We start from the raw sequence: 121896 nt of genomic DNA on the forward strand, positions 1-121896 counted from the left end.
ATATGTTATATTGAGACTCTAATAGCTTATCTGGCTCTAATAGAAATTCATTATTCTCCCAAGAATTAACTAGGTTAACCTCGACAGTTGTCCTAGTTCTTGGTAACAACTTCACCCAATGACCAAGAACCCATTTTGGCTTTAAACTTGATTTAATACTAATTGCAACATTATCAGAAACTGTTCTGGTTTCCTGATCGTTTCGACAATGTTTAATTGGTTTCCCAAATCTTTGAACAATAATTTTACTAGCTCCATAATCAATTCTACAATTTTGTGTTTGCAAAAAGTCATTCCCAATCAACATTTGATATGGGAAGTCTTTTATTATTCTAAAAGCCTGATGAAACGTTTGATTTAAAATTTTGAACTTAATTATGGCTAATTTGTTAATTACCAGCGTGTTCTGCGTGATCCCTTTGATCTTAGTTTGTTGTGGGATTATTTTTGCACTCGGTGGCACTAATTTCTCGTTTATAATTGAAATTTGCGACCCACTATCGAGTAACGCTTTGATCTTTCTATCATCTATTTCTAATGGTAAATATACCATGTTGTTGTCTAAATTCACTGAGGCAATTATTTCTCTTATTCGGACATTTCGATTGCCTGTAAATGCGCCTCTCCCATTTACAGATGTGTTCCGTTTAAAGTACTCGAGCCTGGTGTTTGATAATAAGTAGTACCATTTACTTGTGCTGGTACCACTTGCACAAATCTCTGCTGATTCGGGTTTTCGAAATTATAAGACTGGTGACAACACGAATTCTGACAATTCCCTTGCCAGTTTCCTTGCTGACCACGTCCTCTATTGTTTCTCCAAAAATTTCCTCGATTACCACGCTTACTGTAATAACGGTTATTACCTCTATTGTTGTTTTGATTCCTATCACTATTACTGTGCCAAGTCTTATTTCTATTTCCATTTCCACGGTAATTATTTCGATAACCACCTCTATTCTGCTTATTATTCCTATAATACTGATTTTTCCCTTGTTTTCTCGTGTTATTCTCTTGTTTCTCGTCGTCTTGTGTTTTTGCCGACAATGCTAACTGTAATTTGTCTATTTTCTTTTCTAATTCCGCGATTTGTGTAATACTCGGAGGTTCCTGTTTAATCTTACTTTCTTCTTTATGTTTTCTTACAACCACATGATCTGAATCAGATCCACTCTCCTCATCTTCTACCTGCTCTCTAATTTTCTTTACAAGATCTTTAATTGTAACTTTGCCGGATTCCTTTTTCACACGCTTTGCTATTTTACACTTATTCTTTTCTATCTTTTGCAAATCCTCCACGAATTTGTCTAAGCTAGAATATTCACGCGTTCCGACCTTTTCCATATAGTATGGATGTAGACCTCCAACTATAATACCTATCTTCTTGATATCATTCATTTTTGAATCTAGTCGTTCACAAAGAACGAGCATGTCATAAACGTAATTAATTACAGCTTCGTCTTCATGCTGTAACCGCTCCTTAATTCTATCTTCAATGTCTATAGTTACATTAGATTTCGTAAACTCGTCTACTATTTCAGACTGCAATTGTTTATACTGTATTTCTGCCATGTTTCTCCGTTTCAGGAACAACTTTATCCATTGCCTCCCTACTCCTTTGAAAATATTGGGCAGTAACTCCTTTCGTTTGATTTCGGCAATGCCTGCCATTTGACAAGCATCGTCGAATTCATCGAAAAATGACACGATGTCATTATCGTTCTTGAGATCGAATTTAGGCAATTTATTAATATCTGCGTAAAACGTAATGTTAGACGCCATAGTAAAATTCTTATTTTCACTATTTACTAATTTCGGATCTAAATTTATGATTGAAGGAAAGTCTTCCGATACAGATTTCGTCACCGGACTACTTGGGAAATTAAAAACTGGTTCTTTACTCAAAACAATTTTCGGACTCGCGACTTTATCGTGACTACACGCAGTATTTTGTCTTTCTGGTGTCCTCACACCAAATAAATTCACATCAATATTTATTCCCTTACTCGCTTTCTGTGCTCTAGTCAACACAGTTCTTTCATTCATTTAACTTAATACTTAATTCAACTTTAATTTACGAAGTGAGGGTGGGTGGTGAGGGTTAACGTATTACTTATTCTACTTGAGTCAATTGCCTTTAGTCATTCGAGATCCGAACCATATCTCGTCTTTGAGTGGTGAACGATTATAATACAAACTCTTAACATACTAAATAACTTAAATCTAAACCGAACTTAACCATAACCTAATAAAATATATTCTTAACACTAAAATTATTCCATTTCGGGATTCGAATCATCGCTATTTTCACCATAAGTTTGGTGCGACCTACTTTTAGCACTGTTCGGGAATCGAACCAAAATATCTCCACCATAAAACTGGTGCGAACTACTCTAAAATACACATCCCGGGTCTCGAACCGAACGCATCTCCACCATAACACTGCCCTGGAATCGCTACAAAAACCAGCATCTCTACCATAACAACCTTCCACCGTCGTGCCTTTATAGCATGGGGATGAAATGTAAAATGACGGTCGAAGATCGCTGCTACTCACCATCTAGAATGAGTAGGTACAGGATGACGGAAAGAAACCACATTAATTGACTTTGAACTAAAACTGTATTTTCATTAAAGCTTTTGTATTATTGTGATTGATCGTCGACTGAATATAATCGCAAGATCACATATCTTTAAGCAGCTAGGAAGTTAACCACGATGAACTCAAACATAGCTGAGATACACGTACCTTTATACAGCTGATGACTGGAACTGCTATCGATGTTCTGGACGATCTCTGTATTGCTGCCAATAGTCTAGAATGGTCGACTATTGTGTACCATCATCTGCTATAATGGTCTGCTGAACTATTAGATCTCCTGATCTAATACTGGACTTCGAATCACAGAGAAGTGACTACTGTGACATGAGCAACTATGTTACTGCTCGACGTACGATGATCGCTTAGACTCCACTCTGAGACAAATGCTCGAAGACTGATCCTCAGAGACTGATCCTTCGAGACTGATCCCAATCTCTAAAAACTATAAGGTTTTATACGAAGATTCCAGACATCTTGGAATTCATTCTCGTCGACTTTCTGTATATCTCAGCTATTGGTAAAACGTTGGTTTCACCCGAATTACATCGTGATCAAATTCTCAGACTTACAAATTTCTGCGAACTCAACGATTATATCACAGTCAAAGTGTGTCAATGTTACAATGTGACAATCTGATGACAATTCAAAACATTACAAATACAAATTACAATATCTTACAAATTGACGAGCAAGCGTCTAGCCGTAGAACATTCATTACATACACACAACATTGATGTCAACACATAAACACACACACGTGTTTACGTTACGTGATAACACTTAGTTTCTTAACATTCAATCTTATTAAATATACTTTCCTTTACCAAATAATATCTTTTTGAATAAAATCAATGACATGCCTCAACAATATATATATATATATATATATATATATATATATATATATATATATATATATATATATATATATATATATTACGGTTAGAAGAAAAACAGCAGGAAGACAAAGTTGGGAGTTGAGATTGTTACAATAAGATAGCTATATCTCGAAACCACTTAAGATCAGAGGTCTTAGGGATATGAGAAGTGAGAGATCGGAGAAAGAGCAAATGCAAGCGTCTGGGGGCAGACTCCCCGCCTAGCCGAAAGCAAGTTATGCAATAAAAAAATTTGCATCAGTTAGACTTTACACGGTGGTTTCTGGGTGTTGGTTTTTGAAGCTCCAAGTTAATCACATTACTTCAATTTACATGTCTTTATTTTCTAAAATTCAGCAGTTGTTTATAAGTGGGTATTTTGGACTCAAATTTTACATTTAAATTCATATGTTTTTTCGTTATTTATATCTGGTATCAACTTTGTTTTCTTTATGAGAAAGATAGAAGAAATTTTCGATGATTTTTACATGTTCCTGTGTCTCCCATGATAGAACTAGAGGTGTTACGGGTTTCGATTCCCGTCAGGAGTCGTGTGGTTCGGGATCCACGTTAAGTCGTAGATGCATGTCTTGTATAGAGTAGTAGCTGAAAGACACGCTGAATTCTATATCACCTCACCTCGTGACATATTCTACGTTTGCATAATTTCTAAACCACTTTCCTTTCTTTCAATCTCCTCCTTACTCTTAGGACACGCATAGGTTCAAACAGAAACATTCTTCACGGTTGGAGGACGCAAGGCTACTGTACCATACGCGTACAACCCTTATCGGACTAGGTAGTGAGTTGCGCAGTTTGAGTAGCACACACGAATAAACCACGCTTACATTTATTATATATAATTAATAAAATATCATATTAGGACTTACTCTGCACGTCAAACTTTTAACATATGTGACTTTTTAGATTCTTCTTCTGCTTTATTATTATTATTATTATTATTATTATTATTATTATTATTATTATTATTATTATTATTATTATTATTATTATTATTATTATTATTATTATTATAGCTATATGAAGCAATTATCTTGGCAAACTTGGTTAATACACACCATTCAGCAACCGGTAGTTGTAGAAATACTTCCATCAGTAGTTGTTAGCTCAATCGGTAGAGCGCTGAGCCATGGGTTCAAGGGTTGCTAGTTCGAATCTAGTCTAAGTCAAAAGTTTTTTTTCCTGATATAATTCTTGAAATGGAAATGTTTCTCTTTTCGCCTTTATCTCGTAATTCTGAATAGAGATGTTTGGATGTGAAAGAAAAAGTATACTAGAATATAAGAAAAGAGAGGTAATTTACATGATACCTTTTGCAATTTTTAACTATATTTTCACCTATCTAGGACGTTTCTAAAAAGTGCAGATTTCTAGAGCTCCTTTTCGCTCTCTTATGTGTCCTTTAACTAATTTCTACAGTTACTTAGTGAATCACATATACATATATTACAGATGTCGTATCTCTTTCTCTTCTCTCTACATCATGTCTGGAGATGAATGTTTTGACAATAGGTTACAAACACGATTTTAAAAAATAATACGATCTGCGATATCAGCGATACATATTGTGGTGTTTAACTTAACATATAAAACAATAAATAGAAAAACTGAGAATACGAATCTTTTCGTGCACTGATGCTTCAATAACAGTGAACTGATGCTTCAAATCTGTGTCTTTACTCCCTTCACCTATGTTAATTCCCTAGTCAAAATAAAAACTCTTCAAAATTAATCACAAATTCTTATACAACCATCCCTTCCTTGGAGTACTGCGCGGTCACATACCCGTCACTGCGATGTAAAGGCACTTATGGCGACGAGGATACGTTAACATATAGCCACGAGAGCATATATAATTTATATTTTCAGTACAGTTTCAAAAGTTCATTTCCGTAAACTGTAAAAGGCAGTCATGTCCACACAATAATAGTTCACTTAAGTTCTATTAAGTTCACTTGTTCTATTTATTGGCTATTCTGAGTATTATGCAAATTACAAACTAAAATGATTTTTGTTTTGTTTGAGTTTAGCGTCCCACGATTATGCCTGGGCGGCTAAGGAAAACGGGACCTACTGATTATAGTGGAATCCGAACAGTTTTTTTCGTTCAACTGTACCCCCACCGGGAATCGAACCTGGGAACGCGCAAACCAAAGCAAGCATGCTAGCCAAAACTAAAATGAAATATAACAAAAATTAAAGGAAGATGATAATCGATACAGATGTAGAGGAAGAATATGACACGTCCTGCCTTCGCCAAGTATGGTGGAAGAAGGTATTTGTTTACTTCTTCTTGGCCAACTGCTACGAGCATTTATAAATCCATACCGGTATGTGACTTTGTTATGCGTAATTAGTACATTCAAATTTACGAACGACGACAAACTGAAGGGTATGAGGATACGGTTGCAAGTAACAACTGTAGTCATAATAATTATAGTTCAACTAAGCAATGAAGAAAATAGTGGGGAAATCAGAAATGACCAAAACTGAATAGTTTACATCGCTCATTTCGAAATACGGCTAGCAGATTAAATTTACAAGAAATGACAAAAATCAGTGAAATTTGGCGTATAAAACATGGATTGGGAGGGAAAGTGAGCATCCCCGGTGGGGATACTTCAGTTAATTTCTTTGAGGGGGAACATAATGTGATTGAGGGGGAAAATCCCCCTCATCCCCCCGGTAATTCGCACCCTGGCCAAATTGACTCATTTTCCTCATTTCTATCCTATGAGACTCGGATGTTACAGTCTTAAAATAAATTCTAATGTGGTTGAAGTAACTTAACGCTATTATCCTGTAGTCGATCCTAATTAATATTGTTAACTTTGGGATTAGATTTGAAGGAGAGACATTAATTAGTATATATCCTGTTGAAAATTCGTGTCATCACTGATTTACTGTTCTGCATAATTCCTACAATGTAATTTTCTCAGAAATGTTTAATGCTTAATTTTCTCACATGGGAGGGTCACGAAGTGGCTCCGCTGAGATCAGAACTAGACAATTGTGTTTGCATTTGATATGTTATAATTAATTGAATTTAAAGTTGTACGTGCCACCGGGCGGGACATACAACATATTTTGCAATGTAAACGCTATTCCCGGAAACGGTTGGGAAAATGGAAATCTCGGAGAACATGTATCCCATCATTTTCAAGGGCACACTTTTGGAGGTAAAAAAAGTTTGGCCCAGGGTCCCCTGCAGGGTCATAGATGGGATCCAACTCAAAAGTTTCAAATGGCAAGGGATTAAGTAGCACATCGTCTACAAGCTGTTATGAAATGAAAGAAAAAGAAGCAAGTCTCGACTCTTTACGACAACCCTGTGAAAAATGGCGGTGGGTCAAAATATAAATAAAAACTTAATGGCCACCCTTATAAATCGGAAACGGTGAGAGAAATGTAAAGGCAGGAAAGGACGTATGACATTATTTTTAAAATACAACGAGTTAAGATAAAACGTCTTGTCGCAGGGCCCCCACAGGGTCCCAGGCAGAGTATAACTGAAAAGTTTCAAATAGCAAGAGGATTAAGGTAGCATGTTGTTAAATGAAAAAAAAAAAAAAAAGATGGAGCAAGTCTCGACTCTCTACGATAATCCTGTGCAAAATGGCGGCGGATCAAAGTGTAAACACAAACTTAATTGAAACGTCTGTGGTCACCTTGAATCCAAGATGACCGCTTAAAACCTATGTCATTCGTAACAGTACAAAGCTAGATCTCTATTTTTCTCTATTATGTATTTAGAAAAAAATAGGAAGACTAAAGAACAGTTGAACTTCGGTTCACTTCAGCGTTGCCAGATCTAGCATAATGATGCTAGATCTAGCATAATTTGCATGTCTTTAGCATATAGCATCTTGCATTTAGCTTCCTGCCCAAATCTAGCATAATTTCAGCAAGTTTATCAAAAAGCCGCAAAACCTGGAGATGAGAAAGACGTTGGTTGTGGGAAGAAAAAGAACGGCAGAAATGTATCCTCTTCCATTGATTCATACAGTCGGTAAACCATACAGCCAGTCTTATTTTCCGAAGTAAGTTAAAAACGGCTTTTTTTTTTTTTTTTTTTGTGGCTCCACCCAGAGTTTTCTAATCCTTTAACTGCGAGGCATGGGCGGAGCTATGGGGGCCATTCTCCCCCCCCCCCCCAACTTTTTGACAACTTCACCATCTTTATTTCTGACTTCGTGGCCATCTTTATTCCTGAAATGAAAGGTCCAAGACCGACCAGAATCTCCCCCTTCCCCTTCAGCAGACAATTCCCAACTCCGCTTATGCTGCGAGGTAATTTTCTTTCAAAATATATAAACAAACACTTTGCATTCATTTATACGATATATACGCCATTGAGTCTGGCAACGACTGGTGTGTGAAGGGTTGAGTTCTACTCACGCATCCTTGCGCTCTGCGTATTTTAAGTTACGTTATCGTATCTCAACTTCGTTTTTTTCTTTTAAAACTTCTGAATTAGTAATTATGAGGATCTAGCATAATTTGACCGAATCTAGCATCATTTCGATCAGGTTTTGGAATAATTCCGAGCTGTGAGTCTGGCAACGCTGGTTCACTTCGACTATTATTTCATTCCGTAACGACACGTATATATTTTGTTCCTAATGCACTTTCGCCACGGTTCTCTTGATATTATTTACGTGAATATAACGAAAATGCGATGAATACAAAACTTTGACTTCCTATTCATACTGCTAAACAAAAGTTGAATACCTTTGAGACTTTTCTAATTTATCATACGTAGTTTATACATAAAGGATTTGCTGAACCAGTATTTACTCGGCTCTATTGTAAAGTATTCGTGATGGTTATATTTGTATGTCATTCGTTGGTTTGATCACAATATTTCAACCAATCCCAAATAATAATAAAAAAACCAACAAAAACATCATTTATAAAATTGGCGAGCAGTACCAAACCACGTGTAAATCATTTCAGTACATCGAGCTTCGTCAAAACTTTGTTGGTGTGGTCACAATATTCTAAGAAATAACATATATATAAACTCATTTTTTTACCCTGGAAGCCATATTGGATTACAGATGATACGACTTTGATATTTTGTGGATATCTACTATTGACCATAAACGTAAATATCACATTTCGTTTCTCCAACTCCAGTGGCTTCAGTTGGACATGCATTCCATACATAGTGCAGCATTTTGAACTCAAGATGTCGCGTTTTTGAACATTTCGTATACTTTCGTTCCCTACTGATAAACATTCATGCCAAATTTGCTTTTCCTAGCTTCAGCAGTTTGGTATGCTTATCCATTCGACATAGGTTTTAATCGGCCATAGATTTTTCAATTAAGCGTTTGTTTACATTTTGACTCGGCACAATTTTCCACAGGGTTGTCGTAGAGAGTCTAGACTTGCTCCATCTTCTTTCATTTAACAACAGATTTGAAACAATATGTTACTTAACCTCGCTTGCTATTTGAAACTTTTGAGTTGGACCCACCTGGGACCCTGTGGGGACCCTGCGGCAAGACGTTATAACTTAAATCGTTGTACTTTGAAAATAATGTCACACGTGCTTTCCTATCTTCACACTTGTCTCACCGTTTTCGATTTATAGGAGTAGCCATAGACTTTTAAATTAAATTTTTATTTACATTTTCACCCGTCGCCATTTTTCACAGGGTTGTCGTACAGAGTCGAGACTTGCTCTCCAAGAATCATCCTGCTTGTTATTACTGTGGAGTACTTTGATCACATGAAGATGATGGAAATAAACGCACTGAGTGATAAATATATGTCCAGTGGCGGCGATTGATCGTTAAAAATGGGGGAGGGGGAAAGACATGATCTGAATGTTTGTATATCAATGTTAGTTTCCCTGGTTGCTTCTAACGTTTTGTTTGACGAAAGATTGTATAACTAATACGATACTATCTTTTTCAGTTAAAGTACCGTATATCGTATTAAGTAAATTGATAACAGCAACGCAAGTAGGTACTAGTCCTTTATATTCTTAAACTAAAATGTAAGATTTGATTACTTGCTCTTGAACATCTTAAAATTGTCTGGAAGATTGTGTGATGGATCAGATTATTTAATAACAAATTTGCAAAAGAAATAAATACAAAGGATAATATTAATCATAGTAATGAATAATCAGGCTTGTTTTGAAGAAGTTATATTGAAACTGGGGATTAATGAATAACTTAATTTTTAGTTCCACATATGCTATTAAATGTAGGTTATTACTCTCAGAAAATGAAAGTAAATACTACAAGCGTATGCTACGACATCTAAAGAAATCTTGAAACATGTTCGTTCTCGTACACCCCTAAACATACCACTGCAAAACAATGGAAAAGGTAGAAGCTGTTTCTTATTACTCTCTTTTTAATTAATATTTCTTACTGAGCTCCTTCGTGGCTAAGCGGTTAGCGTACACGCCTTTGGCGTGGGAGACCCGGGTTCGATTCGTGGCGGGAGCTCATCGGATTCCACGTTAATCAGTAGGTCTCTTATAGCCTCGCTGTTGAACGGGATGTTAAACTCAAAAAAATCAAATCAAATCAAAATATTCCTTACTATTAGAAAGAAGAAAAGACAGTTTACGAACTGTCAATTTTTGTGCAATTAAAGAATAACTTCTGATTTTTTTTTTTTTTTTTTCGAAATGCTATCTCAATTAGTTTCAAAACGGCTGATTAACTCATATTGGACTTACATTGAGCCCTTGTAAGAAGAAATGAAAATATGCTCGAAATGTTGCGCTCCAATAGATTAATTCTTGGACCATTTTCGTGACAATTAAAACGCAATTCCTGTAGCTTTCTTAACTCCACGGGAAGACAATCAATACGTACTTACGCAACGGCAAATGTTATAGAGACTGTGGAACATTTTTTTTAAATACATACAAAGAAAATCACATTTCCAAATGGAACTATATACATTAATAGGTCATTTCAGAAAAGTGAGGGCAACTGCCCCCTTTGCCCCCCTAATCGCCGCCCATGGAAATGTCTTCAGTACTTACAAGACTTCACTGGATCCACCCACTGATCCAAGTCTCCTTAACTTGAACTTGAATAACAACGGACGAAAAGCTATTTGTATTGTATGTAAAGGCCTTAACACGACTGAAGAGCACCATCTTTTACGATAAAGAAGGAAAATTAAACCAGCTCTAAAACCCTTGACTCCAACTCCTCCCTCATTAAATGGAGCAGCTCAAGGTACTACTCAAGTAGACCATCAGAACAATTTCGCCTCTTTTCAGGAGGAGTCAAGAATAGCTTCCACAGAACTACCAGACGAGCCACCATTCAAGTTGGCTAAGCATACAGTTAAACCAAGATCAGTGGTCTCAGCAGCTGTGCCCACCACTAATAGTTTAGATCTCCTAGCTGAAGCCTCGGTTCCACTGGATGACCCGGAAGGATGAATGGATACCTCCACTGCAAATTGCACTTATCAAGATACTAAAAGTTCAATTAATGATACTACCCCTAAAGAAGGCATTACAAGATACATCAAGGGTCTTACTATTTATGAGTATCCTGAAATTACAGACTGATACATTGTATCTTTAAGATTGTCTACATGACAAGATTTGAGCCCTTTTTGTCTCGATATCTCATCTTGGAAAGTGTGTTTCTGTCGGAAGAGCTCTGTCACATTTCGTATCTCGTCTCATCTGGTAGGTAATCCTGGATATACTACTCTTATAGTATCGCCGTGGAAAATATTAAAGAAAATATTTCGCAAATAATTTTCAAAAACTATTTTTGAATTCTTGATATTTTCCTATTTTACTGCGTAATATTACAGGCTTGAAACTTAAATTTAAAGAAAAATGCCTGCTATGTTCGTAAATGTAAGCTAATTTTTACAAAATATTAACATAATCCTTAAAGGGTGGAGTTTTATCAATGGAAAACACATTTCGTAAATATCATAACATCAAAACATGCATAAGTCCTAACATACGATATTTAGTGGTAGTGAATATCCAATGTTAAATGAACAAAGCTAATCCGAATATCTTAGACTTTCACAGAATTTGGTATGATACTTAAGTGCTTGCTGCAGCATTCTATGTGATTCTATCCAAAATCAATGTATATACTTAAGTCATTTCATCGTTTTATAATACCCATTGTATGTATTGCATTACATTACTGATTCCAGTATAATATATTACATTATTATACGTAAGTAAATAATGTTAGAATGATTTCAAATTATGCTTGGGCGATACAAGTAAGGCACTAATACTGTATTTGGAATATGTGTGATATTACACTAGTTAATATTTTAAATGTTACATTCTACATATACAATATAGGAAAAGATACTGTGTGGAAGAAAAAGTCCGACAGAACAAAAAAAAGGAAATTGAGCGAAATTGTTAGTAAATGTGTGTAAATTGAAGGAAGACTGTTACCTTGAACGAGAAGAGAAGTCAATGGATACCTTCTACTAATTTTAGTTGCAGTTACGTGAAGGTAAGGACCTTCGGTCATTCAGAAGTAACCGGAAATTGTTAATTATTCCAGAACGGAACATGAAAGAGTGCTTTTTCCTTTGAAAATTTCTTGTTCACATTCGTTGACATCATTGAGATGAGAAGACTTTTTAAAATGTAATAATATTTACATGAAGAGTGTGACAAGTAAGACGTTTATTTTGTTTTGAGATGACGATGTGAAAATTAAATAAATTACAGTAATGACCCAATTTCAGAAATTATGTCTTTCCTCAGTTTAAGTGCCAAGTTTTACTACTAATTAAAGATGTCACCCTATATAACAAGCAGGATTCAAAGGGAAAATAGTACTAATAATAATAGTATGCGATGAAAAAAGTGTTTAGAAAATAGTAAGTGATTCTTATAGATTTCGAGATGCTGATTTCAACGGAATAAAAAGAAAAGCTCTATCACGTAAGGTTTCTTCACAAATCCACATGTTGGTATATGCCTTGGCTCTTTCTCTGAACGCTATGTAGAGAGTACATTAAACACGTTCTCGCTAATTGGCAGACACACTATTTATAAAAAGTTTCACATTTACAAGGTAAACGTATAGGAAACTAATATAATATACTTCCTACTAGTTAAATTTACTTTTGTTAAGCAAAATTAAGGAATCATCCTTTGTTAAATTAAAGTGAAATTATAATAGCAAAGAACGCCATTTCTTATTATAGGATTGTCAGTTAGTTTGTTTCTAAGTATAACTATGCTATGGGTGAATTAATTTACCTTTAAATGTAGACGCTAGTTGGTGTAAGCTATAAACTCTCTAGTGTTTGCGAAGTTATCTAAATAGCTCCAAGATGTCGAAATTCATCAGATTCGTTTGTTAGATTTGTACAGAATATATAGTGAAGAAATATCAGCAGAACATAACAAACTTTGTCAAAGAGTGTACTTCGCCTATTTTGGTGTAAAACTAGGTGACTAAGATAAATCCTGGGCTCCCCACAAAGTGTGTTATCCATATGTAGAAGTGGAAGGACACAAAACAACCTTTTCGTTTTGGTGTGTCTATGATCTGAAGAGAACCCCAAAATCACATTGATGACTGTTATTTTTGTTCGTGCAACAGCGCCGTGTGTATCTAAATTGATACACATAGGTTTTCCTTCTGGGGCCACGTGTATCATTTTACATACGCAGTCGAGACTCAATTGAGGGCCAAAGCAAAATCATCTTATTTACCCGTTCGGGCCAACTTAACCTTGAGAAAGGTAGTCTATTGTTGTGTCTGTGGACACTTACTTTTTGTCTCAAAACTTTATAGAGCCCAGGAAGGAAAACCATATGTATCAATTCCGATACACACGGCCTCAACGTGCTACCTTTTGAAGGTACATCTTGGCCCGGGAGGGGTAACCAGCAGAATTTTCCTTGGCGCTCAATGTGTTAACAAATATATATAAATAAGAAGAAGAACACTGTTTATCCAAATTTACCTCCTGCAAGACACCCTGCTTTGGATTATTCGGAAATACGTGTTCCAATTCGTCCAGAAATATTAGACGATACCATCCTAAGTTTTGAAGAAGACGATGGTCAGGATACAGTCAAATTTGAAGCTATTGTAGGAAGCAATGAACCTGTGCTATATTCGTATGCTGAAAGATTTATTTGGATCTTACAAAAGAATGCGCAGAGATGCTGCATTTTCAACCGAAGGAAATAAATATTTCAGCACCAGGTATTACTTTTCCTTGGGTTAGGAAAAGAGATTTCATTCCTTACTTTTGTGAAGGCATCCTATTATATTGTTACAATGTCACTGTATTAATGGAAAAATTGAATAGGTTAAGGACTGGAGACTGTTCATCGACTCCTTGAAAAGAAGCATTAAAGCAATGTTGCTACATAATGGCAGTAGATACGCCACAGTTCCAGTTGCTCACTCTGTGTTTCTAAAAGAAAGTTACGGAAATCTCTTAGTAATCCTCACAAAACTTAAGTACAATGAACGTGACTGGACAATATGCAGTGATTTAAAAGTTATTTCCATGATTTTAGGACAACTGGCAGGTTACACCAAATATCCATAGTTCCTCTGCGGATGGGATATCAGGGATAAAGCTCATCACTGGACCCAGAAAGTTTGGCCACCTTGAACATCCCTATAGACAGGTAAAAATATAATACGGAAAAGCTTAACCGATCCTAGTAGAATCCTGCTCCCGCCACTTCATATTAAACTTGACGTCATGAAACAGTTAGTAAAAGATCTGTCAAAAGAGGGAGAATGTTTTCAATACTTGACTCAAAAGTTTCCAGGACTTTCGGAACTAAATTCAAAGAGGGTATATTTATTGGTCCAGATATCAGAAAACTAATGAAAGATAAGGAGTTCGATGATACAATAACCGTACGTATGCAAGAGGCTTGGAATTCGCTTGAAAAAGTCATTCACAAATTTCTTGGTAACTTTATGGATCTTAACTTCAAGCTCAGTGTAGAAAACATGTTAGAAAAATTCAAAGATTTGGAATGCTCAATTAATTTAAAACTGTAGTTCCTTAAATCAAAATTAGATTATTTCCCGCAAAATCTAGGTGCAGTAAGTGACGAGCAGGGGAAGCAATTCCATCAAAGTATCAAGGAAATGGAGCGAAGATACCAAAGAAGATGGAATGTCAACATACTAGCAGATTACTGTTGGTTACTGCAGAGAGACCTTCCACAATCAGACGGAGTTTTCACCCAAAAAGACAACATGAGGACCTGTAAACATGTTGGATCCAGTTTTATTTGAAAACTGAAACGTAAACTGTAAACTTTTCATATAGTGTGTTCATAAAGTAAGAATATGAAAGCTGTTTTCCATTACAGCTATGACTGTCTTTTAATGAATATTATTTTGGGAATTAACGTACGAAATACATAAAGATCAGCAATTATATTTTAAACACTTTTCAATGACCTTAATTTTGCAGGCTAGTGTAATTAACCTAATGTCCACCTTTTAAGGTTCTCGTTTGCTATCTCTTATAGCCTTTCTAAAACTTTTCTTCAACAATTCTTATGTCTGACAATAGTGTACCATTGTATTTCTGAAAATATTATGATGGGTGGGGGCAACTTTGAACCGTCACGAAGGCAAAATAAGTAAATAAAAATTTAATCAATCTTTCACATTAATATTCATTATGTCTAAAAAAAAAAAAAAGGGATTTTTTCATTTTATGAAATAATAAATTTGAGAAATTCGAGTGTTAGTTTCGTTGAAATCCTACTTTTTAAATTTATTTTCAAATTCATTTATACATTATTTATCACTATGTATAAACTGCCTCTTAAAAATAAACGTGTCAAAATCACATTTTTCTATGCAAGAGAGTGAAGGAAACATAGTTTCAATGAGCTTTTCATCTCTTTTGTCATTTGTTTATTTCCCTAACTTTTCTTTATTATTATTATTATTATTATTATTATTATTATTATTATTATTATTATTAATATTAATAATAATAATAATAATAATAATAATAATAATAATAATAATAATAATAATAATAATAATAATAATAATAATAATCCGTGTAACGTGGGTTTCTGTCACCACGGCATGGCGCATCCTCAGGTAGCGGATCGAGGAAAAGGCCTCTAGATATAGAGGTTAGCTGCGAATATACTGAATAAACAGTCGCGGACAGACGACTAGGAGTGGTTCTCCAGCTTGGAGGTTTCGGTAAGGCTAACAACCTCGTCCTGTAAAAAAAAAGAAAAAAAACTTGCTCAGAAACATTCACAAAAGCCTCGGACAAGGACTGATAACTTGGCACGACCTCAGCAAAACAAAATAGACATGAGATTCGGATCATGGAATATTAGAAGTCTTTATAGGGCAAGCGCGTTAAAATCCGTATCGAGTGAGTTAGAGAAATACAGGATGGACCTAGTAGGAGTTCAGGAAGTTAGGTGGGAAGGAAATGTATCTGTGAATTCCGGAAATTTTACGTTCTTTTAGGGGGAAGGAAATAAAAACCACCAATAAGGAACAGGGTTTTTCGTTCACAAACGAATATTACCAGCAATTAAGCAGGTTGAATTTGTTACTGACAGACTTTCTTTTCTTACTCTTAAAGGTCGGTGGTGTGATATTATTGTTTTAAATGTACATGCCCCAACAGAAGATAAGGATGACGATATAAAAGACAGTTTATACGAAGAAGTGGAACAGATATTTGACCAACTCCCGCGATACCATATGAAAATTCTATTAGGGGATTTCAATGAGAAAGTAGGACGAGAGGATATTTTCAAACCAGTTATAGGAACGAAAGTCTGCATAAGGAAATTAATGACAACGGTGTTAGACTCGTGAACTTTGCAACATCCAAAAACCTAATCGTGAAGAGTAAAAAATTCCCATATTGCGATATTCATAAATACACTTGGACCTCACCAGACGGAAAAACACATAATCAAATTGATCACGTTTTAGTAGATAGAAGAAGGCACTCTAGCATAATTGATGTCCTGTCATTTAGAGGGGCTGGTTGTGACACTGGTAGCAGCGATAATAAGACAGAGATTATCGTTGAATAAAGGAAATATTCAATGTCCGAAAACGGAGAGATTTAATTTAAAGAAATTAGAAGAGAGCCAGGTAACAGAGGAATACCAGATTGAAGTTTCGAATAGATTCTCGGCTTTAGAAGATTCGTAGTGCACTAGTGTTCAGGATACTTGGATTAAAATTAGAGATAGCGTTAAAATTTCAGCAAAAGAGAAACACGCGGAAATACAGTAGGGACAACCATGGTTCGATCAGGAATGCATTAAACTAGCAGAGAAGAGAAAACAGGCAAAATTACGGTGGCCACAGAATCCGAATAGCAGACATAAGGTGGGAAACGTCCAAAACTTTTAGAATAAAGAAACGCGATTTTTGGAAAGCTAAAATTAAGGAACTTGAAGATAATAGTAAAACTAAAAACATGTATAAGGGGATCAACGAATTTAAGAAAGGCTATCAACCTAGTGCTTATATATTAAAGAAAGCTGACGGAACAGTTCTCACTGATACGGATAAAATCTTAAATAGATGGAAAGATTTCTTTGACCATTTGCTTAACACGCAGCCAAAAACTAATTTAAGTGGAGAAAAGGAGATGCACACCGCAGACCCGCATATTCCAGAACCCAACCGAATAGAAGTAGAGAAATTAAAGAAATTAAAGAAACACAAGTCTCCGGATGTAGATGAAATTCCGGCTGAGTTAATTTTAGCTGGAGGCGAAAAATTGTGAAACAAGATACACAAACTCATTCTCCTTATCTGGAACAAGGAAGGATTGCCACAAGAGTGGAAAGAATCAATCATTGTCTCAACTCACAAGAAAGGCGACAAAACTGACTGTAATAATTATCGAGACATTTCTCTTCTGTCAACATCCTATAAAATCCTTTCAAATATTCTCTTAGCAAGATTGACCCCATACGCAGATGAAATTATTGGAGATTATCAGTGCGGATTTAGACGAAATCGATCAACTATCGACCAAATATTTACCATTCGACAAATACTCGAAAAAAAATGGGAATATAATACCCCGGTACATCAAATATTTATTGATTTTAGAAAGGCCTACGACTCGGTTAGGAGATAAACATTATACAACGTTCTTTCAGAAATTGGAATAGCGAGAAAGCTAATTAGATTAATTAAGATATTTTTAAATGAATCCCAAAGTAAAGTCCGGGTAGGAAAATTTTTGTCCACGAGCTTTCAAGTCGAAAATGGCCTGAAACCAGGAGATGCGTTATCGCCATTGTTATTCAACTTTGTTCTGGAATACGCTATAAGGAAAATCAAAGATAGCAACCAGGGCCTAGAGTTGAACGGTATTCACCAGGTTATGGCATATGCTGATGATGCAAATTTAATAGGGGATGATAGAAGAACAATAGAAAGTAATACAGAGATCTTATTAAACGCTTGCAAGGACGTGGGTTTAGAAGTAAATGCAGAGAAAAGTAAATACATTGAAGTGCGTCGGGACCGTAATACAGCAAATTATGGATACGTTAAAGTATTAAATAATACTTTTGATAAAGTTGATACTTTCAAATATTTAGGATCAATATTAACAGACGAAAATCATATTCACGAAGAAATAAATGTCGACTAAAAGCAGGGAATTCGTGTTACTATTCGGTTCAAAATCTTTTGTCGTCGCGAATTCTGTCGAGGAATTTGAAGCTTAAAATATATAAAACGATAATCATGCCTGTTGCTCTGTATGGTTGCGAAACATGGTCGCCTACTCTGAGGGAAGAACGTAGATTGAAAGTATTTGAAAACAAGATCCTGAGACGAATATTCGAACCCAAGAGGAACGGGAATGGGGAATTACGGAAACTTCATAACGAGGAACTACATAATTTATACGGTTTACCAAACATTGTTAGGATCATCAAGTCCAGGAGGCTTAGGTAGGCAGGTCATGTGGCTAGAATGGAAGAAAGTAGAACCGCTTTGAAAGTCTTGACTGGAAGACCAATCGGAAAACGACCATTAGGAAGACCTGGACGCAGATGGGAGGACAATATTAAGATGGATCTTGCAGAGATAGGAATACAAAGTAGAAACTGGATCCAATTGGCTAAGGATAGAAGTCAGTGGAGAGCTTTTGTGAACGCGGCATTGAACCTCCGGGTTCCATAGGCTATAGAGTTAGTTAATAATAATAATAATAATAATAATAATAATAATAATAATAATAATAATAATAATAATAATAATAATAATAATAATAATAATAATAATAATAATAATAAACAGTGGTAGTAATAAAGTGAATTTACTTACTCCTCTCGACTTATAAACGGTGAGGTGATTTTGAGTTTTACGTCCCGTTCAGCAGCGAGGCTATATGAGACGTGGACCTACTGATTAACGTGGAATCCGAACCACATGAGCTCCCGCCGGGAATCGAACCCGGGTCTCCCACGCCAAAGGCGCGCACGCTAACCGCTTAGCCACGAAGGAGCTCGATTTATAAACGGATACAGGGACGTAAACAGGAATCTATTTCGGGGGTCCAAAGCTTTTCAGTCTCCAAATTCAATATGAGGATAAGCACAACAGGCATGAATATCGTTTTATATATTTTAAGCCTCATGTTTTTTGACAGAATTCGGGACGACAATAGATTTTGAACTAAATAATAACACGAATTTCATACTTTCAGCCGACATTTAATTTCTTCGTGGATATGATTTTGGTCTGTTAACATTAATTCTTCATATTTGAAAGTATCTACGAAAGTATGATATTTTGACTCATCCACAACTTGCAACGTTACGATCCCATCCAACTTTCATGTATTTACTTTTCTCTGCATTTACTTTCAAATCCATGTCCCTGCAAGCATTTTTTTTATTGTTATCCTATCAACCTCTATTATACTTACATCATCAGTATACGCCATAACCTGGTGAATATCATGCAGCTCTACGTCCTGGTTGCTTGTTTGATTTTCCTTTAGCATAGTCCAGAACAAAGTTGAATAATAATGACGACAAACCATCTCCTTGTTTCAGGCCATTCTGTATGTGAAAGCTCGTGGACAAGAATTTTGCTACTCAGGCTTTATTTTTGGATTCATTTAAACACATCTTAATCTAACTGTAAAGAAAATAGCTTGAAAAATAAAATAAAAAAGAAATGAAATTTTTGAGTTTTACGTCCCACGGATATGCCGGTTAGGCTAAAGGAGGCGGTGGTGATGATTAATGAATGAAATGGTGGAATGAAGAAAGTGGGAGGAAACGGGAGAGCCCCGAGGAAACCCACGCACACGGTGTTTGTCTGCCACAAGGAAAAATAAAATAAAATACATTAATGTATTGCATAATTGAATATATCGTGTTTAGTGATTTTCTAACATATTGGGGACAAATCAAATACATTCTTCCGTCCTTGCATCTAAGTATCCACTAATTTCTGTAATAAAACTAATTCTGACTCACTATTAAATGAAATACAACAAATAGTTTTCCTGAATCAGACAATTTAAATCACACCTATACTTAGTGTCTGGAGAACTATGTAATACCAGTCAGAAATATAACATGAATAAATCGAGACAACGTGAGGCGAAAAGGTACTTACATAGGAAACGAGTACTGAGGGAATGTTCCTTAATCTAGAGAAATTTCATAAATAAATTTAGCAGAAAGAAAAAAGGGGAATTTTCCCATAAAACGTGAAAACCCAGGGAAATTCTCGCGCTGATTGATTGATCAATTTAAATGCTTAAATTTTTTTGTTCTTCAGAAATAAACCAATACAAAAGCAATAGTTTGTGTGTGTATTTGTAAAAAAGAAGCATAATTTCAACAATTGTTGGCTGGGTGTGTTTAGGTGTATTTTTTGTTTACAAAAGTAAAAGAAAAAGTAAAAAGAGAAGCAAAAAGTAAGTGAATAAAAGCTAAATTAGTCTTATAACTTCTGTCAAAGGAGTTGGACACTTATCAAAGTAAGGAATATTTGATGAGAAAAGGGAAACTTTTGTGTCAATCGAGTGAAATTTTCTTAAGGAAACTTACGGACACTGGAACTATAGCGAAGTTTACATGTTAAGGGATATTTTTTTTTTCACTCATGAGTCCGTAACAATTTGCTTTATATTTATTATGGTTTTCTATGAAAGCATTCACCTCTCACATGTCTATTGCTTTGAAAGCGAGAACACTAACACTTGTCTACGAGAAACATTGAACCTATTAGTAATAGATAATCGTTAAGTGTTGTGTATATGTTGTAATAGTACACTTGGAAATTTTAAGTCTCAATTGAAGAAGAAATGGATGCAACTAGGCAGCTCTATAAATAGCTTTTTGTGTTGGATATGACTTTATTCAAGATTGGTATCTTGTGTAGTTTTCATTAGTTTCTATTATGACTCTTAGTCGCCTTGGTATGGAGTTAATTAAGCTGGTGATATATCGGTGTCAACGCGACACCTCTTCCTATCAAGAACCAGCTCTTATAGCTCGTCAGGCAGGGGTGTAGCCAGCAGTTTTATGTAGGAGGGGCCCGTCGTTTTTTAGGGGGGGGGGCAGCTACAATGTATATACAAAGCCAAAGAAATTGTGTTGCAGCTAGTGCTCATGAGGCCTGGAAAAAACGGAAAATTTTAGTTTCCTTCCGGAAAACTAGAAAGCTGGTTTTTAGCTTCTTCTTCTTCTTCTTCTTCTTCTTCTTCTTCTTCTTCTTCTTATTATTATTATTATTATTATTATTATTATTATTATTATTATTATTATTATTAGTTTTTTTTAATAAATTATATTCCATGTAGTTTTTATTATGTTTAACCAATAACTACTGTCCCCGCCAAACGTTATAACTTTCTGCATAACTATTTTAGTTTAAGCCCTTGTATCTTCATAAGACTGGTTTTCTTTGAAATTTCACTTAATTTTTTTTAAAATTTCCTGACAAAAATATTTATTATTCGTCACTAAAAAAACAACAACATAATTTTATTAAAAGCTATATCTCATTTACTGTTTTAGGGGCACTCCACATATTTCGTATCGCTATTTTGGATCAATTTTTACCCCCTTCTCCTCCTTGTCACACTTCGTAACTCAAGACCGAACTCTTCAACTTTGTTACTAACACTTTTTGAATTTTGTTTTTTCACCAATTTTGATTATTTTGGGGGTTATTACAATAAAAAAAAACTATTTTTAATGGTAGAACTTTTTATTATAAAATGCTTATATTATTGTGAATATATTTGTAGCGTTTTTCGCCAGCAAATCAAAGTATTAAAAAAATGGTAGACCCGTAAAATATTTTAACCCCATAAGGTTGTTTAATTAACGAATCATAATTCTTCAAAACTACTGTAGTTTCCCTAAGGGAATCGCACCCATCATTTTAGGTCACTGGTGATTGGCAAGGAGAAAGTACTGTGGAAGATGCAGTTAAAACAGTATCTAAAGAAATAACATCGACCTCGTCTTCCGAGATCCAGGATGCTTCGTGCATTTGAAGTTCGCCAGTGTCAACGACGCAAAGTTCTGTTCCTCGTCGACCACAGATTAGAAGTGGCTGCACACGTGAATGAGCAGGGACATCACGTTTGTGAACAATTTTTCGAGCATCTTCTTTGGACTTTGGACTTCAGTTTACCACTTTACAAATTCTTCTTGTCCTAAAACAGTGCGAGAATGCGAATAAATTCGATTTCTTCAGAAATATTTAAATCCAAAAATTTAAAAAAAATATAGTACGATATTAATATCTGACGAAATATAATATCTTTCAGTTTTTAATATCTTTTGGTCTGCAAATCGTGGATCGTTCCGTCACGGCAAATATTATTTCATGAAAAAGAGTTTCTTCTGTTTCACATGCGAAATCTCTGAGAAGAAAAGGGTGGGTAACGATTCGAATCAAAAGTTTTAAATAATATTCTCAAAAATAGCAATACGAGTGGGAACGCAAAGGAATTTTAAAGCTGTGGTTACTATCACTAACAACTAACTCCAGAAAAGCGTGTACCGTAGATGCAATGCTGCGATAGCCACAAAACGGAGTTTTATTGTATTGCAATACACAGAGAGTTCCTCACCAGTCATGTTGGTGTCTAATGCATCTTGGAATCCCTACTGTATGATTCAATTTATATAGGCTATAGTTCACAACTTTCCAAAATAATGGAAAAATCTATCTATCTATATATATATATATATATATATATATATATATATATATATATATATATATATACGAGGATCATTCAATAAGTAAAGAGACAAAGTCTATATTTTTAACACTAATCAATTATTTTTTTTTTTTTGTTTCAGGAGTGTTAGCTGGCAACCTTGGGATATGCTCTGATCTGCTGTTTCGTAATTTTATGTCAACATAACTTCAAAAATATCAATTCATCATGGCAAGTCCTCTAGAAGATTCCACCTTAGAAGAACAGCTCTCAGTCATTAGGTTTTTAGTCGCAGAAGGTGTAAAACCAAGTGAAATTTTTTCTCGAATGTTGAGACAGTACGGTAACAGTTGTATGAACCGTGCGAATGTGTGCAAGTGGGTTGATCGGCCGAACAAGTGTAGGTGATGAACCCCGATGTGGACGACCAGTGGAAGTTTCTGGTTCTTCGTTGGAATCGAGGATTGACGGACTTATTCGTGATAACAGAAGAATTACTGTTGAAATGATAGCTGAGGAAGTTCGAGTAAGTGTTGGAACTGGACCACTCAAAGACGCCCTACGTGGAAAAAGATTTGCTAACAATGAGGAAGTTAAGTCAGCGGTGCAAAGGTGGCTTCGGGGTAAATCGAAAGATTTCTTCGCCAAGGGAATTAGGAAGCTGCAAGTAAGATGGGACAAATGCATAACTGTAAAGGGTGATTATATTGAAAAATAGCCTTAGTTTTGAAAGATTGAAATAAATCTTTATTGAGCTATAGCAATTTGTATCCTTACTTATTGAATGCTCCTCGTATATATATATATATATATATATATATATATATATATATATATATATATATATATATATATATATATATATATATATAATGAAAGTGACTGCATTTGTAAGTTAACTCTTGAACCACAAGGCCGATCACGATCAAATTTTCAACATAGATGAGTTTCGGGCCTGGGATGGATTTTATCGCTTCACTTTGAAGGTGCACTTTGAAGAGAAGGGGAAGATATGTAAAAATGATCGAAAATGACCAATATTAATGTCGAATCCATAGTTTTCGGGGTGGCTGATATGAACAATGACACTTCCGATGTAATTTAAAACCAAATTTTAGTCCCCATTAGTACTCCTAAGCGGGATGGTGATGTAAAAATTATTGAAAATTACCGATTAATTGGAATCCAAACTGAAAAATCGAATAACGTTGTTTTCAGCGAATTTTCCATCTGATATAAATATGTTCTTTTTAAAAACATTAGTTACAGCATACAAAAAAGGTAATGCAGGCCTGCTTACAAATCAGTTTAGTACTATTGTTGTATGGTAGTATTTATAGGCCTAGTACCTTGTTAAAACATTTGTTTTCAAACTGTCAAATATAAATCACAGTAAATTGTGTAATATGCTGTGTAAAGATAAAGTATACCATACTATTTTCCGATCGGTGTAAGGAAGAGATACCATACTATTTTTGGATTGGTATGGTAAAATAGTATTTTTCCATACTATTTTACAGTAAATTATTAATTATATATAAACTTTGTTATTTTTAAGTGACTGAAACGAGGTAATCTTACGATGATGTTTTAAAAGTTGGTCATTTGGGGGGCCAGGAAATCATTTGGGGGAGCCTGGCCCCGATGGGCCCCCCTTGGCTACACCCCTGTTGTCAGGTCTCATAGCAGGGTTGTCAGGCCAATTTTCCTGTAGAATTCTAGTAACTTCTGCCCATGAATTTTCCACCGGGTTCAGGCCGGATGTTCTAGCCTCATCGATTAATTTAATGAAAAAGTGTTTTCAAAATATACCTCGCAGAAGATCAATTAAATCCTCTTTTTAGACATTCGTGTATAAAAGAAATCGGATAGTGTTTTCTTATAAGTATTTTACTAGCTAAAACGCACGTTCTTTGCAAGAAAAGGAAAGGTTTATGGATAACATTTGCTATATTAAACCCCCTCACTTCCTTAGGATATGCATTTCAATAGAAGTATAACATCCAAGATGGACCCAAGTGTTAACTAAGCCCATATTCAAAAATTCATTTTAAATGGTTCAGCTGTATTTAACTTTGGGCAATTTCTGAATAGAAAATAGGAAACCAAAATAACGGACATAGAAATTGTTCACTTTTCTCTTTCGAAGGAAAAGTTTTGAGAACGCTGTGTCACGTTTCATTTTATTTTAAATAAGCAATGAATATTCCAAGTTTCATTTTCCAGAGTTAAGTGGCTATAAAATACTCTATTTTTCACATACGTGTTCAAACTTTCCTTCTTCCTAAGAACAATCCGTTCAATAAAAGTTACATTATAAAACCACGACTTGAAAACATGTTTTCATAAAAATGAATTTCAATACAGGTATCGATTTTCCCGTGACGATACAAACAACGTTTATTTCAATGTATAGCAAAAGTTATTTCAAATTATTCTTCCTGCTCGTAAAGACGGAATTTCCAGAAAAACTAGGATAAGTACTCGTTTGTTTTTAAATAATGAGAGTTTAATTTTCCTAACTTGAAGGGGTCCTATGAAATTTTATTTTTGGCATTAATTCCAAACCTGTCCTCCGCTTAGGATACGCATTTTACTTAAAATAACATGACAAAAACCAAGCCTCAGCCAAGTGCTAATTCAATTTTAAAAATTTTCAATCATATCATTCGTTTTCCAATGATTATGAGAGAGACAATATTGATTTAATTTTTGATGTATTAATAAAACAAACGGACATTACCCTTCTCACCCTTAGAAGCGGAATTACTCGAAACGATGGAGACATGTCCACTACTTCTTAATAAGAAGTTTATACACCAAGGAAGGTATTTTGTCACTTCTCACAAGGCTAATCACGTGAGGGATCCTGCTCTGGAAGACTCTTACAAGGAGAAGGCTGACTTTGGTAAGTGAACTTCGGGGCCATTTTTTTGCTAGGTGGTAGTGCACATATAAAGAGTTAATTTTACATATTGGAAGAGCGCAATGGCCAAAAATAATCGAGAAAAAAATCTTAAAGTTTTCTACTCGCCCCATATATCGTAAGACACGCAAATTTATCAAGTGACTGCGTGGCGGAGTGGGAAGAACCTGAGACTTGAGTACAAAGGGTCGCGGATTCGATTCCCATTCGAGTCACACTTTTATTTTTGTTTTTTGCTTCAACCAATAAAGTAGCCATTTGCAACTATAAGTAAAATATTAATTCACCATATGTTTATAATGTATTAAAACAATACAATTTTTCAATCACTTGTGAAATCTTTCAATGTTCCATGTTAACTACGAACAAAATTTAATCTCTTCCGTAAATATTATTGTTACCACAGTCGTTGTTTAAAATGTTATTGAAGCTTCGTGTCTATATCTGTTGACAGTGTGCGAATTACAAGGGGAATGAGAGGGGAATCTCCTTTGGTTATAGCAACATCCAGTATTAGCAAAGGGGATTTCCCTCTCAACTCCTTTGCAATTCGCACACTGTCAACAGATGTAGACACGAAGCGTCAAGAACATTTATTACACAACGATTGTCGTAACTATAATATAACTCGTGATATCAGTATATTTACGGAATATATTAAATTTTCTTACTAGTTAACATGGAACATTGAAAGATTTTACAAGTGATTGAAAATTTCTATTGTTTTAATACATTATAAACATATGGTGAATTAAGATTTTACTTATAGTTACAAATGGCTACTTTATTACTTGAATCCCGCACAGGTCCTAAGTCTTTGATCGCTGTAACAAGCTTTAATAAAGAACTCTGAGACCCTCTCAAAATAAGGCACATCTACTGTTGTCATACTTCAGTTCCCTAAGAGAGGGCATAACCCTCTAACAGGGTTCTAGCCGAAACGGCTAGTCACTTACAAAAAAAAAAAAAAATTACTTGAAGCAAAAAACGAAAATACAAGTTTGATTCGAATGGGAATCGAACACGGGACCCTTTGCATTTGCGTCTCAGGTTCTTCTCACTCTGCCACGCTGTCACTTGATAAGTTTGCGTGTCTTACGATATATGCGGCGAGTAGAAAACTTTAAGACGATTTTTCTCTGTTACTTTTGGCCATTGCGCTCTCCCAGTTTGTACTATTAACTCTTTAAATGTGCACTACCACCTAGTAAAAAATGACCCCGAAGTTCACTTACCAAAGTCTGCCTTCTCCTAGTTAGTGAATTTATAAATTTTACCAGACGGGAGTAGAAAATTGACGGTACTATTGCAGAGATTCTACCACCTGCAGCGGAAATCGAAAACAATAGGTCTATTGTTTCTATTATTTTATTGTTTTTCTTTTGTTGAGGAAATTCTCGTTCAATAGTTTTTTGTTCACAAGATTTTCGTACAAAAGAGGTGAAAGACCTTGAGTGGGCACACGTGGCGTGGGAACAGAATTTTTGTTTTTTGTTTTTGTTGACAAGATTCTTGTAATATAGATGTTTTGTTGACAAGAATTTCGGACAAAGATGAATGTGTAAATAGTTTTTTGTGTATGTATTTAAAATGTATTCACATATTAATGTTAGTGGTGGTGCTGACCATTTTTGTGTATCTTGTAGTGACAATAATATTACTGAACTATGTCTTTTGAAAACTATAAATGCATACTTACGTTTAAATATAATTTCCTATGAACAATATACGTTGAATCTTCAACATAAGTGCTTGTTTCTTAATAATACTGGAACTTTCGCTGTACAGCATTTATCCAATGAGAAAACTCTTGTTGAATTGTTTTAAGTGTCTGAAGAAAGACACAGTAAAATATCAGTCACAAACTTTGATCAAAAACATATGGGTGTTTAAAGAATACTGTATTTGTTGGGCAATTCGGAATATTCCTTTTTTATGCATCGGTTGTGTGATATTTCACCGTGTGTTAATGGATATATTATTGATATACCAGGTTTTAAGATTTCAAACAACGAATTTATTATTCGTGAATTTTGTTTAACTGCTTGTGATGATGGAGTAAATTTACATTGTTTAGTAAAATCACCTAGTCAATTATCTTTATGATGTCAAAACCAAATTGATTAGTTAAGAAATTGATTTCATGGATTACGTTGGAATAATAAAAACAGGTATATTGTATCACACATACGTAACCTTGTATATCAATTAACGTTCTGAGAATGCAACCTTTTATTGTAAAGGTGCAGCAAAATAAATTTGGATAAAGAAAATATTTTCGTTAGATAATGTTGCTGATCTTGAATCAAAACAATGTCCACCATTAAATGAATTATATGGTAATGTCACGAATGAATATTGTTGTTTTCATGTACAAAATATAAAACTTGAGAATTAATAGGTTATGCATATCGAAATGCACAACAAATTAATCACTATCCTGTGATGATTTTATTGCATAAGTGCAATACATTTCTGTGGTGTGATGATTGCTACCTAAGCCTAAAAGTAAGGGTAATTTTGTCTCTTCATATCACATTTTGTGACAAAATCGAGATAATCGTTTTACCTATTCATTCATATGCGTCTCAAGCCAGGAGGACTAAACATCCTGATTGGCTGAAATGCTATTACTCTCATGGCGTGAAATGTAACGGTAGCTAAACAACAGCTTAACGTGTCCGCTTTGTTTTGTTTTGTTTTCTATATTGCTTTTTCTGCGAATGATTCTTACAATTTCGTTTTAAACTACCTAATTGTGCTTAGTGCATTGAAGCCCCTAATATCGTGGTGTGTGCTTAGTATTTAGTGACGAAAGTGAAGTGCTTGTTCGCAGACTTTTCGGAATGCAGCGTCGAGGTGGTAAGAATAATCCTGATATATTCTGTTATATATGTGAGACATTCGTCCCCATAAAACAACGGCGCAATATAACTTCCCTATTGTGCGAAAGGCTTATCTGCGTATTTTGTATAGCATTGGGAGATCAGGACAAGTCGTGGACACCTCATAAGGATTATAGAACATGCATCGAACAACTGCGGCAATGGATGAAAGGCGAAAGATGAGCATTGCCGTTTGAAATCCCCACTGTGTGGTGTGAACCTACTGACCACAGCACCAATTGCTATTTTTGTTGTGTGAATGTGGAAGGTTTCAACAGTAGGAACAGGGCTAAAATTGCTTACCCAACTACAATTCCATCCGTCAGTTTACCAGTATTCCATGGTCCTGACATACTTGTCCCACAGCCACCAGACCAGTTAAACTAAGCCTCTTCCGAATCTCCTAGTAACAACAACGACGATTCGGACTTTGAACTACAAGAATCAACAGAGCCTATACTTTTTGAACAGAATGGTTTAAATGATTTAGTTCGTGACCTTGGTCTCACACAGGAATCTGCCGAACTACTGGGATCACGACTACAGGAGGGAAGTCTGTTGTTGCCTGAGACGACGTACTATTGGTACAGGCATCGTGAACAAGAATTTGCTGCTTTTTTTCTGCGGAAGATAATATAGTATTTTGCAACAACATTCCGGAGTTACCGTAATAGTAGAATTAGGATCGCCTGACTGATCGATCCCAATGGAGACTTTTTATCGATGCTTTCAAGCGGAGTTTGAACTGTATACCCCTACACAACGGAAACAAGCTAGCATAGATTCCAGTTGCTTATTCTGTTGTCCTGAGGGAAAGCTACGAAAACCTTGATTTGATGTTGAACAAGATAAAGTACCACGAACAACAATGGCAAATATATGGGGATTTTAAGGTCGTCGGTCTTCTGTTGGGTCAACAGTCAAGCTATATCAAATTCCCATGCTTTCTGTGTGAGTGAGGCAGTCGGGCAAGGGCAGTCCACTGGACTCAAAAGAAATTTCCAGATAGGCAGTGGAATGTTGGTTCGAAAAACTTACAATGCGCAAGTCTTGTTAATGCACATGATATACTGTTACCTTCCCTTCATATTAAGCTTGGCTTAATGAAGCAATTTGTACAGGCTTTAGATACTGAAGGTGAGTGCTTCAAATATCTGTGTCAAAACTTTCCCTGGCATCAGTAATGCAAAAATTAAAGAGGGCATCTTCGATGGGCCAGATATTAGGAAACTTGGCCAGATATTTGGTAACGCAAATTTTGAAAATGTAATGAACCAGAACAAGCGTTCAGCATGGCAAGCTTTCCGAGACGTAGCGAAAAACTTACTTGGCAAAGGAAAGGATCCAAACTATAAAGACATGGTGGAAAGAATGCTACTGTATTTTAAAGAATTGGGATGTAACATGAGTTTGAAAGTTCATATGCTGTTTTCCCATTTGGACTATTTTCCAGACAATCTTGCAATCGTGAGTGAGGAACAAGGAGATAAATTTCATCAGGACCTCAAGAAACTCGAACGTCGTTATCAAGGAAAGTGGAATTGAAACATGCTTACAGACTACTGCTGGTTGTTGCAGAGAGAAGATTCTGCCACTAGTCACAAGCGGGCCGCGACAAGACGCAGTTTCTCAGGGAAGAGGCGTAAAACCGACTAGTGTGGATTTTTTGTGCGGGTGCGTTATTTCCTTCTTTAAAATGGCGCAGATGAGAGCACAAATTCAAAAACACTATGGAGTTTACCTTTGCTTGCTTTAAGAGTCTTACTGTTTTTTAGTGAATGCTTATCCATACACATTGCTTCATTTTTCCCATTTTCTTGCCTTGTTTGTTTCTAATATCGTGATTACAAGTTAACTTACTGTCGCGTACAGCACTAGAAATACAAATATAAGATATTAATATTGTTTATATTAGTAAGTGAACAAGTATTCGTAGCAGAGTTATGAATAGCAATAAACCATTAGATACATTGATATTGGCAATGTTAATATGCAATTTGCAAGAAAACCTGATGTGCAATGACTAAACCGATTTTTGTTCTGAATTCGATACACCCGAAATATGAAACATGGCATACTATACTTCATGCAATGATCCAAAAGTTAAAATTCGTAAGCTAGTGTGGTGGAAATTCCAACGACCAACGATCTAATGTAACTTTACCATTCTCTTTCATTATTGATAATGTAAATTAAACACAAGAATTAAATACTATTTCAGATAAATGTTTTTTTTAATATTTATATATAAAATCTTATCATTCTTTTTTTCATGTTTTCTTATGAAACAAAGTTTTTCAAATGAATTATTGCGTATTATATGATATATGAAAAAATACAAAATACCCACATCACAATGATTCTTCGTGTTGGTATCCTTGGCTATTTATACTTTACCATTTTTACATACGGATGCATGTATCTTTTCTGGCACTGGCATGCGTGAACTATCAAAGTAAAATGCTTCATGATTTTTTATGTATAGGTCAAAACAATTAGTTCCTGCGGAATCCTTAACAGTATGATGTGTTTAGGATAGTAAGGACAAACTGAATTTTTGATCAACTTTAACATTTATCCAAAATAATAATAGTGATAACGGAAATTTCAACAATAGTAATAACTAATTGAGAGAATAACGTTTTGTAGAGTTCTTCCTTGTGAAGACTGTTTAAAATGCATTTTCCCAAAGCAAGCCTCGATATGTTCACTGTTACTAGAAGAGTACGGTAGCTCAGTGGTAGAGCGCTTATGCCTAGTGCATGGGGTCCCTGGTTCGATCCCCACCCAAGTAAGTTTGTGGTGGACAACATCGTGTTCGTGGGATTTCTCGGGTACTCCCATTTCCTCCTATATTTTCATTCCACATATTTTTCTTATTATCATTCACTTGCCATTATCATCCGTCTTCCTTTGCCTACGGAGCATAACGTGCGACGTTAAACTATATTTCATTTCACTTTTCATTTTTGCAAATGTTGATACTCTGCATTCTACTGTTATAGTATGACTGGTAAAACTGAAAATTACATATTGCGCAGAAAAAATCAATATAATATATAGACTATTTTTAATTGCATTAGGATTTTGTTTGTTTGTTTTGTTTAACGTTTCACAATTATGCCCCGAGTCTAAGAGAGACTATAATGATAATGAACGAAGTGGTGGAATAATGAAATTGGAAGGAAATGGTAGAATAATGAGAAAACTCACGCACGTGGTATTTCCTGTTTCTCAACCACAAGGCATTCTTAGCGCGAGCTGGGATTGATCCACGCACTAGAGATGATTGTTATACCACTGAGCCATCGCGATCCACTGCATTAGATGGTTCATGATTTAATATTATTAAAGAAATAGTAAGAAGTATATGTATATTGTACAATATATGCAACAGAACAACTGCAAAATTCATTTGATGTTGACCGGATTTGGCATGGCGATAAATATAAACACTTGTAAATTCATACCAAGTCGAACTTTTGGTTCCCTAGTTACGGACCATCAAAAATTTTGATTCGGACTTTTCACACATACGTACAAATGGCTACTTTTCACAAATACATATAAATTGATATTTACAACAAGAATTTGGTAAAACTTCTTACTCTGTATTAACGAAATCATTTTATAACGTATTAGCATTGAAAGATGCCTTCAACGCTAAAACTAAACTCCCAGAGGCAAATCTTTCCACCTTCCCAACAATGCGTTCAATCCCCAGCCATAATAGCTTCGCTCCCTGAGCAGTGTAGCTCGTAAGCTGGTGAGACTCAGACGAAAGGATCTCCAAGTGTTTCCAACCTACTATTTTGTTACCGAAAAAAAAACGAAATGTTAAAACCAAAAATAAAGAAATGTTTATTTTATAAGAAAGCAAAGATAAAGAAAATACATGCTAAAAAACAGGGTAGGCCCGGCCTCAAAGCCTCATAGTACGCTTCTCCATTGGAAATAATATAAGAAAATATTTTTCTTCACTAACATTCTCCAAAATTATTGCTTTTCTTTCCTGGCCACTCACTACGCACCAGAGACCCAAGCTCTACCACTGAACGCTGCGGCCCAGAGAAGAGAATTAATTCATCCACTTTTATGAAATCGTTTTAACGATAACGTTCCTTTAAAAATACCCTGTTTTGAGGGGATATTGCTTGTCAATGAGATCTGCTGCTCATGGTTGATATCACTCAAGGGAAAGGGTACAAAGTCACTCCAATAATAAATTCATAGTAACTGACATTATTATTATTATTATTATTATTATTATTATTATTATTATTATTATTATTATTATTATTATTATTATTATTATTATTATTATTTGAAAGGCAAAAAATTAGTGTTGTTGGTTGGGATTGCAACTGGTACAATACATCTTGCATTCCCGTCTCATATAGATTCGGAGCAAAAACAGGACGCTAAATTCAATCAATAATTAAAAAATAATATTTTAAAGAATCCTATTTGATTCATCACTTTTCTTTAGTATATCTGAAATAGGTTAAAGTTTCCATAAAATTAAAATAATTAAAATAACAAGGATTTTAGGAATGATCAAAAAATGGATAAAAAGATTGCGACCTTAGCAAAGAATTTAAATAATGATCCCAAAATTGCATCAAACAATTGCGATCTTGTCCAATAATTAGTTTTTGGATCGGGGGTCACAAAAGTTTGGAACGGCTCCATTTTTTTTTTTTTTTTTTTTTTTTTTTTACGGAATAAGTACACCATACTGAGTTAAGTGATAGTTTGGATTTGGCTACACTATAGACAATGTAGTTCTTCAGATAAGGCGTACAAGATATTTGACTGAAAGAAATACATTGAATTATTTTGGATCAGGAGCCACAAAATTTTTAAACGGCACGCAAATCCAATTTTCATATTTTTTTTTACGGAATAAGCACACCATACTGAGTAAATTGTTAATTTCGTTTTGGCTACACTATATGTAGTTCTCAAAATATGAGGCGTACAAGAAAATATTTGATTGCATGAAATATATTGTATTTTGTGGATTAGGGACCACAAAATTTTTGAACGGACCCTAAATCGAGTTTTTCTATTTTTCACGGAATAAGCACATCATACTGAGTAAATTATTAGTTTTGTTTTGGCTACACTATGTGTAGTTTTTAAAATATGAGGCGTACAAGAAAATGTTTGATTGCGTGAAATATATTGGATTTTTTGGATCAGGGGCCACAAAATTTTTGAAAGGCCCCTAAATCGAGTTTTCATATTTTTTACGGAATAAGCACATCATACTGAGTAAATTGTTAGTTTTGGTTTGGCTACACTATATGGAGTTCTTCAGAGTTCTCCAGATATAAGGCGTACAAGAAAATGTTTGATTGAATGAAATATATTGAATTTTGTGGATCGAGGGCCATAAAAATTTGGAACGGTCCCTAAATCGAGTTTTCGTATTTTTTACGGAGTAAACACATCATGCTGAGTAAATTGTTACTTTTGGTTTGGCTACAGTATTTGTAGTTCTCAAAATATGGGGCGAACAAGAAAATGTTTGATTGTATGGAATATATTGAATTTTTTGGATCAGGGGCCACAAATTTTTTGAACGGTCCTTAAATTCACGGAATAAGCTCATCATACTGAGTAAATTGTTCGTTTTGGTTTGGCTACACTACATATGGTTCTCGAGATATAAGGCCTACAAGAAAATTTTTGCCTGAAATATATTGGATCTTTTGATCAAAAAAAAAAAAAAAAAAAAAAATTATCAGGGGAGGTCAATGTGATACTAATATCAATAATATAAAAACTCTTTATATAGCAGGAATTATTTTTAATGTACTTCCCCCCCCCCACACACACACATTTCCGCGTGCTTGTATTACGCGCCGTTTTAAATGTAATAAGGATGAGGGAAAAGAAGGATTCTTATTTCTCCTAAAATGTCGGACACAAATCTTATCATTTATCTGTCATGACTGGATGAGATATTGAGTGGTGAGAAAAAGATTAGGCTAAATAATGCGACACGCAATTGATGAAAGGAAATGTGATGAAAATGTAGAAAATTCGCTCGATCTACAAAGCACAGCATCAGTACTTTAAACATCATTGAAACTGTTTTCGAGCAAATTACGAAAAAGTACATAAAATAAAATAGAAATGGATAAACCAAATCGCTAGGTAAAAGTTCTAAATGTTTTACGATCTCTTCCCGACAATTACAGAGAAACAGAGCTTTACCCTGGTGGTAAGCAACTTACGCCAGAGATGGCGTGGGTCAATGAAATCTTGACCTACGAACCAATGACCCACCCACCATGACTCACGCTTCACTGACCCACGACACATCATGACCCACTCAAACCCATCATGACCCACTCTGACTCACCGACTCACTCTGCTCAGTGCATTGTAGACAGCTTCTTCTGAACACTGGTGAATTTGTCTATGATTTATTTTCAAGAACTCGATTTACCTTCCATTTTCATTTGTTTCTATGTACTTATCTGGAATGAGAATATCTAAGCGAAAAAAAAAATCAGGTACTTTTGGATATTGTTATAATTGTAACAATAGCAATGGACCTTACTACTTGGCTCTCTAGACACATCGTGTGCGTATTTTTGAAGAGCTAACTACTGGAAAAATATTTTTGAATCACTCCTAATATATAAATTATTTGTAACCATATGTGCGTGATCATCACGACCAAATGTCATAGCCAAATGAAATAACTTTTGGTGTATAGTTAGGGCCCAATTCCAACGGATGTTATCATATTCTTTAATTATAATATCCTAAGTTGGGAGTGGGGGACAAATTTTTGCGAAAAATTGAGTATCTCATGAGTGGGTCACGGTGGATCTGAGTGGGTCATAGTGAGTGGTGGGTCGCAGTGGGCCACATCCTGTTAACCCACGACCCACTGACCTACTCACAAATCTTGACCCACGACCTATTGACACATTCCATCTCTGCTGTATACAGTACAGTAGTTTTGATTATTTTAATTGCTCTTTCTTTATCCTTCTTTATTTTGTATTTATACAGATGGTGATTAGAAAAATGGAAACACCTGTAGTTGGCAACACGTCAGATGTATGGGTTGGCAGTGGTGTCGTGGTGCCCACAGCGCCGGACCGTTGGTGGTGGTGTGTTAGGTCGGTCTCCATACTACGTTAGGCGCAGTGGAACAGCAGTGTCCAGTGGCTGCAGCAGACGGATGTAGTGTAAAATGGGAGACCTCTCAGAGTTTCAAAGAGGGCAAATTGTTGGTGCGCGGTTATGTGGAGTGAGTGTGACGGCAGTGGCTACTGTGTTAGGTGTGTCGCGTGGGACAGTGTCGAAGGTGATGACGGCCTACACAACACACGGGAAAACCACATCGGGGAAGCGGAACCGTGGGCGGAAGAAAATCATGAGTGACAGGTCACGCCGGGTATTAAAGCGCATTGTCACGCAGAACCGTCGTGCCACTGCGGAGCAAGTGACGGAGGAACTCAACCAGCACCTCCCCCACCCTGTTTCGACAATCACAGTCCGCCGCGAATTACATGACATGACCTTAGGGGTCGTGTTGCACCGGCCAAACCGCTCATCAGGGACCATAACGCTTTCGCACGCCGCAAATGGTGCCGCCACCATGCAACTTGGACCGTTGAGCACTGGAAACGTGTGATATGGTCGGATGAGTCATCCTTCACCCTATTCCCAACCACGGGCCGTGTTTATGTGTGGAGAACGCCCAAAGAAGCTTATGATCTGCAGTGTCTCCGCTCAACTGTGAAACATGGCGGCGGCTCGGTGATGCTGTGGGCCGCCATATCATAGTTTTCATTGGTCCTGTATTCACACTTAGCGGACGAATCACTGTCAACGATTATGTCGCAATTTTAGGAGACCACTTGCATCCTATGGTCCGGATGTTGTTTCCGGACAATGACGCCATCTTCCAGGATGATAATGCACCCATTCACACGGCTGGCGTTGTTGCAGCGTGGTTTGAGGAACATCGGGATGAAGTTCAACACCTCCCCTGGCCCGCCCAATCCCCAGATCTCAACGTAATTGAACATCTGTGGTCCGTCTTGGAAACACGATTCCGGCGACGATTTCCACCTCTATCCTCTCTCACAGAACTGGCCGATGCCCTGCACAAGGAATGGTGTAAAATTCCACTTGCTACCATTCACGACCTCTATGCCTCCATCCCACATCGCATCAAGGCTGTTCTGAAGGCGAAAGGTGGCCCGACACCATATTAATCTGGTAAGTTGCAATTTCGTTCAGGTGTTTCCATTTTTCTGATCACCATCTGTATATATTTTAAAATGTAAAACAGGAATATATTTTACACATTGAAATACGTAATACGATCAATAAATGACAATATCCATAATGCCTTTCACTTGTTTAAATTTTGATCTTCGCAAGCAATCATAATGAGTAGTATAATATTTTGATGATGATTACATGCACCTTTTATTGCCTTAATAAAAGCACTGCCTAGGATTATCCTAAGCCAGCAAAGTGAATTCGTATAGCGGAAAAATATATAAATAAACAAACAAATGTTCAGCTTTGTAAATAGATATAAGATTATGAGAATAGCAAAATATATTATATATAGAGAGGTAAGTAAATTTCAATCTTATGAATCCAATCAATACCGATAGCAAAAACATGATATGCCACTTTTGGTCCATTTTGTGCTTGTCGATCTGGTAGTTGTCATACGAAAGTGTATCTGGTGGTAGTTGAAGTCTTAATTAAAAATCCTTAGCTGTAGACCAATTTTCGTTTTCACTGGCATACTGAAAGCATTTTAAATTTAATTCATAAGGTTGAAATTTGCTTACCTGTCAACTACACATCTTATGTTTGCTATTCTTTTATAAAACTTACTTATTTAATACTTTCATTCTCAATTTTAGTTTCTAAATCTTAAAATTTCAATTTTATATGCAGGAACGCCTGCAGTTTTTTTTTTTTCCAATAGGGGTGGCAAAGGACCGATTCCAAGAGAAGGGGCAAAGACTGACACACAAGCACAGTCACGAATGCACACACATACTTTGATATACGGGTTCATATAATACATCATATAAGATAACATTTATTAACCATTGTCGTTATTAACTACAGTAAACAAACTATAATACAGTAGTATTAAATATAAGATATATATTAAATATAAGATATATATTAAATATAAGATATATATTAAATATTATATAGTATATTAGAGAAAATGAGTATTATTTGAAATGTGTTTACAAGAACTGAACACCCTTCGAAATTCCTGGGAGCAACTGCCCTTTTGAACCCTCTTTGCCGGGGGGCCATGTATGTGTGTCTATTACGATCTGTAGAAACAACAAAATATCATTATGACAATTTTTATTACTGTAAGATTTTGTTCTCATAACTTTAATGTGTTTTGTACACATTATGCTAATTTTCCTGCATACTAACGATTTTGATCAAAAAATACCATTACATTTAATGTTTGAGATGACCCGTTATTAGGGATACAATATACTGACAGGGCCTTCACCCTTACTCGAAAGCAACGTGGTTTGACCGCATGTGAACTTGAGATAGCGCACCTTTGATACACGGGATCCGGGGTTCGATACCTAGTGGATAGCTTTGAAATCGGACGCATTACGACGATTCGGATTCCACTGGTGCTGAAACGAACGTTAAACTCAAATCCAACCAACCAAATAAACAACCTTGTCTCAATTTTAGATTTGCAAGTTTTAACGAGAAGTGAATGTGAGGAAGTCTGTTGAAAGATAGAACCTAAATATTAATAGGAAGAAAACGGAATTCAGGTTGAAGGGAGAAGGAAATAGGGAAGTAAGGCTACCAGAAGAACGATTGAAGAACGAAGTTATTTATTTATTTATTTATTTTAATTAGGCTCAACTGTTTTTAAGAACGGTGATTTAGACATGGAAATAACCCATAGAATGCAAAAGGGATGTCGAATTGGAAGAAAGCATGTGGTGTTTCGTGTGATTGCAGAATCACAGTAAAGAACAAATGAATGGTTTATAAAATAGTGATTATGCCAGCGATGGTGTAAGGAGCAAAACTTGATCAATAAGGAACGCACAGGAAAGCAGATAGAATGTTATCGAAATAAGAATGCTGCGCTGAATGTGTGGCATAACAAGAAGAAACAAACTGATGAATGGCAGTGTAAGAGGAGAGCTTTTGCAAGAATTATTTCATAGTTTAATATTTTTATAAGCAAAATTGTGTTACATTTTATTATCTGGTACATACATAAATCGTCTGGTATTAAATTTAACATGAACAGACATTTGCAATAAGATGTAGATAATCATATAATTTCTAGATGTAATAAGTTGTAAATAGTTTTGTGATTGATTACTCTAATTCGAATTAATGTAAGGGAGTATATTAGGCTTAGTATAAAACTAGAATTTGTTTCGAGGACGTGGGGGGCTACATCCAAATTAGCAATAAATCTGGTTTTATTATAATATTAGTATTACATATCGAATGACAAATGTTTGGGTTACATTTCTTGGAGGGTTGCGGGTGGTATTAACACCTATGGGCCTCTGTAAATGGTGGGGTGCTGACTGCCACAGCCAATTATTGGTGCTGATTGCCACGACTGGCGCTAATTGCCAATATCAAGGTGCTGACTGCCACGAGTCTGAGAGAAAGTTGCTAGACGTAACATTACCGGACGCCAAGAAGCATGAAAGAAACTAGACGATCCTTAGGATCGTGTTGTTCAGACCAACACCTAACAAAGATAAACAGGTCTCTGTATGTACACTCATGTCCAAAATTATTGTCACATGATTATAAATATGTTGTTCTAGAAATATAATTTGATAACGAATTCGCCCGGTATTTCTTATAATGTTAGTATGTGTATAATCGGCAAAGACAAGTATGTTGTAAATTTCATGTCAAAAGAGCAGTAAATAAGAACGATACAACGAAAATAAAATTTTCTTGTCCACTTAGTTACATTTTATTTTACTCATTATGATTTTCATATTTATAATTCTTTTCCTATGAAATTTATCACAAATATACATTTCCTGATTATACACATAACATAAGTATTAAAAGTACTCTGCAAAATTATCAAATTATATTCTTACAAGAAGACAGTTATAGATATGCGACAATAATTTTGGACATGAGTGTACTTTCAGTTTTGTCAGGGAGCGGTGCGTACAAAATTGGTACGATTTATGTATTCTCACTTGAACTCCCTATGTCAGCATGAACTGTGTACAGCTGTGCAAATTGTTTCGAGCAGCTCTTGAAAGTTCCATCAAAAAAGCACTGCTGGCTGTACCTCACAAGGGAAGTTCAGAAGAAAGCACTCGCCTGCAGAGAAACTAAGCATGCCATTTGAAGTCCCAATTTATGCTTATTATAACAAGCTAATAACATTCCTGTACGGTTGAGAACGGTTCGAGATATTCAACTTGTAAGTTTATATGAGAAAATGAGGATATACGCATTTATACGCGTTAAGTACATAATTACTAACGAATATTGACGTACGAATTGAAAGCTATGGGAAGTAACAGAAAAAAAGTGTTTCGCAATAACTAACGGGTTTGTTAGATATAATTAGTCATTACATTGTTCACAATAATCATAGGTTAGAGATGAAAATTGATCACTGTTGTTCTTCTGTTTTATGAAGAAATGACGCAGGCAAAATACTCCCTTGCACCATGAACATTTTATATGTGCAATTGTGTTGCATCCGTCAAGAGAACAGTTCGAAGAACCAAAGCAAAAAGCAAATTCGACAAGTGATTCAAAAGTTATAGGCCTATAATTTGTTCGTAACCTGCCTTGCAGAACGCAAACTGAAACAATCCAATGTATCACGGTGATCGGAAGTGATTCGTATGGACACGAACTTTATTTGATTGTTTCGTTGGTACATTATAACGTCCAGATGAAGAAGATTCATACTATGTACAAATCTCCTGCCATAATCTTTGATTGATCGGAATCAAAATACATCAAATGGTTGCACAAATCGTGTGCAATTTTTTGGTATCTTCTCAACCATTAGGTCTTTGCCATCCGTCATGCAATTTGTAATGGACAATTTGTCTGTGAATGGACCCCAGTGATCAAGCAATAGCAAGTTCAAACCATCACGCTTCGCCATGGGTGAGAATACTTAACGCATTGAAACGTGCACCCACTCATTTTCTCATATAAATTTCCAAGCTGAATATCTCAAACAGTTCTCAACATACAGGAGTTTTATTACCTGTTGTAATCAGCATGAATTGGTCCTTCAAATGACATGCTTATTTCTCTGCAGGCGAGTGCTTCTCCCAAACTTCCCTTGTCAGCTGACTTCAGACCATCATATCCATTAAATAATACAATAAAATAGTTAATATAAACAATGAAATGTGCAAATTGTACATATAACAGAAAAGACAATCCCATCCAAGTGTATGTCGTTTCACTTAGTGAGCAACTTTGTAAGTTATAGGATGCCACATAGATTTGCTGTGATGATTACTAAATTAATCCCTACTAAATTAATTAATAATCATAAATTTAGTATGAGGGATTAATTCCTCTCTTTCCAAATACAGTTTCTCCCAGGCTCGTGGCAGTCAGCACACCGTCGTAGCAGTCAGCACCTTCATATTAGCAATCAGCGACAGTCGTGGCAGTCAGCACCAATAATTGGCTGTAGCAGTCAGCACCTGTGGCAATCAGCACCTATCCCTGTAAATACGTCTGTGAGAGTAATTCCGATCATTCCCCTTGCGGGTCCAAAATGCCCCCCAGAAAGATTTTCTGGAAGAAGCTCTGGCACGTAAATTTATACTCACTACATTAAGATAAATGAACAAAAATCTTTCTTGACCTGAAAGGAAATTAGATTGACTGCCTTGAAACTAAGAATCTTTGAAATCCTGCGTACGTCACTGGCTGGGATCATTATACAGCATATACCATTCGTTCTCACTGATCTTAGTATGAGTAAATCGAGAAGAAAAGTCTAACTGGATTCTGGTGTCTGTAGTTTAAAATTCATATTTTTTTGTTAAAGGTTTAAAACATCGGATACAAAAGTAAATAACTTAATTCCGTTTTTAATCAGGTTATTACAAATAAACTTTTTCAATTTTACGTCCCACTTTATACCATGTAGGCTAAATTATGATGATGAGAATGAATAACAGTGAAATGAAGAAAGTGAGAGGAAACGGGACAACCCAGGGAAAACTAAAGTTAACGCTGTTTGTCCACCACAAAGCCTATTTGACGCGAGGTGAAATCGAACCAGAGACTTCATGCAAGAAAGATGTTTATTTTATTTATTTATTTATTTATTTATTTATACATATTTCTCGGCATTATTGGTATCTATGGCTTTAAGCTCGTAACATATTAGAGATCACATGTTTCGACTAGCACGCTATCGGGGGAAGGAAGGAAGTGACCTGGGACCTGTATGTTAGGCACCATCCCGGTATTTACCTGGTGGGAATGAGGAAAAAACTCACTCAGGGTGGCTGGCCTGAAAAGTGTTACGTCTTTTCGATCGAGTGTCCACAGGGAATCGAATCTCGGACCACTGCACCAAAGTTGAGCAATCTATCACTTCTTTTTAAAAGTTAACTGATTAACCGAACATTCCTCAATAACTTTATTTCCCTAATTACCATTATTGTATCTAATTTCACATTTTACCACTCTATTTTCCATTGAACGCGACAGGGACATGAATACACATATGTCGAAGACAGTTAACATTGCATATATGCATTCCCGTCAGAAATCAAACCCAAGACTATGTGAACCTTCACTAGCGACCGCGGGCCTATTTTCTACCGCAAAAATGTTCCATACCGAGTCATAAATATGCTTATTTATGAAAAAAAAGTTTACGAAAGGAATTTACTCCAGATAAAAGCTACGGCTTCTCACTCCCAGATGACATCAAAGTGTACCAATTCAATACAAAAGTTGTAAACCAAGCACCGCCCATAATATTTCTTTCACTTGGAAGATTTTATTTAGTACTCGGCTATTTGAGGCGATCGCAAAGCGTATTTATTGCTTATGCATACCTTTGGAATACACTGACCATGTATTTAAATCTGGGTGGCTAATCACAAACGCGAAAGCAATAAAATCGCTGAGAAAACGTCAGCTCGAGCGTATTTGATGCGGCTCGGAACAATAGAAGATTTCAAAAGGAAGGTAAAAAAGGAAAGACGTGTTGCCAGGCAAGGGGATTGTAGCAAGAAACAGCTGCTTGGAAGACGCTTTGTGCAGAGATTGGAGCTCTGCTATTATGAAGTATGTGTGTGTATAACAAAAGAAAGTTCACAAAAATACAAGGAAATTCCGAAAAATTAGCTAATCACAGAAAAATCTATGTAACACAATAGGGTTATTTCTCGTGATACACTTGATTGACAGTTAACTAGTGTCATGGTAATCCATAAGCAAAATATTTGGCTTTAGGCGAAAGATGAATAACTTGAATTTGAGCTCCTATCTCCGAAGCTCGAACTCCACCCCAAAGCAGCTAACCACAAGTGTAATCACAAAGAGAAATTTTCAGTTGTGTTTGAAAACGTGTTCTGTGTACATCTCCAATCATGGTTAGTGCGTTTAACACAGAGGCGCTTATAATCGAAATACAAAATAGGCCATGCCTATATGATTTAAGAGATCCGAACTACATGGCTCGTGATTTAAAAATAAAAATGTGGAGAGAAGTGGCTGAGATATTTGTTCCAGACTGGGAGCGAATGGAACGGAATTCTCAGAATGAAGAAAGTAAGAATATTCTTATTTTATGATTTCATTTAATACTGTTAAGTAGAGCTACATCGAGCCAAATTGTATGTTCACTATGATTAATAATAATAATAAATAATAATAATAATAATAATAATAATAATAATAATAATAATAATAATAATAATAATAATAATAATAATATAGTAATAATAATACTTTGTTAAAGTTGTGTCAACTTCCAATATACCTAATATATACCAAACCTTACGGCGCAACAGCCCGTAAGGGCCAGGGCTGGCTATGCGACATTTTCTGGGGGTGGATATGTTAGATGGTGAAACAATTGCCCTTAGATGGTCTAAGTCATAGACGTGTGCACAGGAGAAAGGCGGAATGCCACCTCTAATAGTTTGGTACTTAGGTATATCGAAAATGTTTTAAACAGCAAATACCATAATTTTGAATTGGGATTCACTATATCTTATTATCTTTCTAGCCTTTGAAATGATCGAAAAAAAAAACGTTGCCAAATTATTTCGAAACTTAGTTTTGTTAAACAAACACATAATGTTTCAGTTTCCATACATTTCTTTCCATGCAGCTTAGAAATATTCCTGGGAAAGATATGTTGATTTTATTTATTTATTTATTTATTTATTATTATTATTATTATTATTATTATTATTATTATTATTATTATTATTATTATTAACTGCAACTGCTCATGTTGTATCAACTTTGTTCTGAAACTGAGAATAAGATGCTAAAATTGGAAGAGACTAGGAATTTCAGAATAAGGCAAGATCATGGGAAGAGGGAAACTATTAGATTAAACCAGAGAATTGGGGTTAAAAATATCAAGATGTAAATTTTATATTTTGTGGCTTGGAATTTAGCGGCCCTATCAACACCGAAGCTATACAAGATGTGAAACTACAGTTTAAGGTGGAATATAAACTACCTTTATGCGTTGAAACTTTTCAATGATCTCCCACCAGGATTGGAATCCGGAGGGGGCGCGGTGGCTCAGTGGTAGAGCGTTCACTTTGGTGCTTGGGGTCCCGGGTTCGATCCCAGCCCCCGCCAAGTGAACTTTGTGGTGGACAAACACCGGGCTCGTGGGTTTTCTCGGGGTTCTCCCGTTTCCTACCACTTTCTTCATTCCACCATTTCACTCATCTCTAATCATCACCGTCTCCTTTAGCCTAACCGGCATAAACGTGGGACGTAAAACTAAAGGATTTCATTTCATTTTTTTTTCTAATCCGGAATCCCATGCTCCAAAGGCACGTGCATAACTAGTAAAGTATAAAGTAATGTAAGTGTTGGAATTTATTGATTGATCTAGTGCAGAGCGCTCTTTCTCTGTTAAATAGAGTAAAAAATGTTTTACGCTCTTCAATGTGTCAAGACAGATTATCAACCTTAGGCTTGTTGGTAGTGGAGACAAAACTTTCAACTGTACCAAACTGGATGCTATCATTGATGAATTCGCCCTGAAAAAGGTCAGAAAGGGAATTTTGTTGTAACTATACGTAGACAAGGATACATTGTAACTGTAACAGTTTAGTAGTAATACATATAATAAATTTCTGTTACAGACAATTACTATTAGTATCACATTATTAATCACACTATAATTAATTTGAGCAATATTTCATTGAAATAACTAAATTAGGCCTAATGCCTCATGTCTCTAGTTAAGGAAGACTAACTGCATAGCTTACTTCTATATAATTATTTATAGCAACAATTTGTGCAAAAATATTTATAGTACAGGGTAGGTTGGATGGTTGAGAACCTTTACTTTCTCAACTTTTATTAATTATTTAATACGTTCTTTTTGTATTTCCTTCACAAATTAGTTTGTTTTGAGCATTTGATTGAACATTGGGGGAGAACTTTTGCTATTACAAATAGATAAGTTACTTTTTTCTGTATTTTGATACTATTGTATTAAATATATTATTTTTTTTATTCATTTTAGTTTTGAAGCCTTCAAAAATCTTAGAACCAACAAGTATAGGGTCTAAACAAAATCATAAATAGTGAATTAATGAGGTTTCTTTTTCAGCGAACAGTGAACATAGGCTAGGTTCAGAGTTCTTATTATTCACTTATTTGGAGATATAGCAATACTTTTTAACATGTAAATTAAACGCATTAATTGTATAATAAAGAGTTCAAAATAAGTCTTAATGTTCATTTTAGTTTACCTCCGGCTAAAGTGGTAAGTACGTAAAAAGTCATAAGGGAATATGTAAGGGGCCCCGGGATTGCTCAGCCCCGGGGCCCGCGACCGCTCTCGCCGGCCCTGCCGAGAGTGTATTGGGTTTCATCTCATCTCTATACCATTCCTAACATACATACACATCCTTTTTATACAGATACACAGATTAATATGGATGTAGGAATAAATTGAAAAAAAAAAAACAATATAACACCAACTGAATTGTTTTCCATGAGCTCATTCGTAGCTAAGCGGTTAGCGTACGCGCCTTTGGCGGGGGAGACCCGGGTTTGATTCCCGGCGGGAGCTCAGTGGTTCGGATTCCACGTTAATCCGTAGGTCCACGTCTCATATAGCCTCGCTGCTGAACGGGACGCTAAACTAAAATCAACTCAACTCAACTGAATTGTTTTCCAAGTTTGATTAAGATAAAGTAAGTTGTTTTGGTCGTTTACTTTGTCTGTACTTAGTTCAACAAAGGGGAAAAAATAACTATGACAAAGTTTCCTATATGTTAATACTATGGTGATAAATTTTCCGATGAAATTACTGTGTAAAAATTTCCGGTAACGAAATTACCTACATGCTAATAGTTTGGTGGCAAAAGTACCAGTGACGAAATTACCGTGACAAAATTACCTAAGTTCGGCAAATTGCCCAGAATGAAGGTGCCAAATTTCCACTTTAAGTAAATTTGATGCAAATTGTTCGGTGTCAAATTGGCATGCACAACGGGCCTTGTATCCAGTTAATTACGAAACCACAATGATCACTATGATCGCGCTAAATTGGGTCAACGTAACTCAAACCGCTTTGCAAAACGAAGATGAAGAAGTGCATTCTGTTATATTTGCAATGTTATATTTATCCACTTGACGAATGTCTGATATTTGATGCTGTGATTTCATTGTTCAAACATCTTTAGAAATATAAATGTTTTTTTTTTCTTTTTTGAGTGCTGTTTGAGGCTGACATTTATTTTTGTTGTTTTAGTAACAAATAATTCCATGCTCTTTTTTTTTTTTTTTTTTTTTTTTTGAGATTACGATCATAGAGTAAGGAAACTTCTTGTCCTTTCCAGGTAGGAAATTTATATACTAATAACTAATGAAACTGTGCGTTCATAGAAAAGTTGAGCGAAATATGTGTTATTTTAATTGTAGGTTTGATAAATCCCTAGGCGCTCAGGCCCGCAACCAGAGGGCAGGCTAGGGCCCCCGTAAACTTTTCGTGGCCCCTCCAGACCTCGATATAAAATGCGATCTTGTAATTATTAATTGGGTGCACTTTAAATCGGCGTTTGCCTCTGCGTCTTTTCTTCTTTATATAACAAACTGCAGCTAAAACCAATACTTCTTCGATAACCTTCATGTCTTCACACAAGAAACCAACTGAAGCAGGTCATTCTCATTCTACACCTCTGGCGCGGGAAATGAAAAGACCTGGAAACCCTGACTGGCTCATAGTATGATTTACAACTCTGGTGAAAGTAAAATTACCGACTGGCCACCTAGATCGCGTTCGCTGTGGGGGGTAACGCATTGTAAACGCTTTCTCGACTAGCCACAGTCTTAGCGATAAGATGACACCAGTCCACCACTCACTGGAATTACTCGACCTCCCCTCGCTGTCGCTATAGCTCTTTCTCGATGTACCAGCACGATTGTGCAGGTTGTGCTGGTACCAACTACAATCACTCATAATTATACATTTTTGTGTTGCATTTTATTTCTTCGGCCGGGGACGGCTCACTAAAATTTTGCGGATTACATGAGTCATACAGATGCGTCAGTCTCATACGAGAGTGCGTATTTCCTTTGTTTGCGGTTCAAGTTTGGTGGGGATTTATAAAGGTGCTAAAAATTTTCCCGTAAGGAAAGGGATAGAGGAGAGTTTAAACTGCATTTGTAGTTTGTACAACCCCCTATACAGCTGGAAATGATTCATAAGGTCAAACGGGTTTCAAATTTTTCTTCGGATGTGGCAACATATTGTTTAAGAATACGCAATCCAATATCACGAACTTAATGTGTACCTTCGCGGATGTGTGGAGAACAAAGACGGTTCGTCGCGAGGGACCTCAGTTCGATTCCCGGTAGGGGCTCATATAATTTGAAACGCACGTTAGGCTATAATAAAATAATAGGGCCTAAGAATAATGATAATTTCGAGTTACTATGTACCTGTATTCCTAATCAAAATTCCAAATCTATCCACCAACTATTGAAAGCTGCGGTGGCTTAGTGGTAGAGCGTTCATCTGTGTTGCGTGGGGTCTCTGGCTCGATCCCAGTTCTCACCAACTGAGCTATGTGTTTGACAAGTACTATGCGCGTCGACTGTCTCGGAATTATGTTTTCTCCTACCTCCTGCTGTAACTGTACCAAAATTTTGCTTAATATATTTTTCGCTTAAACGCAAATTCTGCGTTAGTGCATTATGTGACATTCATCTGAATTTGTATGTTTTGTGTGGTATATGCTTCTCATTGATTGTGCTGCCGCCTGGTGGTGTTAAAAGACAGAGTAGAAGAAAAGGAAAAGGAAAGAATGGAGAGTTTTGGAACGCAATAGTTGGTTTTGGTGTTAGTGTGTGTGTGTAAAGTATGATTCGGCAAGTTTCACTGATTTTAGTTTTATCTGGACGCCAGAATGCATTTTAATAATTTAAAATTATGTTATGTTTTAGAAAAACTAGAGCTGTCTTTAAAGCTCCATAAATGATCTGTGAGAATAATAATGCAGAAACTAGTATTTTTCGTAAGTGTTGTGCAAGTCGTTGTTAAAGTAAATCAGCCCCAAGTAATACTTTATAACGACAAGGGGGTGTGATCGAGATTACGAGTGAAACAAAGGACTTGGCAAGGTGCACTTGAAGGTAATGGACTCCTGATCACCGACTAACACGAAAAATGTCGAAACCATTCAATTCTTCAACAGAAATCGCAACATAATGCTGTCATCACGTTTGCCTGGAAAGACTGTTTATTAAATTCCTTGAATTGGAAGAAAGGACAATTTCTACGAGTGGATTCGTCGGATACTTAGTGTTTCTACTTAAAAACGTGATCACGAATATAGGCGCGCCATGGTGAACTAAAACTGTTCTTGTGAGTAATATTAAAGCATATTTACGAATTCGCTACGTAACTGGGGCAACGTAATGTAAGAAATATATTTGTTACAGGTACGTTTATTCATTTCTAATAAACGGCACTATAATATGTAGTTTTGTCAGTTCATTCTTTTCACAGATTGCATGACGAGGCGAGAACGTGGTTGTTGAATTACTTGTGATCAATCCATGAAAGTAGGTGATGCTCTCATCTATTTTCCATAACACGCCTTAGGTCTCCTCCCAGGTGGTTCCGTCCGAATCTGGACCATTACGGTAAGGTGTATCGTGCCTTCCTTGAACGATTGTCGCGGGGACGAACTTTCTGAACCCCTAAATAAAATAGTGTAAAGCTATATTATTCGGGGGCAAAGAGTAGAGAGTTCTCCGCGGTGGCCGGTTAAGGATGGTGCGTACCGGGCAACGCAATGCTGTACCGTAATAGAATGGCTTTGCCGAACAGGAACAGACAAGAATCGAACCCAGGACCGTAATAGAATGGCTAAGCCCTTCACAGGGCCAAAAATCCCAATCGGCAAGGTACACGGATCGAGCCCGGATACCGTAATACTGCATTCCAACATTTCGTTGATTATCATCCCCATCTCCCATTCCTTTGCATAGGAGCATTTGTGTGTTTCTTTCCTTTTTCTTTTTATTAAATACACGTCGGAAAAGGAACTGGCCACTCTATCAACGCTCTATGGCCCTTCCCTCTGGTCTAGTCGTTAGCGGTACGCTTCGTGTGAAGAATAAGACTTCTTGTGGAAGAATATTAAAACTAAAACGTAAATTATGGTGATTCACGTAGTATCTGAAATTCTAGATCCAAGTCTAATACTGTATAATCTCGGTACTGGAAAGAGACGCTAAACTGCAACCAACAACAATCTGTGACCTACGGAGATAGTGACTGCACCAAGTGAGAACCCACCTTAAGCAACCCAGAGGCTGATCTAAAAGATAAGAATTGGGCGGGGGGTGGCTAGAACCTAGATTATGATAGGTATATTATGAGCTTACTATAAACTTTCTGAAATATAAAAATTAAGATTCAAATTTTTGTCACTCAAAAAACTGGGACTAGCCCCCCTCCCCGGCCCCGGGATAGGTCTGCCACTGGCCCAACCTACTTAGACAGGAAATATTATCTATCTTTATTAACAAAATATTTTTAAAAATTTGCTTTGAATATCCATCCCAAGAGGATAAAACACCCTCTATAACCTAAATACCATAAAAATCAAACTTTACAAGCTGTCCTGGTCAGATGGACATTAAATATTTGCCGTCACTTTTAATGCCCACTGAACATCACGCTCACAATTCACAACAAACTGCGAGAAATGTTTTGTTTCGATTCTCGTCTCGAGACGATTAATACCTTTTTTAGTTCGAGACGAGATGAGAAACATAATAAATCTCACGGGGAACTCGTATTCACCAGGTCCTACATCTCAAACACTGCTTTATTGTTACATGATTCATAGAGTAAAAGTATAAGCTGATAAAGTGATTCCACGAACACCATGAAGACCATTTACCAACGTTTAAAGATACGTACGTCTTATATACGTCTATTTCAGCAGCGAGGCTATACGAGAGGGAACCTGCTGATTAACCTAGAATCCGAACAACATGAGCCCCCGCCAGGAATCTAACCCGGATCTCCCACGCCAAAGGCGCGTACCCTAACCGCTTAGCCACGAAGGAGCTTGATAAAGTTTATGTATAAGTTTACGAGAACGAGAAAAGTTTTTCTAGAATCGATCGAGACTAGACGAGAAAAAACTTTCAGAGTCGAGACAAGACAACACTTCAACAGACGACACTTTCACCAGAGAAGAGGAGAAAATTTTATTTTCCTTGAGTATCGTGCCAATACTACTAATTTTATATTTACCTAATTAATCCGATATTACACTTACTCGACCTCACACGCATTAAGTCATAATATCATTTCGACATTACGCTCACTCAACATTATGATTACAACATAACTCAAATATCACGCTCACAACACCCTTTCAACTTTACGCTTACTCATCCTCACACTCACATCATTTCGACAATCGACATCATGCTCACAACACCTTTTCGATCACACGAACACTTAACTTCATACTCACAACATTAACATCTATCTCATTTCACCTCACAATTAAAATCCTTTCGATCTTATACATCATGATCTTGACATCACGCTGAATAAGCTCACGATCAGTTCGTGAGGTTGAGGTCACACGTGTTTGGTACTGAGAACACCAACTGCATGAGCGATAAAGTCAAGAAAGAATTGTAGCTCTTAGACCTTCAGGGAGATTTCCTTTACTATTATATATTGAAATACCTTCCATAACGCGATTTCTATTATTAGATTACATATTTACGAATACGCAATATGTTTGTCAATTGGCGTTGCTCACAAGACAGGAAATAAAATTTTCTCGTCTTCTCTTCCCGTCTCGAGAACTATTGTCTCGTCTCGATTCTCGGAATTTTTTCTCGTCTGGTCTCGATTTTATTTTCTTGTTTTGTAATTTGTGTAGAAAATTTATGCTCTGTTGTTTCTTAATTTAATAAAGAATTGATCAAAATTCTTCCGCAGCGCGAGAACTCCTTGAAGAGTAAATGTAACAACATTTAAATATGTTATTATTACAGTATATTATATAGTGACTTGCTTTATCTTCAAACGTTTATTAATGCTCTTCATTTTGTTCGTATAATAACTCCATGAATTTATAGTTTTTATATTACGAATCGTATAACAATTAAAAAAAATGTTTGAGACCTAAAACTTGGACGAACTATTATAACCCACGAGACTACAGAAAATTTTCTTCTGTCTCAAATTTGAAACTCTACTTCTCGTCACGACATCCGTCTCATTTTCGAGACGAGACAAAATATTTTATGTCTCGTGGGCAACACTATTGCCTATTTAATTTTTTAAAGTGATCAGATTGAGGCAGTAAATAGCATGTATAAGTGAAAATATTGTATAAATCTGGCCATGAATTGACGGTTGCGAAATGACGATGTTATTTAAACTCAAAGAATGGGGACAAAATGACTCAGTGGTAGACTATTGGAAGTTATCTCTGGTTACCACACCATGTTAGCTTGTCTGGTCAATGTCGTATCTACGGATTATATCAAACTTTTCCGTTTTTTTTTTTTTTTTGTTCCATTAAATCACTTCATAATCATTCACTTTCATTAATAATGTTTTACGGTACATGCTATGAGGCATAACAGTGAGTTGTAAACATATACCGGTATATATCTCATTTTTCACTTAGAGTTGATTAAATACACATTTTGTTTCCTTTTTTCCTACAACTTTTTTTTTTGTTTAAAATGCACACACGCACAATATATATATTATTCTGTAACTTATTATCTTATATTTCTTGCAATAAACAAATTAAATTTAATAATCAATTGCAAAAACCCAAAAAACGCTATCTCGCAATTATTTTATAGTGACCGATACACCAATAATTCACTTCGAGATAATCAATAATTATCTTCTTATTCGTCAAGCAAATATATTCATTATTCATAATTTGGATATCACTCATTATCCGGATATAATTCGTTATTTGCCATTAGGATATCAACCGTTATCCGAATATTATCCGTTATCCGGACATTATCCTTTATCTGAATATTATCCTTTATCAATTAGCGGAATATTATCTGCTATACGGATTATCCGTAATTCGGATATTATCCTTTATCTCGATATTATCCGTTATCAGTTATTCGGATATCATCCGTCATTTGTCATCCGGATATTATTCGTTATCCGAATATTATCCTTATCCGGATATTATCCGTTCTCCGTCATCCGGATATTATCCGTTATCCGTCATCCGGATATTATCGCTCATGCGGATATTATCCGTTATCTGTCATCCGGATATTATCGCTAATCCGGATATTATTCATTATCCGTCATCCGGATATTATCCGTTTCCTCAAGAAAGCATACCGAATAATTTCTTATCCGGATATCCGTTATCCGGATATTTTGGCTAACCCTAATTTATAAATGTGGAATTACCCTCCGTAAAACTTTTTTCACCTTCATGTAGATGAACCACTTTTCTCATTCTCACATGTAGTATACCTGTGAAAATCCAGCATATCAATGAAGTAATTGTCGGTGGTCGCCAATTAGATGATTTACTTTGCTTCAGTAACATTGCAATTCAGTTATCATTCCATTTTTAGGGGTATATCAAGTACATTATCCATCCATTATAAAACTTAATGAACATACAACTACCTCATAGGCCTATCTACTTACATGTATTTATTGTAAAATTCAATCTAAGTCAGGTATTGACCCCGCTTCTATTTCCTTAATCTATCCTTCCTTCATTAAAAGTTGTAGGCAGAGGTAAAGTGAGAAGGAACGCGGGGGCGCCTTCCCACCTTCAAAAAATGTACGGCGTCCCCCAGTTCCTAAAAAAATACAATGGGCAAAGAATAGGCATCGGGACGGAGTGACGTCATGCCACTACCTACCGTCCCCCACCCTTTGAGGTCCAGTTTACCCCTGGATATCATTTAATCCGTCAACTCAACCTTCACTGATTCAGATCTGTTCATCTCTAATTTGCTCTCCCCATTTACCCTACACATCAGTGCAGTAGTTATTGCTTCAGGATCTAGAATCACCTCGAACTTATATAAGTTTACATTCCAGCTGTGAATATATATACTGCATATCCCAGATTTTGGTATCTTATTATAATTGCCACCCCTATCCTCTCCCTTCCACTTTGAATTTCGAATTATTTTTCCTTAGTAGTGCCTTTTGTCACAAACACTATATATTGTTCTAATATTAATTTTTTGTTTAAACAGTATGGCCTAAGTATTGACCAATCAATTTCTTACGATTTCGTCTTTTATAATAGAGATTTCAAAGAGCAAGAAACAAACACCTATAACGTTGTAAACATATATGTAAGATCAGTATTGCTGACAAAACGAGAAATATCTTGTTTCGAATTTAAAGGTGTAGTCTTATCTTGTGAGTAGCGCTAAATAGAACATACATGTAGTACCCTATTGTGTAAAGTTCCGATTTGTCGAGTTTAACTCTCAATCTTTCTTCATGTCATTCAATAGATATCTTCTTTGCAGGAAAGAATATGCAACTATGGTTCTTCCTCACAATGACCAGGGTAATGACCAGGAAGAAGACAAATGTGGCGTAGCATCAGTTGAAGAGTTTTCAGCCGCTGCTCCTCATAACTCACAATTAACTACTGGCGGTGATCAGAAGAAAACTACATTTTTAACCGATAATTCCGAGAATAACAATGACAGTAACATAAGTGAATCATTAACTACAAATTATGACACAAGTGAGAAATGGCGAGTATTGAAGAACATTGTAGTCATTAGTGTTGCTTTTATGCTTCAATTCACGGCTTTCCAAGGAATTGCCAATCTTCAGAGTTCAATTAATGCTAAGGATGGTCTTGGAACTACCTCACTATCTGTCATTTATGCCTCGCTTATGATTTCTTGCATATTCGTACCAACGTTTGTCATTAAAAGACTTACAGTCAAATGGACGTTATGCTTCTCCATGTTATGTTACGTTCCTTATATCGTTTCTCAGATGTTTCCTTCCTTTTACACCCTGATGCCCACTGCGGTAATCGTTGGACTTGGTGCTGCACCCATGTGGGCAGCTGAAGGAACTTATTTGACCCAAGCTGGTTCCATATACGCGAAACTTACTGACCAAGTAGGTGATGCCATTATCGTGAGGTTCTTTGGATTTTTCTTTTTTGCATGGCAAACGGCAGAACTCTGGGGGAATCTTATATCATCCACTGGTAAGTCAAAATCTCATGTTACTTTCAGATAGTTGGTTCCATATAATCTTTGTAAAAAAAGGTCAATTGCACATTGTCCTTCAAAAAGATTTTCTTAAGAGCATGCATAGCTTATTGTTCCGTGAATACTGGCCTATTAACGACTTTTGAACTGGTTTAATAAATAAGTATATAGTGTACGTATGTTTATAGATAAGTTTAAAAATAATTGAACCTAATCTATTCAGCATATTTCAACGGGAAGCACTCTGTTCTCAATATTAGGAACTGGATTATGAATGCTTAAAGAAAAGGAAGCTATGTAGAAAATTATTATACCTGTGTCGTCTTTTGGGGATTTTTTTAGTTTTAATTTTCTTAATTTCTTTACGTGTATTACAAGGATGAGTCCTAAATGTTGCAATATTCTGGTATGCAACGTACTTTTATCTATTACAGTATAATGAAAGCAGATTAACATTTAAAGCATAGTTGTTCGTGTTCGACTGCTTACGACCACCATCCTACCAGTTCAGCGGCTCAACGTCGACACCACATCTTGTCAGGACATTAGGTATTACCATTTACAACTCCTGCTGGTTGGTATAGCATCGTGATCCCAGAAAATGGGCATGGACCGGAACAGGATTATTTTCCGGGTGCCACTAAGGTCCTAATTTTTTTGTTTCATTTTTCGAGCCAATTGGAATTTTGCATTATTCTGTGGCAGCAGGGAGCGCTTCCGGTTCAAAAATGCAGGATATATTTTTTTTGGCGTAGTTCCTTATACATTTGCTCTAATTGTACAGAGTAAAGGTCTGCATTGTTGGTGAGACTGTTAGGTGCACACTCGAAGTGAATTACCCCTTTGCCTTCAACCATACAGAGAGCATGATTTTATGCTCGAAATTATCCTGTTTACCTACCGGTTCTGGCAGTTAACATTTTAAAACATTCTAATTTCGAGAAACACCCATTTTTCGACGAATATGATTTCGTTGTCATCCATTTCATAAACGCACATCACGCTAATTTTGCAGCACTTGTCGGCAGAAAACTCTTCTCTGGGCTGAGCTGGGATCAACTCATGTGGCATAATTCAAGAGAATCTAATTGTTTCTCTAGTTCGCGAAGATGATGCACTACACTGGAATTAACATGCAGAGTTGGTTTGATAATCGTCGTGTGCTGGTCGATTGATTTTCCTCAATGATGTGTCGCATGACCTCAGAATTTGTTACAGTGAGACGACCGAATCTTGATTGATCTTCGACATTTTTACAACCTGCACGAAATATCTGGAACCAACGAATAGCTGTCAGATCCACTGTATCTTTCCTTTTCGCATAACAAATGTTTTAGGATGCTGCTAGAAAGTTATAACCGAGTTCGAACTCATACAGCAACAGTTCACGTATCAGACGTTGTTGAGCATTCACCGTCACTAGCACTAAAAGCTGACAGAAGATACTGACGGAGTGGTAGACTGTGTTAAACAGTCCGCTTGCCATACTAACTCTTGGACCAGTTTGATCTTGTGCTTACGGTCGATCACGGTGTATACATGTGTCTCCTGTTCAGGTTGTGGAAATATTGCAAAACATATGACTTACCTTTACAGTTTTGTAATCCATGGGGGCCATTCACATATTACGTAACGCTTTCTTGACCGATTTTTACCCCTCTTCCTCCTTGTCACACTTCGAAAAGCAAGTCTGAACCCCCTCACCCTTTGTTACGTAACGCTTTTTATTTTTATATTTTCGCCAATTTTGCTTATTTTGGGGTTATTACAATAAAAAAGCTAATTTTAATGGAAGAACTTTTTATTATAAAATGCTTATATTCGGAATAAATTTGTAGTCTGTTTTCGCCAACAAATCAAAATATTAGAAAATGGTAGTACCGTAATAATATTTTAACCCTATAGGATTGTTTAATCAATCAGTCTTATTTCTTCGATATTATATATTGTCGTTTTCCAAAGGAGATCGCACCCATTCCTTCAGGTAAGGAGGTTTGGCACGGAGGAAATACTGGCAGAAGATGCAGTGAAATAGGAATGACATCGGCCTCTTCTTCCGAGATCCAGGATGCTTCCAGTTTGCCAGTGTCGACGATGCAAAGATCTTGTCGACTACAGATTCGAAGTGGCTGCACACGTAGAGGACCAGGTGCATCTCGTTTCTGAACAAACTTTCGAACATCTTTGGAATTGGGACTTCAGTTCAGTCCCTTTTAAATTCTTCTTGTCCCAAATCAGTGTCAAAATGCAAATAAACTCGATTTCTCCAGGAAAATTCACATCGTTGATCATTCCGTCGCGGAAAACTATTCACGAGAAAGAGTTTTGTTTCTATTTCACACGCGAAACTCCTTAGAAGAATAGTGTGGGTAATGATTCAAATCAAACGTTTTGAATCATTCTCAGAATTAGCAATACGGGCGGGAACATGAGGACATTTTTAAGCGATGGTTACGATCACTAACAACTAACTTCAAAAAGTTTCGTGTGCCGTAAAGGCAACGCAGCGATAGCTACAAAACGGATTTTTATTGTATTGTAATACACGCAGAGTTCATCGGCACTCGTCAATCATGGTGATGTCTAGTGGCGTCTTCTGCATGATTTAAATTATATAGGCTATATCTTCGCGATTTTCGAAAACAAAAGAAATGTGTATTTATTTATTTCTAAGAAAAGAAAAGAATTGAATAAAATTAATTGCTTAAAAGATTGCATACAAACCTGAGAATAAAAATAAAAATTACAGTAAAAATGCGTTACATAACGAAGGCGTGAACCTCCTTATCTCCCCTTGTCACACTTCATAACGCAATGCCGAACCCCTTCCTCCCCTTGCCGCGTTACATAATATGTGAACGACCCCAAATATACACAATAGTTTTATTTCAATTAGTCATTAATCTTTTATAGATGGTTATTACTCTTTGGTCAGATACGCAAACAATGAACTCACTAAAAGCCACCCAAGCCCATGATTGAATGTTGATTTATTTATTTAACAACTTAAACGCAAATTAGGCTTATGAATCACACTTGCACTCAACGGAACGATCGGTTGTGTGTTTTTTTATGCAACACCTGTCTGGAAAGGGTTAGTGATAAGCATTCATTTGTGTTAAGTTACAAAATAATAAAACTGACACGTCCCTGTTAAAATGTTTAATTATTTTAAATACATATACTACCAAACAAAAAACAGACATCCGTTTAATCGCATTTGGAATGTTCCCATAGCTCAGTACCTCATAGGCTCACTACTTGTTCCAATCATTGCAGACACTCTGTTAGATAAACTTTCCAGAAGTTCACGAAACACTGCATGTTCTACGCAGAAGATGCGTCAGACGATACTTTTGCCAATTAAAACCCTGGATATCTATTAAGATATTTGTTTAGTATGTGGATTTAGCCGGACGCACTAAGACGCTTGCCTTCTACAAATAGGATATGACACTGCTTCATGCAGTGTAAGGATAAAAAAGTACAGTTTTGTCGGGTAACCTTCGCTGATAAAGTAGCCTATAAAGAGAATCGGATATTTATTAGTATATCGTTTTAAATTTTTATTTTGAAGCGACGATGGGAAAGAAGAAAGTATGGTAATCGTGAAAAAAATGAATTCGAAATTTCTAGAGATTTACAAGTTTCATGCTTTACATGCCGAGAAACGGATGTTTAGTTGTCTATCTGTCCGTTCGTCCGTTCGTCCTTTCCTCCCGATAAAAATATGTTCAGTTGCTTGGAGTTCATACCTTTCAGAGTATCGAGAACAAACGTTATACTTAAGGTTTTAACAAGATTCTCTAACAAACTTCTTCGAATATTCTTCCTAGCCCGTAAAGTAAGATAGTTTACCTAAGGTTGAAAATAAAATTAGTAATCTTCTCGAAAGTGGTTATTATAACTTTTGTTTTATTCCATACATCAATATTTCCTATAACAATATTAACATCCTAATATTTTCGAACCAATATTAGCAACTCTATATTGTAATATGTCTTTTTCTGAAAAAATGTAGAAGGGCTAATGTGCTCTTGGGAGTTGAGTTTTCGTCGAATGATTTTCTCAAAAAGGACTCAAGCAAATTTGTTTGTATTCCATAGATAAATACTTCATTAATAACCTCACAATATAACATGATTCATTTGTCCCAACATCACAAATGGTAGTTCACTCTTGGGAGTAGATTTTTCGTACGATTTTCACAAAAGCAACTCAGTCAATTTTATTTATACTTCATAAATCAATATTTCACTAATAACTCTATCATACTACATAAATGACTTGTCATGAAAATATTCAAAAGGAGTATTTTACATTTGTGGGTGAGCATCTATCTGAATGATCTATAAAACGACTGAGGCGAGTTTGCTAAAACTTTTATAAATGAAAATGTACTCAATAACCCTATCATGTTGCGTAAATCACTTATGTAAATATCCACAAGGAGCAGTTTACTTTAGTGGGTGAGTTTTCTTCAGACGAAATTTTCCGAAAAAGCTTTATAATTTTGTTCGTATTTTAAAAATGAATGTTTCAGAAATAACTGCAGGATATAATTTCTTGGGTTAATTCATTAAATCGTTTCGTTCATTTTCAGATTTGTTCTTTGCCAGACACCAGTAATGATGGCAGTGCTATGGAATGTACCAAATTGTGGCAGTATTATCAGTAATGTGCAACACTATTTGCGGTTTCTCAGGGCATAATCAGTCTTTGTTTTTCATTGTCCGAAGTATAGAGTTATTAGTGGATAGTTGAAAAGAAGTCATCTCTAACGTGTTTTCCTGTACTAGTTGAATAAAGATTCCAGTACGACAAAAGCATCCAGCCAATTCGTTCAGTATATGGAGAGAACACTATACCACTGGGAAATGGTTTGACAGATTCCGAGGAAGAAATGTTGACCTGAGCCTCCTGTTTTGGCACCCATCCTACTTCGACGAGAACCATTTCAACGACTTGATCCATCATGATCTACGTCAAAGCACCCATGAACTGGCTACGGAGATGGGCAATGGACATGCAACTGTTGTATGACACCTTCAACGTATGGGAAAAGTTCATTAAACTGGGTTCATAGGTGTCACATTCACGCAGTGCAGAAAATAAGAACCAGCCCACTATAGTGAATCATGTGATAAAGTCAATCCTTTCCCTCACGGGTTGTTACCAGAAATGAGAAATTGTGCTGTATGTGAACTTTAAACAGAAAAGGAAACTGTACTGCTTAGCACAAGCAGAAAGGCAACACCACGTCCTAAACAAGCTTTGCATGAGAAGAAAACAATGTAGTATCTGGCGAGACATGAAAGGAATTATGCACAGTGAATTTCTACTCCTTAATCGTACCATCACTGCTACTGTATATTGTGATCAACTCCAACGTTTTCATGCAGCACTTGAAGAAAAAAGGCCGAATAAACTATATGACATCATCATTCACATGGATTACACTAGATTACATGTGCCGCAACTGTTGGCATCAAGCAGCTTCAGTAAGAAAATCCTCCTCAGCCGGCGTATTCTCCAGATGCGACTCTTTCTGTGCAGTCTGTGACACATCCTTCAAAAACGATGAGCAGCTGCAAAATTTCATTTGATGACGTCTATGCATCTAAGCCTCAGACTTTTCTTTTCTGTAAACACGTTCTGTCTGAACAACTGTCTGAACGTTGAGTACAGATTGTAAACATTCCGGGGGTGTATCAGTGATCCGTTTTTCGTTTTCATCCCTCAAACAAGAAATGTATACATTGGTTCCAAACTGCACGAACTAATCAATCAACCCAATAGTTTAAGAAATAGAAATTTATTTTACAGAACAAGTACAACAAATGGGGTTTTGCCTGGATACATTTTTTTCTAAGAAATCAGTAGTGTGCTGACACTGTTGGCAATGATTGTATATCAAGTTATATCATGATTTACATATACACTATTCTAAATTTTGACACAAGATATGACATAATAATGAATGATCTTACATTCACATATTTCTGTTTTGCGTAATCAATTTGAATCTTCGTTTGAAGAAATGCTGCATTATTGTTTACAATAGGAACTGTTTTGACTTTATATCCACAATTTTTTGACATCAAAAGCAGTCGTTATAACAGTGTTACGAATTTAGTATCCTCGAGAGGTCTCTTATATTCTTGTAATCTGATATATGTGACATTGTCATCTATTTATCAAAGTTTTGGACTTGGAACCTGATATATAATTATCAAAACTGATCGACATTGAACAGCAATTTCACACTTTGAATCTTGAGATTGTAGTCACGACTCTAATCTAGAGTCAAAGTTGACTTGTAGTCTAAGGCAATGGATTGAAAATTATTTTTGAAGCAATCTGACTAGTTGTTCCAATCCTCTTATTAACTCCAAATTTTGAAGTTGAATGTCTTTAAAATTTAGGACATGAAACCTGATTGATAATTATTAAAACCGATTGATGTACCTCAGCAGTTTTCATACTTTGAACCTTGGGTTTTGAAGTCAGATTCATATACAGTCTAAGCTTCTTGATGGAAAGTTATTTTTGATGAAATCTAATTGATTGATCCCTACCTTTGATTACCTCTAGATTTTGGAGTTGTAACCCGATAGATAATTATTGAAAAGTATTGATAAACGTGAACAATTTCCTACACTTATTGATTTTTTTAGTTTGGAATTTAAAAAGAAATCAATCATGGAAAATATTTTTTGATTACTATTTGAGAGTTCTCAGTTCAATTATGCTTTCATTCGCTATGTTTTAAAACTTGTTTGCTCACTGTATAAAAAAATAGATTGATTTTTTAAATGTTTCAGTTACTAATTTTTTTTCACACATCAACTTCATCATGGTTTGAGTTCAGGACTACGGCGTCCTTCCAAAACTTAGGAACCAGAGCTGTAGATTTAAATTAGACCATTATTCTTTTTTAAAAAAAATAATCCTAGCGCATGCTTTATGTCTTCAAAAGCAAAGATTATAAATTTAGAACTTGAAATCTAATAGGTAATTATTACCACTGATTGATACAACAAATTCACACTTTGAACCTTAAGGACAACTCAGAGTCTAGGTCTAGATCGGAGGAAAGTTATCTTTGATCCACTTCAAACTAAATATTTGTTCACGAAAATGATTATTTAAACAGAAGCTTTCATTCACAATAAAAAAAAATCTTCTGATTTCCACTTGTTGTAACTTAAACACAATAATTATATCTTGTTCTTATACATGTTGTAATGTGTTGTAATTTTTACAATTAGTTTAATAGTTTTGGGTTATGCTGTTCCCACTTGGAGTGAAAAGACAAGTATAACTAAAATGATGCTGTTTTTCTACTTTTTCCAAGCAAACGTTGGTTCGTCATTGTTACTGTTAATCGCATACATTTATGACGGATAAAGCATTAGGATATTGCTTTTGCAATTAGTTTGTACTTCTCGCATCAATTGGTCCTTACAGTACAATTTTAATTCGAACTGAAGTTTTCTCAAGTTTATGGCAATATCTATAAGTGGAAAATAAATGTATATATTATCACATATAAACTATCAATACAAATCCAAAATCTATGACGACAAGCTTCAGACAGTCTACGTAAATGTTGTACAAAATCATTACACATTTTTAAAGTACTACTTTTTCATAATTATACAGTGAAACCTCCCTTAACGGACACCTCTCAATAACGGACACCTCTATAATACGGACAGAGTTTTTTGTCCCGGCAAAATTATATGTTCTCTTACGGAACAAAACCCTCTCTTTAACGGACAATCTCAGATACGGACGCGGACAGTCCTTTTCCCCCCAAACGTATCAATAACCTCTTCATAACGGACAGGAATTTTTCTCGGTTCTGCGATATATTACAGGAAACAGAAAAGTCTTCTCCCCACAAGTGTAGACCTGGTGAACCATCAAAGAGAACAGCTTCAAGCTGAACTTGAAATTCTTCTTTGTTTATGCCCGCAATAAACTGTTTTCTGATGGAAATCCTAGAAAAACTTCAATAAGTAATAACACTCATGCAGGGTCAGTCGTAAGGCCAAGAATTCCATGCAGAAGATCTTCCCTTCCCTAACAAATTTAGTCCTTTTTCATCTGGGCCTTGCATCTTACCCGACAATTTCTTAAATAACAAAATATTGTTTGTTTTACAATAATATTTTCAACGAGCAATGTTTTCTCTCTTACGTTTTTGGAAAAGCAACATTTTTTCTTTTACGTATGATACTGGAACAAGTCTGGGTTTGGGGTTTTCCCGGCTTCCTTTTCACTTTTACTAAGAGGATATTATTTGTGATTGGGACTGGATCAAGAAACATATGCACTTCCAATAAGTTGCCTTTTCATCCATTCCGCCAAAGAACGAATATATTAACACATTGTCCAGTAATAATAATATTTAACAGAAATGAATTTCTCCTTCATCCCTCCCAGTAATTCAAATACGTACTGAATAGAGTATTTTCATATTGAATTTTCGGTATCTACGCTCATACATAATGCATTTATTATATATTACTGCATACAATTATCATTGTGAGAAATTAAATTTCTGTAACCTCTCTGTAACGGACACCTCTCAATAGCGGACAAAAATTCATGTCCCGTTGGTGTCCGTTATTCAGAGGTTTCACTGTACTTGCTTTGCAACACACTTCAAAAGAAAAGTTTACACGCGGCATTGCACTTAAATATCAGTTTCACTCAGTTTGTGACAAGTATGCAAATTACTAGGTATATGTATTGTATGCTTCTTACGAAGAAGCGCCAGTATTTTACACCAGTATTTTACGTAGAACTACTTGATTATTTGTGCCTCGTGATTCTACAATTGTCACATCCAGATCAGCACTAATAATAGCTAATATTGTCGACTAGAGTAAGCAATGTTTTCCAGTCTTCAACATCAAATTGCACATCAAACATTTCTGCTTTGCCAAACCTGATCACAGGTTCAAAGAAGGTAAAACTTATACTAACCATCACATGTTTAGTTTTCAACATATTTACTGGATAGTAGTTGTCGAGCAGAAATTCTTCGTCAACTTTAATGTTAAAAGTACACATCGTTTTAATCAGAATGCTCTTACTTGAGTGGTTACATCATAAATCAAAATGAGATTGTTGGAGTGATTTTATCAAAATAATAACATCATACTAACGATGTAGTTTATACCATCGTTGTAATTGAAATAGATTGTTAATGATGCTATAAAATGCATTATCGTTCCGAGTGTAAACTTACAGATCCACTGGGCATTCTTTTCGACTTTAAGATGTAATGGCATTTCATGGGATTATGTACTAAATCGAAATCGATGACATCTTCCATTAAACCCTTTGTAGAATAAGTATACAAAACTGGTGTTTAAAAACTCAAGAATTCTGTTGCTTTCCAATTTCTTTGGGTATATATTTTTCAGATAGAATAACGTTCTCTTCTTTTAGAAACATCAGTAATCTGAATCCGAACGTTGTAGAAAAACAGTGATAGATAAAATTTTAGAATGCACATTGTATTGTAAAGTAGTTATCTTGGTAAAAGATTGCACCACATCACATTTGTTTAGAAACTGAAAACAAGCAGCCATTGTGACGTTATGATGGATACTATTATGAACGATATTTATATACGAGAGCAAGAACACACACTTCATACGTAGATATGGTGCGATTATGTTAGTACTGCATGACCTAGTTCAGACATCTATTATTGCATCATGATGATCAAACTTTTGTGTACAGTTTTGCCAGATATTTTATTCTTACTGATCCAATTCTGTACAAACGGTGGCTGTTTCCTTAGATTTTGAATGAGCTACAAGAATTCAGGAACTGAGAATTATTAAACAAAGGTTTAAAACTAAAAAGTCTTTAAAACTTTTCGAAGATTTAAGAACTTCGAAAAATTGTTCAAACTAAAAATTTTAAATTAAATTGTCAAAATAATTTTGAAAGAACTATAAATTAAAAATTTCAAAGTGATCAGACAATCAAATTGCTTCAAAGATAATATTGCACCAATGACCTAGACCATGAGTTTTACTTACGATTTAAAGTTTAAAATTGCTGTATATCAATCGAACTCAGTCTTATAACGTATCAGATTTCAAGACCTAAGTTAATATTTTAGTTTATGACATGAAATATGGCTAAGGTCATTTGAATTAAATAAAATAGTTGACAAATTCATATCTACAGATTTCGTTTCTAAATTTATGTAGGTACCATAGGCCTGGACTCAAACCTCCATGAATTTCATGTGTAAAACATTTCAAAAGTGAAAGAATTTAAACAAAAATTTCAAAATAATTTTCTAAACTCTTAGCGAACAAATTTTTAAACAAAATAATTTCAAATTTTCAAACTACTTGGAAACATTTTCAATGACTAAAACCGTTTAAACAGAAGTTTTCAAATAAAAATATTCAAACTTTCAGTGGATCAATAAAAACTTTTCAATGGATGAAATTGTTGATGGCTAACAAAAGGTTTCAATAATCAGCTATCGGATTTCAAGTCTAAAATTTGGAGATAATCAAAGGTAGGGATCAGTCAATCAGATTTAATCAAAGATAACTTTCCATCAAGAAGCTTAGACTGTACATGAATCTGACTTCATAACCCAAGGTTAAAAATATATAAAAACTGCTGAGGTGCATCAACTGGAAAATGAAAACTTTGAGTTTTACATCCCACGGTTATGCCGGTTAGGCTAAAGGAGACGGTGAGGATGAGTAATGAATGAAATGGTGGAATGAAGAAAGTGGGAGGAAACGGGAGAACCCCGAGAAAACCCACGCACACGGTGTTTGTCCACCACAAAGTTCACTTGGCGGGGGCTGGGATCAAACCCGGGACCCCAAGCACCAGAGGTGAACGCTCTACCACTGAGCCACCGCAGCCCTCTGCATCAATTGGTTTTAATAATTATGAATCAGGTTTCATGTCATAAATTTTTATTTCAAGTCCAAACTTTGGAGCTAATCAGAGGATGTAATCAACCAATCAGATTGCATCAAAAAATTTCCACCTATGACCTTAGATTATGAGTCAAGTCATGACTTGCATTTTAAGAATCAAAGTGTTAATTGGTCAACCAATCAGATTACATCAAACATAATTTTCCATGAATCATCTTAGACTAGAGTCGTGACTACGATTTTTAAGGTTTAAAGTGTGAAATTACTGTTAAATATCTATCTGTCTTAATAACTAGATATCAGTCCGAAATTTCAATAAGTGGATATACTGTCATAACATTTAAATAAAAGGTCTCGAACTATTTTATCTTTAAATCAATATTATCAGTCGTCATTACAATCTCTAAGGTTCAAAGTGAAATTGTTGTTGAATATCAATCAGTTCGGTTAATTCGTTATCAGGTTTCAAGTCCAAAATTTCAATAAGTAGATGATATTGTCACATATATCAGAATACAAGAACATATTAGACATTTGTACCATATGTTAACTCATAACACTGTCATTAGTTTTACTTATGAAGTCAAAAAATATGTGGATGTGATGTCAAAATATTTCCTTTTATAAACAATAATGCAACATCTCTTCAAACGTTCATTCAAAATTGATTACATAAAATAGAAATATGTGAAATTAGAGCAATTTTCTTGGCATAATATATTTCATCATTATCTGTGATCCTGTGTCAAAATTTAAAATAGTGTGTATTTAAATCATGATATAACGATATATCTCAATAAGAATGTCAAAATTCCTGAAGATGTACCTTAACATGATACAAATGCATGGGTCAAATACATTAACCCAATTACCAATTCACTAACATATTGTTTCAAGTGCGGTATATATTTTTAAAAAGTGTTGATGATAGTTCCTTGATTCTTTTATAAATTATCTTTAAAATATTTGTTTATTTTTTCATTCTTTTTTTGTTTAAGAAATTTATTTATCGCTAAAATCTAAAAAATCAAATTTTTAATTTCAAAATATTTGCAATCACCTTTTTTTTTTAAAAAAAATATTGTTTTAAAAATTTGGTTTTATTTGTTAGTGTGAAAAATTTGTTTGAAAATTTTTGCACTCAGTGAATTTGCTTTGGTTTGAAATATTTGTTTGAAACTTTGAATGTGAATTTGCTTCACTCACAATGTTTTTTTTTTTATTAGTTTGAAAGTTTCAGCTGGAAAATGTTTGTACTCACTGATTTTTAGTTTGAAAAAATGAAGATTTCATCACGAACATTCTTTGACAGAACATTCAAAATTCTTGCTTCATATCATGTGATGGAAGGAAGCCCTGCTTATTCAAATTTCCCACCAAAATTCAGAATTTTCACGAAAATATCAACTATTCCTTACGTATAAGTTTAGCAATCTTTTACCCATAGAAGAGTTTGAGGTGAACCAACCAAGTTTATAGAGATTTGGATTTACGTTCTAGAGAACACTGACCAATTTTTATTTCTTAACAATTCTCGAATTTAAGGGGATCCTATATACTCCTCAGTGCACCATGCTAGCTCTGTTTTGTTCATTAAAATATGTCCCTGTATTCATCCATATTATCACACAGCCTCATCCAAGAGGACAAATTAGATCTATAACCGACCACATGATGAAACCCAATTGTTACGTATATTTTGACATTTTACCCATAGAAAGAAACAAGCAGGACCAACAAAATTTACAGAAGTATGTATTCAAATCCTAGAGAATCATTACAAATTTTTAGTTTTTGGATATTCCCAAATTTAATTAATATGACAATGTATTCCTCCCGAAACTTAAGAAGTAATCAATATACCCAGGTCTTTTGAAGGAGCATTGATTCCTTTACTTATCCATATTACTATATAACGTGATAAAGCCTCATCAAAAAAGATAAAATAGATCAAAAACCTCCGAAATTTGAGTTTTTGACAATTATTTGCCAATGAAAGAGAACAAGATTAGGGATGCGCACGAGACAAGATTTGTGGCTGTCTCGTCTCGAAAATGTGCTGTAAATGTGATGTCTCGACTCGAAAAATGTATATTTCTCTATTGGAAGAGCCGTGTCTCGACTCGAATTTTGTCAGGAAAATCCTGTCTCGACTCGTCTCGTGCGCATCCCTAAACAAGATGGACCAACCAAACTTACAGAATACATATCCTACGCCTACTACCACATTAAATTTTAAGTTTTGGAAATTATCGAATTTGGATGGGGTGATTCTATTCACCTTTCCTCAAATACAGAGGTGGGCCAACGTACCCCTGCCGAAATTTAAAAAGGTAGTTTTAAATAACTTCATAACATGTTCGATTACCCGTCATCTCACAGTCAATGAAGTATGTCCTTACTATTGTACATTATACGGTAGTTGCATGCGGGATTTTCCATATAAATTAGTGTAGAATGTTCTGAGATACATCTTCTTTTCATAACTATTATTATTATCTTCTTGCAGTGATGTCAACAGATCCTTCTGCAACAAGCAATGAAACATTATTAACTGAAGACGAACTAAAACTTTGTGGGGCCAATTTCTGTCCAGAAGAAAGTGCAAAAGACAATGAGAATTTAGATAGACCACCAGATAGAGATATTTACATCATATGTATAACTTATTTGTGCTGTATTGCATTGGCATCTATCATCGTTGGATTGTTTTTAGATCCACTTACCAGGTAAAAATATCAGTACTAGGGTTAAGTTTTATATATACTTTAAATGACAAGAATATCTATCGATGCGTTTACATACATAAACAGACGAAAACAAATTATACGAGGTTGCCTATATTTTCAATACAAATATTTTAATAATGCGAAAATTACTTTAAATTTTATACGAGGTGTTCCCTGGCTTTTCGACAACAATTGTTTTTCATTAAGTTGTCAAGACAGAGGTTACATGAAACTTGGACCTACAGTTTAAGGTGGTATCTGAATACTCGTAATGCGTTTAAATTTCAATGCTTTCCCACCAGGAATCGAACCCGAGAGCCCGTACACCAAAGATGTGCGCACTAGGGCTAAACCAGCGGGGAGGGTTTTCAACAACAATTGAACAGGTAACATAGAAAAGAACCACCTCACAAAAATCAGAAATCAAATGCATCAACATTGGATGAAGGGAAATTTATTTTATTTATTAAAAAATAATAAAATAAATTAGATAATAATAAAAAGGCGTACAAATTCAAAGTTAAATTAATGAAGACATTTGAATTATTTCCAGTTTATAGCCTTGAAATTTCTCGCATTAAGTTTATGTGGATTGGCCTGCTACAGCATAAATTCTTCCAATCAATACGATGAAAGGGGTATCTTTATTATATATGACATAATAGAAGTATATTGTGACATAAGAAAGAGTATTGTATTGACATAAGAAAGAGTTGACATTTACAAAATATAGTCGTCAGGCCTATGCTACATACTATTCTCTATTTAAAACATTTATGACGTATCGAAAACAGAAAGATACTGGCTGAAAAAATATTCGACGTGTTTATGACCACTAGATGTAAGAGGAAAATTTGGAAAGAAAGTACAAAATTCTCATGCGATGAGATGCAATGTGATAACCCACATTAAACAAGTTTCTCCTGCCATCTGTACGCACATTTCCGAAATTAAACTACCTACATACTATTTAGTGGCCCAATCCCAATCTATTCTACTTAATAACTCAATTTCAGTAGAAGTCTTCCACCGAACCGTTCATATACAAGTACATTAAAAATACGAACAACATAAAAAATAAACGGTGTAGGCTACTCAAAGGAATAAATTATTTGATCTATCTTCACAATCACACAATTGAAGAGAAATAAATATATAACATGGAATATATAAACTTTAAATATCATTAACAAGAAATAATAGCACTGCACTTCGGAGGTAGGATCTCAGGAACAAAGCTTCTGTAGGGAAACGGGTCGTTATACAGCTTTATATGAAATATTCCGATTTTCTTTCTTCTGATAATCGATCACAAAAATTAGTAACTTTTGTGTAAAAATAAGAAATCACGTGCTTTACAGGCTTTTTTCTTCAATTATTGTAATTTCTGAGTTATACTTGTCAAATATTTTACTTTTAGATCCTCATTCAGGGGTAAGTTAATGATGAAGTGGGCTTCTAAGAAAGAAGTGTATTGGATAATGAGACAAAATGAACCTTACAATTCCTAACTATTTGGTACGTTTAAAAACTTGAATACTATTTAAAGAATGGTCAATTATATCTAAATACAAAATTTCAGGTGGAAGCGCACAGTGGGGGAAGTAGCAGGGTGAAGTTTTAGGAGTTGAAATGTAGTTTAACATTGAAACTCATTAAGAAACAGATTCTGATCCAGCCATAATCAGTCAGCACCAATTAGAACGCAGCTAAACAATTTAGATACATGTAGCCAAAGAGCTGGGGTAAATAATCTCTTGAACAGATGTTGATGTGTTCAAACCCTGTAAGAATTTACGTTTTTTTTTTTTTTTTTTTTTTTTTGTTCGTGCGCATCAAAGTATGTTGCTCAATGACTTTACATATTAAACTTCAATCCGTTATTATTTCTCTACTTCTGTTCACTTGCACCTGAAATTTTATATTTGGACACAGTTGACCATCCTCTAAATAGTGTCCAAGTTTTTTCAAATTCTCTATAAGTACCAGCTAACAATTTTCTTGGAAGTATTAAACGTGTTGGAAAATTCATTCTAGACGTTTTCCTGTGATGATCAGGCAGACAACCATAATGTCACTTTCATATATTGACCAAGTATTTGGAACTTGCTCCCTTTTTCATTTAAAAGCTGATTTTTGGAATACGATAAAGAATGTGCTCATTTATTTTAAAATAAGGTGTTTATATACCTAACTTTACATCTCTAACATAAGGGGTTCGATGGATATTCTATTTCCGGAATATCTTTTAAATACCTCTTCCTCTTATGATATACACGTTAACGGAATATAACATGATGAAAGACTGGAGCCAAATGCTAAATACTGTATAGTAAACAAAATTATTTCAAGCGGTTCATTCGGTTTGCTGTGATGACAATACATACAATCTGGATGTACTATAGAAATTCCCCTCTTCCCCATTTAATACCGAAATTTCTGAAAACACTTGGATAATTGTTCAGTCGTTTTTAATAAGGATTTTAAATACAAAGTTTCTTCTCCCTAACGTGAGATACTCTATTTATAACATACATCTTAACCTCCTCTCCTCCATTAGGATACACATATTAATAAAAATGATCTGACAACAATCCAGATCGAGGTAGGTAGGTTTTAAAAAATATTTCTTCAAACGGTTCGGACATTTTACGTTATGTTATACGTTCTTTTTTATTTGAAGAATACAGATACAGATTAATAGTATTAGTACTATCGTGTATGCGTAAATTGTTCTTGGTATCAAACATGACTAATGTTTAATTTGATGAACAATACATAACAACAGTCATGTATTCCATGTTATCAACAGTCAAGCTATGAATATTATCTGTAAGATTTATCTCACAGTAACAAATTAAGCTTGCATGCTGAAACATTGTTCAGTTTCATTTCTCAAGAGGTTTCTTTCCTGTCCAGCCATTATTTTGTCAATAGCTTACAAAACACTGACACCAGACTTTTCGCATGTATAATCTTTAACACTTTTTGCCGTACTTTTCTCAACTTTCTCAGATTTAGTTGAATATTTTCCTCAACGCCTTTTTAGTACTGAAAATTGTTCAAGTGACAATTTACTACTAGCTGAACCTGCGCTGTCTACACAGCGAATCATTCACATATGACCATTAACTTCCTTGTCATTCCTCATATTTGAAAATATTCCTTTACAGACCCAAATGAAAGACGCCTTGATAAAAATCGGTAAGGGGTACCACATAAAGAGGAGATTTTTTTCAATTATTTTTTCAATATCTCGCACCGTTTGCAAGATACGATCCTACTTCCGGTTTTTATTGATAAATTGATTATCGTTTACTGCCTCATTACAGCAAAGATGCTACATGAGACGTCGATCTACACTTTAAAGTGTATTCCGAACCATTCTTTCAGTATGCTCCCTCTCGGAATCGAAAACCCTTTACACCAAAGGCGTGCATGCTAACCCCGAGACCAGCGGGAAGGCTTTACGGTTTTTGAGTTGGAATTGTAGGTAGGTGTTAGAAATATGACACACGTATGTAATTTGATTTAAAAAAGCTAAAAGACTGTCATAAGGGGGACATTTTTCGATTATTTTTTCAATATCTCGCACTATTTGCGAAATATGATCCTACTTACAGTTGTGTTTGGAATTGTCGAGGGAAAAAAATGAAACCTAAGTTTTACGTCCCACGTTTATGCCGGCTAGGCTAAATGAGACGGTAATGATGAGAAATGAGTGAAATGATGGAATGAAGAAATTAGAGGAAACGGGAGAACCCTGAGGAAGTCCATGCACATGGTGTTTGTCCACTACAAGGTTCGCTTGGCGCGAGCTGGGATCGAACCAGGGACCCCATGCACCAGAGGTGAACGCTCTACCACTGAATCATCGAGGCCTCAATTGCCGAGGTAGATGCAATTCGATATCTGTATGTATCGCAATGAAAACCGGGAAGGGGTATCATAAAGTGGATTTTTTCAATATCTCTCACCGTTTGCGAGATATGAGAGTACTTCCAGTTAGACTTAGAATTGCCGTAGGTATATTAAATTAAGTATATGTATGTATCGTAGTGACAATCGGCAAGGGGTATTGTAAAGGGGAGATTTTTTCGATTGGTTTTTCAATATCTTGATGCGTTTGCAACAAGTTTGCCTGCTTCCAGTTTCGAGAATTCAAAGCTTGTGTTTAGGGGTAAGATGTTGGACGTCATAACCTAGCAGTTTTCGTTCACGCAATGCATAATTTGCGTTCTTGCTTGCTCTAATTAGCATGGTAATTATAATATCTTTTTGCATTCTCGCCGAATAGTACGTGAAGCATCTTTGGTGACTAAAAGATTTTGTAAAGCATCAATTGTTTGATTGTGATAGATGGGTGGTTCCTGCAACTGACTTCTGTAGGGGAAGCTCGTGTTCCAATCACTGCCACGAAAATCTTTAAAATGCTTGAATTTCAGTTTCAATCCGTAGGTCAGTAGGGCTAAGAAGATATGTGGAAAAGAAAAAAGTTATACTCGAATAACGAGGAGGAAGGGGATTGGAGTATGTCAATTAATGGAGAAAAAGATTTACAAGTTTATTTCTTTCAATTGTTTTAGATTAGGTACCATTTTCTAATTCATGATCAATGTTTTCTTTATTCTTGCATGCAGTATGTAATAAGCAAACACATTACATACGCAATTAATCATAATGTCAGTGATATATGGTGTTCATTTCGCGAAACACTCCAAACAATAATGATTTATCTTAGACTGGAGAAATGGTACTCTTCGTTTTTAATTATAATTTGGTCATGGAACAAACGCCTGAGGGATATACAATCCCTATATACAACTATGTTGTGTTGAAATGTATAACTCGTAGGATACGATGCTTTGTTAAAATTTCAACACTTCAGTGCACCTTAAAAATGTAATAAAGAAATAACGACCATGTATTTAAAATATTCAATTAGAACTGGATAATCCACAAAAAATTGGAATCAACCAGTGAAAACCGCACGTTTTTAGCACTTGTGCTTTTCGAGATCTCGTTGTTGAAAGGATTGGAGGCAAACACATAAACCTAATATATTTTAATACTAGCTGAACCTGCGCTTTCTACACAGTGCATCATTCACAAATGAGTATGAATGTCGTTGTCATTCCTCACAATATCTGTACATGTCCCTTTGCAGATACAAGTGAAAGAGATCTTGATAAAAATCGACAGGGCGTACCATAAAGGGGATATTTTTTTGATTACATTTTCAATATCCCGCACCGTTTGCAAGATTTGAGCCTACTTCCGGTTTGCGTTTCTAATTCATGTATGATCAGTATTTTTTTTCTTCTTGTATGCAGTATATAATAACGAAATACATCACAAACACAATTACTTATAATGTCAGTGATATATGGTGTTCATTGGGCAAAACACTACAAACTATAAAGATTCATCTTAAACTGGAGAAATGGTTCATTATTATTTGGCCATGAAACGAACGCCTGAGACATATACAGCCCCTATATACAACTATGTGGTGTTGGAATGTATAATACATAGGATATGATGCTTTAGTTTCTTTTAATTTCTACACTTCCAGTGTACCCGTAAAAATGTAATAAAGAAATAATGGCCATGTTTTTTTTTTAAATATTCAATTAGAACTGAACAATCTACGCAAAATTTGCAATCGATCAGTGAAAACGTCATCTTTCTTGACCCTGTAGTTTCCGAGATCTCATTGTCGAAAGGATTGCCCACAAACATATAAACGTCAAAAACATTTAGTTTAAAAGAACTCCAAAGATGGCAGCACAATTCATTTGCATCGATTTTGGTGAAGTCTTAATAATATTAGATAATATTATTAGTCCAGACTATAACTACTACAACACGAGTTACTAGTCAAAAAAAATGTAATTAATCCACTCCTGTGTGAACACTAATTAAGATATCGGGTATTTTTGGCCAAATATGGTTGGACCATGGTTTATCATATTAGTTTCTTTTTCTTCTGGGTGTCGAAATTCCTTCTCAAATTTCACCCCAATCAAAAATTGGAGAATTTTCGAACTTTCTTTATTTCTTTTTTCCCTGTAGCTTCCTTCGTTGTAAAGAAACCCCCTTAAGACTTGTCAGGTAGATACGTCGGATGGATATCTAATTGTTGACATCAATTGGACTGGCCTGCGCGCAGTGTTTCCAGCTACGGAAATTAAAATTTCCCTAAATTTGGGCAAAAATTTGAAATGTTCGAAATTTTTGTTTATAAATTTGTACCTATACGTCCGAACGCAAGTCAACTTGCGCCAGTCGAACATTTGTCCTTACTGAACAAACGCGGGTACAGATCGTTACAATGGGGTAATCAGGGGGCACACGAAAAATTCGGATTTAGGTTCTAACCCTTGATTTTTCTAGTCTTTTCCTACTTTTCTGTTTACCGTAATATAGTTATGGTAATTAGAAGCTTTGTTCCTTAAATATCGTCATGATACTTGTAGGATATATTAGTGGTGTACCAATGTTTATTTTAAGATAGTTTGCATCTGTCTGGTAGCAGTGTTGCCAGCTACTGAAAATTTTAATTCCAGATTTTAGGAAGAAATTTTGGAAAAAAATCCTTTTTTGTATCTATTGTTTCCCTCTTGTTGGCTACATTCAAACAAACGTACCTCTGTCTGAAAGCTTCGACCTGACCCTACTCAGGACACTATAAAAAGTTTCAGTAGAATAATTAGGGGAAGTACAGTTGAGGTTTATAATAAACCTTGTTCTGTAAATGGTAAGAAAATGGTGAACTTCTTAGGTAGAATGAGATTAAAAAAAAAAAAAATATGCTTAATTTGTTATATATCGCCATGATACTTGTAGGATATATTCTTGGGGTACCAAGGTTTATTTTCAGATAGTTTTCGTCTGTCTGATGGCAGTGTTTCCAACTAAAACAATTAAGTCCCGATTTTAGGTGAAAAATTCGGAAAATTTCCCTTTTCCCCTCTATTATTTCACTCTTGCTGGATAAATTGGAATAAATGTGTTACTTGGACCCTTATGGCAACAGTGATGCTAGATACAAAAATTATCTTGAAATTCGGTTAGGGAATTTTTTGTAAATTTTCATCCTTACATTTCCCTCAATTGTTTCCCACCCGTTGGCAACACTGCAATGTAACTTACACCAAAAAATAGCCACATCAATTTTTTTAAAAAGTAAGGCCTTAACCAAATCAATCGGATAAACGGTTTGTAAGCAATAAGTCACTAACTGAAAATGTAGGAAAACGCTAAAAATAACCTGGGTTCGAAAGGAATAATCACACAATTTTGCTTGTATAGGTACAAAGAAACAAACGATTTACAAGTTACGAGGGCTTCGACTCAAGCTCTGTTATTATTTCAATAATCTGCAACATAAATCAATAAATAATAGTTGCCAGAAGAAAGACAGACATTTGGGGAAAAAACATGAAAAAGAAGTTTTTTGTTTTTAAAAAACTTCACAGAAAAAAGTTTTTTTTTTTTTTACAACACTACTTGGATCACTTTGGTCACGACTTGTATCTATGTCACCGAGTCTGGGATTGCTTTTCAAACCCGGTTTAACTATGATAGATCCGGTAACTCAAACAAACCTAACTATTCGGACAGAGCCGATGGCCCGGAAATAACCGAAATGTCAGCTCTGCAGTGTTTTACGGGATTAATGATGTACATTATTCTAGCTTGAATATTGACATAGGCCCTATTTCATTCCCGGTATGACATTTTTGAATCAACTAAGTCTTCACTGTTTCAAATATATTTTTACGTTTATTCGTCCTCTTATATTTAAAGTAATGCATCTGTTTTGAACACTTGCTACGCAAAAAGATTAAACAAAACACTGTTTGGGCTCAGCAATATTTTTTATATTCTACACAATAAGTTTTATAGTCTCGCGTGATTAAATTTTGACGATCCATTATAAGAAAATCATATAACTTATCTTTTCTGTGATTCTCACGCGTGCAATGTTTTGATCACAGAGACACACATCAAGATAGAAAGGCAATTATAGATTTAGTGAAAAGAGAGGGCAGAATACTGTTGCTAGAATTACATTTAAAAATGAAATCAACGTTAATGAAAAATTAGTTTAATGTCCCACAGTTAAGTCCTTTAGGCTAAAAGAGCCAGATGATTAATTAAAGTAAATGTTAGTTAAAGTAAAATCTTAGTGATTCTTCTAACGGGTATTGTATATGTGGAGACCACACACAAAATAACTTAAATCAATCTCGTTGACCATAGCTTTTATAGACTACAATTGAAGAGAATTCAATTCAGTTTTCAGCTGTAAACCTATCTCTATACTTTTCATTAATAGAAAAATCTAGAACAGACTTCATGCTTGTAAAATCATACGTCCTCTTCACTTGACCAGAAAAGACTACACAATGTCGAATCACACCTACAATTGAAATAATATTTTCCTTTTTGGTGTTTTCCTACGTGATCAAAAGAAAAAAAAAAAAAAAAAACTACGGCGCGACCAGGAACTCAACATCGGTCGTGAGGGTGAGAGTCCTATACGGATCCAATGAGATACAGAAGAACATAGCAGAACTCGTGTAGTCTATAAATCGGTTTTGTTTGGGGTTAAGCCTTTAAAACCTTTAAAAAATTTAAATAAATCACGAGGTGGAAGAAAGGTACGCGCTCCGATTTCATTCTCATAGCAAAGGCAAAAGTCACTATCCCACGAAAACGTGAATTTTCTTTAGTGACAGATAATAAATTGTGACATATTCCAGAATAAATCTGCGATAAACAGTATCAATCTTTTGTTTTAAATGCCTTCTCGACTCTTGTTAGGTGGGTGGAAGAGTCTTTATATTCGGCGTAAATTCAAATGATTCAAATGTAACAGTGCAATTAGGTGCAGCTTGCAGTGAGAATCGTTGCTAGCTTCCAAGCATTTTATCAGCTGCATTGTTCCGTGGTCATGAAACTAGGCAAAATGAATTCAAAAGCAACAAATGAACTCAGTTTAAAACAAATTAACTACCTAAAGGAATGTAGTAAGAACTATCCAATTTATATCGTGTCAGAGGTACCTAAAATGTGAGGTAAAATACACTTTAAAAATAATATAAAATAAACGAACGAAGTGACCAATAAACATACTTCTTAATTAACAATTAGAAAAACATCTTTCTCAACTAAATAAGTTATCAAACATGAAAAATATCAGATAGCCTGTAAGGTGCCATAGGTGTGGACCACGGAGAGATGAGAAGGTAAAATGCTTTGCAGGTAAACGATTACCACCGCACGCTTCACCTAATTGAACTGTCACATTTGAATTATTTGAACTCACGCCGAATGCAGAGCGATCTTCCGTGCAAGGGCGCCGATCCTGGAGGGAGGCCGGGGCCTTCCCAAAGCTCATGTGGGCCCCCCTATAGTTTGAATGCAATTTGTCTTAAAATCCTCATATATGTACCTTCTGCATCTGAATAGGCTCCCCCAAATTTACAGAGAAATCGACGCCCTTGCTTCCGTGTCACCTACCACGAGTCAAGAGAATATTTAAGATAAAAGATTGGTGCTTTTTATCGTAGATTTACTCTGGAATTAAACGTGGTGGCTCCTAATTGAAGAGATCTTGTGAAACCGGATTTCGCTGATTACAGGCCCTCCGCAATTAGAAACTGAGATTGCGGCAAGTATCTTGCCATCTGTCAATAAAAGCAAAGAATTTAAATAATAATAATAATAAAAATAATTGCGATTCTATTTATGAAAACAAAAGGTTAGTTATTGTGTTCAGACAACTAGACAAATAAATAAATAAATAAATAAATAAATAAATACAAAATAAAAACCCAATCAGGGTTAGAATTTCATGCATCTGGATACAGAAAATGTGAAGGTTTTACTTTTTTAAGCAAAGAAATATGACAATTACCAATAACCAATTATTTAAAATTATTCTTCGTATTATATTTGCATAGAAATTAAGTAAAAATCAGAAAATAGTAATACAATACATAGGTGAAATTAATAGATTTAACTTTTATGTAATTTCAACAGTTTGTCAGTCTAAAAGTGTTTTCTACTTTTCGATCTTTTCTTAGGTATGGAGAAGGGGAAAACAAAGATTCAAAAGGTGTGAGTGGTTCGAAGTTATTTATGGCAACACTTTATCAATTGAAAAACAAATACCAGCTGCTACTTATTCCTCTAACAATATGGATTGGAATGGAGCAAGCATTTATAGGAGCTGACTTTACTGAGGTAACTGCATTTCTTTTCGAAAAGAAAGGAACGAAAGTACAGTAGAGCGTCGATTATCCGAACGTCGGTCAACCGAACGACCGCTTAACCGAACTGTGTACTCGCTCGCACCTGTTACTCTCCCACCCTACCGTCCATCATCCCCCTCACTCCCAAACCAAGTTTCCCACAGTAGTCGCCGCACTGAGCCACCGCTGGCGGAACATTGCTTCTAATGGGGCCTTCATAAGGCGCTGCTGACCGGCCAAGCCGTCAGTCGCTGTGTTTCAACAATCAGCACACTTCTGTCGGTTTGGCACTGGCTGTAGAAGTAGCGGCAGTATCAAAGCTGTTCACAGCAACAGCTGCGCCAGCTTAGAGTTGAGACGTGCCGCTCCGCGCATGGCAAATAAACATGTACAGTTCGATTATCCGAACAAACCAGTTTTCCGAACACCCATATCCCCCAATTACTTCGGATAATCGACGCTCTACTGTACAATATTATCGTAAAAATATTTCCAAATATAACTGTACTTGTATCATATTTGAAAGGACTATGTTCATTAAAATTTATATGTGAAATAAAAATGTGTTCTTTTCTCCCTGCTTACAATTACTGATAGAAATATTCTAATCACAAGAAGTAACATAAAATGTACAGCTCCTTAAAGGAGTCAGGTGACATGTAACAACGTCATTTGTGTAAGACTACTTCAAGATACTTGTTTTCGTTACTCATTAAATGTGGTGTAGTGTATAACTCCATACGAAAAAGCTAAGGCTAATAGGCCTATTATTTGATAGTGTGGTGATTGAGGTGCTCATTAGGGTCGGACTCAAACCTATTGGACCGATTGCTCCCGATCGAGCTCCGACCCTGAGGGAGGCCCGGGCTAGAATGTTAAGCACATACAACAACATATTGTAATAAATATATAACACCACATTTCATGTCTCACAGAGAACAGCAATAATAATTGTAATAATACAACAACGCTAGACTTTTTTTTAGGATACTGGACTGAACTAGTTTTTAAACTATTTTCTAGAGTTGTTCCTTAAGAGTCTTCATCCCGGCGAAATTAAATTACCGCTAATTTTACATTAATTATGTGATATCTTCAAATAGATAAAAGATAATCGAAATGTGGAACAAGAGCGCCCCAGACAATATCATTTTACATGAGAAACCGTTATCACGACTCACTTATCTGCTTTCGATTTCGAGCCATTTAGAAAATCGGCATTTATTTTCGCGTTTCTAAACAGCTGAAAACATAAAGCCACTAGGTGACTTGTGATAACGGTACCTCACGCAAAATAATATTGTCTAGGGCGCTCTTGTTCCACATTTCAATTATCTTTTATCTATTTGAAGATATCACATAATCACTGTAAAATTAGCGGTATTTTAATTTCGCCGGGATGAAAACTCTTAAACTACTAAGAACTATTAATGTTACAAAATTTAGTACTAAACCTGTAGATAAATGTAAATTTAAGTTTAACCTGTTCTATCCGCAATTAGATTGGCACGAACGATATATCCACTTGGACATTTAATGAGGAACTCATCTCAGCCTCACAACACAGGGACTGACTAAGGTCACACGTCTACTGCTACGAACTCCGTACCATATAGTAAATCAGACAATTAGAAGGTAGTGCATTATTGAACCGGTTCGTATGAAAGTGCACCGTTAAAAGCACACAATTGCGAATAACTTCCTCTACGAATTCAAACTGCGACACTCTTTTTACACAGCAAGCCATAAAAAACACTAACAGTGGATTTGGGCCAAGAATGGTGAATTACTCACCATTTACCTTTGGTTTGTCAAATTTGTTTCACAGCATTGCAAAATGAGCCTCGTGGTTTTCAATCAATTTCATGTACCGATGAGCTCAGGAGCACCGTGAAAGTAGTGTTCGTGCTTTTGCAAATGACTTAAACGCATCAAATCAAACTAAACACAACAACACACTGAGCAAGGTTATGTAATAATATATGAAAACATAATCACGTAACAGTTTCAACACAATACCTGTTTCTTCATCAGACTTCCTCTCCTTCTGGCTACTTGGGAGTTGGTCCCCTCTTTTATACTTTCCTGAGATCGACTTTTAATTAGGCTCCACCCCTTCATTAAAGCACGTTTTGGCTGGATAGACCTACATTCTTGTCCTCTAATTATCTTTGTTATACTATGTTTCCTTATTAGTTTGTTCTCTTTCTTTCTTCTTGTCTTTTCTTTATTCTTCTTCAAGTAGAACCTTCTCCCATTCTTTGTTTATCGCGAATCCTGCATTCCAATTAATCACCTTGTTTCCTGCCTTCATAATTTTCCTGGCTTCTTTTCATTTTCTCAGCAATGTCCTATTCTCTGCTTCTATGACCTCTTCTCCTTCCCACCCTATCCTGTGGTTTGTCTCTTTCTGATGCTTATATGTTGCGTTGTTATCAGTTCTTAATCTCACGTCACCTCTGTAGCCAGAAGGAGTGAAAGTCTGATGAAGACACAGTTTGTTGAACTGTTACGTGATTGTGTTTGTTTATATCACATAGCCTTGCTCAATGTGTTGTTATGTTTAGTTTGACAATATGGAAACAAGATCTGATAGAATAGTTATAGAACATCATATCAATATCATTCGGCGGCTCCATGCAATCGGCAAAATAAAAAAGATGGACTCATGAGTGCCACATGAGTTGATACTGACAACAAGAATCCCCGTCAGGAGGTGTGCATTTCGTTCCATGTAGGGAAGGTTTCCTACATCAGATTGTCATTTCAGATGAAAAATGGATTTGCAATGACAATACTAAATGGTCAGGACAATAATTGGATCTGAATAACGTCCATGACAATTTCCAAACCCCGTACAATATGTTGCTGATATTGCGGTCTATAATGAGCAGGGGCGGATCCAGGACCGACTACTGAGGGGGGGGAAGAGTTGTCATATTGCTAGTTTAAAGGGCTCCAAACTTTGGGATGGGTTTCATTTATATATATAAAATAAGAAAGGTTCCTCTCCTGGGGAGCGATAGCCCCCTGGATCCGCTCCTGATAATGAGAGTGATATTTCTTACGTTAGACAAAGGGAGACCATCAGTGCAGATTGCTATAGTGCTAAATCCATGAAATGCACCACAAACTTGTCTACAAGTGTCCAATTAGGGTCATTAGATGTAACATATTCATGTTGCATAACAATGCTCGCCCATATGTCTTCCACTGATTACCACTTTTAGGAAGGGAAGACCAGTGGTGCTATACAACCGGTTTGCACCGGTTTGCTAGAACCGGTTGTAAAATATTTCGAGTTCGCAGAATCGTTTGTTATACCAAGACATAACAGTAAATTTTATCCAGTTATATTCAGGAACAATAAATTTTAGTTTAATTATTTTTGTTTTTAGAAATTCTTACAGCTACATGGTTAAACATATGACCTGTCAGAACAAGGTGTAAGTATTTATTCTTAATCCCAAATGCTCAATATCAAGAATGAAAACTGGGATAACATGAGTGTAGTAGTGAGGGTTATTCATATTTGGAACGTATACATACTGTTATCAGGAATTGTCAATCCATTGCTGCATTAATGTCTTTCCAATACTTTTTGACAACCATCTATCTTGGATGATTCACTTGTAAGATATTCACAGTGCTACCTAATTTCATCACACCACCTCGTATTAGGATGCCATGTACGTCTTACTTGTTACTTGTGGTATATAGTAAAAAACATGCTTCTGCTTTTGTCTACCTTATATGCTTTGTTTCCTAAGATAATTATATCTATCAATCTAATAACTCTCTCTTTCTCTCTCTCTCTCTCTCGTCTGAGATTCAATACCGCGTAAGTAACATTTCACCAAGTTTACAGGAGAGACAAAAAAAAACTGTTTGAAAACTAGCTTTAGCCTCATTATACGCGGCATTACTTTGAGGGAACAACAAAGCCATTTGCCGTGATATAGGTGTACTATTTAAGCAAATTGTGCGTCACCCTATACTGATTCTAATGGTATCAAAACTCAAATTTACGAAAATTGGAGATACGCGGTGTTGAATTTCAAACGACGATTATATATATCTACAGAACCAGTTATAAAAAATTAGAATAACATCACTGGGGAAACGGAAGACCTTCCTTGATCTTCGGCTGAGGACTTTTTCACACCACAGATTCCAGATTTCGTTAGATACGAAATAAAATTTGGGTGAGCTTTAACAAAAGTGTTGTTTCAGATGGCGACAATTTTCATTAACCTGTATTGTACTAGTTTCTTTTTTCTTGCCTTTAAAAACGATACTTGGTACAGAGATATCATTCGCACCAACTAACCAACAAATTTACAAATTTTGTTTGTTTCTTGTAGGCTTACATGCATGAAATTGATATTAGAATTACGACGTATTACATCATGTTATCATATTTTGCATTCGACCTTCTGCGTGTTTGAAATAGAAGTCGTCTTAAGTAGAAGTCTCGCATGAACTTCGAACACATTATATGGACATCTTACCAGTAAAAATTCATGTGGCTTTCGTGGAAATCCGATTCAGACATACGTCATCTGATTGAACATAGAAAGAACTGAAGAGCACCAAAATTTGATATTCTATGAATCATAGGAAGTAGATCTAGCGAAAGCTCTCAATGTCGTCGAAGTAAGAGTATGGTAGTAATGACAGTGAAATTGAATATCTTGCAAAGAATGAACTTGAGCAAACTAAAGTTAACGTACAAACCATAAGAAGGACATCATCATCTTGTGAAAGACCATAAATATGATTGCCATCTGGAATTCAGTGTTGCCAACTCTGCAGAAAGTTGATATGTCGGAAATAGCACAATAAAATATCAATTCGTACATCGGGAAAATCCATTAGTAACAGAAAAGATAATGGCAAACACTGATTACACATTCGTAAAAGGGGTGGATGATGTTCTTACGTGAATATCGCACGCGAGGGAAGAAAAATGTAGAAATGAAAGTGAAGTTTGAATATGGAAAAGAAAAAAGAACGGAAATAAAAGTATCTGGACAATGGAAACTACCGACCCTGTGGGTACGGACGTATATATCAGTCATTGACCCCGGACCCTGCCGTCAGCTGAACTACTTAAGTTCCAGTCATGGATGGTCATAATAATTTGGCTGATCTGTATAGATATGATTGTCATGGTTGATAGATATAGTAGCTATGAGACGGACTGTACTTGGCTATAACAGTACTATATCCACATCCAGACAGTACGGAGTGAGTAGTCAATTTAACGTAACCTGTATGCAACGGAAAGCTGTCCTAAACGGAAATAGTGTGTGAGTAGTAAGCCCCATACTATGTCCAGCTGAGTCAGCAAAACTTTCTTGATTCTGATTGGCTGATAGAGGTCACGTGACTTTAGGACCCGCCCACTCGGGGTATTCAAATTTAGCTACGCCCCCAGATCACGTGGTATGACGTCATGAGTCACCCGGTGGGGAAATCCCTAACTTTGGATTTTGAAATTCGTTCCCTTTTACGGGTAAGATGAGTACTTTGGATACCACGATTTTGATTGGCTGATAGAGGTCACTGGAAATTCAAAATTTCAGGTCACGTGGTATGACATCATGAGTCACCCTGCGGTGAAATCCCACACTTTCTTTTACGACCAGGATTTTTGAAATTTGTTCCCTTTTACTTGAAAGATGAGTGCTTTGGTACCTCAATTCTGATTGAATGATAGAATTCACGTGATATTGGCCCCAGCCCATGTGGGAAATTCAAATTTTTAGGTTACATGATATGACGTCATGAGGCCAGGTGATCCATCCTTGACCGTGATTTTAGAATTTCGTTCCCTTTTATGATTACGCTTCGGTACCACGATGGTGTACTGAAGTTCACCTTAAATATTATTGTTTTCTTTTATGGGTAAGATGGTTAACCTCTTTGTTACCTTGATGGAAAAGGAGCCCACTTTATGTGTTTCCGTGTGGAGATTGAGTACAGAATGTTGTCCTTGAATTAGTGTGTCTCTGAAAGGATACATTTACTCTCTAACAATGGTAAAAGAGGGGGCCATCCTTTTCGCTTGCAGATTAACTAAAGAAATGGTGCTTTGCTTAAATCTGAATGGTACATTGTTAGAACTCTTATAAAACATTGTTGTGGGTTTGAGCGATTTTTAAACGCTCGGCGTTTTGTTACTCAGTAAGCGCTTCATTGATGGAAACAGTGTTGCCAGATTATTAAACTCTAAACTGCTCCGGTTTTCAACTTGTATTTTAACGAAAGGTATTTGCTCTTCTCATACATTTTTATTAACATGATAAGTGGTGAATCTAGGTCAATGAATACTTTGGACGTGTCATCATCTTCGAATCTTGCAGACGTATCCTGTGAAGAAAAAGAAGAAGCAATAGATTACTTTATGAGTTTCTTTTTTTCCTGAAAAATAGAAACGAGTAAATATTGATAAGAGAGAAATAAAACTTACTCATAAAAGATGCAGCTGTAACACTTTCTGTTTAGTTCCCTCTTCCTCCTCGGGGTGCGAGATGACTGCATTTCTTCCACTGATGGTGTTGCTGCTTTATGGTCTCCTCTGGGTACGAGATGACTGCAATTTTTTCTTGGTGTTGCTGCTTTGCGGCAAGGAGGAAAAAGGAAAGGGAAAAAGACTATGTTACAATGACCTTATCGGGTATTTATAGTTTTTCTTCATCTTATTTTTCTTGTTCCAGCTTCCGTTTTTTAACGTACCCATACGGAACCGTATCATAGGAATTGAGTTCTCTGAATCGACGTTTTGTGTACTGGATGTTGTAAATTTTTTGTTCTTTGCGAGTGACGATGGTGTGGTCTTTGGTCCTGCATATTTTATGAGGGATGAAAATGGTGACTTGTCCACGGCATTGATTAGTAATAATTTCTTTTAGGGTGTTGAAATTTAAATGTTGTTCTGCATCGTAGTTTAAGGTAAACCCTCTAACCATCGTAGTTTGCATATGTAGCTGGTGACGTTGGTATCTGGATTATATATTTCTAAACTGTAGTTTTTCGGTCCTCCACTAACAAACGTCTTGATGTACGCTCGTTGTCCATAAGAATCCACCTCATCTGCTAAACATCCCAAATTACTTTTAAGGTTCAATGGTTGGCTCCCCCGGTTTTTCTGTAAATATCACAGAATCAGTGTCGAAATATGAATCAAGTTCCTGCAACATTTGCAGGTACTTGTACAACTCCAGACGTGCCTGACATGCAAATGCTCCTAAAACGACATTGATGTTTCGATTTTGAACGGGCACATGTTCATTGTACTCCCAGAACGCATACAGCATGGTATCACTGATGGTACAATTTGATGGAGTTCAATATCGGAGGAAGTGAGTTTTTCATAAAATTTCTGGCCGATTAATAATCGTGGTCTGGCTAAAGTTTGTACGTTGCGAGAGCTTTCCCCATAGAAAGTTAAGACAAAATTTAGATAAACTTCTTCGTGCAGGATTATTTACAATTTTGGTCGGATCCAAAGCAATACCTTCACGCTCCAAAACGGTTTGTATAAATTTTGTCTTCTTCGGTGACACATGAACTTGGCCATCCAGAAGCTTCCATTTTCGATTTTAAAAACGTGTTGATGTATTCCGTGAACAAACCACCTATTTTCGTGATGGGGTCATATTGTTCAATGTCATTATCCCAAATTTCAAAGATTTCCACCGGTTGATATCCTAATTCTATTGCCTTTTGTATTTCATATGATACCCATGTTTCAGTGAGGCATCGCTCCTGATAGTTGTGCGTACACATTGCTGTAGGTTTTGGGTTCATTTCTTCAGCAAAAGCAGCACACAGCGGAAACAGTTGTTTTTTGCTGCATCGATATAGGAGGAGACCATGATAAAAGTGGCGACTTGGCAATATCGTCATTTTGATCAGACCATTGACTTTATTTATTGGTGGTATATATTTTCATCCCCCTGTAGATAAATTCTAGGATGTCCTACAGGGTATTTAGCGCATTTATTGATGAACGGATACAGAGAAATAATATCGAGATATTTTTTCTCCTGCTTTTTCGTCGACTTGATGGTACAATTTCACACAATTGGTCCTACCTCCAAGAAAGCTATCTCTTGGATTTAAGGGGCTGCGATTCATGTACGGGTGATGTCGCCATTGCTGGATTTTGTTTCAAGAACTGTTTAAATTCACACCCCCACATTTCATGTACAATGTATCCCAATTCATGCAGTCTTGCATTTTTCGTTGCGTTCATTCATAACGGAATTCCACTGTGTCTTCTGGATTGCTGAATGGGCTGATTACGGCCTGTAGTAATACACACTTTACAGTCATGATAAAAACAGCCGGCATGCTCATAGACGTGCTCTTCTAACGTTTCAGGATCTTGGTAGTAACCATCAACATGGAATCCCGCAATAAACACTTCTTTTTGTCGAGCCGCATATAAGATTTGTTTTCTTTCAGTTTTTTCAATGTAGGCCAGCCATTGCACTGCAGCGATCAATTGCGTACTTCTCCATCGATAAGCATGTGCCGGTAGAATTCCAATGGTATTAGGCTTGAGGAAATTTCGACGGAATACTAAATTGGAAGCGCTTGAAATCGTTATCGTCTCCAAGAAGGGATTTACTTTAGTTTCTGCTTCAAATGACGTCATAAACGAAACACATGCTTGTCGCAGTACATTGACATATTGAATGCAATAGTTGATAATTTGCTTATGGAAATCAAACGTATCGTTACGATGGTCGTTGTATCACTACATGAACTTATTCCTGTCTTCAACGGACATTTATTTGCACCATAATACTTCGTTTCAGGAAGTGGTCCAATATATGTTTGATTTCCCTTGATGTTGAAGAAATGTGGGAAGTATCCTTTGCTTGCAGGTAAATTGATCGCTTTCGACAATTTGCTTAATGCCATAGGCAGGAAGTTCAAAGAGTCAATGAACGTTAGATTATTTAGCGTTAAACTTAGTATTTTGGTCCCATTTAATATGACATCAGGTCTTCATTGACATTGCTCTACCATAGTCTTTAGAATAAAATGTCCATCGTAACCCTTCGAATTGTGAGCGAGACAGAAAATCCTATTTATGTTGGGACGACATTCTCGTAAATATTGGAGAAAATTATAAATTGGATCGTCTCCTTGGAAAATATGCTGGCGCTGACCACACGTACTGCAAGACTGCTGGATATTATCATTTTCAACGCATGCATAACATACTTGTTGTGCAACCAATAAATTCAGGACGTGTACAAACATGTTATCATCAATATTCTTGTCCTGCATGGATTCTATATCGTAGAAAATAAATAAGGCTTTCTTTGCATGCATGCGTGAAGGAACACCAGGTTTCAAGCATTGTTGATCAGGAAGCATGAAACATTGATGCGATCCTGGAACAATCTTCTTATATACATTACAAAAGGTCTCATTGCAGTCATGAATGCGTTGTCCACTTCGTGCAAAGAAATATACTCTGTAACATTTAGTACATTGCTTCACCATTTTACATACAAATTCCCCTTGATGATGTACATTACGATGATTCTTAAAACATTCTTCGCCATAAAATTGATTATTGCAGTCGTTGCATAATATCAGCGTTTGGTTCTTGTCACATACAGGTCTCTGTAAACATTTGGAGCACGTTACAGGACAATTTTTCACATGCTCGTTACGTTTACTATAATTTTTATGGCACGCTTCACAATAGAACTTGGAGGCAAAACAAGCCGTTAAAGATTGAATAATATCAAAATGTCCAGCCAAACAAATCAAATTTATGGGAGTGCGATTTTCATCGTTGGGCCCCTCGTACATGATGTCATGGCCTGAGAAACTACTATACACAGTAATTTTATATTCTTTAAGATAAGACTGGAATTGCCGAATTCCATTTACACTGGCACCATGATCCAAAAAAAATTCACTTCTGCATTTGTACATAACGCATCCACTTCTTGGTCAACAACACATTTAGATTGATCTTTATACTGCTTATGTTGTTTCATATCCATATTCTTGTATTTTTAGACCAATAGCAATGACAAAGGCGTACGCCAGACACCTTGAATATTGGTTCTTTACCCGTACAATCCCTCGTTTCCTTCGTAATAACTCTTCGTTTTCTAGTACTCCTTGCCGCACACGATCATAGCCACGTGAAATATCCACACGATCAAAATAAACGGTGAATGGCTTGTAAAGAAGAAACGAATTGTTGCTCTGCAAAACTCTTTCAAACGAGGTGCACATCGTCTCCAGTGTCAGGTTTCGGATTTGGCGAAAACTCATTCAAAATGGCTTATTGGTGTTTCGTGGCGATATTACCGATAAACCAACCATCACCTCATCATCGACATTGACTAATAAATAATCCAGCATCGCTTGAAGAACTATTATGTAAATATTCAATGATATCGGTTCCTGCGGGTGGTGCGTTAAATTGAATTTCCGTCCTCAATATTAAATTGCCCTGCCCTCAATATTAAATCATCTCTAATGACGTGTGGCTTCGTTACGAACAATTTGGCTATGGTTTAAAAGGAGAAAACAAACAAACAGGTACAATTACGGTAAAAAAATATGTAAGGGTGAAAACGAATTGAGCAGCGTTAATTTCTACAAAAGAAAGAAGAAAGAAAAATCTTAATCACCTGATAAACAAGAAATCATAACGTTTGTGAAGGTCCTGAGTTTGATTCCCGGCGGGGCGTTCAGGGTCCCATTATTAAAGCACGCGTACTAGAAATCAAAGTTTTTTTCTAACTCCGTGTTTTAAATAATTATGTTACTGAAATGAGTGTTTTATTACTGTCATACTGGAAATCAAACTCGAGACCATTACATCAGCATGTAACTGACCTACAACTCTGTAATGATAAAAGGAATGCATGAATGAATAAAATTGTCCTCTAACAATGCAGAGATGTGACAAAGTACGCGTAAGCATTTTTCTCTCAACTTTAAAATGATGCGTTTGCAAGTTTAAGAGATTCATCAAACCTTAACGTTACGCATATGTAATTGTCAAAACAAAATCTGTATAGCGTAAAACTTTTAACCAAATATTCATTCACTCCTTTTTTCTTCGTGGCTAAGCGGTTAGCGTACATACTTCTAACGTGGAAGGCTCTGATTCAATCATCGGTGGTTTTGCTTTCCACGTCAGAGTTATGTCAAACCTTTTCGGAAATTTAATAAAATTATTCTCATGCGTAGTTTTCGAAATTTTGTAATGCATTCTTATCAAAACTATGCTAGCTCTAACCATGGTTCAATTCCCGGCGGGCGCTCAGATCCAACATTAAGCTGTATTCCTAGCCTCACTACTGAAGGGATGCTAAACTAAAACAATGGTTTCAAAGGGAATCGAATAATATTATTCTCATGTGTAGTTTTCAAAATTTTGTACATTTCCCCCAACTTCTCATGCATTATTTCCAAAACTATGGTAAGTGATTAGCGTACAAACCGATGACATGGAAACAATAATTTTAAAGGACATGATCCGCTGATGCATGAGGTCTGTAATTCTATCCCCGGTTTATGTTGAACAACATCGTGTCCCTGTTACCTCGCACTCCCTAATTAATCCACGATCATTTATTTGCTCTCCCACAGACTAAATATTTAATGTTAAAAGTAAAACAGTGTGTTAGTAATAACAATGTTATCCACATGTGACATCGTTTCAAAATCACTCCACTGATATCGAATGACGCCGTTGATAAACTTGTCTGAGGATAAAATTTTCATGAACTTACCTCATATTCAATGAACGAAACTTGTTGAACTAGTCTTCACAATGGCACAAGAGGTACACCTGCTCAATTTCATGAGCTTCGTGGAAGTAGGATTTGAAAAATGAAAAATGTATTTTTATTTAGGTCTATAAAAACGACGTCACCATCAACCAATCAGAAGCGAGGAAATTCATAAATGACATCACAACGAACCAATCAAAACACTGCTTTCAATATTGCGATCGTCATAAATCACGAACCAAAACGACGTGTAACAATCGACCGTGACGTCATTCACATTTCTCACTACTTATGAAATCCTTATTACAACATGTAGTATCGCAATTCTGATCATGACATCATCTCGAATGCTTTCAGCCTGGACCACCTTTCGTAAATTGTGATGACATTTCAATTATCTCATATTCCATAAGAGCATGTCATTGTTTGCTTTTCATAAGTCATGCTGACTCGTTCGTAGTAAAACAAAAGTAATACGATACGCATCCGCTAACGTTTGCATTTCAATCATATGTGCTTTTATGTCAACGAACAAAGAAGTCTTTCAGCATTTAATTCAATCCAAGAACGGAAACGTTATTTTCTTTTACACATCTTAAGGTATAAATATATCCTTTCAGGGACCATGGTTCAAAATCCATCAATTACGATTAAAACCGAGCTCGTTCATAGCTAAGCGGTTAACATACACGTCTTTGGTTTAAAAGACCTGAGTACGACTCCTGGAAAAACATTTATTAGGATATTTCTTTTTAGTTTTCCAAAAGTTGGTTTAAATTTTAAAAATCAGGTTTTCAATTTTTAGTTCGAAAATTTTAAAAGTTCGAGAAAAAAGTTTGATTTGAAAATGTTTAAATTTGATTTACATATTTAGTTCGAAGCTTTTGTTTCTAAAAATTGGTTGAATTCGAAAAAAATTGGTTTGAAAATTTAGTTCGAAAATGTTTTCTTTTGAATTTTTTAGTTTCATTTCTTTTCGTTCGAAAAATTTTTGTTTTGAAAATTTTTAGTTTCAATTTTTTGGTTCGAAAAACTTTTGTTTAAATTTTTCTGGTTTGAAAAATTTAGTTTCAATTTTTTTGATTCGAAAAATTTTTATTTTTCAAAATTTTTTGCACTGTGCGGAACCGTTTCGAAAAGAACCAGAGCAGTTTAGATTTTAATAATCTGGCAACACTGTTTCCATCAATGAAGCGCTTACTGAGTAACAAAACGCCGAGCGTTTCAAAATCGCTCAAACTCACAACAATGGTTTATAAGAGTTCTAACAATGTACCATTCAGATTTAAGCAAAGCACCATTTCTTTAGTTAATCTGCAAGCAAAAAGGATGGCCTCCTCTTTTACCATTGTTAGAGAGTAAATGTATCCTTTCAGAGACACACTAATTCAAGGACAACATTCTGTACTCAATCTCCACACGGAAACACATAAGGTGGGCTCCTTTTCCATCAAGGGAACAAAGAGGTTAACCATCTTACCCATAAAAGAAACAATAATATTTAAGGTGAACTTCAGTACACTATCGTGGTACCAAAGCGTAACCATAAAAGGAAACGAAATTCTAAAATCACGGTCAAGGATGGATCACCTGGCCTCATGACGTCATATCATGTAACCTAAAAATTTGAATTTCCCACATGGGTTGGGCTAATATCACGTGACTTCAATCATTCAATCAGAATTGAAGTACCAAAGCACTCATCTTACACGTAAAAGGGAACTAACTAACTAACTAACTCTATGGCCTATGGAACCCGGAGATTCAGTGCCGCGTTCACAAAAGCTCTCCACTGACTTCTATCCTTAGCTAATTGGATCCAGTTTCTACTTTGTATTCCTATCTCTGCGAGATCCATCTTAATATTATCCTCCCATCTGCGCCTAGGTCTTCCTAATGGTCGTTTTCCTATGGGTCTACCAGTCAAGACTTTGAAAGCGTTTCTACTTTCTTCCATTCTAGCTACATGACCTGCCCACCTAAGCCTCCTAGACTTGACGACCCTAACAATGTTGGGTAAACCGTATAAACTATGTAGTTCCTCGTTATGAAGCTTCCGCCATTCCCCATTCTCGTTCCTCTTGGGTCCGAATATTCTTCTCAGGATTCTGTTCTCAAATACTTTCAGTCTATGTTCTTCCCTCAGAGTAAGCGACCATGTTTCGCAACCATACAGAACAACAGGCATGATTATCGTTTTATATATTTTAAGCTTCAAATTCCTCGACAGAATTCGCGACGACAAGAGATTTTGAACCGAATAGTAACACGAATTCCCTGCTTTTAATCGACATTTAATTTCTTCGTGAATATGATTTTCGTCTGTTAAAATTGATCCTAAATATTTGAAAGTATCCACTTTATCAAAAGTATTATTTAATATTTTAACGCCTCCACAATTTGCCGTATTACGGTCCCGACGCACTTCCATGTATTTAGTTTTCTCTGCATTTACTTCTAAACCCATGTCCCTGCATGCGTTTAATAATATCTCTGCATTTATTTCTACTGTTCTCCTATTATCCCCTATTAAATTTACATCATCAGCATATGCCATAACCTGGTGAATGCCGTTCAACTCTAGGCCCTGCTTGCTATCTTTGATTTTCCTTATGGCGTATTCCAGCACAAAGTTAAATAATAATGGCGACAACGCATCTCCTTGTTTCAGGCCATTTTCGACGTGGAAGCTCGTGGACAAAAATTTTCCTACCCGGACTTTACTTTGGGATTCACTTAAACATATCTTAATTAATCTAATTAGCTTTCTCGGTATTCCAAGCTCTGTAAGAACGTTGTATAATGTTTCTCTTCTAACCGAGTCGTAAGCCTTTCTGAAATCAATAAATAGTTGATGTACCGGGGTATTGTATTCCCACTTCTTTTCGAGTATTTGTCGAATGGTAAATATTTGGTCGATAGTTGATCGATTTCGTCTAAATCCGCCCTGATAATCTCCAATAATTTAATCTGCGTATGGGGTCAATCTTGCTAACAGAATATTTGAAAGGATTTTATAGGATGTTGACAGAAGAGAAATGCCTCGATAATTATTACAGTCAGTTTTGTCGCCTTTCTTGTGAATTGGAACAATGATTGACTCTTTCCACTCTTGTGGCAATTCTTCCTTGTTCCAGATAAGGAGAATGAGTTTGTGAATCTTGTTCCACAATTTTTCGCCTCCAGCTAAAATTAACTCAGCCGGAATTTCATCAACACCCGGAGATTTGTGTTTCTTTAATTTCTTTATAGCGGCTTCCACTTCTATTCGATTGGGTTCTGGAATATACGGTTCTGCGGTGTGTATCTCCTTTTCTCCACGCACATTAGTTTTTGGCTGCGTGTTCAGCAAATCGTTAAAGAAATCTTTCCATCTATTTAAGATCCGTATCAGTGAGAACTGTTCCGTCAGATTTCTTTAATATATAAGCACTATGTTGATAGCCTTTCTTAAATTCGCTGATCCCCTTATACATGTCCCGAATATTTTTATTTTTACTATTATCTTCAAGTTCCTTAATTTTAGCTTTCAAAAAATCCCGTTTCTTTGTTCTAAAAGTTTTGGAAGTTTCCCGCCTGATATCTGCGAAATTTTGTGTAGTTATTTCATTCGGATTTTGTAGCCACCGTAATTTTGCCTGTTTTCTCTTCTCTGCTAGTTTAATGCATTCTTGGTCGAACCATGGTTTGTTCCTACGTATTTCCGCGTGTCCCAATTTTTCTATTGCTAAACTTTTAATGCTATCTCTAATTTCAATCCAAGTATCCTCAACACTAGTGCACTCCGAGTCTTCTAAAACCGAGAATCTATTCGAAACTTCAATCTGGTATTCCTCTCTTACCTGGCTCTCTTCTAATTTCTTTAAATTAAATCTCTCCGTTTTCGGACATTGAGTATTACCTTTATTCAACGATAATCTCTCCCGTATTATCGCTGCTACCAGGTAGTGATCAGTGTCACAATCAGCCCCTCTAAACGACCGGACGTCAATTATGCTAGATTGTCTTCTTCTATCTACTAAAACGTGATCAATCTGATTATGTGTTTTTCCGTCTGGTGATGTCCAAGTGTATTTATGAACGTCGCGATGTGGGAATTTTGTACTCTTCACGGTTAGGTTTTTGGATGTTGCAAAGTTCACGAGTCTAACACCGTTGTCATTACTTTCCTTATGCAAACTTTCGTTCCCTATAATCGGTTTGAAAATATCCTCTCGTCCTTCCCTACGTAAAAGGGAACAAATTTCAAAAATCCTGATCGTAAAAGAAAGTGTGGGATTTCACCGCAGGGTGACTCATGATGTCATACCACGTGACCTGAAATTTTGAATTTCCAGTGACCTCTATCAGCCAATCAAAATCGTGGTATCCAAAGTACTCACCTTACCCGTAAAAGGAACGAATTTAAAAAATCCTAGGACTTAAGATCACGTGACCTCTATCAACCAATCAAAATCAAGGTACCGAAGCACTCATCTTACCCGTAAAAGGGAACGAATTTCAAAATCCAAAGTTAGGGACTTCCCTACAGGGTGACTCATGACGTTATACCACGTGACCTGGGGGGCGTAGCTAAATTTGAATTTCCCGAGTGGGTGGGTCCAAAAGTCACGTGACCTCTATCAGCCAATCAGAATCAAGAAAATTTTGCTGACTCGGCTGGACATAGTGGGGAGCTTACTACTGTGTGGAATTTGATTTCGTGGTAAATGTTTCATTGTGTGGGACTGGAATAAGGGACTCTTGTAGCATAAATAAAAATCAAATCAGTTGACATGTGTGCTACAAAATAAGGAGAGGTGTGATGTGACGTAACATGCTATGGGTCACAGAGAACGAAAGTAGAGGGGACGTATGCAGTTAGAAAGTGAACAAAGAATGTGCATGTAAAGAGGCAAGACGGAACCAGGTGTTAGTAGTTTGGTGGTGGAGCGAGTGCTGGTGAATACTGGTGTTTCTTTATGTGTATTCAATGACAAAGGTTAGGTAATGTCAATAGAAACAGAGTGCGGCGGTAGTTTGGATGCTGATATGTAAACGTGCATCGCGTGTGTACCTAAAGCGACACGCTGTAGTTCTGAAGTTGTTAGCGGATTGTTTGATGTCTCACAGGACCCACCACGCTGGAGGAAGTCCCGTTACCGAACAAATTAAAATGCAGCTGCGTGATGAAGATGTTGTTGCGGATGAGTTTAACACACTAATGATAGACGACAATGGCACACACGATGGGAGCATTGAAAATGATTTCCGAGATAATCCAGCGTTTCCAGGAGGAACGAAGTCCACCAATTGTTGAGCATCGCATCCCAAATGTTTGTGTGCGTGCTGTTAATGTCTCCCACCGGGGCACTTCGGGCCAGTGTTTCTTTCAGATAAAAACGTTCCGGGAAGGTACACTTAGTATTCGGAAGGACATCGCTAGTACTATTCTATTTATTATTATATTATGAACGTATTATTTTGCTCTCATCCTGGGCCACTCTTAAAGCTCCAGGGAGCAGTGCTGACCCAAAAATATGTCTGGAAAAAACACTGCTTCGTACACTTTACTTTTAAATTCTGTCCGCCATCATCCTCAGCTTTTAAGAAATATTGTTTTTACAAATTTTCGAACGGTAAAATATTTTCATTCTCATCTATAAATACAACAGCAACCAAAGTAATCTATACTACCATTGCACTCTCAATTCACTCACTGAATGTATTGATTTGGAGCTGTCAAAATCTATGACAAAATCTTCCAAGTGCTTGCAATCAGAACACGTAATTTCTCTGAGGCTGTGCTCATCTTTCAAAACAGCAAGTGGCACTAAGATCTTACCTGTTTCTCTCTGTGTTGGTGACTGACATAATTCATGCTTCATTGCTGTATTCTGAAAAAAAAATACTTGCAGGAAAGAAACATTTCTTTCCGAAAAATATACATATATTGTGGTTACTCATCCGAAATGTAACGCAAACTAAGTACATTAGTTTAAAATTTCATAACACGTTACAGTTACTTTGCAAAAAATGTAACGCGTTACTAGGAAACGTTACTTAAAAAGTAACGCGTTCTTCCGTTACTTTACTTCCCAAGACTGGAAATGGATTGTATATAACTTAAATGTTTAATGATAATTCCTTAGAAGGAGCGATTGTCACAATCCCAAGGGGAGAAAAGAGTTCAAATGATTTTCATAACCTATTCTTCCCATTCGAGAAAGGGGCCTTTTAGCTAGTTACTAATAATTTCAAAATTGTTCTGGGTTTTCTGGATGTCAAGAGTCAGTTACTTTTTTCTTGTGTTCAAAATAAATTATTATTGAAATTTTCACTTTATGTTAAAGATATGAGAACCTTAAGTGCTCTTGACGATTTGCAAACTACTTGTATTAATGATTTTGCATTGGTTTTCAGGCTTACATTTCATGTTCCTGGGGCATTCCACATGTAGGATTTGTTATGCTTTGTATGGGAGTCATAAACGCTGTTTGCTCAGTAATATTTGGTTCTATAGTGAAGTATATAGGAAGAAATCCAGTTGTCATTCTTGGATCAATTTTGCATGCTATTCTGCTTCTTATGTTTCTATTTTGGCGTCCGCGACCAGAAAATTCATTTGTGTTGTTTGTTGCCGCTGGTATGTGGGGTATTGCAGACGCAGTATGGCAAACGCAAGTGAGCGGTAAGTTCGTAGTTTTACTATTCTTTATGAGACTAGATAAAATTAAATAAATTTAATTTTGTCAAAAGTAATAAGGAAGAACATGGTATAATATCACACTCGACTAAAATAACAGAGACAGTTTGCCATGTCGATTTGTTGAAACCACAACATTTATATGTCAAATATTACTAGGTTAAGATGTGCCTTTCAAGGTCAAACAAAGTGTATTCTAGACCTAATAACTTGGTTTGGTAAGTTAAATCAAGGGCGCCATTTGGGAAGAGCAAAGAGACAATTGCAACCCCTGAGTTTGAGATTCCCATGTTTTTTTTTATCTTTTTAAATAAATTCAATACTAATATACCAGGGATGCAAGAGCGGACGAGTATTTAATATCATACCATGATTTCTATTGTGGAAATAAGTAAATGATTTCTATTGTGGAGTGTGGGCTGGTATCTTTTTTTTGGGGGGGTTAGTAAAATTTTATTGCTTATTTGCATCCCTGTAATATACTAATGAAAGACGAGAAACGGTTATGTTCGTGGACAATCTTGCCATTCACTCTGGTAACCTCTGAAATGACGCTACTAAGTTACATATACATTTTCCTCCAAGTTTTGTATTTAATTATTCTGCACGTTACAATATATACAAAAACCCTACAATATATACAAAAATACAATATATACAAAAACCTACCAATCATAAAATTAATATATTTTAAAATGGCTTTAAGCCCCTTTCACATTTGATATGCCAACATCAGGAAATTGTTGTGAAAGATTTCTCTCGTTTCCTTCATGGAACCGATCGATACATACTCCTTCACTATTACTCTTCGATAAACACATTTCAGTGAGCTACTTCACATAGATCTGCACTAAGTCTCCATGGCTTTCATACTTGGTATTCTACAATTGTCGCAGACGACAGTCAGGGCATTTCTTTTGAATGTCCCTGAACCTGGTCCCAAGCACACTGGCACTAATTTTAAAATATATGCCAAAAATTAGTGCTGACAACCTGTAATGTTAAAAGCGTTTGTTCCGTTACACAGACGTCAAAAAACAAAATATATTCTGGGTGGGACTAAGTTCATGCAAGCCCCACCCGCTCAACGAACTGCGATCAAACCTATACACAAAGTTAATGTTAAATTAGTGCTGAGGATACCACGTAAAAAGAAAATAAGTGCTATTATCACAAAGTCAAATATATACGAAAATGATTAATGGCGGCATCATCAAAGAAAACAATCGATCCCTCATTTTGTCATACTATACCTAGCACTAATTTTCTTTTTATGCGGTATCGTCAGCACTAACTTACCACAAATATTTGGCACAGTTTACAAAATTAGTGCTGTTACAAAAACGTCAAAAAACAGAAAGATCTGGGTGGGGCTAGCGTCAACCTCAACCGATTTAGATGAAACCTATACACAAAGTTAGTGTTAAATTAGTGCTGACGATGCCGCATAGAAAGAAAATTAGTGCTGTTATCAGAAAGCAAATATATTCGAAAATGTTTAATGACAGCATCATCAAAGAAAACAATCGATCCCTCATTTTTATGATACTATACATGGCACTAATTTTCTTTCTATGCGGTATCGTCAGCAGTAATTTAGCACTAATTTTTGTCATAGTTCACAAAATTAGTGCTGTTACACAAACTTCAAAAAAATATCTGGGTGGGGAATGTGTGAACCTAGCCCAACTCACTCAACCGATTGAGATGACACCTATACACAAATTTAGTGTTAAATTAGTGATGACGATACCGCATAAAGAGAAAATTAGTGATATTGTCAGGCCAAATATATTGGAAAATGTTTAATGGCAGCATCGTCAAAGAAAACAATCGTTCCTTCATTCATATCATAATATATTTAGTACTAATTTTCGTCGAAAAGTGTAATTTGTTCAGCGGTTCTCACAACAGAAGAATTAGTCGAGAGTTTGGAAGTAGGGAGAGAGTGCGTGAAAATAACGCTACCTTATTAGAATTAAATTCATGTGAAAATTACTGCTAAAACTGGGCTAATTAATGATTTAGGGTTTAGATTTCTGCCTTTCGGCATCTAGGGTCATTTAGCCCGTTACGTATGAGATATGACCTCCCTCGGGGAGCACACTATCCGGGAAAGGGAAGGAAAGAAGGAAGCGGCCTGGAACATATAAGTTAGATATAGGACCTATAAATTAGATATAGGCATTTTCCTGGTGTGAATGAGGAAAACCCACGAAAACCTCATTCAAGATGGCTGGCCTGAAAAAGCTTTTTACACTTTTACGACCAATGCCCCCACCGGGAATCGAACCCCGGACTGCTCGCTCCAGAGGCGAGAGGGTTAGCGACTACGCTACGCAGAGCCACGGCTAGAGAAATAAAATTCATATCGTTCTTACAACAGAGAAATTGACGGGTCCATTTAGTTGTAGTGCGACGTCTTCAAATTCGAATTTTAACTAGCTCAGAATTTTGTCCAATTTTTGTCAATTTTTTCACACAAGAAAAACTTTTCTACCACTCAAATTAATAATAGATTGCTATTTCAAAATTTGAGCCATTTAGATCAGCTGTAGTGCGACATCTTCAAATTTGAATTTTACCTATCTCAGAATTGTCATATTTTTGTCCATTTTTTCCAACCAAGAAAAATTTGTATTATTCAAGTAAACGAGGGAAGATCATTTGAAAATTTGGGGATCCACTTCGATCACTTGGAGTGTAATATCTTCAAATTTGAAGGTTATCTAACTGGGAATTTTGTTCAATTTTTGTCCATTTTTGTTGAACCAAGAAAAAATGTGTACCATCGAAATAAACGAAGGAGGGCCATTTCAAAATTTGTGCCACTTCGATCACAAGTGTGACATCTTCAGATTCGAATTTTAACTAGCTTGGTGGTACAAAAATATAGACAAAGGGGGAAACTCTAAGGTTAAAATTTGAATTTAAAGGAGTCAAACTACTGGTGATCGAAGTGGCCAAAATTTTGAAATAACCCTCCTTTGTTAATTTGAGTGGTACAAATTTTTTCTTGGTCGGACAAAAATGTGCAGAAGTCGGATTAAATTCTAAACTTGTTAAAATCCGAATTTGAAGATGTCGTACTACAGGTGAAAGATGTGACTAATATTTCAAATGGCCCTCTCTCGTTTATTTCAATAGTGCAAAATTTTTCTTGGTGCTATAAAAATGTACAAAAATCGGACAAAATTATGAGCTAAAATTTTAATTTGAAGATGTCGCACTATAAGTGATCGAAGTAGCGAAATTTTGAAATGGTCCTCCTTTGTTAATTTGAGCAGTACAAAATTTTTCTTTGTTGAACAAAAGTTGAATAAAATTCTAAGCTAGTTAGAATTGAAATTTGAAGATTTCGCACTACAAGTAAATGGACTCGAAATGGACGGCAAAATTTAAAAGGCGGGGGTAGAAGGAGCATGTACTTAGCCGCACCTAGACTGTCACTAATTTTAAAACATACACCAAAAATTTGTGTTGAAATTATGGTGATCAATAAGTGTAAAAATATAATTTGTGCAGTTATTGCAACGTAGTAATTCGATCAAAATAAGAAAAAAGAAGAGGTGGAGCTTCAAGCTAGTGATACCTAGTTATAAGGCAAATAATGTAAGAAAAAATGTATTACAATTATGTTAATCAAGAAATAAAAATATAAAACTTGTTACGGAGATAATGATGCCAAAATTTAAAAAGAACGGATAGTGATCTTCAACCTGCCCCTCCCCCATTTACCTGATCAGAATGGGGGGAAGTTAAAAATAAAATTATTGAAATTTATTGTGCTGGTTAATAAGGATAGAAAAAATGTGCGTTTCTTACAACGAAAAAAATGAGCAGAATTTGGAAGGAGGGCAGGGCGAAGCGTGATCCTATGCCAAATATTTAAACGATCAGAATGGAAATAAGGGTAAAACTTAGTGCTGAAATTGTGCTGATATATGAGCATGAAAAGAAAATTTGTTCTGTTATTACAACAGAGGAATATGCTCCAAAATTAAAAAGGAAAAGTGTGTAGTGTGACTCTAGACCTCCTCAGTTAAATAGCTTAAGCAATTAGAATGAAGACCATGTCAACAATTAGCGCTGAAATTATGTTAATCTATAAGCATAAAAAGAAATGTTGTGTTTATACTACAACGAAGAAATTGACTCAAAAATTTGGAACGACGGAGGTGAAGTGCGATCCTGACCTCATTCAGTTAACTAATGGGAATGGATTTGGTTTGACTTGAGTTGGGCGTCCCTTTCAGCAACGATGCTATATGAGAGGTGGATCTACAATTAAATGTACAATTTGAATTCGGGTTTCCTGCGCCTTTGAGGTATGTAGCCCACATAGCCACAAGGGATCTCTTGGAGGGATAGGAATTCAAACAAAGAGATCAGAACACAAACGAAGTCAAAAATAAACCTTGAAGACTTTTTAAAATCATGATTAATAATAACTTACCAGAGATGGCGTGGGTCAATGAAAAATTGACCCACGACAGACTGACCGACCACACATCGTGACCTACGATCCCCTCAGACCCAAGACCCACCGTGACCCACCACCTACCATTACCTACTCTGGTACCCCACCCACCATGTCTCAGTCAAACCCACCACCCATCATGAACCATTCTCACCCACTGTGACACACTCTGATCCACCAAAACCCGTCGTCATCAACTCTGCCCCATGATTCACGGCCCTTCTCTACTGGCTAAAGAGTTTACACTTGTAATAAAACCAGGCTGTTAAATTCTAACTAATTTGAGTTTAAATTTCTACGGTCAATAGCTAGCACCGCTCTGTTACGGTTGATCTGATCTTTACAATATAAAATGGTAAAGTGTTTGTAATGGGCCGAATTACGATTAAATTATCATGGTATAATTATTTCCTTGTTCATCTATCGATACTTTTCAGTGGAAAAAGGGATGAAATTTGAAAGTCCCAAATCAAGATAGGTAGACCAACGTAAAGGAAGAAAGTTAGCCGAACAAGGTTGCTACAGTGCTCTTTTCATGTATAAAGTCCGTAAATGGTTGTTTAATGTTCACCATTTGATATAATTTATATTTTATAATTTCCGTTCTAACCATACTGCTAACATACTTATTAACCAATGTGGCAAAAATATTGGTCCAACTTATACCATTAACGACCCGCTATTGCAAGCCTGTGAATAATTTACCAGTTACACGGTTTAACAAAAGGGTTAGAAGTTTTGTTCAATAAGGATATTAGCCTTTATTAAGAATTCACACACTGCAAAACCATCTTCGGAAGTTAACATGGGAATAGTGTTCACTTGAGTTTTTATTACTTTAAATGCAGTATTTGAAATATGTTTTTCAAAATTAAATTTTGGGTCTCTTAGTGCACTATTTGTTTGAGTATATGAGTCGCGTGGAATTGTGGCGCCAGCGAAATCAAGCAAATTCTCCAATGGTCTCCTTTGATTGATCTCGTCCCCATCCATTCTATCACACGGACCCAGATCTATCAATTGACCGGCACTTTATCTCGTGACACGGGCAAAAGTAGAAAAAGAAGACTGGTTAGGATTCACAATCCCCCGATTAAATATTGGTCTGCTGAACATTTTATACTATATGTAGGCCTAAAACACAATGCTTCTCACCACTCACTGTCCAAAATTTACTGAATTTTTAATTTGGCAGGTTCACAAGTCCAAAAGGAGTTGCACACCAAATCATTAATTTCTCACACTCCACTGTTCAATATTACTGTTTCCATTAATACGTACTTGTGGCCATATTGAGAAGCACGGATACGACAGAGGAACATTTTTATGTTCCAAGGTTGTTACATGATATATTTATACCGTGATTGAAACTGCGGAAAATTGACTCTCTAATCAAATAGACAATTAAAAATGGCCAATTAAGTGAAAATATGTTTTTAATCAAACCCCAAAAAATACAAACAAAACAAATATTATTATTCTGCATTCAAACGTAAGTGTGGCAAATTTTAATTCAATTCAAGTATTTCTTGTTAAATTCTTCAAGTGCCACTTAAATTATACAATTTACCTGAAAACTTCCACAGTTTGAAATTATATGAAAAGAAATCACCAATTCACAATACTTGTCACATTCTGTTTTCAACTACGTCTCCAAAAAGTCAGTTCAAATAATATAAGTTCACTGTTTTTCGAAGAAATATATGTTTTAATTACCACCGACCAGTTGATCCATTCATGTAGAATTTAACTATAATAAAATCCAAACACTAACAACACATATGTCTATTAAACAGTCCATATTGTGCAATTGACGTTATAATTTCGAACAATACGTTTTAGTTGGATAGAGCCGGTAACATGTTCCTCTGTCGTATGAAGGTTCGTTGCGTATTTTTCATGATCATACATTATAGATATTAGCACCAGTCAGCCTACTACTACCCACCCACCTGACCGCCAGAAGTCCAAGGTCAAGGCTGGTTTCTATAGCAACTGAAACTAACTAAACAGCTAACTTCAACCTATATTGGCTGATTTTTAAAAAATGAAATTTAATTAAATCGCGCAATACCCCCTCCCCCATAAAGGAGAATTTTTAAAAAATGCTAGGAGACGTTATGTTTATTTTCAATAAAGAGTTAACGCATCGAATTTCAGCTCCGTAAGTTTAGTGGCTTGCGAGATACTTATTTTTTCCGCAAAAGTCCGGATTCCCACTTAGGATGTGTATTATAATGAAAGCGATATGACAACATTCTAGTTTGGATTAAGGCCTAACTATATACCAAAAGTAATTTCATTTGACTTTGTAATTTTGTCGTGATGATCACACACAGTTACATTCAATTTTTTATATAATAATTTATATATTACAATGATTTAAAAATGTGTTTTTTCCAGTAGTTGGCTCCACTAAAACTCTCAGGTTGTGTATATCGAAAGCCAAGTAGTAGTATAAGTCCTATTGCTATTATTACAACTACAAATATCAATATCCAAAGGTGCCTGAAGTTCTTTTTTCACTTACACTCATCTCAGGTAAGTAAACAGAAACAAATGAAAAAAGAAGAAAAATGGAGATCTTGAAAGTAAAACGTAGTCAAATTCACTAGTGTTCAGATGCTGTCTACAATGGCTGACAGAGCTGTGGGTCTATAGGTCAGAGTGAGCAGGTGGGTCGCAGTGAGTCACGATGGGTGGTGGATCGCAGTGGGTCACATGTTGTTGACCCACGACCCACTCAGAAAATGACCCATTTGACCCGCTTACCCACTCCATCTCTGTAACTTAATTAGGCCACCTACATAAAATCATGAAAAAAAAATATCACGCGGGACCACAAACGAAACATATAGTATGTAATCAAAATCCATTTTCGTTATCAACTATTTTAAAGAATTTCATCCTATTTCAAAGAAAAATTTCATGCATCATGTCATCGGAAAATTTAGGGTCGAATTTTTTCTTGATTTAGTTTTTTTTTCATATCTTGTGGCTTGTAGTCTGCTAAGTGTACTAATTTTATTTCTATGCTGCATCGTCAATATTATTAAAGCACTAAGTTTTGATATATTTACAAAAATTAGTGCAACATTAGCGAAAGCGACGGGGGCTGTTCTCACCTGAAGATAGCCCCGTGACTTCTAATAATGGAGCACTAATTTTGTAATCGCATAGAAAATTTATATAGTACTGTTTATCTTATCATGAAGATGAGCAATCAATGTTTTGTTTGATAATTTCATCATTATACTTTCGTATATCATTTGGTTTTTGTCTAATACATTAATTTCGTTTATACGGTATCGACAGCACTAATTTAGCATTAATTTCTGCATACTTTCCAAAATGTGTGCTCCATTAGGAATACGAATTAGATTTATGGGCTCTCAGCATCAGCCATGTTAGCCTGTCACGTATGAGGAATGATGTTCCTCGGCGGTCATACTATCCAAGGAAAAGGAAGGAAGGAAGCAGCTGGAACCTATAGGGTTGACGGGGATAGTTGCAACACTTTTTTAAATTTTCAACTTCAAAAAGTTGTATAAGTTTTGGTTTTGAATATACATCCACCAAACTTCGAAGTTGCACGGCGGGGTATGTTCCACTTGCACAGAAAATTTAAGAACTTCGACACACTTGTACTTTTCTCGAAAATTTAAAATTTACAAACACTAAACTTTTGTTGCAACTAGCCCCGTAAGCGGGGTAAGTTGCAACAGTGGATGGGGTACATTACAACACATAGAAGCAAAAATGAAAGTCAGAACGTGAAATTCGTTTATATAACAAATGATACAAAGAACAATATAAATATTACATTAGATACTGTTCAGCATATGCTGACATTGTAGGTAACGCCTACAGCACAAATTGTCTTTTCTACCACAATCGGCTTACACATAGGCTTACTATATAGACTACATAATATTTTGAAGTTTAAGTAGGCCTAGGCCTAAAAGTTTTATAAGCTATTTATAACCAAAAAAATAATAAACAAAGAAAAACACTTCGATTAATTTCAGATACAATGATAACATACATAAAACTGATCCCCTTTCGCACATTTCTTAAAATGAGCCCAACCATCACACTGCAAGCACTGTACCCACTGCCTTCCATTATCTTCATGTGGCTTGAGATATACTAAACAAAAGTACACATCATCTTCCGATAAACTATCAGTACTCTCACAATGCAAACGTTTTCTGTCCTGATTCTGTTTGGAGTGCCTTTCGCAACCTGGCCTGTAGCAACTTACACCTTACCACTTTACTTCACAAAATTAAGAAAATGTCTTCAACATAAATCTCATTGTAAAAGATGGCTGTTATTATTTTCAAATGAATGTACATATGTTTCATTAATAACATTATAGTTAACTGAAGTTACTTGTACTAGTCGCCAGACACTTCAACATACAGTAAATTCTTCAACTTTTACTCACCTGGTCTGAAAATAATTCTTCTCTCTGTCAACAAGCTCGCGGTCACCACGTTTATTACTCCACAACATTCGCATGCCTGAAAGGCAGTTTTGCTTTCGTAACTATTTACATTGAGAAGATATTAACAGTGTTGCAACTTACCCCTGTTGCAACTAGCTCCGGCTTCCCCTACGTTAGGAAACATCCCGATATTTGCCTGGTGTGAATGAGGGAAATCTCATGTAGGATAGCTGGTCTGAAAATGCTCTTACACTTTTCGACCGAGTTTTCAAACCGGGAATCAAACCCGGGACCTATCACACCAAAGGCGAGGGCGTTAGCGGATGGATGATCCATCAACAAAAGTGGATACCATTGTATTCAGTTGAAGATAGCCGCACACACATTTAATAACGAAGCACTAATCTTGTAAATTATGGCCATAATCAGTGCTAAAATTCTATCTAATGAAATGCTACAATAGCAATGAAAAAGCTTCAGCCCCAACCTGTAACTTTTAATTTCAAACCATTGAGTTACGATTATTTGTGATTTCACGTTTAACAAGGATTTTAAAGTATGTGTACTTAAAAATATATATTTAAATAGATCTTTTTCACAAAGTTTATTTCTTTTTAAATTATTGTTCAAAGCCTTTTTATTTTTATAAACCTTCTACAAAATCAATGCAAATGAATTGTGCTGCCATCTCTCGTACTTTACGTTTGTGGATGTTTAAAGTTTATACGTTTGTGGTCAATCTTTTCGACAATGAGATCTCGGAAACTACAGGCTCTAGAAAGATGACGTTTTCACTAATCGATTGCAAATTTTGCATAGATTGGCCAGTTCTAATTGAAAATAAAAAAAAAACACAGTCTTTCTTTATTACATTTTTACGGGTACTACCATGAGCAAAATAAATGACGCGTCTCTTTATTTTGAAGTTTTTTGAAAATATCTCCGTTTTCTTTATATGTTCGAAATTTCGGAAGGTTTCCCCAGCAGGACAGGTTAATAACAAACCCGTTTTTAATATTTGTGTTAGATATTAGCTTAAAATAAAGAAATTAGAAGCAAAAAACATTAAATCGACAGAAATCTCGAGAATTACCAACTCTGCTAAAGTGGGAAATTTTCAAGAACACGAGGGAATTCTGCATTTCAACACGAAGCAGCGACATCTATGTCATTGAGAGAAATGTGGATTAAATCTACAAACTAAACTTTTAACGAATATTTCTAGTATGTCTTATTATATGCATTATCTGCAAACTCCAAATATATGAATATATGCTAAGTATTAACATAAAGATAGAGCAAATAGTGGAAATTATCTATGGAAAAGGACGAATTGGTAGGACGATCGTAATGAAATATCGTCTTTACCGGAACAGGCTCAGTTCACGTAAAAAAACAAATAGCTCAGTTAGTTAAAGCAACAAGTCTGTATGCTGAAGGTACCGGGTTCGATCCCGTGGAGGTGCCGTTATCATTTTTATCACTACACTACGGTTATTTTTTTTATTTTTTTATTTGGGAAAGAATCAAATTGTAACGTATGTGTAAAACTCATGACGATACCAAAAAAGAAAAAATGCTGTTGTCGCACTTGCATTAGCGTCCCTAATTTTGTTTGCAAACAGTTTCGTAATTATTTCCCCTGTGCTCACTGCTCACCATATGCTCGCTGGCGCATAACGAATGTTTCCCAGTAAATGTTAATTCTAATTTGGAGAATTTTATAAAGTTTCACAATATTTCTCACTAGATAGTCTTCTATCTACGTGTTTGGATATTTTGATAACAGATTTCCCTATTAAATGTTTAATTTTCCCTAGATGTTTAATTACGGAAAAGTTTTACAATGTATTTGTATTGAATTGAAATTGTTTTGAATTTACTACATAAGGTAAGTAGACCGAAGGAGGAGAACTCAAGTAATTGATATGCTACGTAAAAGCAACCTATTGTAGAATGATGATGCTTCTTACCTTCAGCACATAATCTTTACGTTAGAGAGTCAGACAGAGAAAAATCCTGGTTTTTCCTCCTCTATGACCACCCATCTTAAACCTCTATATATCATTGTTCGTCTCACAAAATTTCGGTGCTCCAAAAACATTCAATAATAATAATAATAATAATAATAATAATAATAATAATAATAATAATAATAATAATAATAATAATAATAATAATAATAATAATAATAATAATAATAATAATAATAATAATAATAATAATAATAATAATAATAATTTTGAATATGCCATCCTTACATAATGTAGGATATCTTAGTTTCCTAGTTTAAATCTTAAATATCTTAGTTTAAAATGCTTTCTTTAGTACTTATTTGAGCAACCATGTAGGAGGGGGTACGACTTTTTATTTTGCCCCTCTCATTTCAGTAGCCTTCCAACAGAAAGTAATTTTTGATAAGCAGGACAGACAAAATGAATAAGAAATATATTTACAGCATCCTCTCCCCTTTCATGATTGGAATATCACGTAATATTTTTTATTCTACGAAAGATGGCCCTGTGCGGTTAGGGGTAGGTAACTAAAAAAAATATCTAATATATAGCGCCCCTTGATTGTAATATTACCGCTTCTTTATTTGTACGAGGGAGCCCCTACACAATCAAGGGTGACAAAAAGAATAGGAAGAGTGTCTATTGATTCCAGTGGTGGATCCAGCACGAACTCCTGGGGGAGGGGAGGGGAAGTGAAACATTCTTTTGATGATGTGAAGCTGTCACAAATTACCACTTAACTAAACTAAACAATAGTGGGGGGAACCGGAACCCAGTCAGTTTAAATTGATGTAAAAGTTTAATTTTTGGCTTCATATTAAAGTTTTGGTTTCAAATGAGAATTTCAGTCCAAGTGGTCAATGATCAAATCTCGTGGGGCTCTTCAGTGTAGGCTAATGGCCCCCTTATGAGAAAAGGCAAAATTATTAACATGTTTATAACTTTCAAATTTTTCGTCTATTTTAAAGAAATATTTTGCTTCGTATTAAAGTGTTGGTTCCAAATGACAAATTCAGTCCGAGTGGACAATGATCAAATCTCCGGGGGGGTCTTCAGTATAGGGGGCTACGGCTCGCTTATGGGAAAAGGCAAAAATATGAAAATGCTTATAACTTCCGAATTTTCCGTCTATTTTAAAGAAATTATTGGCTTCATATTAAAGTCTTGGCTTCAAATGACAATTTCAGTCCGTGTGGACAATGATCAAATCTCGGAGGGCTCTTCGGTGTAGGGGTTTCGGCTTCTTTATGGGACAAGATTCACGTAGTTGATATTGCAAAATTGTTTGGATATATAAGTGGAAACTTGCACCATTTGGTTAATTTTACCTCTTATGTTTTGCAAATTCATATTCCAAGCAATAGTTACTTCGCAGAGCTAAAAGAAAGCACTTACTAGTTTCATTAAAATGAAATGTCTTTTATGAGAGGAGCAGACGAACGAACAGGCACCCAAACGTTGGTTGAGTCGTACGGTTGAAACTCGTTAAGCTCGCTTCAATTATTATTATTATTATTATTATTATTATTAATAATAATAATAATAATAATAATAATAATAATAATAATAATAATAATAATAATAATAATAATAATAATAATGCATTGCAGGGACCTTTGGTGCAGGGGGTCCGTGGCTCGATTCCACTTCGTGCCAAGTGAAATTTGAGGTGGACAAATACCGTGTGCATGGGTATGTGTTTTCTTGAGATTTTCCATTTTCCTCCCACTTTCTTCATTTCACCATTTCATTCATCATCATTCTCCCTTAGCGTAGGTGCATAATCGTCCAACGTTAAACTAGATATTGCAATTTCAATAATAATAATAATAATAATAATAATAATAATAATAATAATAATAATAATAATAATAATAATAATAATAATAATTAATTCAACTGAAAGGACTGTAATTTATTGGACAGCAATTATCATAAATATGCAATCACTATAAAAACAATGCTTTGAGTAGAAAGATAATCCTTCCCTAGTGTTAACGAATGCGCACGAGATAAGACATGTCTCGAGAAAGAGACAAGACGCGCTTTGTGACATCCAAGATAATACGAGGCAAATGTTTTGGACACGAGATAGCTTGTAAAATGTCTCGTCTTGTCTGGAATGTCTCGAAAACAAAAGTCTAAGTTTTAAAATTATTTTTCAAGATCTATTCTCTCAGAAGTAGTTCTCTGCCTTAAAATTAATAACGACATTTGTGATTTAAAAAAAGATAAACAATGCCTAAAGTTAATAGTTAACTTTTCGAAAAGAAGCTTCATTAAGGGTGAACCTGAAAGATGTTCACAAACTTCGGGAGGTGATTCGTGACATCAAAAGGAGACAAATGGTCCTCTTGCAGTTTTCGAATTCAGCTTCGTTGTCGAGATACAGGGTTGCCAACTGGTCGTGTTTGAGAAACTCACTGGGAATAAATTCAAGTCCAAGAATAAACTACTACTCATATATTTTTCAGGTCAATTGACTTATACCATGTTGTAAGGTCAAATATTTATTTATGAAGTGTGTACAAAATTCGCCAGGGTCTTTTCTGAGAAAATCGTCGAGAAAAAGTCACCTCCAAGAATAAACTACCCCTCGTAAATTTTTCTAAGAGAAATATCTGATACTGCAATATAGGGTTGTTAATTAAATATTGATTAATGAAAAATAAACAAAATTGTTAAAACCATTTTTGAGAAAATAGCTTTTTTCGATTTTCGGCTGTTGTTAAACCACACTTATTTTAGGTGGTAGGAAAAAATGGAAAAGCTCCTGTAAGAATACTAAGTAAACCCTAAGTTTAAAATTTGGTGTAGATAAGTTGAACGGTATGGCCTCTAGGCGAGTGCATATAAAAGTGTGCCGAACGGACGGACCGGAAGGACGGGTGTCGAAAAGTCACATTTTCGGTATGTAGACGCCATGAAACATGTAAATCCGTTGAAATCTGAATTTGATATTATTTTCACAATCACTATATTTTCTTCTCTCTTTTGTCGCTCGAAAAAGAAAAGCCTGAGTTTACCACAAAAAGCTAGGGAGTTTTTCAAAAAAATATTCAATTACAGGGCCACCGCACTAAACTTTTTCAATTCACTTTCTTAACTGTGTTAGGCCGCAGTTGTTACTGAAGTGTGTATTTGGATAATACGAATAAAATTATCGTATTATTCAAATACATCGAATGTCAGATTATCGAATAAAAAACTTCGATTGAAGAAAATCCATACTACAAAACTAACTCACACTTTGAGCACATTTTCATTAGACATATAATAGACCAATTAATGCAATCATTGTTTATGAAATATGAAAAAAATCAAATGAGTCACTTTGGGAAAGTCGTTCAAAAAGAACACGTCAGGAGTAACCTACCTCTTGTGAATTGTTTCGAACAATGAGTTAAGATATACTTTTGGTTATTAATGAAATATTTATTTGCGAAATTTGAACAAAATCGCCTGTCGTTCGAGAAAATTGTCGGGGAAAAAACCTTGACCCCAAAAATAAACTATCCGTTGTAATTGTTTTTCATAGAAATGACTTATACTAAAATATAGGGTTATTAATGAAATACTTATTTATGAATTATCAATAAAATTGTCCGAGTAATTTTTGAGAAAATCGTGAGGGAAAAATAACTCCCCGAATAAACTATCTCTTGAGGATTCTTTCAGGGTAAGCGAGTTATTCCATATTACTAGGTTTTTAATGAAATATTTATTTCTGAGTACGAACAAAATTGCTTGACTCATTTTTGAGAAAACGGTGGAGGAAATACACCCACAACAGTAAACTACCCCTCGCATATTTTTTCAGGACAAACGAGTTTTGCCATATTGTTCGGTTATTAACGAAATATTTATTTTTGAAATATGAATAAACTCTTTTGAGTCGTTTTTGAGAAAATCGCCCAGACAACACTCCACCAAGAATAAACTACCCCTCGCATTTTTTTTAGGACAAACGAGTTATGCCATATTGATAAGTTATTAATGAAATCTTTATTTATGAAATATGAACGAAAACATTTGAGTCCATTTTGAGAAAATCACTGAGAAAAAACTCACCCCCTTAGTATAAACTACCCCTTGTAGATTTTTCTCAGATAAATGCCTTATACCACAAAATAGGGTTGCTAATTAAATATTGATTTATAAAAAAGAAAGAAAACAAGATCGTTAGAGCCAGTTATGAGAAAATATCTTTTTTTTATTTTCATCGTACAGGAAACTACCCTTGTTTTGGGAGTAGGAGGGAAATAAAAAAAAACTATAGGAAATACTATGAAAATCTTAAACTAAAATTTGGTGCAGATAAGTTGAACGGTATGGCTTCTAGGCGAGTGCACAGAAAAGTGTAGCGAACAGATGAACTGACGAACTGATGGACATGTATCGAAAAATAACTTTTTCGGTGTTAGGGGCTATAATACGTGTAAATTCGTTGAAATCTCAAATTTGATTTTTTTTTTCGAACACCATACTTTCTTCTCTCATTTGTCACTTCAAAGTAAAAGGAACTCAGAACTACAGATAAAAGACACCTACTTTTACACATAGACATTTATTGATTTAAAACTGTTTTAGTTTGTGTCATTTCACTTCCAATTGAAAGGTTTTACAATGATTAACGGCATACCAATGACGAGACGGAAGTTTTCAGGAAGTAAATGCATTCAGAAGTCTAGACTGCATTACAGCCTGTTTTTATTTCTGCAATTGTTAACAGCTGTAATTTCGTCCAAACGCTACATGAAATAATTTTTGGTTGACGTCATTGTATTACTATTTTAGTATTGTTCTCTTCAGACTTGGTTGAAGTTTTGTCTTAACGGTTATACATTTTTTCTTTCTTATTTCATCGTTACACATAAGAACAAAATGTTATGGTGAGTGGATAGATTCGAACCTACGAACATTGAGTTTATATTCTTCCAACACTTTACCAATGGACCAAGCTTTGTCTTCACGTTAACGCCCGGTTACAGGGTTTACTACGATTTAAATAAAATGGCTGGCTGTTAGAATTCCCTGCTTACATATTTCGATAAATAATTTTCATTGCTTCGTAGATACGTAGAGCAATGTTTAGATACACATTTTAGGAGAGTGAATTTTGGTGTATATAATAATTTCATGCCAGGTAAAAGCTAGATAAGTTTTGATAAAATGTTTCATATGTAGTTCTCAATAATAAGCTTGCTGTTCGGAGTGAAGTTCCAAGGTTCAGCATTGCCTAGCAGTTTTTGCTATTAATATCCCTTCTAACAATATTGGCAGTGGACAAAAATTAGCCCGTGTTGAAGCTTTTTGCTCCTAATTTAGTTATTTTAATTATTTAAGGAATATATTGAAAATTGTCAGCAGGCACGTATGCAGTAATTTATTTCGGGAGAAGTCCGACTTCAATATTAGGATAAATTATAATAAAATTTAAAAGATAATCCTTAAATTTAGGCTAAATTTACAGAGAAGTTGGGATTTCAGAGGGGAGTCCGGACCACCTGGACCCACCCTTAAATGCGTCCTTGTTTGTCAGTAACGTTTCCTCATTTTGAAACCCTCAAAAACTTCGGATATATAAAGGAAAACGAGTTATTTTCGATAAAATATGACTTCAGAAGACGCGACAGTTTTATTGCACATGGTGGTATCCCAAGTTCACAAGGGCAAGAATTCATTAATTTTGATTCTCTGTCATTGTGCTCTATCGAAAGGTTAGGTTTGTAACATATTACTCCTACGAACAAGCATGACTGACAGATAGGAATACTGAACACAACTCCAGAGAAATGCATGCTGAACTTACGTTTATAGCTACGCTTTGGTGATTTGCCCTCAAGGTCAATCGAGTGGTAATTCAGTTCCGTCTCTGTTCTTAAGCCATGTTCGTATTACTTCGAACAGTTTTGATAATGAAAAGCATGCCTCTTAATATAACAGACTTTTTTCGCGTAAGAAATCGAAACTCAGTTGGTCAGAGCAACTAGTCTGTAAGAATTAGGTTGTTAGTTAGTTAGGAGCCCAGTACGAGTAAGGGTTTTTATTACTATTGTTTTTATCTTTTTTATGTGAGGAAAAATCAAATTGTGACATCGCGATATCAAATGTATTTGATTAGGTAGCTTTGTCTTAGCTAAACTTTAAACATCAGTAACCGTCGAAATTATTTCACCAACTGATCACTTACTGAACATTTCAAACACGTCAAACCAGTGGCATAACATGAAGGTTAACCTCTCCTCCGCAGTCCTTAGTTATGCGTCCGTACTTTCAAGGGCGAACTAAGGGCCGGGCGACTGCCCGGGGCGCCAGAGAAAGAGGGGCACCAAAACGAGCCTCAAAAAGTAAATTTTATAATGTGCTTTCTACTGACGTTTTTGGTTTATATTCTTGTAAAGTAGTGGCAATTATATGATCTTTTTCCATTTCACTATGGAAGAAGAGAGTTTCATAGTACTAAGGGGGCTGTATCGAAAAATTGAGAGATGGCATGTAGAATAAAGAGTGTTAAATAATAATAATAATAATAATAATAAATATGAATGTCTTTGGAGAGCCGAAATTATGTGAGACGAACAATGATATGTAGAGGTTTAAGATGGGTGGTCATAGAGGAGGAAAAACCAGGATTTTTCTCTCTCTGACTCTCTAACGTTAAGATTATGTGCTGAAGGTAAGAAGCATCATCATTCTACAATAGGTTGCTTTTACGTAGAATATCTATTACTTGAGCTCCCCTCCTTCGGGCAACTTTGCTTATGTAGTAAATTCAAAACAATTTCAATTTAAGACAAATATTTATAGAGAAAATTAAACATTTAATAGGGAAATCTGTTATCAAAATATCCAAACACGTAGATAGAAGACTATGTAGTGAGAAACATTGTGAAACTATAAAATTCTCCAAATTAGAATTAACATTTACTGGAAAACATTCGTTATGCATCAGTGAGCAGAGTGGAAATAATTACGAATCTGTTTGCAAACAAAAATTAGAGACACTAATGCAAATGCGACGATATTTTCTCTTTTTTTTTTTTTTTTTTTTGTATCGTCATGAGTTTTACACATATGTTACAATTTGATTCTTTCCGAAATAAAAAATAAATAAAATAACCTTAGTGATAAAAATGACAACAGTACTTCCACGGGATTCGAACCGTCTACCTTCGGTATACAAACTCGTTGCTTTACCTAACTGAGCTATTTGTTCTCTTACGTAAGCTGAACCTGTTCTACAGTAAAGACGATTTTTCATTACGATTGGGCTAAAAATTCGTCTTTTTCCATAGGTAATTTCCACTATTTGCACTATCTATACGTTAATACTTAGCATAGATTCATATATTTGGAGTTCGCTGATAATGCATATAATAAGACATACTAGAAATATTTCGTTAAAATTTTCGTTTGTAGATCTAATCCACGCTTCTCTCAATGACATAGATGTCGTTGCTTCGTGTTGAACTGCAGAATTCCCTCGCGTTCTTGAAAATTTCCCACTTTAGCAGAGTTGGTAATTCTCAAGATTTCTGTCGATTTAATGTCTTTTGCTTCTAATTTCTTTATTTTAAGCTAATATCTAACACAAATATTAAAAACGGGTTTGTTATTAACCTGTCCTGCTGGGGAAACCTTCCGAAATTTCGAACATATAAAGAAAACGGAGATATTTTCAAAAAACTTCAAAATAAAGAGACGCGTCATTTATTTTGCTCATGGTAGTACATTGGAAGTGTTGAAATAAAAAAAAAGCATCATATCCTATGTATTATACATTCCAACACAACATAATTGTATAATGGGTTGCACACCCCTCAGGTGTTTGTTTCATGGCCAAATTATAATGAAAATTGAAGGATAACCATTTCTCCAGTCTAAGTTGAATCTTTATTGTTTGTAGTGTTCTGCCCAATGAACACCATATATCAGCGTTTCCCAACCGGTGTGCCGTGAATGGGGCGCTGGTGTGCCGCGAGGAATCGAAACAAAATTATTAATTTTATAGCAATGAAATTGCAAATGTAGGGGAAAATTTATATTTGTAATTCACATTACTGTGAACCTCTACTATGAATCTACAATTTTAAGTTTCATACCGGGTTACTGTTCTGTACATTTCTAATGTTGAAAAAAGTATTTGTTATCATTGTTATGACCATTATTGCTTCTTTACTGCTGCAGACTATTTCGTAACTTGAAAATTTAAAATATCATCCAATCCTTTCGAAAAATTACCTACATTTGTGTTTTAAAAGTAAAAGAGATGTGTTTGTTCGATCATTATTTAGTGATCTTACTTCTTAGTGAAAGGTTGGATACAGTTTTTAAAGAGAAAGCGTATTTTTTAAAAACCTGAGTCCAATATTTCATTGCAATTGTTTTCTATTTTTTAAATTAGAATGAAAAATAAGCATAATGATTTACCACAGGGAAAAACCAGTGATAGAGCTTTTTTCTCTGTGAGAAGATCAATAATCACAGAAAAAATACCACTGTGTTTTATATTTACAGTGTGCCGCGAGAATCCAAGTAACACCCGTAGTGTGCCGCAAGTTGAAAAAAGGTTGGGAAACGCTGCCATATATCATTGACATAATTGTGTGTGTAATGTATTTGCTTACTACGTACTGCATACAAGAAGAAAGAAAACACTGATCATACATGAATTAAAAACTCAAACCGGAAGTAGGCTCAAATCTTGCAAACGATGCGAGATATTGAAAAAGTAATCGAAAAAATCTCCCTTTTACGGTATCTCTTGCCGATATTTATCAAGACGTCTTTCACTTGTGTCTGTAAAGGGGCATGTACAGATGTGAGGAATAACAAGGAGATTCATGCTCATATGTGAATGATGTGCTGCGTAGAGATCGCAGGTTCAGCTAGTCTATATATTAAAATGCTAGGTTTATATGTTTGTCTCCAAAAAAGAAGTTTATATGTTTGTCACTAATCCTTTCGACAATGAGATCTTGAAAACCACAAGTGCTTACAAACGTACCGTTTTCACCGGCTGAAACCAAATTTTGTGCAGATTGTCCAGTTCTAATTGAATATTAAAAAAAAAAAAAACGACCGTTATATCTTTATTATACTTTTTAGGGGTACACTGAAAGTGTTGAAATTTTAAAAGAGGAAAGCATTATATCCTACGAGCTATACATTCCAACACTGTTGTATGTTGTATGTGAGTATATCTCTCAGGTATTTGTTTCATTGCCAAATAAATGATAATGAAAAACGAAGGATAACCATTTCTCCAGTCTAAGATGAATATTGTTTAGAGAGTTTTGCCCAATGAACACCATATATCAATGACACTATAATTATATGTGTGTGTAATGTATTTGCTTATTACATACTGCATGCAGAAGAAAGAAAGCGCTCATCATACATGAACTAGAGGCTGATCATAGGCTCAAATTTTGCAACGGTGTGAGATATTGAAAAAATAATTTAAAAATCTCCCCTTTTTTGATAAACCTTGCCGATATTTATCAACACGTCTTTCGCTTGTGTTTGTAAAGGGACATGTACAGATGTAAGGAATGAAAAGGAAATTCATGCTCGTATGTAAATGATGTGCTGCGTAGAGAGCGCAGGTTCAGCTAGTAATATATATATATAAAAAAATTGCTCTGCTTTACGGAGTCGGTCGAGTAGGTGAGATGAGCGCGACCGTAAATACACCCGTATAGTTTTTCACGTTTGTGTAAGTGTGCCAATTCTTTAATATTATAGGCCTTCAGAACCTGGCCAGAACACACTGCATTAATATTAAATATATGCCAAAAATTAATGCCGACAATACCGTATAGGGATAAAATTAGTACAGTTCAAGTCATCATGAAAATAAAGGATCAATTATTTTCTGTAATTATGCCACAATTACAATTTTTTGTATATCTTCTGAAGATAGCCCCACCCACATTTAATAATGCAGCACTAATTTTGTAAATTATGCCAAAAATTAGTGCAAAATTAGTGCTGACGATACCACATAGAAAAAAATTAGTGCTAGGTATAATATCATAAAATGAGGATCGATTGTTTTCTTTGATGTTGCCGCCATTAAACGTTTTTCAATATATTTGGCCTTCTGATAATAGCACTAATTTTGTTTCAATGCGGTATCGTCAACACTAATTTAACACTAACTTTGTGTATAGGTTTTATCTCAATCGGTTGAGTGGGTGGGGATAGGTTTACGCTAGCTCCCCCAGATCTTTTTCGTCTTTTGACGTTTGTGTAACAGCACTAATTTCGGAAACCATGCGAAAAATTATTGCTGACGATACCGCATAGAAAGAAAATTAGTGCTATGTGTCTTATCATAAAATGAGGGATCTATTGTTTTTTTTTTTTATGATGCCGCCATTAAACATTTTCGAATATGTTTGGCTTTGTGATAATAGCACTAATTTATGCGGTATCGTCAGCACTAATTTAACACTAACTTTGTGTATAGGTTTCATCGCAATTAGTTAAGTTGGTGGGGCAAGCGTGAACCTAGCTCCACCCAAAATCTCTAATATTTTTGACGTCTGTGTAACGGCACAAATGTTTTTAACACTACAGGTCGTTATCATTAATTGGTTATTAATTTAAAATTAGTGCCGGTGTGGGTGGGGTCAGGTTTACGGACATTTCTTTTGCAGATTTTCCATTCTTGAAGGCAGAGCTCTGCAAATATACATACATATAATTCCCGATTATTAAAAGACGAACACGTAGGAAAGAAGTCGGTTTTTCATGCGCATTCAATACTTTTGAACTATGCATAAAACTTTTATGTCAAATTATCATACAAAAAAGTTTGAAATATATTGACACGTCTCTATGCACCTTGACAATTGGATACTAAGATTTATGGCAGACAATTTACAAGGATTTCATTGTCAATATGCCAGTCCATCGTTTTAATACTGAATTATTACCAGTCAATTTAAAAACCTTACTCATCATTTATTATATAATGAATAAATAATTATAATTTGTCTAAACTATTCCCAAAGAGAAAGTAATAAAACTAATAGATTACATCATTCAAAAACTAGAATACAACTTACAAAAGAGGAGATTGCGGCTTCTTTAAAATGCTTATGATAACTTAATCACTTTATCAGTATTATTATCAAATTTATTAATATATTTGTTCCTGTGACTGTTCAATTATAACAACAGCTTTAGCTACTGGAAGCACAGTTATAACAGGTTCACAATCTAAATTAAATATTAGCAAGAAAGGTGGATATAAATCTATTGTTAATTCAATTAACCCCTTTAAAGAATAATTGGAAACGTTAGCAACTTTAAATGGAGCTATGGATGAAGAGCATATTAAAAATGTCACTAAAATAAAGAAAAACTCAAATCACTTTCATTATAAGTGAGCAAACTTGCTACATCTATTAGTTGGAAGGTAGAAGAAATAATTAAATAAAAATCTATTAATATATAAATATTACCTATTGATATATTAATCCTATCCTACCTATTGATTACCTATTGCAACAGCCTTTAGCAATTTCCGTCTTTGGGAATCAACTGGGTTTGTTCTAGCATACGTTTACAGCACTTACTTATGCACCACAATGAAACTGTACGTGATGATAGCATTCTTCTGTAGTGGTATATTTATATATTGATCTATTAATATATTAATATTACCTATTGATATACATCTTGTTATAGTCCCATTTGGATGTGGTAAAACTTCTCTTATTTATTTTTTCATGCAACCAGGTTGGTTAGCTAATAATTGGTTTTATATATATTCCAAAAGCTTGAATCAATCTAAATATCTAGAACTAGAACTAGAACAAAGATTTAAAGAAGCAGAAATAAAATTGAAAGGTCAAATAGCAATATTTTTCCAGTAATGATTCTATTATTCCAGTTAATGAGTGTAATGGTTATTTTATTACTATTTAATGATTTTATATTAGGAAATAACATCAGAGATTATTTTACAAGATGGCGACATAAACATCTAGATAATTAAAGTATCAAAACAATATGAGATAATGTTAATTTCTTATGTATATTTCGTCAAAATGACACTAATCTTAAACTTGTGTATAATGAGTTTGTTGGCGAAAATATGCTTTACGAGAAATTATAAAGATATATGTTCTACTTGTTGGAGTGATTATTATAGTCTTATAGTAATCGATATAACAAGAAAGATAAATAATGGAAAATATAGTTAATAAGATATAAACTTTATAAATATCTAATATACATTTGGTTTAAAATTTTTATGGTTAAAAACTATAAATGTATGATCAAATATGGGTTGTAAACCAGGCTCTTTCAAATGATAATATGAAGGAAAATGTACACTTCCTATATAATAAATGGATGAGAAAGAAATTAAGAGGAACATTAAGCGAAAAGTTTCCATTTAAAGGTTTAGAAATTGGAAGAAAGAAAAGCAAGGAATTTATGATAAATACAAAAGTAAGAACACCGTGTATTAAACGCTATTCACGCTTTTGGAAATGAGAATGAAGAAGTAACAAACAAAACAAAATCAAATAACAGAACTTTTTATGTTGTAAATGAAACTTATACACCCTAGAACGTTATCAGAAACAACATTTGAGCAAAAATTATTTACGCTCATGGATTGCGTTTATCCGCTAGTGACCAAGTGATTTAATAATATAGATAACCTTTACTAAATGACTAAATAATGACATCTTCTGACTCATCATTTAACAAACTTTCGTAATAGCTGTGGGTGAACAAATTGCGCACACCCACCTTATATAGTACTTTTGCTAACTGTTGTGGACTGATAAATACATTCTTACTCTTTACAGGTCTGTATGGAATTCTGTTCAGCGAAAGTAAAGAAGCAGCCTTTAGCAACTTTCGTCTTTGGGAATCAACTGGGTTTGTTGTAGCATACGCTTACAGCACTTACCTCTGCACCACAATGAAACTGTACGTGATGATAGCATTCTTCTGTAGTGGTATTTACGGGTACTTTATGGTTGAAATTTTGCTTATCAGGAATAAGAGAATAACCAAGAAGAATCGAAAAGAAATCAAAGCACAAGGATCGGTGAGAATGGAGACACAAACTGTAACCCACTTTTGACCGCAATTTTATTTTCAAAATTAGTGAAAAATATATACTGCTGTTAATGTCTGTCAATTAGATATTTTAAAAATAAATAAATAGTTTAATTATTATAATATAAAACAGTATTCCTTAACGATAGACAGTTCTAACCGTACACTTTGAAAATTGCTCACAAATAGAACAAAGATAGAGTATTTGTGTTTGGCTAGCGTTAAGTATTCGTGTTTGGCTAGTGTATCTTATTTTTCATTGCCATCAATCTCGGGCAAAGATCAAACTCATATAGAATGTGTGTATAATTCAGATTGCTGCCAAGAACAAGAAATTGGTGGATAAAAATCTGCATGCTCTAAAAGCTTGGAAATAAAAAATGTTGTGGTTTCCATGCGTAATTTTCAGAATTGTTGATACATACACGCACCGCACACGCATATAAATATGCGTATGTGTGTGTGTTTCCACTGATGTACAGAAAGTATACAAATTTCAGTGACTGTATGTAAAGTTCACTTTGCTTCTATTACGCTATGCAGGGATGTTTTTCTCTTTGGACTTATTGACTCTTGGTGAAAATCTGCACACTCTGAGTGTTCTTGTTATTATTACATATATCTGTATATGTGTTTTTCATTTAATGTCAGGGTCCTTTTTGCATATCCTGGTTCAGTTGTACTATTTGCAGTATTGCACTATATGGCCATGGACTACAGTAAAGGATCCCGCTTAGTGCTTATGGGAATCCGGTTTCCGTTAAATTGGCTGGCATTGCAATGTGTTTTACACTTTGGTCCCATGATAAAAAGTCTCAATACGCACGGGGCCCGAAAATGTCACGTTTTTGAGATATCTGCTGATTATTATCGTCACTTAAAAGCATACGCTCCCTCGTAAACAGAAAACAATAATTAGGTCGACATTGTACTTCATA

General features: G+C 35.4%; 1 protein-coding gene across 1 annotated transcript; it reads left to right on the plus strand.

Annotated features, from left to right (window-relative positions):
- The first annotated feature begins 53811 nt into the window (after positions 1-53811).
- LOC145686364 (UNC93-like protein) lies at positions 53812-120983 on the plus strand. The gene is made up of 5 exons (XM_081759627.1): positions 53812-54509; positions 67963-68182; positions 78280-78439; positions 96639-96906; positions 120703-120983. Exons 1-5 carry the CDS (start codon positions 53822-53824, stop codon positions 120981-120983), a joined length of 1617 nt encoding a protein of 538 aa, XP_081615753.1. The 5' UTR covers positions 53812-53821.
- The last annotated feature ends 913 nt before the right edge of the window (positions 120984-121896 follow it).

This window comes from Thermobia domestica, chromosome 5, assembly GCF_964235325.1.
Source record: "Thermobia domestica chromosome 5, izTheDome1.hap1.1, whole genome shotgun sequence".
Lineage (NCBI taxonomy): Eukaryota > Metazoa > Arthropoda > Insecta > Zygentoma > Lepismatidae > Thermobia > Thermobia domestica.

Coding starts and splice junctions, on each gene's coding strand:
- LOC145686364 (XM_081759627.1), top strand. CDS start 53,822: ATGGTTCTTCCTCACAATGACCAGGGTAATGACCAGGAAGAAGACAAA. Junction 68,183..78,279: donor TTTTTAGATCCACTTACCAG/GTAAAAATATCA, acceptor ATCTTTTCTTAG/GTATGGAGAAGGGGAAAACA. Junction 96,907..120,702: donor ATGGCAAACGCAAGTGAGCG/GTAAGTTCGTAG, acceptor TACTCTTTACAG/GTCTGTATGGAATTCTGTTC.